This window comes from Ovis canadensis, chromosome X (genome assembly GCF_042477335.2).
Source record: "Ovis canadensis isolate MfBH-ARS-UI-01 breed Bighorn chromosome X, ARS-UI_OviCan_v2, whole genome shotgun sequence".
NCBI classification, from domain to species: Eukaryota; Metazoa; Chordata; class Mammalia; order Artiodactyla; family Bovidae; genus Ovis; species Ovis canadensis.
In genome coordinates this window covers 57,225,170-57,347,065 of record NC_091727.1, presented here as the reverse complement: position 1 = coordinate 57,347,065, position 121,896 = coordinate 57,225,170, and the positions used below count along the sequence as shown (strand labels likewise).

Below are 121,896 nucleotides of genomic sequence, written 5' to 3'. Positions count from 1 at the left end.
GGATCGGACCCCATGCCCATGCAGTGGAAGTGCAATCTTAACCACCATACCACCAGGGAAGTCCTAGATTTCCTTTTGTTCCAGCAGAAAAGGCAAAGTAGGAGACAGGGTGATCCCAATTTAGTCTCCCTCTCTGACACTGTCAGAGAGCCCCTCTGCCTAAGACACATCACATGCCAGGCTAATTCTAACCTCCAGGCCTGACTACTGGCAGGCCTCGCCTAGAGGTTTCTGTATCTTTCTTTTCCACCCATCTGTCCTGCCTCAGTCTGATCTGCCTGACCCCTTGTGGAATCTCTGACTTTCCCCCACCCCTCATCCAAACCCCCACATATCCTCTCTCTCTCTCCACTTCCCTCCATCTGTCTAGTACCCTCCCTCCCCCAGCACCTCCACTTTGTCTCCAGCTTTTTTTGGCTGCTGTCTCTTCCTCCTCCTCCTCCCTCCTTCCCTGACGCTGAATAATCAGGCCTGGCTGTCCTGGTTTCTGGAAATACCCATGTGTGGGCAGTGGCTCAGGCCTGATACAGGGGATGGATAGATGGGAGCCGCTGGGCAGCCCCAGGCCTCCAGTGCAAAGACACCAAAATCCAGGAGTGTGGTCCACGGCTGTCTCTTTCTGAGGAAGGGAGGGAGGGAAGTTTATTGAGCAGTGGGGGAGGGGCAGGACTTCAGAGGGCATGGACACAGGCCATCTCATCTCCTAGGTCCTCCTCATCAAAACGGGACAGGATGGACTCTTCGTCACTATACAGTGAGCTGGTCCCCTGTGCCAGCAGGTCACTGGCAGCACTGTCCATCTCGTCCAGGGTCAGGCGACATGCATCTGCAATCTCCTGCTTGGCCAGGGCCACGAAGCGTGGGTCTCGAGCAAAGAGGCCCAGGCCCTCAGAGATGAGCACCTGGGGGCACAGATGGGATCTGTGTTAACAGTGGGTGCAGCATGGAAACAAGGCAGTATGCACAGAAGGGCTGCTGTGAATTAGTGATGAACCCATGAAGGCACACGGGGATGTCTGTGGGGGACAGTGGGGTACACATCTTGCTGAGCAGAAGTTGCAGAGCAAAGAGAGAGCTACATGCACAACACAGAGACTGGGGACCCCTTTCCCCTCCTTCCCAAGCTCCCACCTCCTCCCCTTCTCTCCCGTCCCTCCTGCCCCCTCCCCTTTTGGACTCACAGCTTCCACCAGGCTGTCAGCACTGCCCCTTTTGCCATGGCTGGGGTCCGAGTGGGTTCCAGGCACATGCAGACAGGTGAAGGTGCGCAGTGGACTGCTGGATTTGCCGAGGTATCCCTCCCCTGCTGCACCCTCCTCCACCAATAGCAGTGGGGCATATAAGAGTCGGCCCCGTTGAGGAGGGGTTGCCCAGGAACCCTGGACCAGAATAAACATCAGGGGCATAGTGATGGGTGGATGGGGTATGAGGATCTAGGAATCACTCCCGTGCCTACCTCTTATCCCAAACCACAACTGAGGTCAAACTTAAAGGGTATAAATCAGACTTGAGTTTATTTAAGAGCACAGAGGCCTGGGTTTGCCACCTACTAGCTATGTGATCTTGGGTAAGCCTCTCTGGGCCTCAGTCTCTTCATCTGTAAACTGAGGCTAATAGTACCCACGTTATAGGCACAGTGAGGACTGTGTGAATTCACATGTGCCCCCTTCTTCAGAAGAACCTAATATGTAGTGTATTTGATAAATTCAGCCTCGGCTGCCCCCACCCCTCCAGACCTCAGCCTCCCTCCCCCACCTCACCTGTGCCCTACTGGGCCCTGAGTTGCGTCCACGATGATAGGTGCCTGGGATGGGTAAATCTTCACAGCTGCCCTGGCGCCGCAGACACTGGATGGTGAAGGATGGCTTCCGACCTGGGGGTGTGGGGGGCACCATGGGCAAAGAGGAATATCAGTGCCTCCCCAGCCCTCTGCCCTGATGGCCCAGGGAGGGGGCCCAGGCCCATGTCCACTCTCACCTGCAGGTGTTGGGGGCAACAGACGGCGGCGTGGTGCTTGGTGACCATCCACATATCTCTGGGGTCTGTGAGATGGCAAAAGGATGGGGCGTGGGGGAGTCCCTGCCTGTTCATCTAGGTAGGAGAGCCTGTTCATGAGGAATGGCTGGGGTGAGCTCAGGCCTGGGCATGTGCAGTGGGTTACCATTCCTCCCACACATGGGCTCATGGGCTCATCCTACATGTCATGGCCAGAGTGCTGGCTCAGGACTTCCTCTTGCTCATCCTGCTTCTCTTGCCCTTTGGTTGCCTTGGTCTGAGAACTTCCTTCTTCTGGAATGGTGAAAATGAGAACCCCAGAGCTCCTCCTGGGGAAAGTGAGGCAAGTTAGGCAGACCAGATCCTCTCAATGTGGTCCTGAGCCCCTGATTCCCTCTCATTCCATGCCCTACCTTCTACAGAAACACTGGACTTTTAATTTTTTCCTAATTGAGAAAATTCACAAAACATAGTTAACATGTCATCATTTTAAGGCAAACACAGGCTTTCTTTAACAGTTGTCTGTCTCATAGGAAGCACCCGAAGTTTCCAAAAAATCAAAGCAGGCTCTCTCTTTGGCCTGTTGAAGAGAGAGCTTCAACACAAGAACTGGGGGTGTGTTGGGGAGGTGGTGAGAGGGAGGCTGTAAAAGCTAGGTGTGACCTCATTTCATCCATCATTCCCATGAGGTAAGTGCTACCATCACTCCTCATTCACAAGTGAGGAAATTGAGGACCAAGAAACTAAGTGACTAGCTCAAGGTCACTTAGCAAATGGCAGAGCCAGGATTTGAACTTAAACCCATTTTGCTCCACATCATGTGTTTTTGTATATTAAACCTCTATTGCCTCTCTCATATGAATCTCTTATTACCCTCTGTTCCCACCAGAGCTCTTGAATCCCCTCCAGTTCTCCCCACATTTCCATTTGAAGGCCCTCTTATATTAACCACCTCTGCGCCCTGAAGTCCCCATATAGTGCCTAGTCCCTGTCTTCCCTCACAAGCCTCCCACAGAGCTTTGGCCATACCTGTGGGCATGGGACCCAGACTGGGGAACATTGGACTGTCTGGAGTTGGGAGCCCCCCCATCGTCATCACTGGGTCCAGGGGAAAGTGAATCTGGAGGTTTGTCTCCAACAGGCAGAGACACAGAAATCACGGAGCTCCGGCGAGATGTGGGCTGGGAGCCCATTAGGGCCTATGGAAATCACAGGATTGAGGATTGCATCCAGGTTATAACCAAGTCACTTGGTCAAATAGTGTGTATCCAGGAACTACCCCGGGGGCTGAAACTGAGTCTTGCCCCTAGCCCAACAGTGGGTGGTAGGTACCAAATAAACGTTTGTCTACTGTAGGGTGTCTTCTCTGGGGGGCTTCCTCCCAGAGGCAGTATGGAAGTCACTCAAAGAGTTGAGGGAGTATTCAGTTCAGTTCAGTTCAGTTCAGTCACTCAGTCGTGTCCGACTCTTTGTGACCCCATGGATTGCAGCACACCAGGCCTCCCTGTCCATCACCAACTCCCAGAGTTTACTCAAACTCATGTCCATTGAGTCGATGATGCAGTTGGCCAAAAAGTTCGTTCAGGTTTTTCCATAACAGGGTACTGAAAAACCCAAACGAACTTTTTGGCCAACCCAATATTTTACGATCAAGAGTGTCTGGGGGAGTGAAAGCTTATTGTCCTTACTGTGTATGTTTCCAGGCCCTCGTGTTCCTCTTCCTCTCCCTCCTGCCCCTCTTCCCCTTCCTCTTCCTCTGTGTCACAAGTGAGGGCCTGCCGCATCTCTGGACCCAAGTCTTGCAGGCTCCTCAGGCCAGCCTGTGGGGGTAGAAAAGTAGGGAAGCAGGCAGCTCAGGGTCTAAACTTCCCTGCCCTTGTGTACGAGTGTGGCGTGGGAAAGGAGCCCCACAGCCACCCCTGACCCTCTATGGGTCCTGGGGCCTCAGTTTCTTCATCTGTGACATGGCTTCCGTGAGATCAAGAAGGCAGTCAGCCTCAGCTACAATGCTTCCACATATCCCCACCCAGCTCGGCCCCTGCTCCCAAGACCTGAAGGGCAGAGGAGGTGCTTGGGGGGGCCTCGGTGCCTAGTAGCCCCTTTTCTTTCCTCCGCCGGAATTTGCGAAAATAGTCCTGGATCAGAAATGTGGCGTAGAATTTGCCCACGGTAACTTCTTCCTCTGGGAGCAAGGGAGAAGAAGCAAGGTCACACAGAAGTCCTCTGCTCTCCCTGCTTCTCCCACCAAGGCTTGGACTCTTCCCCTGCAACCCTCCATCTGTAGCCAGGGATGGTTTGGTGGTAGTGAGCAAATCCTCGACATTCAGAGGCGGGCTTAAGAAATTGGGGTGGAGCCAGCTCACCGTCAGCTGGCGGGATGACCTCATCTAGCAGCTTCTGCTTCATCCGCTTCCAGATCTTTTTGATGACAATCCGCAGCTCCTGATTGGCTTGCTCCAGGTTCCCTGCATCGGGAGAGGATATGGGCATAAGCCAATGGGAAGAACACTTCACAGCTACTCCCTCACTGTTGGAGGGGGCGTCACAAGCTTCTACTGCAGCCACACACTGCTCTGGTTGGACAGGTGGGAAAACAGACTTGGAGAAGACAAACTCACCTATTTTGAGGTTCAGAGCTAGGAGTGGGGCCCATTCTCCAATTAGTTTGCTCCTGGCACCTTCCCCAGGAACCCTCTCCCTCCTGCCCCTCCCCCTCTTCCCCACACACCTTCTGTCTTGATCTTCAGGGATGTCCGGACCAGGGCAAAGAGTGTGGCATTGAATGTCACTGTCCCATCTGAGTTGAGGGGCATGTTCATCGCCACAAGTCTCTGTGCACAGCAGGGATATGGAAGCCACTTTGGGCAAATGCCAGGGATGCAGGCATGTGATGCTCAAGGGCAGAAGCCTTTGAGGATGCCACCAAACACCCCTTCCCCACCCGAGGCAGGGTCCCTGGCCACCCCGGTCATATGGTGGACAGTCCTCTCCGAGGTAGTGGTGGGCAGGTGCACAGACCTTGCAGGCCACTCGGTGCGGGCACAGCTTCCCGAATCCCAGGGGGGGCTGGATGCGTCTCAGCAGGGCAACCACATCCAGGTGCTTGATGCGGCCTCTGGGCAAGGTAGGGGTGGATAGGAGGCACTACTGGGTTGGAGATAACCCCTCTAGTCCTTACTCAAGGTCCTACCAGCTCATCACTCCCTCCCAGCACCAACACCCCATAGCCTGCCAGGGAAGAGTTGGGAGAGGAAGAGGCAGAGGACAGCAGCTGTGGGAACCTTGCAGCATCTACTGCCTGGGTAATGGGAAGCACAGGTGAGTGGTTCTGGGGTTGGAGGACTGTGTGGGGCAGTACACCGTCCTCTGGGATCCCAGGTATGGGGTTAGAGGGCATACTTGGCCCCAGGGTCATATTCAGACCAAATCCTCTTGAATTCATCGAGGTGATGGGGGCCCAGGATGGACCAATCTCTGGTTAGATAATCAAAGTTGTCCATGATCACAGCCACAAAGAGATTTATGATCTGTGGGCCAGTGAGTAGGAGAAGTTAGGTGAAGGGCAGAGCAGGGTATGTGGGTTTGGTGGGAGGCTGAGGTAAGCTTATATGGTCACTGACTCAGGAGTCCTTGGTTTGATCTTGTCAGGCCAGCCCTTTCATCAGCTCTGAAGATCTGGGCTCCCCACCTCATCCCCGGACTTCCTCAGAGCCAGCCCCTGAGACAGTGGTAACAGTGGTGGGGAAATGGTCCTTACCAGGAATGCACAGAGCATGAAGAAGCTGATAAAATAGGCGATGGCAAAATTGCTACCACAGCTAAACTCCTCACCAGGGCCGAAGTCAGACTCAGGGTCACACCGGCTTCCGGGAAGGCTGGCAAGCATTATCTCCTGCCATGCCTCACCAGTAGCACACCTGGGGGGTCACACAGGGATGCCATCTTGGAGGGGAGGCTGTGACATCATGACAAGGGGCTGTAGGGGCCAGAGGGGTGAGGAGATGACCTACTTCTTGCCAGGCGCAACATCCGGTAAAGATAGCATTTCAATATTTTAAAAGCTGGTGTGGCCATGTTGATGACAGTCATGTTTTCATTTTATGGATGCAAGGTCTATGAAAGGTATACATCTTGCAGCCAGAAAAAGGATGGCTGAGGCTAGACTATTCTAAGAGATTCTTTAGAACACAACCAGAAAAGGTCTTCGGGAATATGGAGTCTCACAGCACCAGCATTAGTGTTAGTTGCTCAGTCATGTGTGACTCTTTGCAACCCCATGGACTGTAGCCTGCCAGGCTCCTCTGTCCATGGGATTCTCCAGGTAAGAATACTGGAGCGGGTAGCCATTTCCTTCTGCAGGAGATCTTCCCAACCCAGGGATCGAATCTGGGTCTTCTGCATTGCCAGCAGATTCTTTACCATCTGAGCCACCAAGGACACCCCGTGGAGTCCCATGCTGCCCTGTTATTTCCATAACTCAGGCAGTCTGGGGCCCAGAGAGGCTATGTGGCCACCCCCCAAAAGCATGCTGGAGATCAAAGCAGCAGGGAAGGAGTGTTTGTGTCACCTGAACAAAAGCAGTACAGCCTGTGGAAAGGTCTGGAAGTTGTTGTTTCGGTTGATCTGTGTGCCATCCTGAAGAGCCACCTTGCCGAACATCTGTGAGCACACAAGGGCTGTGTCAGAGGGGTGACTCTGTGCTCTTTACAGGATCGCACCCATTTCACAACACCTAATACCTGAAGGATCCTCACCATGCTGACAAGCAGGCACTGCTGACCCCATTACACAGATGTGTGGACTGACTCAGGGTTATGCGGCTTGTCTGTCTTTATACCCCCACTTTGGGCTCATTCCTGTCTAACCCCTGTCAACAGAAGAGTGCCCGAGGGATGCTCCCAAGTGTTTCCACGTACCTGCATCCCAATGACTGCATAAATGAAGAATATCATTGCGATGAGAAGAGCCACATAGGGTAAGGCCTGGGGGGGAGAGAGGACGATAGGTACTCAGGTCCAGGTAGAGAACTGTAAGCCCCAGAATGCACTGCTCCCTCAAGCCTGGGACATATGAGAGATGTGGTCCATCCCCAAGGTGCCTACAACACAGTATTAAGTAGAATAGAGTAAGGTGTGTGAGGCCAAGACACGTTGGGAATTGGAAGCCCACAGAAGACAAAAAACTGGAAATAGTAAGCTGCTGATGGGTATGACATGCTGGAAGGGGTAGTTCTGGGAATGGTAAAAGGACAAGCTGAGAGGTGTGGGGTAGGGATGAGGAGTGGACAAAGCAGTGGGGGAGTTACCTGAAAAGACTTGATGAATGTCCAGAGTAACGTGCGAATCCCTTCACCCTTACTAAGAAGCTTGACCAATCGCATGACTCGGAAGAGGCGAAAGAAGGTGATCGAAATACGGGAACTGTCCTCAGAGCTCTGGGATTGAGTGTGTGGTGAGTATGCTCAGTTCACATTTGCTTCAGCCACCTCCCAGTCTTGTACTTTGACCTCCCGAAGCCATCAAATCCCTCAGAACCCAGGCCCCAGAGTGGTTAGGGAACATTTCCAAGGACTTTCAGGCAGAAAGAAAAGGATGGTAGGTGAAGAGTAAGGTATAGAGTCCCTGCTGTGAGGTGGGGGTTTACCTCGCCCAGGTGGCCACCATTCTGGATGGAGATATTACCGAAACAGAGGTGATGAGATCACAGGGCCAGTGAACAAGAGGAGAAATGATGGAGCAGATATGAGGGATAGAGGATGGCAGAGTTATTATCCAGGGATGATGAGGAAGGTTATGAAGTGATGGATCAGGATGGTTGAAGGAAAAGTTGGTAATAAGGGTGAAAGGGAAAGGAGAAGGTACAGAAGGTGATGGAGGAGAGATATTGCAGCCAATGGAGGAAATGGTGGAGCCAGTGGTTTCATGGACATGAGAGATCCGATGGAAGATCCAATGGAGAAGCCAGTGATGGAGATATGGACCCAGCAGCATTGTCAACGGAGGACCACACAGTACCCAATGAAGATGATGATGGAGCCAACGGTGCAATCAGTGGTGATGACAGAGCCGTGAAAGACCCAGTGTCAGAGACGATGGTATTGGTGGAGGAAATGGAGCCAATAAAGGAATCAGAAGAGATGATGCAGTCAAAGCAGGAGTTGGTGGAGATGATGGGGCCAACAGAGGGGGATGTAGAGGCAATGAAGAAAATAATGGTAAAAACAAGAGACTTATTTTAGGAACTGCTGGAGACAGGATATAACTTGCAAATAAATGGGAGCGGGGGAGGGCTGGGAGAAGAGGGCTTTGGCTGAACCCAACACAGACTCAGAGAGATAGTGCTAGAGGAAGGAGTTCTGAGTCTCTGGGAGTGAGTAGGATGTGAGTGGGAACCACCTCCCCATGAGAGAAAGCGCTGGGATTGAGGTGAGAGAAGGTTGGTAGGAGTAGAGTGGGTTAGTAGAGAGGCCAGTCCTCACGTTGACTTCAGTGACGGCAATGTCCACTACGCTGCCCACCACAATAAGAGCATCAAATGTGTTCCAGGCATCAGTAAAGTAATGCTGTAGACAAGAGGAAAGCAGTGTCCTGTCTTCTCAGAGCTAGCAAGCTAGGGTATGGGGCTAGTAGTGGTTGGGGACATTGGGGAGGCAGGGCCTGGGTTGGACCATGATAGGGCTGCATCTAGATCCCTCTTCCTCCTTAGTCTCATGACTCATTGGTTGCTGCCCCCTGGTGGTGGTGGTTTAGTTGCTAAGTTGTGTCCAACTCTTGTGACCCCAGGGACTGTAGTCCACCAGGCTCCTCTGTCCATGGGATTTTCCAGGCAAGAATACTGGAGTGGATTGCCATTTCCTTCTCCAGGGGATCTTCCCAACCCAGGAATCAAACCCAGGTCTCCTGCATTGCAGGCAGATTCTTTACCGACTGAGCTATGAGGGAAGTACCCCCTGAGAGGTATGCAATGAGCTCCACCCTAAGGAATGGATTAGGTCTGAGAGGGGGATACCTTGGGTTTGAAGGCAATGATTTTGAGCACCATCTCGACAGTGAAGAGGCCAGTGAAGACCATGTTGAGGATGTCCATGGCATAGTTGAAGGGAGCAGTCTGCTCATAGTGCTGTGGGAGAAAATCAGATGTGGGGATATAGCATGAGGCAGAAAACCCCCATAACAGTCAAATATTTTCTGGCTTGGACTGAGGGGAGTCTGGGGATGTGGAAGCATGATGAGTTGGCCAAAACTCTCACACTGTCCACTTCCCATTATGGATATTGGAAAGCCCAGCTCTTGATTTCTTAGCTTTCCTTGCAGCTAGTTCTGACTAATGAGACTGAAACATAAGCTTGCTGCTGCTTGGACAGCTTCTGTGAAAAATATTTTTGATTTCCAATAAAAGGATCAAAGAAGGAAATGGCAACCCACTCCAGTATTCTTGTCTGGAAAAATCCCATGGACAGAGGAGCCTGGCAGGCTACAGTCCATGGGGTCACAAAGAATTGAACATGACTCAGAGACTAAACAACAAATGAGGAAAGTCCTTTACTGCAACCTTCCTTCCTTTTTCCTGCTTTGAATGTGGTTTTGATGCCTGGAGCTATGGCAGCCATTTTGTGACCATGAAGCAACAATCATGAGAATGAAAACCAATTTGCTAAGAATAGTGGAACAGAAAGAGCCTGGGTCCCTGGTGGGCAATAAGCAAATAGCCTACCTCTGCTCGCTATGTGAGCTAACTCACATTTTATTGATTCCAGGATATACATCTTTTCACATTTTAGAATCTCTGAAATTTGGGTGCATTTCACAGTCAATGGCAACTTATATTTGCCATCTACCATATTTTTTCACATTCTCACATTCCTGAAATTAGGGTGAATAGGTCTGTAATTTGAAAAAACGTAACACATATCTTCAAAGCTTAAGTTTCTCTCAGTTGGGGGTTTTGTTACTTGCAGCCTAAAGCATTTCTGATGGTTCTCAAGGATTTGTGTGGACAGAATAGGGTCAGGTGTCTGGTGGGGGTCAGGGTGGGGAGTTCAGACCTGCATGGCTAGAGCAACTGTGTTGAGCAGGATGAGCAGGAACATGAGATACTCGAAGGCAGCAGAGTTCACAGTGGCCCACACACGATACTGATGTGGGTTCTTGGGGATATAGCGACGGAGTGGTTGGGCCTTGAGGGCGTATTCTACACACTGGCGCTGCATATGGGTGCAAAGCAAGAGTGAGCGGTGGTGTCCCAAGGCAAGGAGTTGGGGAGGGGAGTTGGTGAATCAGGGGTTAGAGGTCACCTGGTTCTTATCCAGCTCACAGTCTTGGTACTCCTGCTCGCCCTGGGCTCGGAAGGTGATGATGACAAAGCCCACAAAGATGTTCATCATGAAGAATGCAATGATGATGATGTAGACAATGAAGAACACTGAGATCTCCACGTGGTAATTGTAGATGGGGCCCTTGTCCTCTGCGTTTGCATCAATGGCCTTGTATAGCAGCCTGGGGAGCCAGTGGGTGCAAGTGGGGGGATATCCCAGACTCCTCCAACCTACCCATAGACAGCTTAGATACCCCAGAATATCCTTCTCAAATATCCACCCCCCCAACCTAATCACCTGAGAGACCTCCATATCAGGTCATCAAAGACTCCCAAAGCCCAGCCCTCCAGAGACCCAGAGATCCCCATCCAACCCTCCAGAAAATTCCCCAATCAGGCTCTCTGAGACCCTCAAATCCCTTAAGTTCCCACAGATGCCCAATTCTCTTCCAGTCATCTTGGGGTCCCTATGTAGCTCCCCAGAACTCCCCCACAAGCCCCCAAAGATCTCTAAGTCCTCTGTCCCATCAGCTTGAATTCCTTGTTCCATCTCCCCCAAACATCTTTGACTAATACCCCTGAAGACTTGTGCAGGTATCTGGAAACCACTGAATCTCCAGCTCCATCTCCTCCAAGACCTCCACCCAGTCCCCCAGACCCCTACCCAGGTACCCTCTAAATCGTTTCCAGTCCTCTCTAGACTTCCACCTAGTGCCTCAGAGATGTCTATTCAATTCCTAGAAGCCCCCTCACCCAGGTCCCCAAAGCACCCTCAACCAACTTCTAGGAGATCCCCACTTAGTCATCTGATACACCCATCAGTCCCCAGAAAACTCTATCCATTCTCCAGAGACCTTCATCACATCTCAAGATACCCTTCCACTCATCCCCAGAATATCCCAAGCCAGTCCACTAGAGACTCTCCCCCAGTCCCCTGCCCATCCCTAGGGCCCTGTCCCTCACGCAGGCCAGCCTTCGAAGGTGGAGACAGTGAACAGGGCCATCATGGCTGAAAGGACATTGTCAAAGTTGAAATCGCTGTTGACCCAGAGCCGCTCCCGGACCAGAGGCCTTGACACATCTCCATCGGGGTAGACCAGGAAGGAGCCCCTGCGGATGTTGCAGACATGCTGGATGGGTGAGGAGGGGTGGGGAGCTATGGGAAGGTGACTGGTGTCTCCAGCATGGAGGCAGCAGGGCATAGTGGTGGGGGTGAATAGCCTGGGTTCAAATCCTGAACTTCCATTTACTGACTGGGTGACCTTGGGCAGTTAGCCTCTCTGTGCTTCAGTTTTCCCCATTTATGAATAAGGATAATGACAGAACATATTTCTTGGCTTGTTACAAGGATTAATTTTGTCAATCAGTGAGAACAGTGTCTGGTGCATTGTTGGGACCATATACGTTAGCTATCATCACTATTATTATCATCATCATTGTCATTCAGGAAAAAGCAATACTGATAATAGCCAACATTTATCAGCACTAAGTATATGCCAGGCTTTGTGCTAGGCTTTACATGTACTACTTTTACACTGTAGTACACGCTCCATGTAGTGACTCATTTACTCTTCACAACCTTGTGAAATCCATACTCTTTTGATCCTCATTTTTCAGTTAAGGAAAATGGGACTCATTGAGGTTAAGAAACATACTCAAGTCTCATGAGATGAATTTGAAGCAGGAATGTCTAATTTCAGATAACTACTACCCTCTACAGGCTTCCCAGGTGCCCTAGTGGTGAAGAATTTGCCTGCAATGCAGGAGACGTAGGAGATGCAGATTTGATCCCTGGATTGGGAAGATCCCCTAAAGTAGGGGGACCCACTCCAGTATTCTTGCCTGGGAAACCCCATGGACAGAGGAGCCTGACAGGCTAGTGTCATGGTGGTGCAAAAGAGTCAGACATGGCTTAGTGGCTAAACATCAACTACCCTCTATAGGAGTCTCAAGGTGGAAGCTGGGGACTTGATGGTGGCGGTGGTGGGTGTTTGGGAATTTCTGGGGGGGTTGGAGTGGAGTGGAGGTAACTGTGGGGAATGTGAAGAGGGGTTTGGGGCAGTTGCTGGGGGTATCTTAAGGATTAGTGAGTTCTGAGAGTCTTTGCAGTTCTTAGAATTCTCAGGGTATATCAGGGCCTTGAGGAATTCTGGGGTCTTGGGGGCCTTTATAAAATCTGGGGGTGGCACTTACCTTGTGGTCCAGTGGTTAAGAATCTGCTTTGCAATGCAGGGGATGTGGATTTGATTTCTGGTTGGGGAACTAAGATCCCACATGCCACAGAGCAACTAAGCCCATGTGCTCTGGAGCCAACGGGCTGTAACTATTGAGCCTACGTGCCATAACAAGAGAGTTCGTGCACTGCAGCTGCAGCAGAAGATCCTGCGTGATGCAACAAAGATCTGTGTGCTGCAACTAGGACCCGACTTAGCCAAATAAATGTGTGTGTGTGTAGTCGCTCAGTCAAGTCCAACTCTTTGTGACCCCATGGACTGTAGCCTGCTAGGCTCCTCTGTCCATGGGATTCTCCAGGCAAGAATACTGGAGTGGGTTGCCATGCCCTCCTCCAGGGGATCTTCCCAACCCAGGAAATGAACCAGCATCTCCTGTGTCTCCTGCATTGGCACGTGGCTTCTTTATCCACTGAGCTATTGGGAAGCCCAGCCAAATAAATATTTTTAAAACTCTAAGGGTCTCTACAGTTCTTTGGAGGAAGGTCTAGGGGTTTCAGAGGCCTGGGTGAGATCCAGGGACCTCTTTGGACTCTGGGAGGGGTCCTGGGCTGCATGGAGGGCAGGATTTGGGCACTCACTTGCATTCTTGGGGTGTGTGTTTGGCCTCATCAGTGCAACTGTAGAATTTCCCCTGCAGGGATGATATTTGTCAAACAGATCCACCCTTCATCCCCCCCTTCCCACCTTGACTCACTTCTGAGCCTTTCCAGTGTTTCCTCTCACCTTGAAGAGCTGCACACCAATGCAGGCGAACATGAACTGCAGGAGCGTGGTCACGATCATGATATTTCCGATGGTCCGGATGGCCACGAACACACATTGCACCACGTGCTGCAGGCACCCACAAATATGGCTCATGGACACCACAGGCCATGACAGCCAGGGGGCACAAACTCTTGGTATGTGTGGAGCTCAGGGACTTGGGTTGAGAACATGCGGTCTTGGGTGAAGGACATGTGGGCACCAACTGGAAATAAGTGTTTGCCAGATGGGTATGAGTCCGCACATCAGAAACTTGGGTCATAGAAATGTGGCCTTTGGTAAGGAATGGACAGTTACTTGTAACTGTGCCCAGTGTTCAGGGCTGGGTGGTTACAACATCAGGTCCAGGCTATGTGGTCCAGGTTGTGGTTGTAGTCGCTAAGTCGTGTCTGGCTCTTGTGACCCCATGGACTGTAGCCTGCCAGGCTCCTCTGTCCATGGGATTCTCCAGACAAGAATACTGGAATGGGTTGCCATTTCCTTCTCCAGGATATCTTCCCCACCCAGGAAATGAACCTGAGTCCCTGAATTGAAGGCAGATTCTTTACCGACTGAACTAAGAGGGTCAGGCATCACTGCAAATGGCCACTCTGACCATGATCTTTGGCCCCAGGGGTGGGGCAGAGTTTGGGTCCCATGAATTTGGGTGGGATGTGGATACCTTGAGTCCTTTGGCCCTGTTGATGGCTCGAAGGGGCCGCAGTACTCGGAGCACACGCAGAATCTTCACCACTGAGATGGCGCTGGAGCTGAGGAGAGGGCAGTCCTCAGACCATGGCCGGGGCCTGGCCTTGGCTCTTGGAGGGATGGAGTGGGCAAGGTGTCACTCACTGGATACCAAAGGAGATGAGGGACACGCTGACCACTAGCAGATCCAGCAGATTGAACCAGCTACGGCAGAAGGAGCCGCGGTGCAGGAAAGCCCCAAACACTGTCATCTTGGGAGTAGGGGGATATAAGGCTAGTTAGACCACAGATCTGGAGATAGGGAGGACAGTTGGGGGTGGAAACAGGAGTGGTGGGCTACAAGGGTGGGTGGGGAGTAGATTGGGGCAACTGGGGGCATGATGGGGGCATATCAACTGTTGTTCAGTTGCTGAGTCATGTTCGCTGACTCTTTGTGACCCCATGAACTTCAGAGGCCCATTCATACCTTTAGTAGAATCTCCACAGTGAAAATGGAGGTGAAGGCATAATCGAAGTACCCCAGAATCTGGGGGATGAGAAAGATGGGGGCAACAAGTCATGGCTGAGGGGGCTCCTAGCTGTGTGTCCCTCTCTGTAGGTTTTGCTGTTTCTCTTCCTTCCTTCCCTCTCTTCCTCACTCTTTTCCTTCCTTCCCTCCCTCTCCTTCCCCTCTCTCATCACCATCAAAGATTTCTCTACAAGGCAAAAACCTTGGCCATCAGAGAGACAAGGCTTCAGATCTAGCCTCCTCACCTTCTACCCAGCTTCATGGGCACCCTTGGTCTGCTCAGCCTCTGAGTACAGCTTCCTCCTCTTCCAAATACTGATCACCTCCCCGGCGCTTCCCCAAGGGTGTTGCACACGTAATAATGGCTAGTACTGCCACACCTACCATTATTTCTCATCTCTCTCTGCCTAACTAGGGGGTCTTGTCCCTGTCTGCACCCTGGCCATAGCTTGTATCCAGTAGGACAGCCCCGGGAGTGTCCCCTTGAGCCCCCAGCCCAAGGCTCACGTGGTTGCGGAAGGAGTGGGCTCGGATGGGATCCTCAGCGGCCAGGGACACGCTGCTGAGGATGATAAACACCAGGATGAGATTGGTGAAGATGTGATGGTGGATGAGGGTGTGGCAGGCCTTCCTCAGCCTGGGGAGTGGAGAAATGGCCGTGGTCAGAACCCAGGACCACAGAAGTGACTGAGGGAGCCCAAGAGAGACAGCCTGGGCCCTGTTGCATCAGGCTGTGCACCCCACCTGAGCCTTGGCTGCTCCCTGGTCCTCCCTCTCTCCCTACCCCAGGCCCTCCTGTTTCCCTCCCCTCCTTTGCCCCCCCACCCCAGCTCCCACCACCTGCACATTCGCAGCACTCACGGGTTGGTTTGGCTGAGGCAGAAGAAAGCGCTGCCCTCAGGGATGGGTACCACCTTCTCCTTGGGTACAACTTCCTGCAGGAGCTCCACATGCCCAGCCCCCCCTTCCTCTTCCTCCTCTTCTTCCTCCTCCTCCTCTTCCTCCATGCCTGGCACCAGAAGAATATCAAAAGAGAGAGAATGAATTGAGAAGATGTATGTAGAGCACCTAGAACAGTGCTTTCCCATGGTAAAATTCTCATCTCCCTGCTAGAATGGCAGCTCCTCAGAGAAGGGATTTCAGCTCGTTTTGTTTACTTCTGTGTCCTCAGCACTTAGAACACAGGATCGAACCCAGGTCTCCCACATTGCAGGCAGATTCTTTATCAGCTGAGCCACAAGGGAAGCCCTGGGACACAGTAGGGGCTCAGTAAATGTGTGCTGAGTGAACATCGCCATCTTCAGGACTGTAGCCCACCAGGCTCTTCTGCCCATGGGATTTCCCAGGCAAGAATACTGGTGCAGGTTGCCATTCCCTTCTTCAGGAGATCTTCTGTACCCAGGGATTGAACCTAGGTCTCCCGCACTGCAGTTAGATTCTCTACCATCAGAACCACTGGGGAAGCCCCTCTTCAGGCATTTACACACTATTTTATAATAAAGGCTCTGAGATGTTCTGCAATAAAGCAAAATATTGGTTTCTCTTCTTGGGCTTCCCTGATGGTTCAGTCAGTAAAGAATCCGTCTGCAATGTGGGAGACCTGGGTTTGATCCCTGGGTTGGGAAGATCCCTTGGAGGAGGGCATGGCAAGTATTCTTGCCTGGAGAATCTTCATGGAAAGAGGAGCTTGGCAGGCTGCAGTTTATGGGGTTGCAAAGAGTTGGACACGACTGAGCGACTAAGTACATCTTTAATCTCAGTGTCTTGAAACTTCCTGGCCACACACCAAGTCCATTTTTTTCAAGACCATCTCAGAGAAGGCTGCTCCCCAGAGAAGAGGGTCTCAGGGGTCACAAGGTCTGCCTGGGTGGTTTCCCCAAGGTCCCACGCCTCTTCCACCTGACCCTGCCCACTTGCCTGCTCCTTCATTTTTTGCAGATTCCTCTTCCTCATTCTCCCCACCAGGCACCTGGGGACAGGAAGATGGGGGTCATCGATGATGGGGGATTCACCAGAGGATGGACACAGGGGAGGCACAGAAGGGATGCAATAAAGAAGGAATGAATAGGCAGAGGGTGGGGGTTGAAGACACGCACACAGACAGATACTGGTGGTAGTGGGAGGTGTAGACAGTGCCCAGGCTTTTAACTCACCAGTGCTCCATTCTCCTGTGGAGTTTCCTCAGTGATCTTCTCCCTGGGCAAAGAAATATGGGGGGTGGGGTGGGCGGTGACTGTTAAAGATTGAAGCACATAGGCAAGGCTGGTGGAGGAGGGGGTCACTGTAGTCAGAACAGACCTTTCTTAGGTCCCATAGAACCTCCCTGCTTCCTTTCTCATCTCCTTGGTCTATTCTCACAGCAGCAGAAGAGATCCTATTAAGTTCTAAGTCTGGGACATTCCTCCTCTGCTCACACCCCTCCCTTGGCTCCTCCCTTACTCAGAGCAAAACCGAAAGTCCTCACCATGGCCCAGGATACCCTTGATCTGGCTTCTCTATTTCCCCCTATTTGAACTCATGCCCTATCACTCTCCTTGTTCATGCCACTCCATGGCATCCATGGTGTCTCCATGGTATTGTTTTTTTTTTTTTTTGCCACTCCCAGCAGCATGTGGCATCTTAGTTCTCTAAGGACTGAACTCGTGCCCCCTGCCCCTCTGTGGTGGAAGCATGGGGTCTAACCCCTGGATCACCAGGGAAACCCTTTCATGGTGTTTTTAAAATGTGCTAAGAATATTATCACCTCAAGACCTCTGCATTTGCTGTCCCCTTGCCTTGAACACTCTTACTCCAGATATTGGCATGGCTCACTCCCCTACTTCTTTCAGGCCTCTGTTCAATAGTCACCTTCCTTGATTACTCTAACCAAAACAGCAAGCATCATATCTCTCTATTCTCTTATTATGCTTTCTTTTCCTTCATTACATATTGTAAACATATATTTAATTAAATTATATTGTTATATATTCATTTGTTTGTGTTTTGCTTGCCTTTCCCAGCTAGAATGTCAGCTCCATGAAAGCAAGAACTCTGTTTACTTTGACCACTGCTGTCTCCTTAGCATATAGAACAGGGCCTGGCAAAAAGTGTGCATGTATGTATTAGTCACTCAGTTGTGTTAGACTCTTTGGGACCCCATAGACTATAGCCTGCCAGGCTCCTCTATCTATGGGATTTCCCCGGGCAAGAATACGGGAGTGGGTATTCCTCCCCATTCCCTTCTCCAGGGGACCTTCCTTACCCAGGGATTGAACCGGGTAACAATGAGTCTCCTGCATTGCAGGAAGATTCTTTACCATCTGAGCCACCAGGGAAGCCCTGAGCCACCAGGTTAAAAGTAGGTGCTCAGTAAATGCATGCCCAATGAATGAGGACTGGCAGGTTGGATCTGCAGATAGAGATTTCCAGGGAGACCAAGGCATCTTTGGTGATATGGGATGTGTGTATGAGGGTCCCAGTCAGGGATTCCAGGGCAAGAGTGTCTTGGAGGCAGAGTCAGACCTCACCTGCCCTTATCTTTGTCAGTGCCTGCGTCTCCACTGGCCAGGTTGTCCACAGCGATGGCAAGAAACACATTCAATAGGATGTCTGGGGTGAGCTCAGGCTAGAGAGGATGGAGAAGCAGACTGCCTACAGAGTGCCCAGGTCCTCATTATCCTCCCCCAACCCTGCCATGACCCAGCCTCCCAAGGCTCTGAGGATACAATTGCCGCAGATGAAGAGGATGATGAAATACACGCACACCAGCATCCCTGGGAAGAAGGGGCCGCCATAGGCCATGATACCATCATACATGACCACATTCCAGTCCTCACCCGTCAGTATCTAGGGGTGGGAAGTCACCATGAAGTCCTTGGGACCCTCTCCCCAACGTTGGGTCCCTCCCCACTTGCCCACCCATCCCATGATCTCCAGGTCCCACCTGAAAGACAGTGAGGAGGGCCTGGGGAAAGGTGTCAAAGGTGCTTCGCTTGGTGTGGGTCTGGTCAAAGTTGAACTTGCCCCCAAACAGCTGCATGCCAAGCAGGGAGAAGATGATGATAAAGAGGAAGAGGAGAAGCAGCAAGGATGCAATGGATTTCATTGAATTGAGCAGAGACGCCACTAAATTGCTCAGAGATGCCCAGTGCCTGCAGCAGAGATGGAGGGGGAAGGGTTGACATGTCCAGTGGTGAGTCAGGAGCCAGGGCAGGGCTTCAGCTTGGGATGTACTGGGGCGGACTGGGTTAAGGTGAACTTTGATGTCAATGTTGGATGTGATTTTGGAGTTAGAGTGAGGTGAGAATAAGAAGGAAGGGGAAGGGGTTTTTTGAGGTTAGGGTGGTGTTAGGGAAGATGAGATTAGTGTGGTGGGTATATGGAAGTTGGTGAAGCTAGAATTGGGTTTCAGGTTGGGCCTGGGACTGGGGTTGGGGTAAGGGATGGTAGCTGGGGATGGGCTTAGGGAATATTTGGAGTTGTAGATGACTGAATTGGGGATAAGGTTGTGGTTGAGGGTTGGGATAGAGGAGCGGATGGATGGGGATGAGATTAGGGCTGGGATTGGGGACGAGTTTGCGGTTGGAGATAGGCTAATGGTTATGAGTTTGGGATGTGGGGGTTGTGGTTAGTGATGGGGATGTATCTGGAAGTTAGAAATGAGGTTGGAGGTGGGGCTAGGCTTGGGCTTGGATATTGGGGCTGTAAATGACCTTGTGGATGATGAGTGGCTGGTGGTTGGAGTTAGAGATAGTGTTATGGTTGGGGGTGAGGGATGGGGTTTGGGTTGGTGATGAGTACAGGGTTGAATTTAGAGATGGGGTTGAGAATCATATTCTAGCTGAAGTTGAGGCTGAGGAAGGGGAGGGAAGTGGAGTAGATACCCTCCCCAACTGACTTTAATCTCTAGGAAGGCAGGAGCTATTGTCTGTTTTGATTCCTGGTGTTTCCCTAGGGCCTGGAAGGACACCTTGTATGCAGTAGGCACTCAATGGATATTTGATAAATGAATGGTGATGCAAATATAGTCATCATTGGAGCTTGGGTGGTGGCTGTTGCAGCTGTGTTTGGGGTCTCAGCCTTCACCCTTTGCCACATACAAACACACCCCCCTCTACCACTCACCCCCCACATACCTGGTGACCTTAAAGATCCTGAGGAGGCGCACACAGCGGAGTACTGAGATACCCAGGGGCTGCATGGCACCCACCTCCACCAGGGTAGTCTCCAGGATGCCCCCACAGACCACGAAGCAGTCAAAGCGGTTGAAGAAGGAGGACACATAGACAGAGGGCCCCAGACCATACAACTTGAGAAGCATCTCCACCGTGAATAGACAGAGCAACACTTTGTTGGCATACTCTGTGGAGAGAGAGGCAGGGGTGAGTGGGCTAGCCAGGTTTTGTGGTGACATGTGGGGAGGTAGGGGCCATGGAGCGATCTGGGGCAGCTGGTATCGGACCAGGCACAAGCTGGTGATGTGGTTAGGATTGAGGATAGGGTAAGTTTGTAGGTCAGGGTGCAATAGGTTTTGAGAGTTTTGGAGCCGGGGCAAAGGCAGAGCTGGGGTGTGGGCCTGGGTTAGCCTCTGTGAATACAGAAAAACTCTGATTCATGGGTAGACTTAGAGCCTAGCGTTTAGCTGGGACTGGGGCCGGTTTGAGGGTTGGGGTTAGAAGTTTGCTCAGTATTCAGGTTGGGGCTGTGATTAAAATGAATAATAGTAAGGGCTATTAATAACACTTATACAGTATTAACTCCATGTGGGTCAGGCAACGTTCTAAGCATTTTTCACTTTAACTCATTTAATCCTCCCCACCATCCCTGGTGGCTCAGATGGTAAAGAATCTGTCTGCAATGCACAAGATGTGGGCTCAGTCCTTGGGCTGGGAAGATGGGGAATGGCTACCCACTCCAGTATTCTTGTCTGGAGAATTCCATGGACAGAGGAGCCTGGCAAGCTACAGTTCATGGGGTCTCAAAGAATCAGACAGAACTGAGCAACTAACACTTTCATTTTTGCTTTTAGCATCCCATGAAGTGGATACTATCACTACCTCCATTTTGTAGATGGGGAAATTGAGGCACAGAGAGTTTAACTTGTCCAGACAGTGGGGTGTTAAGAGCCTGAACTCTAGAGCCAGGCTGCCTGGGTTTGCCACTCAGTAGCTGAGTCCTGGGGTTAGTCATTTAACTCTTCAGGACCTTGGTGCTAGGCCTCTGTGCCTTAGTACTTAATTCAGATAAAGTTGCAGTGAAGAGAAATTGAGTGAGTGCACGTAAACCGCCCAGAACAGAGCCTGACATACACAGCAAGCACTACATAAGTGTAAGCTGCAAGGTAGGACGGGACAGGCTTTCTGCATTTACTTGGGTGGGAGGGCCGTATCTGGGGATCTGGGGCACCCAAGAGATCCTGTATCTGAGCTTCTGGGGGGGAAGGAATTAGGGGCTGGGGAGAAGGCTGGCAGGCTGGGAGGGTGCACCCTGGATCTGGGTGAGCCAGAAGGGCTGCCCATGGTGCTCCGAGGCGATTGTCAGAGTGTTGAGGAAGACAAGCAGCAACACGGCCCAGTAGCAGGCATTGGACTTCACAGCCCTCCGGCAGCGCGCCCGAAGGCCCCGGTTGGCTCGGCGGAGACAGCGGCTGTGGGGACAGGGAACCCACTGACAGAGATCACTTACCTGAACCTGTCCTGGGGGCTCAGGTGGGGGAGCCTGTTGGTCATGGGGGGCTTGGAGGTGGGGTTCACAAAGTCATAGGGTCTGGGAGTCACACAGCTTTCCCAACTCACCAAACGCTGGTTTTCATGATCTTATTTCTGGAAAAGGGGAAGATGGGAGGTGGGCATCATTGGGGGCTGAGGGGCACTCACCAGCAGGGGTTGGAGGTCAGGGCTAGGAAGTTGGAGGCTGAAGTCAGGACTGGGGCCAGGATCTGTTCCGGGTTCTGGGCTGGGTCAGGGGTCAAGGGCTGGGGGCCTCACAGGCAGCGTGTACAGCTGGCTAGAGTGCCCTCTTCCTCTTCCTCGTCTCCTTGGGTCTCTGCCATTGAACCGGTGTCACTGGCTGGGAGGCTGGCTGTGGGCAGGGTGGGAGAAGAAGTCAGCACATGAAGATGCCAGGGTTCTGCTCTTGGCCTTCCCCTCTGCCTACTCATCCCACCCCCTCCTCAACCTGGTTGGATCCTCACCATGGCTGCTGGTGGAGTGGGTGGAGTGACTGAACCAGCGCAGACGTCCTCGTCTCCTATTGGTCAGCTCTGCCAGTTGTGGCCCTGTAAGCACAGGGAGGGCATTTGGGGAACAGGGTCTGGAGTGAGGTTAGGGCTCTGGGGTGAGGGGTGTTATTTGGAGTCTTTGTTCTGGGTAGAGTCTGGGAAGGGTATCTGAGTCTGGGTTCTGTGTCATAGACCATAACCAGAGGCTGGGCCTAGAGTTGCTGAGGGCTGGGGCTAGATCGGAGGGCAGCCCACATCTGAGGGATGCGTGAGGCAGGGAGTGGGCTGGGTTGAGATTGCCTACGGTGGCCGCCCAGGCCCTCTTCAGCCACGGAACCAAAGTTGCCAGCAGCTGAGGGGTCCTCCACGTCCAGCTCCTCCGCCTGTGTGATCCAGTCCAGGTAGCCCCGGAGGTCCTCCTCCAGCTGCTGCTTCTCCCGAAGCTTCTGGAAATCCCCTCGTGCTTTTGCCTTCTCCCTCTCTTTGGAGAACTCCCTGAGGAAGGAGAATAGAGGGCTAGACAGAGGAACCACCCTGGCCCCCCTGCCATCACTATCCCAGCCACACTGACCTCCTTGCTGTTCTTTGAATATGCTAGGAACGTTTTAGCTTTGGAGACTTTGCACTGGTTCTTCCCTTTGCTTGGAACAATCTTTCCTCAGATATTCACATGGCTCAGTATCTTTCCCATCTTTACTCAGATAACACCTTCTCAGGGAGGCCTGTCCCTGCTTGTCCTTGTTTGTAATTACAATATCTCCCCATTCCTTTCTTTCCATAGTACATATTTCATATGAGACAAAACACATATGTGTGTATGTATGTATGTAATATCCAATAAGGCAGAGACTTTTGTCTTTTGTTCCATTCCTAAAAGAGTGTCTCACACACAGTAGATGCTCAGTGTTGACTGAATGAATGAAGGGGTATTTTAGATGGGTTTTGAAGGATGCCTAGAAGTTTGCTAGGAACAAAGAAAAGGGACAGGGGCTGAGGGTGTAAGTGTCTAGGCTCCTCACCCACTCAGGACACCAAGTACAAGGTTGAGGACGAAGAAGGATCCAAAGATGACGAGACTCACGAAATACACCCAGGGCAGCTCATACCCCATGGCATCCTGCATCTAGGGAGGGGGGAGGACATGCATCTCTCAGTGTATGCAGACCCTCCTGCCTGAGCTCAGGGAGGAAAGGCAGGTTCAGCTTCTGCACTGAGTGTCTGTCATTCCATCTCACCCAGTAGAGGACGTCGGTCCAGCCTTCCATGGTGATGCACTGGAAGACTGTCAGCATGGCGAAGAAAAAGTTGTCAAAGTTGGTGATGCCTCCGTTGGGCCCTGCCCAGCGCCCACGGCACTCCGTCTGGTTCAGCGTGCAAGCACGCCCTGATCCTGAGGACGCACAGGGTGACGGGTCCTCCTCCGCCTCTATGTCTGTGGGAACACTGGAGCTCTGGAATCCGAAGTGCACCCAGCCACAGTCATGGGCACCTTAGAAGCCCGCCTACCTGGGAAGTTTGCCTCAGGGTTCTAGATTTTTCTAAATCAGACAACCCTTAGGGCTTTCCTGGTGGCTCAGTGATAAAGAATATGCCTGCCAATGCAGGAGGCCAGGGTTTGATCCCTGGTCCAGAAAGATCCCACATACTTCAGAGCAACTATTGAGCCTGTGCTCTAGAGACTGAGAACCACAACTACTGAGCCCATGAACTACAACTACTGAAGTCCACACTCTAGAGCCTTTGAGCCACAACAAGAGAAGCCCTCACACTACAATAAAGACCCAGTACAGCCATAAATAAATATACGAAATTTAAAAAATAGACAACTCTTAGCCTCTGACTGCTGGGTCAGGACTCTGAGCCGCTGGGAAGCTGTGAAGCCCAACCACAGAGATCTGGGGAGTGGGACTGTAAATTCTGAGGCAGAATCCTGTGAGTAACAGTGAGCCATGAGCCTAGGAGCAGAGTCTTGTGAATTTCAGAGGGTCATTTGAAAGAAGGGTGGGGGCAAGCCTTGGGTTTGGGTCTGGATAAAAAAGGCCTGCCTAGGAGTCTTCACTTCTCTGGTGGCTCAGTGGTAAAGAACACTAATGCAGGAGATGCGGTAAACACCGGTTGGATCCCTGGTTTGGAAGATCCACTGGAGAAGGAAATGGAAACCCACTCCAGTATTCTTGCCTGCGAAATCCCAAGGACAGAGGAGCCTGGTGGGCTACAGTCCGTGGGGTCACAGAAAGGTCTGAGATTAAGGGTAGAGTCTTGAATACATGGGGTGTGCTGTGTGTGTGTGCTAAGTGGCTTCATGGACTATAGCCCGCCAGGCCCCTCTGTCCATGGGGTTCTCCAGGCAAGATTACTGGAGTGCATTGCCATTTCCTCCTCCAGGGGATCTTCCAAACCCAGGGACTGAACCCGTCTCTTATGTGTCCTGCATTAGCAGGTGGGTTCTTTACCACTAGCACCACTAGGAAGCCCGAATATATTGGGGTAGGGCTTGTTGATCTGGTGGCAGAGCCTGAACCGGGGAGCAGAATCTCGTGTATCTGAGTGTGTTTCCTTGAGAACAGGGTGGGGCTTAGGAGCCAATGGAGGGGGCAAGTCCTGTCCCAGGACAGGTGGGCTTGCTGACCAGATCCCAGGAAGTAGCATGTTTTGTGCATGCGTCCGAGGAACAGCTCCAGTCCGATGATGGCGTAAATGATGATGACAAAGAGCACAAGAAGTGCGATATGCAACAGTGGCACCAGAGCCTTCATGATGGAATTGAGCACTATGTGCAGGCCTGTAGGGAGCGAGGGGTGGGCAAAGTAGGGGCGGGGTCAGCTCAGGCCCCCACCCCTCCCACTCCCGTCCATCACCTCCAAGCCTGGGGGATGTGCCACTCACTTGGGACCCCAGACACCAGCCTCAGTGGCCGCAGCACCCGAAATGCCCGCAATGCCTTCACATCGAAGCCCCCTGGCTTCCCTCCCATATGCGGGGTGTCCCCTGGGCGTCCGGGACCCTGCTCCAGCAGCACGCTGAACAGCCTGATGGGGGAGCATGGGAAAAGGAAGTAGGGGGTCAGGCCTTGGGATCCCCCCTTCCCTTCTTTTCCTTCTCCTCTGAGAAGTACAAATCCCTGTAACTGGAAATGCAAATAGGTTTAAATATGTTAATATTCCTGATTCTGGCTGCCAAATGGGGGCAGTCTGAAGCAGTCACTTCCCTGAGCCCCGAATTTAACAGGTCTGTGGTGGGAAGTTGAACTAGGGTGGGGTGTGTCCCCTGCAGATGCGCACCCGACCACGACAATGATGAAGTCGAGCAGGTTCCAGCCGTTGCGGATGTAGGCGCTGGGGTGAAGCACCAGCCCGTAGGCCACGATCTTAAGCACCGTCTCCACAGTGAAAATCACCAAAAATACGTATTCCACCTGCTCCTGGGGGCAGAGCCGGGGGCGAGGCGGGAGATTGGGAAGTTATTTGGGAGTGGGGTTTGTTTGATAGGGGGTAGGGGGAAGCGGGTCTTCCCTGGTGGCTCAGAGGATAAAGAATCCGCCTGCAATGTGGGAGACCTGAGTTCGATCCCTGGGTTGGGAAGAACCCCTGGAGAAGGGAACAGCTACCCACTCCAGTATTCTGGCCTGGAGAATTACATGGACAGAGGAGCCTGGTGGGCTACAGTCCATGGGATTGCAAAGAATCCAACACAACTGAGCAACTTTCACTTCAGGGGGAGGCCAGCAAAGCAGGACAGAGGGTGGGGCTGGGCAGGAGAGGGTCATCTGGGTCAGCAGGGGCGGGGCCTGGCTGGAAGGCTTGAAGTGTGGCTCTACTGGAGCTTTATCTAGCTGGAGGCAGGGAGGGCAAGTCTCACCAGGTTGTGGTTGGCCGTGTTGGAGTCGTCCTCTGGGAAGGGGATGTAGACTCCCAGGGCCACGCAATTGGCAAAGATGGTCAGCAAGATGAGGATGTCGAAGGGCCTCAGGTGGACACAGTTAAGGACCCAGGCAGAGTGGCCTCAGAATATGACATTCCCTTGGGGCCCTCCCCACCTAGTGCTGACTCGACCCTAAGATGACCAACCTTGACATTCCCGGCCCCTGCTCTGACCAAGGCCTTGACTCTGACCCCCCGGGAAACCTTAGCATCCTCAAGTCTGGCTGAGATTTAGTCTTTGACTCTTGACACCACTCCCTCCTCCAGACCTTCACTTTTCTCAGCTCTCCCTTGAATTCAGTCTTAACCCTTGATCCCTGGTGATCTCAGCCCTCTTTCATTCCAGCCCTGGCTTGATCCTTGACTCTTGGTACCCTGATGACCTTCACCCCTGAGCCCTGCCCCTGGCCTTCAAGGATGCTTCCATTCCACAATGCTGATGCAGGACCGCCGCAGGGGGTTTGCCAGGGTGAGGCAGAAGAGTGCCCGGGGTGACCGCTGGGCACTGGCTACTGCCACTGTCTTGTGCTTACTGTGCTGAGTCTTTCGCTTAGGGGTCTCTAGGCCCGATGCCCCGCTGATTTCACCATCTGATGCTGGGGGCCCAGGGCACAGCCCCCATTCGGGCCCAGGGCCTGTCCCATTGGCTGGACTGGGCTCTGGGGTGGTGTCTGTGTGAAGAAACCAAGTCAGGGTGAGGACAAGGTATTGGTTGCTTCCTACCTGATGCTATTCTTCTATCTGAGGGAAGGAGAGAAAAGCATGTAAAATTAGGGGGAGTTGAGGGTATCTGGGAGTTGGTGGTGGACAGGGAGGCCTGGTGTGCTGTGATTCATGGGGTCGCATAGAGTCGGACACGACTGAGCGACTGAACTGAACTGAACTGAACTGAGGGTACCTGAGTTAAGGATTGGGGGATGAGTTGGTATTAGAATTGACTGAGGGTAAAGTGCAAGTTTATAGGTGAGTGAGGGTGAGATTATATTTCTAACTGAAGCAGAGTTTGTGTTAGATTTGCAGGGGGTGGGGAGCTTAAATTTGCATGGGATAGGACTGAGTTTATAGCTGGAAGCAAATTTAGGGTTAAACTTGAGTGGTAGATTTTGGGTTGGGTTTAAATTCAGGTGGGAGTAAAGTGTGCTTGAAATATGATTTAGGGTTAGGCCTAGACAATTGAATGAGTTGGGATTTGAATCAGCATCAAGGTTAGCGTTAAAGTTGAGTTTGAGTTCAGGTGGGATCTGAGTTTCACACTGGGGTTTTCAGCTAAATCCATTCCCAATTCCCACGGCCTTATTTCAGCCTCTAAGGGGCAGTGGGTTGGCCTGGTTAAGATACCATCAGCTTTGGAGGAAAAAAGCTATTTGAATTTAACTCCTGATTCTACCACTTGGTAGCTTCCTGTGGCCTTGAGCAAATTATGTAATCTCTCTGAGCCTCAATTTTCTTATTTGCATAGTGAGATGACAATAAGAGTACCTACAACATAGGGTTGTTGTGAGGATTAAATGAGTTCAGCATTCAGAAGAATGTCTGACACATAGTATTATTCCCATTTTTCAGGTGGAGAAATTGATGCAAAAGGAGAGGTTAAGTTATTTGAAGAAGCGGCTGAATTGGGAGTTAAACCCAGGGAGTCTCTGACTCTAAACCTTCACGACTTATTACCACCATCAAGTATGCATTCTGTCTTTCTCTCTGATCCTTAAAAATGGGTCTGTGCTCTTTCTGGAAAGTCAGAGACCCATTCACCAACAGTGCTGATATCCAGGGGTTGGGGTTGAGTTTAGGTGACTTTAGAGCTCATGGTAAGGTCTGTATCCATGTTGGGATTTGGACTCTAACAGTGGATTGCCCTCTGGTTGGTAAAGTTTGTGTTAGGATTAAGCTTGGGGCTGACATTGGAGTTGAAGTTGGGGTGGGTGCTAGGATAGAGATCAGGGCCAGGTTTGGGGCTGGGTTTCAAATTGGGATCTAAGGCTGTGGGCTGTGTTGGGGCTGTCTGGGATGGGAACAGGGTAATATGATTCCAGTCCCCAAAAGGCTCTCCAGGGGTAGGATCCTGGTGGGTCAGAGGGGCAGAGGATAGAGCAGAGGCCAGGCTTGCTCCAAGGGTCTATAGGGGTGGAAGGTTGCTCTCACCTTTCCCGCCTTCAGATGCCGACATCCTCCTTTCGAGATTGAAGAGCCATCTGCACACAGCCCCCGTCTCTTCCCCCAGCTTTGGAGGGATTAAGGTCACAGGGCGGGGCCATAACAGGGTCGGATGGGAGGGTGAGGACGGGTGAAGATGGGACACTTGTGGGCCAGAGCCTGGCAACAGAAAAGGCACTGATTAAAAATATACACATACATATATGTATATTTATTTTACAAAATATATACCAGCACCAGAGGCAGAAACTAAAATAAGAAAAATGATAATCGTTTTCCAAAAGTATCTGAAATTTGAAGTATGCAGGAATAGACGTAAGATAACATATGTGCAAGATCTCCATGGGAAAAAATTATCAAATATTATCAAATGATTATAAAGGATCTAAATAAAGAGAGAGATTAAATTTACTAATTGAAATAGTCAATAGTATGAAGATGTCAATTCCTCCCAAAGTGATCCAGAGATTTAATGCAGTCCCAAATAAATTTCTAAAGATTTTTCCTTGACATTTGACAAACTAATTCTAAAATGTATGTTGATATACAAAAGACCTAGAAAAGCAAAATCTTTGAAAAATAACAAGATGGAAGGACTTGCCATATTAGATATCAAAACTTGTAATAGAGCTAGAGTAATTTCCCACATGATTTAATGACAAACGTGGCACTACTGATCAGTGAAGACAGGGTGGTCTTTTCAATGACTGGTGGTTATATGAATGTTTACTAGGTAATTATTCTCTGGAGTGTACACATATGTATAACATTGCTGCTGCCAAGTCGCGTAAGTCGTATCCGACTCTGTGCGACCCCATAGACCGCACCCAACAGGCTCCTCCGTCCCTGGGATTCTCCAGGCATTAAAATAAAGCAGTTATTGAATGCATGAATACTAGTGACTGTAGCTTACATGGTGCTTTCTTACTGTATTATGTATCACACACAGTTTAACAGCTGCTTTGCATGAATTAATTCTGCTTTAATCCTAGGAAACAGGTACTATTAATAGTCCCATTTTACAGATGAGGAAACTAAGACAAAGGAAGCTATGTAACCTGCCCACTGTTGCACATTTAGCAGGCTGCGGAACTGAGACTCAAACCTGGTTGCTTTGTGCGAAAGCCCCTGCCTAATTAACTTGTACACTTTTACAATCTAGAAGTTGAATGCCTTAAAAGGAATGGGTCAAGAAGCCTCTCCCTCTCTCGCGTGCTCAGTACAATCCCTTGCGCACTTGGAAGAACGCACTGGGCTGTAGGCAAAACAAAACAAAACGGAACCTACAACTCCCAGAAGTCATTGCGCGCTCAAGCGTGCACGCGCTCATTCACACCAGTACGACAGGCATCCGGCTTGCGTCAAACGCGCTCTCGGGACTACACTTCCCGACTCTCCTCGCGGAGCCCGTGACACTCCTTGGACCGCGAGCGGGGAGCGGGCTTTCCTCAGCTGCGCCTCTCTTCCTCGGACCCGGCCCTGGACCCAACCTCGGACTCCAAAACGGCTCCACCATGGAGGAGGCGGACCGAATCCTCATCCATTCCCTGCGCCAGGCCGGCACGTAAGGACACAGCCCCCGCCTACCTCGGAATGCCCACATCCGGGACTCCAAAACTCCGGATCCAGTCACCCGGGAACCTTAAAACCCCAGACCTTAACATCTAGGGATCCAACCTCCAGGACCCTAAGACCCTCCCTCCTCCATACACACACACACACACACACATACATACATACACATACACATACACACACACACACACACACTCCCAAACCTTTGACCCCTACACTTGGTAAACCCCAAACTCCAGGACCTAGGCACCTCGAGACCTTAAAACCTTGCAATCTCAAGGCCTGGGCTCCTGAAATCTGTGGATCTTAACATCAGTACCCTGGAACCCTGATATCTGGAAATTCTAAAACAGCTGTATCCTGAGAACCAAGGAACTTAAAACCCTGGGGTCCTGGCACTCAGGGACTCCAAAGCCCTCTGGGACTGGATACTTGGGAACCTTCAAACCTCTTTTCCCAACACCTAAGTCTTTTAAAATTCCAGGACTTTAAAATCTGGTGTTCTTAATGCCTGGTGACCCTGACACACTGGGACTCCTGCATTTGAGGGTCCTAAAAACCCAGGATGACAACATGTAGGGAGCTTGACTTCCAGATTGCTTGAGACTAGGTGTTCTTGATATCCAGGGACTCTGACATTTGGAACTCCTGAAAATCCCAGCTTCCTGACGTCGGGTCTCAAAACCCTAGCAGTTCAATATCTAGAAGCCCCTGACATGCAGGGAACATGATATCTGGGGATGCAGAAACCTGGAGACCATTCCATCTCTTAGGCCTTCCCAGACCCCAGGCATTTGGGACTTTTAGGCATAGGGAAATTTGAGATTTTTTGAATTTGGATCTCTTCCATCCACCATTCTACACTGAGGTCTTAGGACCTGAGGACTACCTCCCACTACCACCACCATTTTTAGTTTTACAAATGGAAGTCAGCCAGCAGCACTGAGGACTTTTCTGAACTGTGGTCCATCCTCACCACCCCATCCCAGTATTAGGGCTTCCAGGAGACTGCATGGCTGTGCCTCATCCCTGTTTCCTGACTGCTCCCATCCCCCTCATTGAGCCTGCCCCCTTCTTCTTCAGGGCAGTTCCTCCAGATGTGCAGACCCTGCGAGCCTTCACCACTGAGCTGGTGGTAGAAGCTGTGGTCCGCTGCCTGCGTGTGATCAACCCCGCTGTGGGCTCTGGCCTCAGCCCCCTGCTGCCTCTTGCCATGTCTGCCCGTTTCCGTTTGGCCATGAGCCTGGCTCAGGCCTGCATGGTGAGTGCCTTCCTCCTGATATACACAGCCTCTTCCTTCCTCCTTTACAGTCGCCAGACTCCTTTGAAACTCTTGACTTTCCTCTCTGCTACCTCCCCTTGTGACTTAGTGGTTAAGGCTGCTGGCTCTGTGGTCAAACTGCCTAAGTAATTGAGACCCTGGCTACAGCACTTGATGTGTGTGACCCTAAACCCTGTAGCCCTCAGTTTTCTTCTCTGTGAAATTGGGATGATAAAAGTAGGGTTGTTAGGATCATCAAATGAGTTGATCCAGTTTGCACCTGGGTGACTCCTGGCTTCCATATTTTGAACTTAGCACCAAGTACTTTTCTAAACCCTATAATATCCATTTACCAGTTCTGAAACAGCCCTGTTTGATTAAATGCTCAGGCTGAAATTAACCACCTTTTCTCTGATTGGCCCAGCCTGGATCCCATGGTCATCCCTATAGGGCACTGTAATTAGCTACTCTTTCAGAATCACATGGAGTTGGGGGAGGGAGGGTTATCCAAAGGAAGATATGCTGGTTAATTTAAACAGTGTCTGCACTAAAACTTCTCTCTGCCCTGTTAGCCAGATAGGCTTGATCTGGCTTCTTGCATTCCAACAGCCTGTGGCTATGTAGTGAATGTCAGCATACCCAACATACCCAGTATTTGGTGGTAGAGGGCCAGTAGTGTTAACTACAGTGAAACGTTCCACTTAGCCCCAAGGGACAGGGTGGTCAGGTTTCTTGAATTTGTGCCTTGCTTGTGCAGTTTCTGTCTCTTAGAAATAGGCCTCTACCCAGCCTTCGGCTCTCAGGTTCACCTAGCTCTTAGTTGTTCTTGGGTTCTTCTGTCTGGGGCTTTTGGTGGCCTTCGAGACAAGCAGTCTGTCCTCTGGCCTGGGGCTGTCTTCTTGAGAATGGCACTTTATAAGGGGGAACGTGGGTCCCCTGTTTGTCTAGATGGGGGCACAGTGGGACATGTTGAGGAGGGGCTGGGGCTTAGGCTTCCCCCAGTTTTCTGTTACCCGCTTCTCTCAGTGTTGTTTCCCACTGGATTTGATGGTGATCTACTTTTCTGCACACTACCGTTAGTGTGGGGAAGAGAGAGTGGCTTTTTCAATGATGGAGAAGTTCACATAATTGTCTGGCCCCAAAGTCTTGCTTTGGCTTGAGCAGCTAGAAAGCCTGCCATGTGTCCGACTCTTTGTGACTGACTCTTTGTGACGCCATGGACTGTAGCCCGCCAGGCTCCTCTGTCCATGGGATTTTCTGGGCAAGAATACTGGGGTGGGTTGCCATTTCCTTCTTCAGGGGATGCAAAAGCAAGTAGAGAAAGTTTCTTAACTCAGCTGGGTGCTGCTTCTGTAGCCCACCTTGGCTTAGCACTGCCACCTTCTGGTGTCTGCCTTGTCATGTGCCCTACTGCTGACACCGCTTTCTGCAACTCAGCCACCTCCATATTTTGGTGTCTGTCATTTCACACACCCCACTCCTGGAATGAGTTTCTGTATCAGTCACAACTCTTTGATTGCAGGTGTCGGGAAAAACCCAAAGTAAAGTAGCTTAAAAGACAGTGGTTTTCACACTTTTTGTCTGTGACCCTCTGAAATAAATATGTCCTATATTGTGACCAAATACACATATGTCTGTATAATAATGATGTTATATATAATCGTGATGTTTTCTGAGTGTTGCTCTGTGCTGGCTGTTGTGGCAACTTGGCATTAAGCCATTGAATTCTTGAGACAGCTTTCTGAAGTAGGCACTGTTGGTTTCCTTTTACTCAGGTGAGGATGGTAAAGCTCAGAGAGGTTAAGTGATTTGCCTGTGGTCACAGTTGGTAAGAAGCAAAGCTTAGATTTGAATCCAGAAAGTCTGCTTTCAGAATCCATGCAGCTCCAGACCAGAATCTTGATGGGCCTTTTTACCACTTAAGTGAAAATGAAAGTGTTAGTCACTCAGTCGTGTTTGACCCCATGGGCTATAGGCTGCCAGGCTCCTCTGTCCAGGGGATTCTCCAGGCTGGAGACAACTCACTGGAGTGAGTTGTCATTTCCTCCTCCAGGGGATCCTAATCCAGGGATCAAACCCAGGTCTCCCACATTGCAGGTAGATTATTTACCATCTGAGCCACCAGGAAAGCCTTTTTTTTTTTTTTAACCCCTTAAAGCATCCACATAGAAACAGTACTGTCAGCCCCATTTTACAGCTAGAAACTGAACTGGGTGGTTAAGTAACGAGTTCAAAGCTTTATAGCGAGTCAAGTAGCACAGGCTAGATTTCAGCTGCAACCTTTTTGACTCCAAAGCCCATAGTCTGTTTTAAAACAATTATTTACTGTTTTATGGAGGTCACTTTTTATCAGAGTCCAGTCCAGACACAGAAACCCTAGCAGTAATTTGAATAGGGAAAATTTAATATGAAGAACTGTTGCCTTTTGACACTACCTAGACACGGGTCCATATGGCATTGCTCTGGGTTCCCATCGTAACTTAAAGGGGAACTTTCACAGTGTCCGGAGCCCTTGATACCCTACAGATGAAGGAGGAGGTCCTTGAATTCCTTGCAGCAGGAACCCACTTAGGTGGCACCAACCTTGACTTCCAGATGGAACAGTATATCTACAGAAGGAAAAGTGATGACATCTACATCATAAATCTGAAGAGAACCTAGGAGAAGCTTCTGTTGGCAGCTCATGCCATTGTTGCCATTGAAAACCCAGCTGATGTCAGTGTCACATTCTCCAGGAATACTGGCCAGTGAGCTGGGCTAAAGTTTGCTGCTGCCCCTGGAGCCACTCCTGTTGCTGGCCACTTCACTCCTGGAAACTTTACTAATCAGATCCAGGCAGCCTTCTAGGAGCCAAGACTCCTGGTGGTTACTGATCCCAGTTACTGACCACAAGCCTCTCACAGAAGCCTCTTACGTTAACCTGCCTACTGTTGCTCGATGCAACACAGACTCTTCTCGGCAGGATGTGGACAGTGCTATCCCATGCAGCAACAGGGGAGCTCACTCAGTGGGTCAGATGTGGTGGATGCTCTGTGCCTGTGTGGCACGATCTCACGTGAATACCCATGAGAGGTGTAGCCTGATCTCTACTTCTACAGAAATCTTGAAGAGATTGAAAAGGAAGAGCAGGTGGCAACTGAGAAGCTGTGACCAAGGAGGAATTTCAGGGTGAATGGACCACTCCAGCTGCAGCTCAGCCTGAGGTGGAGGACTGGTCTGAAGGTTCCCATGTGCCTTCTGTGCTTATTCAGCAGCCTGCCACTGGAGACTTGTCTGCAGCTCTCACTGCCCAGCCCGCTGAACAGGGAGGGACAACTACCGAGGGGTCTTAAGGTGTTCTTCTACAAACTCTTAAAATGGAAATTCAGTTGAGAGAAAATAAACAGTTTCTTAAAAAAGAACAAGAATTGTTAACTAGGTGAAAGATGGTTAATTACTGAAAGAGTAAAAGAAATCTCCAAGGTGTGACAGAAGTGACGTGATACCTTGAGAAGTCTCATGTGCACTCCAAACCACTCACCTGGTTACCCTTACCTGGCTGCTGAGAGGGGGATTACTTTGATTAGTTTCTTGTGTATCTTTCCAGTTTTTCAGAAAAAATGAAGATATAAGCAAATATAAATATATATTATTTCCCCCCTTTCTTACATAAAAGAGAACATATACCTAAATTCTTATCCTTTCTCCCCTCTTGCAGCATATGCTGGAAATCATTTCATATCAGACAATAGAGCCCTTCCTCATTTTTTCCTTTTTGCAGTGGCAGAGTAGTTCATTATATGTATGCACTGTAGTTTATTCAACTACTCTCCTATGCTTGAACATTTAGGGAGTTTCCAATATTTTGCAAATAATGCTATAATGAATAATCTTGCACATCTATATTCATCAGTTGTTGGAGGCATATCTTCATGGTAAACTCCTACAGGTAGGATTGCTAGGTGAAAGTAAATGCATGTGTCATTTTGTTAAATTTTGCCAAATCACCTTCATTGGGATTGTTTAATTTCTGTATTCCTGACAGGAGTGTACGAGAGAGTATCTGTTTCCCCACAGCGTCTTGCACTGAGTAAGTGTAGTGTCAGAGTGATGCCTGTTCAATAGGTGAGGAATAGTATCTCCATATAGTTTCCCTGCTAGTTTTGCACTTTGAAAAACTTTTGAATTTAAGGAAAAATGAAAATAGAAACATAACATCTTTCTCCTACTTTCTATACTGTTAACATTTTACTTCATTCTTTTCTATCTGGGTACACACACACACATTTCTTTTCTAAACCATTTGAAAGCAGCAGACATTGTGATACTTCATACCTAAAACTTTCAGTGCACCTCTCCTAAGTATTGATAAAAGGACAATCACCAGTATAACCGTAGTACCATGATCACACCCATGAAATTGAATATTGATAGAATAATAGTATCTAATATTTAGTACATGGTCAGATTTCCTCAGTAGTTACAAAGATATCCTTTACAGCTGGTTTTTTCCAATTACAGAATCCAATCAAGGATCATACATTTTATTTCACCGTTATATCTCTAATCTTCTGTATCCAGCAGCAGTCCTTCTTAGTTTTTCGTTATTTCTTTTTGCGGTGACCCATGTCTTTGAAGCGAGGAGGCTGGTCGTTTGATGGAATGCGCACAATCTGATCTGATTGTTTGTTCATGACGAGATTCAGAACTGGGGCAGTACCTCTGTGCCAGTGATAGTCTCTCTCTACCCAAGTGGAACTACAGGAGAACATAATGTCAGTTTGTCCCAGATCAGTGATACATTGGGGCTCAGTGTGCTTTCAATTCAAGTCTCCCTTGTAAGTGAGGTTGGACATGTTTGCATATGTTTAAGGACCATTTTTCATTCTTTTTCTGGAAATTGTCTATCTGTTCCTATCTTTTGCCTCCTTTGCTGTTGCACTACTGGTCTTTCGGCTTGTGTGGTTTTAGGCACTCTTTATATACTAGGTGGGCTTCCCAAGTGGCACTAGTGGTAAAGAACCTAGCACCAGTGGTAAAGCCAGTGCAGAAGACAAGAGTTGGAGGTTTGATCTCTGGGATGGGAAGATCCCCTGGAGAAAGAAATGGTAACTCACCCAGTATTCTTGCCTGGAGAATCTCATGGACAGAGTAGCCTGGTGGGCTACAGTCCATAGGGTCACAAAGAGTCAGATACGACTGAAGCAACTTAGCATGTATGTTATATACTAGGTAGATTCACTCTTTGCCTTTGATATGTTGATGTATGGGAGAAACCAACATAATACGGTAAAGCAGTTATCCTTCAATTAAACATAAATAAATGTTTTAAAAAAGAATGCAGACAAGAGCCTGGATATGTGGCAGCCAGTTGCAACATCTTAAATTTAAAAAAAAATCAACTCCAAATACTATTTTTCCCATCTTGTTATTATGCTTTTGACTTTGCTCATTATATTTTTTCTTTAAATTTTTTTTGTATATTCAGAAACACTCATCTTCTCTTTTATGGCCTCTGGATTTTGATCATACTTAGCAAGGCCAGAGCTTTAACTTTAAAGTTCTGGAGGCCATGGGGAGCCAAGAGAAAGTTCAGGGGGTGGTGGCTGGTGAGAGCACAGTAGCTTTTGCAGTCTCTGCCCTCGGCTCTCAGGTCAGGACGATCCTGCCTGCCAGACTCACAGGTGTCACCCTTTCCAACCCCCAGGACCTGGGCTACCCCTTGGAGCTTGGCTATCAGAACTTCCTCTACCCCAGTGAGCCTGACCTCCGAGACCTGCTTCTGTTCTTGGCTGAGCGTCTGCCCACTGATGCCTCTGAGGATGCAGACCAGTCTGCTGGTATGGGGTGCCTGGGGTGTGGTAGAAGTGAGGGAGAGAGTGTTGTGGGGCTTGAGAGAAGAGGAAGGGGTGAAAAGTTTGACTGGTGGGGGTGGAGTATGTGTCTTAGGGAGAGCTAAGCGGGAGGACTAGGGTGGGGAGGGGGATACAGGTCAGGGGGAGGGAACTGGGGCTTGGGCTGACCCAGGTGGGGAGTTGGTGCTGGAAGGGTCCTGTGGCCTTACCTCCTGCCTTGCCTGTCCCCACTCTAACCACACTGGCCTCAGTGATGCTCATCAGACACATCAGGCCACTCCAGCCTTAGGGCCTTTGCATCTGCTGGCTTACTGTCCCAGGTAACCTCATGGTTCACTCCCTTACCCCTTGGAGTTTCTTGTTCATGTGTCACCTCAGGGAGGCTTTCCCTGGATTGCCTTGTTCCAAACGATATCTTCCTCTCCCTGGTCCTTAGCCTCCTTTCCTGACAACCACCTGCCAGTTTTCTACATTGTACCTATGACCTCGGTCATGCCTCTATCAGCCTGCTGCCCTGGGAGGGCAGGAGGATATTTATCAGTTTGTTCACTGAGGTAGCCTAAGGGTATAGAATGGGGACTGGTACAGAGTAGGCGCTTAATAAGTGTTCCTTGAATGATTGTGAAAATGATAGCTACATAGATATGTATCTCTGCAAGGGGGTCAGGCTACTCTCCCAGGGTATATGCATTTTTGGAGTTGTGGCATTGTCACCTGATTGACATCCCCTCCTCTCTCCCCTAGGTGAATCTGCTATCCTCCGGGCCATCGGGAGCCGAATCCGGGACCACCTGGCCCTGCCCTGGGTCCCACCCCTCCTTCGCACTCCTAAACTACAGTACCTCCAGGTGGGACCCCTCAACTCATGTTAATATTGCTTGTCACTGCCTTGCCTGCCATGTCCCCAGTTGTTTGCTCAGTTGGCCCCTTCCCTCTGCCCCCTGCAACCGAAACACAATTCACCCTAGAGGCTCTCTGATTCTGCTCTCCCACCAGGGCTCAGCCCACCAGAAGCCTTTCCATGCCAGCAGGCTGGTCATGCCTGAGTTGAGCTCCAGAGGAGGTGAGCAGGAGGCTATGGAGAGGGGCTGAAGGGAGGGGCAGAGGTGGCCTGCCCGTGTGGTGAGGCTGGAGGGCTGGCTGACTCTGTTGCTCCTCTAGAGTCCCGGGAGTTCCAGGCAGGTCCCCTGCTGCCACCAGTTCCCACCCAGGTGCCCCAGCTGGCTGCCAGGGCGGCCTCGCTCCTTGAACACCATGCCATCCAGCTTTGCCAGCACACAGGCCGGGACCGTGCTGGGGACGAGGCCTGGGGCCACCGGACATCCCGCCTCCCCGCCCAGGTACTGCTTGGTGCTTGGCCCCCACTGATGAGACCACTCCTCCCCGCAGCTCCCATTTCATTTCCCTTTAGTCCTCTGCCCCTCTCCTTTCCCCACTTTGTCCCTTTCTTCCATTGTTTCCTCTCTGTGTGCAACTACCTGGTTCCCTGCCTGAAAGAACACTGGAGCCAGAGAGTCAGTCTTCACACAAGTCAGCATGGCCCCTTGGAGCTTCGGTGTCCTGCCCTGAGACATGAGTGGTAATGCTGCTCTCCTCCGAGGGTGATGTTCCACCGAAGGTTGTGCACGGGCAGCCAGAGCCATCAGGATCTCCTCCCTTTCTCCCTGCTTCTGTTACCTCCCTCCTGCCCCCAATTCGCTTCCTCTTTCTCTCTGTCGTCATCACCAGTTACAGCCTCCAGATCTCTGACCATCTCTTCCCACCACTGACTTTCTCGTTCTGTGGTTTTGCTGCCCCCCTCTCTCCCCACCACTGTCTCATTTCTGTACTGTCTCCCCACCTCTGTCTACCTCTATATCTGTCCCCATGTCCCCTCTGTCCACCTCAGTGTCTGTCTCCATCCCCTCCCCACTTTGTCTACCTCTATAACTGTCCCCTTCTGCCTCCCCCACTGCCATTTGTTTTGTCTTTATCTTTTTCTCTCATTTTAAAACTTACAGGCACTTCAAACACAGAACTAGAGAGAGTAGTTTCATGAGCCCTATGGCCCTGTCATCCACCTTCAATTAAAGCATTTTGCAGGACTTCCCTGGCAGCCTAGTGGTTAGGACTCCGTGCTTTCACTGCCAGGCTCGGGTTCAATCCCTGGTCAGGGAATTAAGATCCTGCAAGCTGTGTGGTGCAGCCAAAAAAAGAGAAAAAAATCCAAGCATTTTTCCAATCTTTCCTCATCTCTTCTTTATTTTTTGTGTGTATTATTTTAAAGCAAATCCAAGATATCATGTCATTTAAAAAATTAATTTATTTTAATTGGAGGCTAATTACTTTACAATATTTTAGTGTTTTTTGCCATACATTGACTTGAGTCAGCCACGGGTGTACATGTGTCCCAGCTGGTGCTCTGGGACAACCCAGAGGGATGGGGTGGGGAGGGAGGTGGGAGGGGCGTTCAGGATGGGGGGACATATCATGTCATTTTAACTCTGAATACTTAGGTAGACATCTTGTAATTCAAAAGGGCATTCACTTTTTAAAAATAAATTTTTTAAATTTGTTTATTTTTGGCTATGCTGGGTCTTTGTTGTTGCGTGGGCTTTTCTCTAGTTGTGGCAAGCAAGGGCTACTTATAGTTGTAGTACGAAAGCTTCTAATTGAGGTGCCTTCTCTTATTGCAGAGAATAGGCTCTAGGCATGTGGGCTTCAGCAGTTGTGGCTCACAGGCTCTAGAACACAGGCTTCAGCAGTTGTGGCTCACAGGCTTAGTTGCTCCATAGCACGTGGGATTGTCCCAGATCAGGGACCAAACCTGTGTTTCCTGCATTGGCAGGCGGATTCTTTACCACTGAGCCACCAGAGAAGCCCCAGGACATTCACTTTTTAATGCAACCAGCAGGCCATCTTCACAGTTAAGAAAATGAACAGTGACCTCTTAATACTATCCAACACTGAGTTCATAATCAGATTTCTCCAGTTGTCTCAAAACTGCCTCTGTTCTCATATCTCTGCTCCACTCTGCCTCCGCCCCCTTCTTTTCCCAGCTCATCTGACTCAGTCTCCACTCTGTCCCCACATGTCCTTTCAGTGTTGGTCTCTAATTTGGGGGCTGCAGGCTTCTCTCCCTTCCCATAGCCTCCTCCAGCGTGGAGAGCTGAGTGGGTGGAGAGAAATGGGGCTGTCCTCAGGGAGCTCCCAGGCTGGTGGGCCCAGACAGTGGGGCCGGGTCCTCTTGTTGGAGAGGCTGGAGGGTGGGTGCGACTTGGGGGTGGCCCTTTGTCAGGCAGCTCCCTGGTGGAGGCATGGCCTCGGGTACCCAGCAGACCTCCACCCCCTTCCACTGTTTCCAGGAGGACACACGGGCTCAGCGGCAGCGGCTACAGAAGCACCTGGCTGAGCATCTGCGCCAGACCTGGGGCCGGCCAGGGCCCCCCCAACAAGCCCGAGACCTGGGAGAACTGCTGCAGGCCTGGGGTGCTGGGACCAGGCCTGGTGCTCCCAAAGGCTCCCGCTTCACACATTCCAAGAAGTTTACCTTCCATCTGGTAGGTGGGGCTAGGGCATGCTGATGGCACCAGGGTTGCTGTAGGTATACACACCACACTCTCTCCACACAAGAGGCCCCTGTTCCCACCAGACCTGCCTGCTCCCCACTGGGGTGGGTACCCAGAGGAGTCCCTGGCTTCTTGGGAACTTCTGTGGAGAAAGGGTCCAGGGGTGGGAGCTGTGTAAATGTGTAGGACTGCTCTTTGTGTAAAGCTCAGCTTTCTCTGGAGAGTTTATTCTGGACATCTCTTCTTGGATGGTCACCCGGAGGGGCCCACACCCCTCTCATGGGCAGGTGGGCAGGAGCTGTGTCAGGGTCAGGGAGATTTTTTATAAGCAAACACTCCAGTCTAGGGTCACAGAGAGTGCCTTGATCCTCACACGTATTCCGACAGCCATCAGTGCACTGTACATGAGTACTGCTGGGAGGGCACCAACAGGAGGTTGAGGTTGGCTGTAAGGGACCGGGCCTTCCCACAGCCAAGATGCTCCTTCCTCCCTCCCCAGGAGCCTGAGGCCCAGGCAGCCCAGGTGTCAGATGTGCCGGCCACCTCCCAGCGGCCTGAACAGGTGAGCAGAGCAATGGTGGGTGGGGCGGCATCCTGGGCCCTTGGCTGTCTACTAGGCCTGACACCCCCACCCCGCCTGGCCTGTGTCTACCAGGACACATGGGCAGCCCAGGAGCAGGAGCTGGAGTCTCTTCGGGAGCAGCTGGAGGGGGTGAACCACAACATTGAAGAGGTTGAAGCTAACATGAAGACGCTGGGAATCAACCTTGTACAGGTGAGGGTGGGGGAGGGGCTGCCCACTGAGGTCGGGCCTAGGGGGCTTAGAGGGACTTGTGGGGGCTGAGGGTACTCTGTAGAGGTCTGCAGATGTCAGAAAGGTTCATGGAAGCCATTGGGGACCTGTGGGACTCTTGAGGGTTCAGGAGAATCGGGGGGAGTGGGAGCGGGGTGCGGAACCTGTAGGGGTTAGAGGTGCCTTGCTGTCTGTGAGAGTCGGGAGGGGTGTGACTGTCCATGGGCACTGGAGGGGCCTGTGGGCCTCCTCGGGGCTTCCAGGGGAGTCAATGTTGAGGTCAAGGAGTCAGAGGGGTCTTCTGTGGGTGCCTGTCTCTGCTTGTATGTCTCTGTTGCTATTGGGAGGGGTCTGAGGGGCCTATAGGGGCATGCTAAGTCACTTCAGTTGTATCTGAATCTTCGTAACCCCATGGACCATAGCTCCTCTGTCCATGGGATTTTCCAGGCAGGAATACTGGAGTGGGTTGCCATGCCCTCCTCCAGAGGATCTTCCTGACCGAGGGATCGAACCCCCATCTCTTGCATCTCCTGCATTAGCAGGCGGGTTCTTTACCACAAGCGCCACCTGGGAAGCCATAAGGGTTAGAGGGATGTATTATCATCTGTGGGGGTTGGGCCAGGGCTTTCTAGGCCCACTCCTGGGCTCCCCCACTGACTGGGAGTAAGGGTTTCTGGGGTGCCAGGTGGAGACCGAGTGTCGGCAGAGTGAGCTCAGCATCGTGGAGCGTGAGCAAGCCCTGCGTCTGAAGAGCCAGGCGGTGGAGCTGCTGCCCGATGGGGCTGCCAACCTCGCCAAGCTGCAGGTGGGGCTGGTGCTGAGGCTGGGCTGGGAGGGTTGGAGTTGAGCGGGCCCAGCCTGTGTTATCTGCAGCCCCCCTCCCACCATCACCCTCTAGCTTGTGGTAGAGAGCAGTGCCCAGCGGGTCATCCACTTGGCGGGTCAGTGGGAGAAGCACCGGGTCCCGCTCCTCGCTGAATACCGCCACCTCCGAAAGCTCCAGGACTGCAGAGAGGTAGGTGGTGGGGTCCCAGACCACGGGTGGGGCAGGTTCAGTCCCTCCCTAGGGGGCTAGTCCTGTGCTCTGCCTCACTACCCTCTCTCTGTGGGACCCTGGCAGCTGGAATCTTCTCGACGGCTGGCAGAGATCCAGGAGCTGCACCAGAGTGTTCGGGCAGCTGCCGAAGAAGCCCGCCGGAAGGAGGAGGTCTACAAGCAGCTGGTAAGACCTGTGGAGCTTCCCTGATGGCTCAGACAGTAAAGAATCCACCCGCCAATGCAGGAGACATGGGTTTGATCCCTGATCTGGGAAGATTCCCTGGAGGAGGAAATGGCAACCCACTCCAGTATTCTTGCCTGGAGACTCCCCATGGACAGAGAGCCTGGCGGGTTACAGTCCATGGGGTCGCAGAGTCAGACATGACTGAAGCAACTGACCAACCAACAACCAAAGACCTGTGTGGGGGCCTTGGGTGGCTCGGAGTGGGGGAGGTGTGGGTCCAAGAGGAGCACCCGCTGTCTCTGTGTAGGTGTCAGAGCTTGAGACCCTGCCCAAAGATGTGTCCCGGTTGGCCTATACCCAGCGCATCCTGGAGATTGTGGGCAACATCCGGAAGCAGAAGGAAGAGATCACTAAGGTACACCACTGTGGCTGTGGAAGGTGGGTCACGCAGGCAGACATGCCCAAGGGCAGGATGTGTGTTGAGGGTGACACAGGGACCTCACACCCTATGGAAGGCAGAGCTATCTGGCCATACTTGGCACAGCACAGCCCCACATAGTCCATTCCAGCCACCCCTGAGCCTGTCTAGATGTGACAGCATGAATATGGCCTCAGCTGGCTGGCTGCCTGTCCCAGACATGGGCTCACGGGTACCCTGGTCTCTGCCAGATCTTGTCTGACACAAAGGAGCTTCAGAAGGAAATCAACTCTCTGTCTGGGAAGCTGGACCGGACATTTGCAGTGACTGATGAACTTGTGTTCAAGGTTTGGGGCAGGCTGGGCTGGGTGCAGGGGTGGGGTGGGTGGGCTTGGGCCAGGTGTGAGTCTCGTAGTTACACTGACGTTTGCGCCTGGCTTTGCCCCATGGAAGGTGAAGTCAGAGGAGTGGGAAGGGGTGGCCTTGTGGGGAGAAGGTGGGGGTGGGGTGGGAGCGGGGCAGGAACAGCCCACTGACACCTTCAAGATCTCCTGTTTCATCAGGATGCCAAAAAGGACGATGCTGTTCGGAAGGCCTACAAGTATCTAGCTGCCTTGCACGAGGTGAGGGGAAAAGTGTGTCTGGGGGCTGGCTGGGGAGGAGACAAATTTGGGTATAAGCCTTCCACTCCTGCTATCCCCAGAACTGCAGCCAGCTTATCCAGACCATCGAGGACACAGGCACGATCATGCGGGAGGTTCGAGACCTGGAGGAGCAGGTAAGGCCAGGGGATGGGAGGGCTCAGCAAGGCAGGCCAGGGGACAGAGAGGCTGTGGGACCAGACCTAGCCAATGGCTTGGGTCTTAGCCCTGCCTGTTAGTAACTGGTTGTGTGACCTGGAACCACCCAGTGGCCTGCTCTGACCCCCACCTTCCGTCCTGAGGGTCCTCATACCTGCCTCCAGGGCCATCGGCAGAGGCTTCAGCTTAAGTATGGGCTGGGTGATCCTGCCACACAGCCAAGGATGCTTCAGGTGGATGGGTGACATCTGCTAAGGCCCAGTGGTGGAACAGAGTAGGCTGTTATTGGGGCAGGGGGTGGGAGGAGCACAGTGGGGCCCTGAGTGGCTGCAGTGGGGTGTTGGCGGCAAGCAGGAACTGGGAAGGGGGCCCTGCGTGCTGAAGGGCTGCGGTTCACATTGCCTTAGATTGAGACGGAGATGGGCAAGAAGACCCTCAGCAACTTGGACAAGATCCGCGAGGACTACCGAGCCCTTCGCCAGGAGAACGCTGGGCTCCTGGGCCGGGTCCGCGAGGCCTGAGCAGCCCCACCAGAGGTCTGCCCCCGGCCTCAGGCAGGGATATGGAGTGCTGGTGGCACTGGCCCTCGCTATGCCCTCTGATTACCATCCAGTTCCTCCTGCTGCAGCCTTGGCCCCAGACCCTCGCCCACCTCACCCCGACCCTTATCTGGGGCAATCATCCAGAGTGTGGGAGCTTGGCTTCAGTTTATTGTGGAGGGCATGGGGCGGGGGTTGGGGTCTTGGATCTCAAATAAATGAGGGGCTCTGTCTGCAGTCAAAGCTGAGGCATGGAACAGGGTGCAGGGCTCAGGGTGGGGGAGGGGTGGGTGGCAGGTGAGACACTGGATACATTTGGTGAGTTGGTGTATGTAGCCCTGGGCATCTGCCTGGGACTCCGGAGGCCCCTCAGGGTGCTGTGTGGGTGTGCATGTGCACATGAGATGTGCTGGTGAGTTCAGAGTCTGTGTGACCAAGCATGTTTGTCGGGAGCCATGCGTTACCGTGTGTGACCTGCGTGCATGCGTCTGGGTGGCTTTCTGGAGCCTGACTTCCTGAAGGTCCTGAGGCTGCTTCTGTGCTGTTGTCAGGGCCTGCCTCATGTGACACTGCACCTGTGGGCCTGGAAGCCAGCTGTGGGTATGTGCTTTGGGGGACGTGGGTTGACTGTGTGTGGGTGTGACTGTGTGACTGCAAACTTGAGGTGGTGTGAGTGTACTGAGGCAGGCTCTTCATGTTTTGGGGGTTTGTATCGAGTCCAGGGGACAGGATTGTGACTCTTATGTGTCCTTTTCCAGTTCCAAGGTCAACTGTGAGTGACTGAGGCAGGCTGTGTGTGTGACTGGTTGTGAAGTCTCCGTTTGGCTGAGGAGCCCGTCACAGGGGGCTGGGGAGTGGGTGCAGGGCTGGGCCTGGGGTCCCTCTGAGCATCCTTGGTGCAGAGCATGTGATCCAAGAGGGTGGTCAGCTGGGGAGTGGGGTCCCTGACTGGCAGGACAGTGCACACCTTACTTCTTGGTCCCTGTGGGCATGTCCAGGGCTGGTCACCCCTGCCCCCAGCCACTTCGATCCCCTCCCCTGTCCTCCTTTCTCTTCTTGGCTCTGAGATCAGGGGCCAGGTGTGGGGTTGGAACACCTGCTGGGCCTCTGGCTCCTCTTCTTGCGGAACTCAAACTCATCCACGGTCCACACAGCCCCCTTCTCGCTCTCCACGCGTACAAAGCACTTGTGCAGGCTCAGGTTGTGGCGGATGGCATTCTGTGCAAGGAGGACCAGCCAGCCAGCCGGGCCAGGGCCAGGGGCGTGGGGGGATCAGGCAGTCATGCACTGATGCCAGCAGTGCCCACCCCAAACTGACCTCCTGCCCTTTTACAGCACGCCTCCAAGCCCCCTCCCAGGCCCACCTGTGGCGGCATTTGAGGCCCTCCCAGCCACTGCCCCATCCAGAGGAACTCACCTTCCAGGTGGCCGGGTGGTTTCTGAAGAAGGCAAACATGCGTGTAAACCAGTGGTAGATCTCGTTGAGTGTCCGCTGCTTCTCAGGAGCCTCCAGGATGGCCTGGAGATTAGGGGGTGTGTGGGTGAGGGGAGCTGCTGCCCTAAATGCAGCCTGACAGGGGCACTGGCCCACCTTGGGCTGGCCTCTGACCTGAGTGGAATTGTGGGGACAGGGGAAGGGAGGGAGATGGTGAGGGGAGACGGGTCAGAGACAGGGTTAGAAGTGGGGTGGGGGTGGGGCTGGGATGGGGTTAGGTGAAGGATCAGGGCTGGGGTTGGAGTGGCGTCAGGTTCAGGGTCAGGGCTGCAGTGAATTTAAATTTCTGGGGTGGAGTTGCCTGGTGGAGCTCGTGGGATGGGGGTGGGATGAGATTTCAGGGTTTAGGAAGTTTAAGGGCCAGGGGTGGGGTACAGGTAGGGGTTTGGAAGGAGTAAAGGGCCCGGCAGAGTTAGAGGTCAGAGAAGTGACTGGTTAAGGGTCAGGCTGGGGATGAGCTGGGGTGAGTCAAGGTGAGGGGTGGGATGACGTGTAGCATTAGGTCAGGAGGCAGAGATGGGCCTCGTTATTTTGTGTGTCTGGACTGTAGTTAGGTCTTGACTGTGTGTGGTCATTTAGGGATGGGATTGGGTGTGGAGTGAGGCTGAGGGTCTGGGAATTTGATCCGCTTGGATTTAGGAATGGAATTGCATCAGGGGTCGGTGATCATGGCTGCAGTGAGCCTCCGGGTTTGGATGGGGTGAGGCAGGTGAACGAGTGGCGTTGTGTAGGGTTAGGTGTGGGCCTGGGATGAAGGTCCAGGTGGGATCTGGTGAAGCCTTGGGGAAGGCATTAGGGAGATTAAGATGAAGGGGTTGGGATGGGGTGAGGTGAAGGGTCAGGTATTACAAGGAAGGGGTTAGGGATGGGGTCTAGCGGGGGGATGTCTTGACAGACTGGGGTACGTCAGGGCTGAGGAAGGAGTTAGGGTGAACCTGAGGTGGGCATAGGAGAAGGGGCAGAGATCAGATTAGTTTGGGGGCCCAGGAGGCAGTTAGGCATAGGGTTGAGGTGGTCGTTAGGAAAGGAGTGGATTTAAGGCCGGCTCTTGGCTTGCCATGGCTTGGATAGCAGTTGAGGTGTGGGTTTGGGGTGTAGATGGGGGATCACATCTAAGGCATGGGTTTATTCACACAGGAGCCCCCCTGGGGGTGTTCGGTGAGGGGAAGGTCCTCCACCCCAGCCCTCTCTTCCTTCTCCTCTGCCTGGCACCCCGCTTACCCAGCGGATGAGGGTGGCATAGGTGAAAGGGGGCCGCATGTTGTGGAACTTGAAGTAGTCCATGTTGTGGAAGAACTCTGTCAAGAGGTGGGGAGGGATCAGATGCCATCTGGGAACTCCTCACTCCCTCTCCCACCCTCTGCTCTCCACCAGCTGTGGAGTCTGCATGCCTGAAATCCCACCGTGTACACCGCTTTCCAGGATCACAACCACTGTTGGCTAAGCACTCTACGTAAATGATACCATTTCCTCTTTACACTGCTCCTACCACTATAGGGCTTATTCTTCCCAAGGTTTAAAAGTAGTAACTTCCACACCAAAGGGATGTAACTGGTTAAGTGGCGGGGCCAGGAGGGCACTCAAAGGTCCTGATCCCTGTTAAACCCATAGCCCAGACCTTGTGGATGGCAGGGCAAGGTGAGCTCTGCAAGTCACCCTGCTTTTTCTTGGCGGTGGGGAGACAGAGTCCCTGGGAATTACTAAGCTAGCTCTCTCCCTCCTGATGACCAAATGCAGTGAGAAGCTGAAGCTCAGAGTGAGTGAGTCCCAACCTCCAGGGAAGACAGGGCTAGACATCTGAGACCACAATGGGGGCTTAGAGGCCATGGAATTCCAGAAAGGAAGCTTTTGCAAGCAGTTTCCATTTCCTAAAGGCTGGGTGGCAGTGGTAGGGAAGAGTGGTCCCCTACCTTGTACCAGTTAGGGAGATGAGGGGTCGGGGGCACAGTGTAGGACACGCACCACCCTTACCTGGGAATGTGCTGTTTCCATGGCTGCCCCAGAGGTGCCTCCGCACAGCAAACAGGCCATCGGGGGCCTCCTGGGGTCCTGGCCAGGCCGGGACGGTGGTGCCTGGGGTGCCAGTGGCTACGATACAGCAGGAACCCTTGTCAGATGATGCCTGGGGGAAGAGGGAGGGGCTGGTGACCCAGAGGCTTAAACTTTCCACTTTAGTTTTAAATAAGTGTTTTTATTAACAAAAGCAAGAGTGTCCTCAATTCCACTCTGATGTAGAATCCGACGAAGCAGCACAAACCATATTTATTAGAGTGGAGGTGGACAAATGGGTGTAGAGCACCAGTGATGGGGCCACAAGCTAGGGTTGAATTGGGCTCTTCTGCCACCCAACTGGGACCTTGGGGAAGTCACCCAAGCCTCCCTGGCCTCAGTTTTCCTCATCTGTGAAGTGGGGATGATAGCAATACCTAACCTCACACAGGCATCATGAGGAATTAAATAAGGTAACATCACCAAAGTGCTCAGAAACAATGCCTAACACCGAGGGCTGGCTTCTGTATGATCGCTGCAGGTGCCCAGGGCCTGGCACTTTGTTTAATGTTCTGCAATCATTATTTTGAAATCCGAGCCCTGCGATTTCATTTTGCACCAGGCCCTGTGAGTTATATAGGTGGTTCTGCCAGCAGCACATGGTCTGTGTTCAGTGTTGGGTGATTTGCTGTTGCTTTGCTAACTCAAGATCATGATGTCTAGGGATCTTAAGATCAGAGAATTTGTAAGCAGAAAGCAACAGATTCCCAGGTCTGGGTATGTTTGGAGCTGAGGACAGGGGCCCAGAGATCCCAGGACCTGGGTGCAAGGATAGGTCCCCTGCCCCCTGCAGGAGCCTCTCCCACTGCCCAGCCGTCCATGCCACCTGTGGGTCTGGGGTGGCTCACCGCAGATGGAGCCTTGGTTTGGGCCATCTTCCCAGCCAGATGGGCCTGCATAGCACCCAGCTTCTCCTTCTCCAGCACCAGCTGTGAGGACAGGCACAGAGTGAGGCCTCGACCCGCTCTTTCTCCTCCACTTCTTTGCCCGGGCTGTGGTCTTCCCTGGGAGTGCCCTGCCCCCTTCCTTCAGGCCAGGCCCCTTCCTGGGTGAGCTTGGCTCCTGACATGGGGTGGACTGACCATTTACCACGCCCCCACATCACCTGTTGCTCCAGAGATTGCACCACCTCCCTCTGGAGCAGACACTGCGCCCTGCCCTTCTCATCCAGGAGATGGTCTGCCTGGCAGTGCCTGGGTAGGGGGAAGAGTCCACGCGGGTGACCATGGTGGGCCCAGCCTTCTGGCTCAACATTCTGAGGGGAAAGGGCTCAGACTCTGGGAGGAAGGTCTCTTCAGAGTCTCAGCCTCCCTCCCCTCTGTTGACCTCAGTCTCCCTGTCATTCCTTCAACGCATGCCACTTGGCATCTATGGCCAGGGTGCCGGAGATGACGATGGATGGGGAGTGAGCTGAGAGCGGGCCAGGTAAGTGAGAGTGGGAAAGGCATTCCAGATGGAGAGGACAGCCTGTGCAAAGGCCTGGTCATGAAGACAGGATGCACTGAGTTGCCACTGATAGTTGGGTATGGTTGGAGAAGGGGGTGGGTGTGAGACAAACAGAATGTGTATGTGTGTGTGATGGGGCTGAGAGGAGGCAGCAACAGCCACTGTGAGGATCTGGGACTTCGGGGATCAATAAAATCAGGCTGGTGTGTTGGCATGACAGGGTAGCAGGGCAAAGCAGTTAGGAGTGTGGATTCTGGAGCCTGGCTATTGCTCAGAAGCTGGGTGATCTTGATCAAGACACTTAACATCGCTGGCCTCAATTTCTTTGTCTGTAAAATGGAGGCAATCATAGCACACACGTCTATTGTGATGCCCCATTATACAGATGAGGAAATAGGCTCAGAGAAACTAAGTAATTTGCCCAAGATCAGAGCCCGTGAGTGATGGAGTCAGGCTGTGAACCCACAGTCTCAGCTTTTGCCTCTTTTATCTTACTCCCTATCAGGATAAGGCCTGAGCTGAAACCAGCACCCCCAGACCTTCTCCCACAAACTGCCCCCTACCCCTGGACCAGAATGGGCCTAGTGGGCCTGGCTCACTCACTTGAGGAAGTCTTCTGGCTCCTTGAAGACCTTCTCACATCCGGGCCACTTGCAGACACCATTTGCCAGCAGTGAGTAGGAGCCCTGGGGCACAGTCAAAAGGGTGCTGGGGGGACAAAGAGTGTCAGGGGTGGGGGTGGCAGGGCAGGGAGCCTTCCCAGCCCTGCACACTGACCTGTCTTTCCTAGGCATGCCAGGGCTTGGGAAGGTGCAGAGCAGTGCTGGCTCCCTGGACACCCACTCCAGGCTGGCCACGTTGATTCCTGCAGGGGGGACAGGGCACCTCTGGGTGCCAGGCTCTGAAGCTTGGCCCTGACCGGGCCTCTCGTTTTGAGCTTCCGACCCCCTCTGAGTTTAGCAGGCCCAGACTCCCGGGGGCTCTGTGGTCCCTAACCTCCAAAGCTTCTGTAGAGCAGCTCAAAGACTGTGCTGACATTTCGACTAACTTTGCAAAAGATCTGTGGTTCTGGGATTTTGACATTCTGCGTCTTTAAGATTCTGACATTTTTGAGAGGTTGGAGTTTCCAAGATGATAAGACCTGACCCCTCTGGCCCCCCGAGGGCCGTGATTCAGCAGCCCACACTGCTTTAGTTCAAGGATTGGGGGCTCTGGGGTTCTGTGGAGCTGCGGGGTACAGTGTTACCAGGTGGCAGGCCGGGCCGGGCCTTGAGAGAGAAGAGCCCTGTAGCAGCAGTGGGTGGCGGGAGGCTGATCATAGCTGGGCTGTCCAGTGGGCGCACCTGCAGCACAGGGGTCCGGGCATGGGCATCCACCGTTGAGAGCTGGGGGCACATGAGGGCTGTGGTTCAGCCTGGTCCCCTCCCCAGTTCTCTCGCCTGCTCCACCCTCCCTACCCGTGCTGAGCTGGTACCTGGTGCACGAAGTGTGGCCTGTCCTGGAGGAGCGCCTGCAAATGGGGCGAGGGACCCAGCCGAGCTCCAGAGGGTGCCACCATGACAAGGGGTACTGTGGGCATCTGGGGGAAGGCAGGTGGGTGACATGCTATCCTTATGCTCGTTCTACACGTCTAATCCCTATACTCCTCACTGCAACCCTGCCTACTAGGTACTGTGACCATCCCCATTTTACATATGTGGAAACTGAAGCTCAGGGAGATTGGGTGACTATTTCAAGGTCAAGCCAGCTAGTAAGTTTCGGAGCTGGCTTCCATCCTGTCACCTTACCTCCGTGGGCCCCCAGCCCTTTGTTACATGGGGGTGGAGACACACACAGCTATGCCTGTGGGATGATGATGGGGTCTCCTCTCCTGAGATATGGGTTGGGAGGTCGGCGAGAGCCTCGAATCTCTGAGACCTGCTATGTGGGGACTTTCTTGGCCCTGTGACATCTGCATAAGTCACAGACTTGCCTGGGACCCAGAAAACCACTTCCTGTGCCCCGGCTGGGCCCCCCCTCCCAGTGCCACAGTAAAGGTCGGCACCTGTAGGCCCAGGTGCCCCACCCTGCCTGCCCTATCCTGGACCCTAGGTCTTACCTGCAGCTGTGATGGTGGCATGGGGTTCAAGGAGGAAGAGGAGGTGTGGGCCCCGCTTCGGAGATCCCGGCCTTGGAAAATTGTCCCCGGGCTCTTGGTGCCCAGCTGGTCTGAGGCCTTGGGTGCAGCCCTCCAGCTGGGCGAGGCTCCTGGGGATGGGCTGAGTACCAAGGAAGGGGCCAAGGGCTTGGCTGGCCTGGGGTTGGGCATTGGGTCCTTGTTCAAGGGCAGGCTGCAGGGACACAAGAAGAAGGAAGTTACATGTGTGCTGGGCTGTGCGTGTACGAAATACTTAACTGTTTGAACCATGCGGACACCCCCTCTGGTCAGAGCAGGCATTGGCCAGGGACTGTCCCAAAGGGACCCCAGCTCTGGTCACATGTGTGTGCATGTGCACGCACATACTTGGTGTCAGGGACACAGCTGTGCCTACTGTGTCTCCAAGCACACCCCCCATGCAGACATACATAGACCGAGTACACAGCTTGCCCGCACACACTGGCACAACCTTGCTGGGGATTTCAGGCTGGTTTTGGGAGCTTCAGTCAGGGTAGATATCAGCACTTGAGTAGTGGACTTCAAGCCTCTGCCCTCCTGTCCTCCCAGAACTGGGTACAAGCCACACAACCTTTGCTGACCCTGCTAGGACTGGGTTCTGATTTTCTCCTGGGAGCATTGTTACCCCAGTGACTTGGGCATATTTGGGAGTAAGAGGGGGGCATGGACTCAAAAAATCCCTCTGGCTGCTGTAAGAGGGGGATGCTCCAGGGAGGTGAGGGCAGAAGTAGGGGGAATAGTGAGGAGGCTACTACAATAGTCCAGGGCAAGCAATAGTCCAGACCAGGCTGATGGCAGTGGAGATGGTGAGAAGTGGGTGGATTCTAGTTATGTTTTGAAGGTGGAGTCAGGAGAACTGGATGGCAGCTTGGATGTGGGAAGTGAGAGAGGGCGGGTCATGGTGACTTATGGGTGTTAGCTGGGCAGCTGGAAGGACAGAGCTGACATGACCTGAGATGGGAGAGACATAGGGGAGCAGGGTTGGGGGGTCATGATCCAGGCGTGGAGGGACATGGAAAGTCTGGCATTAGATGTGCAAGTGGCAAGGCTGGGTAGGAGCTGAGTGAAGTCTGGAGCTTAGGCGGGCATCTCTAAGATCATCTCCACACTCCCACCCTGCACAGAGCTGGCAGAGCAGGTACCAGAGAGGAGGAAATACAGATTCTCTTGAGCCAGGGCTGGTATAAGCTCCTTGACTTGGCTCCCACCAGAGTTTACCCCAATCTCTGCTTTGCAGGCCTGCCTCCCAGCCATTGCTCATGCTATTCGACCTACCCAGAATGCTTGCTCCTCTTCCTGTATGCAAGCCCTGTCCAGAAAGTCCTCCTAAATGGCTCCAGAACCTTACACTCTTCGCTAGGCAGGGCTTTGGTTTCTCAGATTCATGTAATCCCAGTCTGAGAGGAAGCCAGAACTGGAAGGGACTGCCAAGTCCAACTTCCATGCTGTGAAAGTGGCTAACCAGGTACAGTGTCCCACAGCCCCATGGTGACTTGAGAACTCTACTTTCTCCAGAAAGTGTGTGCGTGTGTGTGTGTGTTCATGTCCCAATCTCACCCCACAGCACTGGGATGGGCACAGAGCTGCTGAGAGCAGACCTGAGGAGTAGAAGGGAGGGTTCTGAGGGGGCAGTAACCCCTTTTTTCCTTTGCTGTCAGCTCAAAGTGGGTGTCAGAGCTATGGTGCTGAAGGAAGTAGGGGTAAGAATCCAGGTATTTAAACCCCTAGTCTTTCAGGGGCTTGGACATTACTGCCTGAGAATTAAGAGCCTGGGTCTATGGAGGCTCAGAACAAGGGCCAGAGAGTGTTGAAGACCCTGAAGACGTGAGTGAATGAATGAGTGGATGAAGGCAGGCAGAGATCACGGTGAGGCTTGAACAAGCCAAGGGACATCAGGCTGCCAGCAAACCATCCAAAGCTATGAAAGATGCATGAACAGATTCTCATACCCCTACGAGGAACCACCCCTGCTAACACCTTGATCTTGGACTTCGGCCTTCAGAACTGTGCGACAAACCATTTCTATTGTTGTAAGCCACCTAGTTTGTAGTACTTTGTCACAGAAGACCTGAGCAAACCAGTACCGATTTTGGTGGATGCATGAATGTTTCCCAGCACTCTGGCCTACTCCACAAGGCTAGCTTGTGGTCGGTTCTCCAGTCGCCTGGACCCTTGTCCACAGCATGTAAGAAACCACTTCCCCAGGTATATCTGGAACCACCTGAGTCAGGGCAGCATAGATACATTCTCAGAAAGGGGCCGTGGATATGGTCTGTCTGGTGGTGGGGTACCTGGAGGGCCAGACTGGGCAGCCGGCTTCCTGCACTGTCTGTTGGGGCGTCCCTTTCTGACTATTTCTCAGAAGCCACATGGAGGATGTTTCTGGGACACAGATTATATTTTCGTATCGGGGTCTGCATCTGAGCCCTGCTGTCACGGCCCCCGACTTCCCCAGATATTTCTGCCATTGACGTCATGGCGGCCGGATGCACTGGGCTTCATCAGTACCAAGGAGGAAAAGAAGGGGGCAGGTACCCCACCCCACGGGTTTCATTCCGAGAATTGGCCATCCCGTCCTGCAGCTGGTTTGGCCCAGGTGTGGTGATGTGGGTGCTGGCGGATGTGGTAAGTGACATCCATCTGGCCACCATGACGAACCCTGGGCCCTGTAGACCTGGCCCTTCTTGGGCCATGGAGAGGCCCAAGGTTTGACGCTTGGGGAGTGCCATGCAGACCCCACAGAGACTGGGGCCCTCGGAGTCTTCAAATGGTGCTATGCGAGAACCTTAGAATCATAGAACGTTATTTCTTAGATTCAAAGGATCCCAGAATCTCAAACCCACAGACTCTGTGGAGTCCATGGGCTCAACTTCTCAGTATGTGAAGGCCAACGTCCCTGGTGCCCAAATTCACTGGAACTTCCTGAAGTTCACAGTGCCTCCTGCCTACCAGGCCTGGAATTGCAGCAAGCCTCCCCTCGGCCTCCCTCCTAAGTTCTGGGAAAGCAGGAAAGTCAGAATCATCCTCTCTGCTTCCCCCAGCCTGGAACCAGGCTCTGACACTAACCAGCTGTAACTGTCTTCAGGCTCATATGTAAATTGAAACAGTAATAGTACCCATCTTCCAAATTTAATGCCTGCTAAATGCTTAATGAAATGTCAGTGATCAGTAGATGGACCCGTGAAGGGTCTGTCTTCTGGTCCATTCTGGGACAAAGCTCCCAGACTCACAGCCACTCTGCCAGAGATGGGGGAGGGAAGAAAGGGGACGTTGAGGCCAGCACACCTTTGGCTAGGACCTCATGGGAGCAGGAAAGGCCCTGGTTTTTGCCAGTAGAGAGTGCACCATCAGGCTCTCTGGAGGGGCTCCGGGATAGAGTCCCAGGGACCAATGCCAACTCTGGGGACATGGCTGAGCCCTGTCCACAGCCAGACTCACAAACAGACCAACTTATGTCCCTCTAGTATCACCACCCTCTGGCCATGAGGCTTCCTGACTCATGGGGCCCTGGGACCCCACCCAGCCTAGCTCTTGTGAGGCTGGCCCCACACTGTGACCCTAAGGGTCCAACTCGTGAGAGGGCTGAAGGGGGAACGGCAGCAGATGGGAGGCAGCCCAGGGTCCCCCTGTGCCTGTGATGGGTGCCGAGGAGTAGTCTGAGGCCTACAGTTGGGGAGAGAGACAGAGCCAGGGCCCCTCTAAGAGTCTCGGAATCTGAGCTCGGGTCTCAACTCTGCCACTATGTCTCTGTGAGGGCTTCATGGAGTCGTCCTGCCCATGTCCTGGCCTCAACCTGACCCCTCTGTATGCTGCGAAGGGGAGGGGTGTGGAGTGGATGAGGGCCAGTGGCCTTGTGCTCTGTGTCTGGGTGAGCGGCTAGGTGTCTGCAGGCCTTTGATTTGATAACTGCCCTTCTATCCAGGGGAATGGCTGGAGACAGGGATAGAGAGAGACAAAGAGAGACCCAGAGGACAAGAGCTACAGAGAGAGATGGGAGAGACATGGGGAGGGACAGAGAGACACTCGGAGAGAGAAACAAAGAGAATGAGAAAGATAATGAGAAAGGAGAGACAGTGAGGACTAAGGAACCCACAGGAGCAGAACGTCAAAGACAGAGAACAAGAGAGACAGAAACAACACAGAGATGGGGAGAGACAAAGAGACAGATAAGAGAGACAGAGAGAGAGGGAGACGGAGAGAGACAGAGAAAGAGATGCTCCAAGTGAGAACAGTTGTTGGTCTCTGGCTGGAGGAACTGATCCTTTGTTATTCCACAATAACAGAGGAATAACAAAGGGCAAGGTGCCAGGGCTTTCAGTGGGTGCTACATTGTAGCAAAGAGCAACAATCACAAAATGCTGTGGCCCTGGCACCAGAAGAGACACTGAGGAACAGAACAGAAGGGGAAAAGCTCAAATACAGACCAACATCTACAGGGAATGGAGTTGTGATGAATGTGGCATGTGGCATTTCAAATCAGGAGACATTTGAAAGAGACTGTTTAACAAATGTTTCTGGGATAATTAAGGGGACAATAAAGTTAATGACTGACCAGTCCATTTTCCCACCAACCCCTCCCTGCCCAGTGTGAAATGTCACCCTCATCATCTACCCTAAAATAAATTCCAGATTCATTAAAGGGATAAATAATAATATCTTATATTGATCTTGGGTTTATTGTATGCCAGGCCCTATGCTAAGCATTTAAGAAGGATGAGAGATTTAATCCTTGCAACCACCCTTTGAGGTTCGTACCATCACAGTACCAATGAGGAAATGAAGGTATAGAGAAGTTAGATGCCTGGCTAAAAATCACACAGATTGCTTGGGCTGAGGTTGGGTTTGTCCCAGACAGTTTGGCTCCAATACCCACACTCTTAACCTCTAAAGTAAATGGAAAAAATGAAGCCATAAAAGAGAATAGAAGCCAACACAGGTGAACATTTATCTCATTTTCAAGTGGGAAAGGACTTTCTAAGCATAAAACCAGAGACAGTAACCACAGAAGAAAAGACTAACCTCGTTGACAATATAAAAACATCATAAGCATCATAAAACAGCAGAAATAGAAAAACAACTTCAGCATATGATTGAGAGAGAATATTTGCTGTATATGTATGGCTGAGGAAAGGTTAATATTCTTTCATATAAAGAGCTGTGATACATCAATAAATTAAAATAATGAACACCCTATTAGGACTAAGGACATGACCAGACAACTGGGGGGGGAGAGAAGCACGAATGGTCAACAAACACTATATCAAAAGGTGCAAATTTCAACAACATGGTAATATTTTTATTACCTGTTATGTTGAGAAAGGACTAAAAAATGATAATACCCACCCATGGTTAGCTAAAGTAGAGGGAACATAAAACAGGATAACCATTTGGGAGAACAATGTGTAGAAAGGGTCAGAAACCTTAAAAATGCACAAACCCTTTGCCCTAGCCACTCGACTTGTAGGAATCTGAGGGATTAATCAGGGATGCTTATGGGAAAAAACTAGAAACAACCCGAATGTCCAAAAATCAGCACTTGGTCAAATCAGCTGTGGTTCACACCAATGTGAGGATAGTCTGGACAGTTATAAAAGATCGTTTTATGTTGAAACATTTTTTCAGTGACCTAAAAAAATGCTCCTATTAATTGAATAAAGCAGAAACAAAATCAACAGGTAGCCAGATAGCATGATTCTAATTTGGTTAAAAAAAAATACTAACAGTTAACACTCAGTGGGCACTTGCTAAGCCTGCAGAGACAAAATCACACTGACCCTGAATGATCTACTCTGTTACTGGACATGGATCCTGGCCACACACACACACACACCAGGTCCTAAGGGTATGACCCCGCAGCTAAACCATGGTTGACAATGGTGTGAAGTGCCCCCCAGGAGGCTTTCATCATGCGGTGCAAGCACAAGTTCATGTTAAAGGCTCAGCCCAACCCAACTCCTCTTTTGATCAGGGCAAACAGAATCGAAGCTCATTCTTGTAAAATGTAAATGTCCTTCTCAACATTACTTAACACACTTATTAACCGCCAACTGTACAAGGTTACGTGCTAGACGTTGGGGTGTGGGGAGGCAGGCAGGGAGAAGGCAAGACAAGTGAATAGGAAAGGTGGTGGGAGAGATGAAGGAAAGGAGGCAGACGGAGTGTGGTCAAGATGGAGGAGACAGCAACAGGGGAGATGGTCAGAGCCAGAGCGAGACAGAGGGATGGAGATTGTGCATTCCAGAGAAAGAGAAAAAGAGTAGGGCAGAGAAACATAAAAAGAACGAGACAGAGAGGGATGGGAGGTATCAAGAGAGAAGAGCTGAAGAGATGCCACAGACGTAGTTAAAATTTCCAGTTTTACCCGGATAAAATTTCAAGTTGTTCAAAGCTCTGCAATTCATAAAGATTGGCAGTTGATATATTTAAAATATCTTACCCATCCACACATTGATCCATTTATTTATCTTTGCCTCTGCCTCAGCACTGATTAAGTGCTTGATCGATCAGTCTTCTGGCGTTTGTTATTACTATTATTACTGTAAATAATACCTTACCTGACCAGGACCACAGGAGCTGTGTGCGTCTTGACAGTCCCCAAGGGCCCCTGATCCCCTCAATGCCTACCTCACTGTCGTCTCTTCCGTTGTACCCACATCTGGTGGGGGAGAGTGGGGACACTCACCTTGGTGAACTGGACTGACAGAAAAGGATCAGCTTGGCTTGTGGGAAACTGTCACATATCAAAAACAACTTTGCTTTTATACCGAGAAGAAAAACCACGGTGTGGAAGCCACAGACCTCTCTCTTCTAATAATCCAATTTTTTTTGATGAGTGTGTACGCTGATAATCACGGGGTGGGGGGGGTTCTCATAGTTTTTTTCTTCTCTCTCTCTCTCTCACTCGCTTGCTGTTTCTTCTCTTCTTGATTATGAGACTTAAACGGAAATTTTGAAATTTTGGGTTTTTTCTTTGCCCTTTACGAGTCATCTGAAAATATGATTTCTTCCCCTCACTACAGAGGTGAGAGGTATCAATGAGATAACAAGGCTCATGAGAAACCACAGTTTTTAAAACAATTGTGTAGAGTTAGAAAAAAAAGGGAAAAGAACTCAAATAAATCACAGGGGCTTCTAAGGCACATAGAGATGCCACTCCGTGAGTGAAGGCATATGTGAGGGTCTCCGAGGAAAGGGAGAGACGAACTACAGACTATGTGTGGATAGTAAATGCCAGGGAAAGAAATGAAATAGGGTTGCATTTCCAGAGGCCTTGCTCTCAGGCCTGTTTACCCTTAAGTGGAACTGACATGGTCATCATGCTTTTACTGCCCAAGGATGAGGAGATCTGGACATACTTGCAACTCATCTTCTCACCGAGGGTGAGGGTCATAGAAGTTAATTCACCGAGAAAAAATGCAGGGAGTCCCTCCCTACCCCCTCACAAGTCACAGAATCCAAGAGTCTGGGAATCACTCCCAGAATCTACTGAACATCACTGAATGAGGAAAGGGAGAAAAGTCTTGCCTCATTATATCTCAGGGCCTGAGAACTCTGACCCAGAGGCTACCCTACCAGGAAGGTCCCAACCAGGCCCCAGTATTAATATATCCATCCTCACAAAGCCTGGAGAGGCCCATTGGGACACCAAACTTCTCATGGTCAGGTACATCATGTTCTGATGCTTCTGAGGCCCTCAGCTTTTGTAATTTTCTACTCTGACAAATCCCGGTTTCTAAGGATTTAGAATTCCAAATATCCACCATCATCCCCATAGCTGACAGTTCTCTCAGATTTTCCATGTGCTAGGCACAGCACTGAACACTTCTCACAACTGATCATGTTCAATCCTCACCACAGCCCTTGGAGATCCATCTGTCATCACTGCTGTTACACATATCTGGAAAACAGACATGAGGTAGTCCAGCAATGTGACTGGGATGACAGAGCTGGTGAATAGGGGCCCTGTGTCCCATTGGTGGTGGAGTTTGAAACCCCCATGTTTCCTTGAGCACAATGGTCTCACATGTTAAATTCTAGGCTGCAATGACAGGGAGGTTCTGAGATTTGGAGATTCTTCGGTGGGCTTGAAGGTTTCAGGTTGTCCAAGACTTGGTGGCTGCATTTCCTCACCTCAGTGAGCATTCCCTCCAATCAATGGTCAACAGGCGTGAGCAGCCTCCCAGGGGCTTCTCCAGATAAGCCATGGCTGAGACTCTGCCCTTGGCACTCCAGTGCCCTGCAGAGCCTAGGGTTCTGCCATCCAACGTCTACTCCAACCCATCTGCAAGACCGGCTTCAGGCCTGGGGAAAAGAAATTGGGAAGAGCTTATTCACATGGTATAAGCCTCCTGTCTAAGACCCACCCCTTTACTTCTTTTTCTCCCCATCACCTCCCAAGTTTTCAAAAGAAGGAGAGCATCTTTCCTCCACTCAGACTTACCTTTCTGGAAAAGCGCAGAGGGGCCTGGTGGCCTGGCTTTGTAAGACAAGAAAAAAAAAAAAAAGTGAATAGAGAAAAAAAGACCTAAAAAAAAAACCCCAGCCAACAACAACAATAAAGAAAAAAAAAAAAAACACCAACTCTCCCTACCATTAGTTCAAAACAATTTCACTGGTTGAGGTGTTTGAGGTGGTAGGATATGTCTGAGACCCAAAGATGGCCCATGTGTGCTGAGCAGCCAGGGGAGGCACCAAGTGGGGTAAGGTCTCAGGCTGGAGGCCTTCAGGGATCCTGCATACAGCAGGAGCTTAAAAAATGTGGCATGTGGTTAAGAGCAAGTGATGGGGTGAGGAACGTGCTTGTCAGGAAGGAGTCTGACTTTACGGATGTCCCCTTGCTCCTTGTGGACTTGGGTGGTCTGAACTATATAACTATAAACCAGGTCAGTTCTAGAAGCTGAGGCCCCATTCCCTGCCCCAGTACCTTTGCCTCCCTCCTGAGAGAGGGGGCTCTTTCTTCCCTTTCAGAGTCCAAGGCGTGGGTTGTATCCTCCCCACAGGGCCCCTACCCATCCTCTTACTCTGTGAGAGGAACACCAGAAAAGGAGGGAGAAGGCTGAGTGAGGGGTGATGCTGCTGCTGTTGGGGGCCAGGACTCGTGCACAGCGAGGACCAAGGAGTCAAGTGGGCAGAGGCTGGGGTCACCGCCTCTCTACACTGGACTACATCCTCTTGCAGAGGAGGCTTCGGTGGGAGAGGGGACAGGATTAAATAGAGAGGTTGGTGAAAGTCTGCAGAGAAGTGGGCCTTTGACAAAGATTTGAAGGAGGTGAGGCGGGGAGTCATGTGGATGATATCTGAGCAATTCCAGAGGAAATAGCCAGTGCTAAGATCCTGATGTGGGAATATGCCTGATCTGCTCAAAATATACCAAGGAGGTCCGTGTGGTTAGAGTGGTGCAAGTGAGAGAAACAGGGGTAGGAGGTGAGGTAAAAGAGGGCTCTGGGGGGAGGGGCACTGAACCATACAGGACCTTATAGCCCATGGTAAGGACTTTGGCTTTTACTGAATGAGCAGAAGGCCATGGGAGGGTTGTGAGCAGGGGAGAGATGTGAACTGTCATAGGATTTAAGAGGATCCCTTTGATTGCTGAATGCAGAATGGACTGTAGGAGTGAGGGTGGAAGCAGAGGCATCAGTGAGAGGAAGGCTACTGTAACCCATGTGACTGGTGATGGTGCTGGCAGTGGAGGGAGTGGGAGAGGCGTATTTGGGAAATATAGCAGATGGAGAGCTGACAGGATTTGTTGAAGGATGGCAGTCTTAGACCAGACCAGGACACAGACGAAGTTGTTCCTGGACTACTTAACATCTTGAAATTTTAGGTGAGAAAAAAAAAAAAAAAGTTCTATCTTGTTTAAGCCCGTATTATTTTGTGTGGGTTTCCCTGTTATTTGCAACTAAACATATTAGTTCCTGGCCCACGACCCTATCCTGGACACAGACCTGAGGAGGGGAGCCCGCCGGGAGAACTGCCTTTCTCCTAGGGATGTTGTGAGTCAGAACCTTCCATACAGTGGATGTTCAGAAAAATCCTCCCAGGATGGAGGGAGAATGTATGAATGGTCATGTTCAATGGACATAAGCTACAATTCTGTTCCCACAGGAGGCAGGGTTTCAAAATAAGAGTGGAAGGGGAGTGAGAGGAGTTCATTAGATGACAAGAAGGAGCGTTACTCTTGAAGGGAACAGGAGTAGAGACCCGAGACAGAAAGAAGGGAGGTGAGGCCACTGTGGGGTGTGGAGTCAGGCAAGAAAGACTGGGCTCTGATTTGTGATTACATTAGTCAATATCTGCCAACATGCCCAACCAACTCCTGAATGCACACAGTCATCAGTGTTTCTGAGCTGGAGTTAGAAAAAGCTAATCTTCACCACAAAGCTCTGACTTTCATTTGGCCATTCACTCAAGAATGATGCCAAGTCTGGAGAATACTGAAGATGATAATCAGGGGCATTCTTGGCTAGTGAGTGGTACCGCTCAAGGCTCGGAGCTGAGTCGGGCAGGCCAGTAACTGCGACAGGAGAGGTCCGTTTTGCCTTCTTAGGTTTCACACGAGGATGCAATCTAGGTCTTCAGGGGCTCTGGGCATTCACACTCCTGGGGTAACGGAGTCACAGAGGATTAAGGAGAACGTAAATTCATCCGTCAGAGGTGTACTCTTCCTAAAGGCTGCCTACATTCTACAGATCAGTGGCAGGCGGCCTACGCACTGTCCTCTTCTCTGGCCTCCTTATTGGCTGTTCATCTTCTTCACAACACCTAAAACATCCCAGTTGGTTCTGCTCTTTGCAGTCCCGCCTCCGGGTCCTTCTACACTTCCTGGCTTCGGCACTGGTTCATCCAGTTCTAGCACTGCCCTTTGCGCTCTCAACTGCTTTCACTCTGGCTCCCCCATTGGCTACCCGGCAGCTCTTCCTTGCTACTTCCGCCCACCCCATTGGCTCTTCCTCTCCCCTCCCCGCTGAAGCTGCTGACACCACTTCCTGTTCATCTTTTTTAGCCTCCTTATTGGTTACGTCTGCCCTGGCACCGCCCCTTAAAGGCATAGTGCACACTTACAAGACTCTCCATTGGCTCACTGACGCTATTAGCGTCATCCTTCCTTACATCACGGGCGCGCGGCTCCCCATTGGCTCCTTGCTGTCTCTCTTCCGTCCCACTACCTACGCAACCTACGGATCTCCTACTTTTCTGGCCTTTCTGTTCGCTCCCTGCTGCTCCCATCTTCTGTAGCCATTCCATTTTCCCCGCCACCCCTGCTCACACTTCCCCATTAGCTATCCTACTTCTGCTCTCTTCATCCCGGGACCGCACCCCCGACGCATCCAGGCCTCTCTATTGATTCCTCGATCATCCCGCCTCCTACACCGCCCACTCTCGGGCATCCCCATTGGTTGTGTGCTTCCCCTGCACGCGCTTCATCGCCTACGTCACGCATGCGCGGATCCCCATTGGTTCTCTGCTATACCTGTCTTCATCTCACCGCCTACGTCCCCCGTGAGTCGTAACCCGCCCCCGCGCTGGCCTTCCCATTGGCTGCCCGCCGCTTCAGGCCCTGCCCCCGCCGGTCCCGCCGCCGGTGCCGTCGGTGCCGCCGCCGCCGCCAATATGGCGCGCACGGCCCCTGTGGAGCCCCCGCTGCGGCATCCCGCGCCCCCCTCGCTGGCCTCGGGCGAGCCCCGCACCTCAGTAGAGGCAGCGGTGGCCCCGCGGAGGGTGCTGTTCGCCGACGAGGCCCTGGGGCTGCCGCTGGCGCAGCTGCGCCGCTACCGGCCGTGGGGCGGGCCCGGGGCGGGCAAGATGGCGGCGGCGGCCGGGCAAGATGGTGACGGCGGCGGGGCTGAGGACGACGATGGCGAGGATGGGGATGAAGGGGAGGAGGAAGAGGAGGCTTGCCCCGAGCCCTCGCCGTTGTGCCCCGTTCCCGCTGGCGGGGGGTTTTACCTGGTGCCCACATTTTCGCTGCCGCCCGCGCCGGGCCGTCTGGAGCGCTTGGGGCGCGTCATGGTGGAGCTGGAGGCGCTGCTGCCGCCTCCCGGAGCGGTCCCCGGGGGTGCCGGGGTGTGGGTGCCTGGGGGGCGCCCGCCAGTGCTGCGAGGGTTGGTCCGCGTGCTGAACCGCTCTTTCGAGAAGGTGGTGCACGTGCGGGCCTCACACGACGGCTGGGCTTCCTTCTGCGACCACCCAGCACGCTACGTCCCGCGCAGCCCGCCGGGGGCAGGAGTGGGAGGACCAGGAGCAGGAGATCCCATCTTGGATCTGGGCCTTGGCCTGGGCCCTGGCCAGGTGTCCGCCTCCTCGCCCGACGACGGTGGCCGCACCGACCGCTTTGCCTTCCAGCTGCCCTTTGCTGAGGGCGCGGGCGATGGGGCGCGCCTGGACTTCGTGGTGCGCTATGAGACCCCCGAGGGCACTTTCTGGGCCAACAACCACGGCCGCAACTACACAGTTCTGCTCCGGATTGCACCCGCTCCCATACCCACTGATGCTGAAGGGCTGCTCCAGCAGCAGCAGCTGGAGCCACAGCCCGAGTGCCAGGGCCCGGTGGAGGCTGAGGCCAGGCAGCTGAAGAGCTGCATGAAGCCGATGAGGCGCAGGTAATGTCTGCCAGCGCCACCTCCGCCAACGCAGGGCTGTGTTTAGGATGGAGGACAAGCATTCCAACAACCCTCAGGCCTGCTGTCCAGAACAGGGAGGAGGGCACGTTCAGTTAGTCAAAGAGTAATGGAGACCAAACATGTGCTAGGCTGTTTTAATTACTGGGGTTTCATTGATTTATTGAGGTCCACTGTAAAGCCCTGAACAAGACAGACATCTTCCCTGCCCTCAAGGTTCATACAAGCTTTTATAAGCGTGGTTTGAAAAAACCCACAGGTATATAAGATACTTAGGATAAGATTAACTGCTGAGAGAAAAGTAAAATAGAGTAAGGGGATAGTTTGGGAGGGAATAGCTGCTTTAGGCAGGATGTTTGGGGAGGGCCTTTGAGGGAGTGAATCCTGGATGCTGATAAAGAGTTATGTACAGATATGGGGAGTTGTAGAAAAGGGAACAGGGAGGACTTTCTGAGGAGGTGCTGTTTAAACTGGGCCCTAAATGATAAAGAAGAATAGCTATGCACATATGGGAGCAAGGGTGTTCTAGGGAGCGAGAACAGCAAGTGCAAAGGTCCTGAGGTGGGAATGAATCTGGTGTGAATGAAGAATAATGTGCTGGAGTGAAGAGAACTGCAGTGATATGGTAGTGTGGACCAAGGGCATTGCCAGTGGGAGGCGGGGAATCTGATCCCCATTTGATGGAGCAGGAGGCCAGGGTTACAGAGAGATTAACTGGTTGAGGAAGTGAGGGCGCCTGGCTTTTCCAGTTCAGCCATGTCTGATCTTGAAGCCTGTGTGCTCTTTCCTGCTTTGCTCTAATATAGTCTGATATCTTCTGTGGAGTTGGGCTGAGCCCCTGCTTTCACAGGCAAGCAGTGCCTCTGGCAGAGGCAGAACCAGATGGGCCTGGACTGGAAGCTCTTGATCTTTGTTTTTGCTGTACCACCTATGACGGACCATTCAGGTCCTGGGAGAATGAACCCGTTAATCCCAGAAGGTCTTGATATAAGATTCTCCTATCAAGTCACGAGTTCTTCAAGAGTAGCAGCTAGGCCTGATTTTGAGGGGAACCACCTAAGTCTAACCTGGGATAAGTAGATTCTTTGTGCACTTGAGGGAAATGCATACATTTCCCCGCTCTTTGGAGAACTGGAAATTGGAATGGGAAAATGCTTTTTGGATCTTGTATATGCTTAATCAGAAGCCTCTGGCTGCAGCAAGATGTGATTCTGGCAAAGTCTTAGGCTGTGAGTGGTTCAAAAGGTCTAGCTTGGGTCTGGTGTGCAGATGTGCCTGGGTAAGTGAGCAAGCAGACAAGTACCCACTTACCAACCAGTGAGCCCCACAGTAACCTGAACAGGGCAGGCAGCAGGGATGTCCTTGCAGTGGTGAGTGGATTCTGACATGAGTGCCTGAGTTCAAATCCTGGTCCTGTCTATTAGCCTCATGACCTTGGGCAACTCATCTCACTGCACTGTGCCTCAGTACTCTCATCTGTAAAACATAATTATTGCACCTGTTTCACAGGAGACAAGAGCATTTGGAACTGAGCCTGGCTTTTAGTGGGACCATATAGATGTCAATACTAATACTTAGGGAATCACAGATGGTTTCTTGGATTCTGTTCCCCATCTCCTCTCTGCCCGTCATCAGCTGTGTAGCCTTGCGTCAGTTTCTTCATCTGTGAGCCTCAGTTTTCCCATCTGCTAAAGGGATTTGACAGTCACTTTGGTGCTTGGATTGGATGCAGCAAGCATGGGCAAGGTAACTGAAGCATAGTGGCAGCTTCGAAAGATTGACAGTGGCCAGCATTTACTGATCTCTGTGAGGGCTTCGAGTTTGTTCTCTTTTGAGTCCTGCTGTGCATGCTGTATGCTGTAGACGCTATGATAATGGCCATTTAATAGAGAGGAAAACTGAGGTAGCTCAGAGAAGTGAGCCAACTTATTCAAGTATACTCAGCTAGTGAGTGACAGGACCAGGGAAGAGAGGTAGGGACTTTTTAAAAAACTACTGTTCCTCTTGAAGGCCTGATAGGATTCAGGGCAAATTCTACGTTTTACTCCTGGTGTTTCTATGTTTCCAGCATGTCTTGCTTTCCTTTTATCTTTTTTTTTTCTTTATTGATCTTAAGTGTAAAGCTCAGTAGATTTTTACATATGTACGCCTTTGTGAAACCATCACCTAGATCAAGATAATTGAGTTGTTCCAGTGCCCCAGAATCACCCTCATTTCTGTCAGTTTTCCCAAGTCGTCATCCCAGGCAGCTGTTGTGGGAGCTCTGTCTAAGACGCGACAGTTTGGGTAGCAGAGTTTGGTCATTTTAGAGTGTGAAAGGAAGGGAACAGAGAAATCAAAAGCTTGCAGGGCCAAGGTGGGTGGAGAGGGTGTTTTTCTTTTAAAATACATGGGTGGTTTTAAGGAGAAATTGAAGCGGCCCGTTCAGACAATTGTTTTGGTATCTGGCCCCAGGTCTGTGGTTCCTAACATGACTTGTGATATTATTTTAAGTGGGCAGATGGCTTTTGATAGCTTCTTTATCTTGATCTCAGCTCTTGCAAAAGGGAGGTTGGTGCTCACTGCAAGATCAGCGATGATCAGTGATAAGATTTTCTTTGTAGGTCGGTGGCTTTCTTGGCGAGTACATTTCAACTTATTATTGTTTTAAAAGCTGGGTGCTGCCGGTGACATGGAGCGCTGTTGAAGAACAGCCACTCCCTGCGACCCAGCCCTCTTAGGAGATGGTAGAGGATCTTAGGGGCTAGCCTTCTGCGGGAGCCCTGTCATAGAAGGCTCCCCATTCAGAAAGTGTTGGCTGCAGGCCTGTTGTGCACCAGCACAGCCACATCGTGTTGGGACATGGGAGAAGTCTGCGCTAGCCCTTAGGATACAGCTCAGAAACTGAAATGGCTGCATTCCTCAGGTTGCTGGACTAAGCTTTTGATAACCCTCAGGCTTAGAGATGACCCATCAACAAGCATTTATTGAAGGCCTGCCGTGTGCTGGGCACAGTGCTAGGTTCAAATAGGGCAAAAACTGCACACTGGTGCTAAGTTGTCAAAGGGTTGATGGTGGAACTGGGTGGGAGGGGCAGGGATGGAGGGCTTGTTGAACAAGACCTGGCAGAGACCCTGCGGAGTATTTGTGTGCACAATCTTATCTAACCCTTTCAATGTTCTTTATGAGAAAGACTGTTTTGATCCTTCTTTTCTGGATGAGCGAACTGAGGCTCCCAGAGTCCAGAATCCCAGGGCCGGTGTGGGGAGGAGAGTCTTCCAGGTCTGCCTCGGCTTACACCCTTGGGAATTGTCCTATTCCTCTTAAAAATAAAGACCAGGAAGGCCTCAGCATGTCCTTTGAGCACCTCCTGCCTTCTCCCCCAGTCTGGCCTCCAGGTCTACTTGTGTCACCTCACGCCATCCTTTGCCTTCTGAGCTTCTGTCACTGGGGTCTTTCCAAGGTGCTTTGCCCTCCCCTGCCTCAGAGCCTTTGTCCCTGCTGTTTCCCTCACCAAGAATGTTGGTCCTGTGCCCCTTGTAGCTCCTCATTTTGATCCTTCAGTTCCCCTCCTGGAAGCCTGTCTGTCCCAATGACCTCAGGCCCAGGTCTTTTTATAGCACTGATCAGCCAAGCAGGCAAGCCCTGATAGAGACTGTCATATAGCAGAGCAGATGAGCATTTCCACAGATCCAGGATCACTTTCCACCCTGCCTGGCAGTCCTACTTTATTCTGAGCCACTCTTGTCTTGTCCCTAAAGTGACTCTTTTGAATGTTCTTTACCTTCAGACTTCCTGCTTCAAAAAAACAAGTAAAAACCGTAAGAATGGAACTCCCTACGACTTGTAGCCCCCAAGCTTGCAAACTGATTTCCCGCCATTGTGTTTCCTCCCTTAGGCCAGTCCCCTACTTACACTCTGGGTTCCATTTTTCTGCACCTTGCTCCAGAACCTGACATAATCAGTTACACTCTCTCTTCTGGCAGCTTTTCACTGCCCTCCTTGGCTGAGCCTCTCTATTGGCTTTTATATATGCCAGCGTCTCTCCTGTCTTAACAATATGTCATTTGACCTCACCTCTGTCCATGCTGCTCCTGGCTAGCACCCAATCACTCTTCTCCCCTTCACTGTTGACCCCTCTCTGAAGAGGTACCTACACCTCTCCACTCACTTCTGCCTCTGCATCTACCAGATTCCATAGGGGTATTTTTGTTTTCCTGAAGTGGTTGAGCACTCCTATTTAAAATACTTTCTTTCCTTGCCTTGGGACCACCCTCTGCTGCATTTCCTCTGAACTCTCTGGCCCTTCTCTTTCTCTCTGCTTTTTTCTTCAGCCTCATATGTTTTAACTCAGTACCTCTACTTGGCTGATGTCCCAAAGATGCCTCAAATCCTCCTCATTCAAGATTGACTCCATCACCTCTTCCATAGAGTCCTGAGCAGCCCCTTACTCCCCAACCCTTCCATTGCTCATTTTTCTTCTAAGCATCCTAAGCCCTCTCTGACCCTGTAGTCTGGGCCAAGGCCCCTTGTTCTAGGGCATTCTTTCCTTTTCTGAAGGCCCTGGCCTCAGTTTGTAGTGAGACGTTCATTAGGGGATTATTGGATGACCCTTTCTGCCCTGCTAGACTGTAAGCTCCGTGAGGGGTAGGGACATGGTCTGCTTTTGTTCACCACTGTATTCCCACAGGGCCTGTCACGGTGCCTGGCACTTAACAGGTGCTCAATAAATGTTTGTTGAAAGAATGAGTGTGAGTATCTTTTTTTTGTTATCTTCCTGCACACTGAATTGTAAGCCTCCTAGTTGGATTTGCTCACCATTTTGTCTCCAGGGTCTGTCCCTGGGCTGATGCACAGTAAGGCCTCCATGATTTTTAGGTGTATCTGTAGGCGAATGAATGGGGACCTGACTTGCTATCCGAGTTAGCAGTTGGGACATCAGAACAATCAAAGTTGAAACAGGACAGGCCAGGGGTCATCTTAGTTGTCTGGAGAGTGAGGATTTTAGTGGGAAAGTGATCCTGTTTTATTCCATGGAAAACTAGTAGGGCATCATGGTTGAGAATGTGGGCCTGAGGCCACATTTTATGAAAATGGTACAGCCGGGATCTGAGCTGGGAGCTCTTGCTCTGGCACCCCAGTTCTCAACTGCTGTGCCAGGCTGGGTGATGGGTCTTACCAGCTGGGCAAGTTTTCCTTCCTCTTCAGAGCCTCAGTTTCTTTCAGTGGGAATTTGGAGGGGAGTCACTGTGACTCAGTGACTTCACTTTCACTTTTCACTTTCATGCATTGGAGAAGAAAATGGCAACCCACTCCAGTGTTCTTGCCTGGAGAATGCCAGGGATGGCGGAGCCTGGTTGGCTGCCGTTTATGGGGTCGCACAGAGTTGGACATGACTGAAGCGACTTAGCAGCAGCAGCAACTGTTGGTTAAGCACTTTAAAGGCAATTTCCAAATATTTCCTCAATCTGCCAAACAGCTCTCTGACGTAGGTATTACTATTACACCCTCTTCACAATGAGGAAACTGAGGCACAGAGAGGTTAAGTAACTTGCTCTAGGTCACACAGCTGGTAGGTGGCAGAGCTGGGGTTATTCAAAACTACATGTCATGACCCTTTATTGAGATGTGAGATCAGTTTACTCGACTCCAACAAACATTAAAAAGCAGCATAGAAAATAATGAGTGCATCACAACATGTAGTAAAGGTAAGTGTTCAAAGAACAACTGGTTTTCAGATATATGTCTATATATTTACACATGTATGAGCGTGTGCTGGGTTATGATGTAAAATGTATCTGTTACTGTGGGTCACTGTGAAGTGAATAGAGGCATTGCTTTAACAGAAACTCTTAGCACAATAAACTGCTCGGCTTCCTCCCTCCACCCTACTGGGTTGTCTGTAAGTTCCAGAACTGACACACACAGCTGGGGAAAGCAAAGCAGTGCCCCACATAACTTGGCTTTCACAGCCTCCTTCAAACCCCATTCTTTTCAGAAAGCATATGGCTCAGGGAAACTGGGATTCCAAGTATCTTGCGCAAGTTTGCAAAGCCACCTGTCCCCTTGGAGAGTCAGCATTATCTTTGGGCTGACTGCATGGGAACTGGGGTCTGCTGAGTTTCCCTTTGGGTTTCAGTGCATGACCCACTTTGGGCTGGCCAGGTTCTTTGAAAACACGAGTGTTGGGGGTGCTCTCAGAGGACTTGGGTGGTGGCGGCAGTGATGTGACATCCCTAAAAGTCTGCTTTGCTCTTCTCCACGGGGGTTGTCAGCCATCACTTGCTCACTCACTGTGTGATGATGCACTTTTTTGTTCTGTCTTGGCTGGCCCAGGCTGGGGGCCCCAGCAGCTCTTTCAGAAACCCCACCCCCAGTCTCAGCTGCCATCAGGTCAGAGGCCACTGAGTCTCCTGATGGCAGGAAGACTTCTCAGGCCCACAAGACAGGCGTGCAGGCCTGACATGGCCCCTTCTAGGCCACACTGTCTTGACTAGCTGTCAGGAGAGCACCCAGAAGATGCATGCCCAAGATGCCCCCTGATCTGTGTGCTCCAGCTTGTGACTGCTCATAACCCTTAAGGTGATACCATGTGGCATGTGTGGGGTTGGTGCCAAAAGGGCAGGTTTCCTTCTCAAAAATTAGCAAGCACACTGCAGGTACAGTTTTGTTCTTAATCTCCCTCCCCAGTTTTCTAAGAACCCCTCTTCTCTGTTACCGATTAGTGAGTCAGTATACATTTGTACTCCCATTTCTTTTACTATCCTCCTTTTGATTAAAATCCTACCTGCCTCCAAATATTTACTGTGAATGACAGTTCAAGGATAGTTAGTGGGTTTTTTTTTTGTTGTTGTTTTTTTGTTTTTGAGGCCCAAAGTTTCAAACTGTCTTCAAAATGGAACCCTCTTTGGATGTTACCAGAGTGGTGTGTAGTTAGTGTGTATAGACAGTTCCTTGAGCCTCAGTTTCTGCATTTGTGAACAGTTTCTGCAAAAGGAAGGGTATTGCTTTGAAGGATAGATATGAAGGTTTTCAGATGACTTAGGTGTATCAGTGAAAAGGGTCCACGGTGGAGGAGGAGAACGATAGATGTTTGTGCCTCCTGCTTTCATTTCTCTGACGTCGGAGGAAGGGAGAGTGACCTGTGTACTTCTGCTGGCTTCGTGGATCTTGGGATTGGCTGAATTGCTTGACCCAGTTTTTGGATGTTCCGCCTCTTCTCACCCTCTCCGGCTGTGGAAGAGATGTTCTAGGGGCAGAAGGATTGTTATGTCTTTGTTTTTCTTCTCTCTCTTCCTTCAAATGGACCATGGAGTTCTTTCCCTGCTGGTTGCTGCATCCTGAGTTTCCCCTCTTATCTCTCATATACACCCAGGGCTCTGGAGTGGCTTGTAGAAGTCTGATGTGTACATGCACTGGGCCAGATGGCAGGGGAAGGCTAGCTTAGTCCTGCCCTGGAAGGAGAGTTGCCTCTCTGTTTGTTTGTGGGTCTTCTTAAGGATGCTTGAGAAAACCCTAGGAAGATGACATTTTCTTTAATGAAGGACTACATTAGCCAAAGAAGTCAGCAGGAATTGTGTTGGGCCACAATCCAAAGACCTGGATTTTCAGCCTACTCAGGGGACTGGTGCAGGACCAAGCCAGTTTGCTCCAAATCTCCCTTTCTCATCCATGAAGTGCAGGAGATGATGGCTGAGCTCCTAAAGTCACCCACTCCATGCCCTGTAGTCTCTGATTCTGGGAGAGGTGAGCCCCAGTCTGTGGAGAAGGACAGATGGTCCTTTCTGGATCTTCCAGACTCTAGATCCATATGCATTGTTCAAGCTTCCTCCCCAAGGGTGCTAATAAAACGCAGTTCTTTCAGCCATTTCTGTGTCTGGTGGTCTGCTAGCCACATGTCCCACACAGGCAGGGAAACTGGGAATGACAGTGTGGGCAAAAGGCAGATTGAAAGCAAAGCTTGAATGAAGATGGAGGGAGGGATCTTGTCCATTATTGCTGCTTCCTATCTACTCTGGAAAGGATTGGAGATGGGGCTATGGTAAGATCCCAGCCTCCCTCATCAGTTTGTTGGTTGAGAGCACAGACTTAGGAGCTGAAAGGCCTACATTTCTATCTTTACTGCATGACTGAGCTGTTTACTTGGGTTCTGTTTCATCATCTGTAAGATAAGGATAATACTGTCTACTTCAAAGGAATAAAAGTATCTCATAGGGTTCTCATGAGAATTAAGTGAATACATGTGAAGCTATGTGAAGCTATGCTACGAAGTACCATAGTAAGTACTATATTCAGGTCAGCTAGTGATAATTCTGTTTCTGTAGGTAATTGTGAAGATAATTGATTATATGTTTTCAAAAAAGTTGCAACCACTTCCGGAAGTACCAATATCATACTGTTACTTCTTAGAAAGAGAAAAGCTCTGAGCTATTGCCTCAGCTCTTCTCAGATCTCCACATGATTTTAGTTAATGGGTCCCTCATTGGAAACAGCTGATACTCATGAGAACAATGATTTCCGCATGATCCTCATGCCCTCACCTGTGGTAGGGACTGGGTGAAATACGCTTGGTTTCTGCTACTCAGACCTTGGGGTCAGACTTGCCTGGCAAAGGAGGAAAAGACCAACAAATATCTCTTCAGCCGCTGCTCTGTGCCAGGCCCTGGTGTCTGGCTTGAAGTCCTCATTTCCTACGACTGCCCTGTGCTTGGTGTACGCATCCTGGCTCCTCTGTGCTCCTTTTTAAGATGAGGAGGGTGAGGTTCAGGAAGGTTAAGTATCCTGCCAGGCTGATACAGCAATGGGTGGAGGGTTGGCGGAGGGACCTAGGCCCCTGTGACCTCAAATAACTGCCTTTTTTTCTGACCTTCCCGTTTTCCATTTGCTTCTTTCCTTCCTGTTGCTGTTTCCTGTGTCCCACAGTCCTCACTTACCATTTCTTGGAAAAGATGGTTTCCTCCACAGCCAGAAATATACCCTAGAAAAATAATCCAAAATGTTCATTAAGCTATGTCCAGTGATGTCTGCTGAAGTCTGCTTTGCCAGAGCAAGATGAAAGAAATAACCTAGCTGCCCAGTAGGAAGGGAATGGCTATGTACGTTAAGGTCAGCCCATGTGATAGGAGCAGTAAGCAGCCATTTCAGATGGTTACAAAAGTATATAATTCTGCTTCTTACTGTTAAATGGACAAAACCAGCTGCAAAATTATGCCTGTAGAATCTAAATGATTCGTAGAATGTGTGGAATGAAATTTTCCAGAACAGTAATGGTGGTTGCCTCTGGCTGATGCATGACTTTTCTCCTGCTTCTTTACACGTTCCTGTATTTCGTCAGTTTTCTACAGTGAGTGTGTAGACTTTATGACCAGAGGATAGAGAGAGGCAGCAGAAGAGAAACTGCAGCTATCAGGTGAGGGTGGGCCAGCAGAGAGGCTCAGAAAGTGCCGGTAGGTGGCAGAACTGGCCTTTCAGGGCATCAGATCCATGCATTCTCTCCTCCGCCCCACAGGCCTAACGAAGAGCTGAAGATGAAGAGTGCGGACGATAATACCCCTGCTGTGGGTAAGCAATTGGCAGGCTGTGGGAGTTTTAGCTTATATTTACCATTTCTATCTTCCTCTTCTTTCTCCATAAATTAAGAGGCACCCTCTGCCTTAGATTGTCACAGAAAGCTTCAGAGGCAAATCTGACTACTGGCTAGAAGCATATATTTTCTTAATCAAACCAGGCCAGTTCATATACTTGCCTGGCCCCAACACTGTCCTCCTCTTTCCAGCAGAGCGTCCTGATGTCCAGGAGACAGTGGGTCCCTTGGTGGCCCCTACACCTCTCCGTCCGTGGCCCCAGATGACACTTCAGGTAAGCAGACCTGGAAGCCTCTGGATGAGTGGCCCGATGAGAGGCTGGGTGGTGGGGACTGACTTGCTCTGGGTCAACCCTCGGTAGAAGTTTGTTGCTGTTTAGTCGCTAAGTTGTGTCCGACTCTTTTGTGACCTCATGGACTGCAGCACACCGGGCTTCCCTGTCCTTCGCTATCTCTTGGAGTTTGCTCAAACTCATGTCCACTGAGTCGAGGGAGACCCCAAGTCAGAACTTGGTGGCAGAAGGGTAGAATGCAGTTATTTGCTTGGGCTTATAGAAATGTCATTTGTTTAGCAAATATTTATTGAGTGCTTGCTCTGTGCCAAGCACTGTTATGGACACTGGTAACATAGTAATGACCAAAAATACTGTCTTCATGGGGTTTACTTACATTTTAGTGGAGTGAGACATAATAAAACAAAGCAGTAGTTAAAATATATGGTATTTTACCAATTAAAAAACAAATTTTAAAAATATGGTATTTTAGATGATAGTGCTAAGGGAAGGAAATAAAGAGATAAGGAGAGAGTATGTGGATGTGTGTGTGGGAGGGGGGTTTAGAGGAGGGGAGATGTTTGCAACTTCAGACTGGGTGGCCAGGGAAGGCCTTAGCGGTCAGTGAGATTTGAGTGAAGAGCTGAAGAAAGTGAAATAGTGAGGCATGTGGATAACTAAGGGAAGAACATCCCAGGCTAGTGCAAAGTCCCCCACCGGGGCTGTGGCTAATATGTGTGAGGAGCAGCGAGGAGGTCAGTGCAGAGGGGCAGAGTGAGTGCAGGGGAGCGGCAGGAGGGAGGTGGGAGAGGTTGGGGAGGACAGATTGTGTGGGACCTCATGGGCTGTGGAGAGGACTCTGGCTTTTACTCTATATGTCAGGGGAACAGAGTAGGGCTGTGATCTGACAGGGTTTAGCAGGTTCCCTCTGGCTGCTTTGAGGAAAATAGACCGTGGGGTTGAGGGCAGAAGCTGGGGGACCCTTAGGAAGAGGAGGTTACTGCAGTGGTCCAGGTGAATGATGCTGGTGCTGGCAGGGAGAGAGAGAGATTCTAGAGATGTAAGTGTGTGTGTGTGTTAACTTTTTATTGCAAAGATTTTCAAACATATCAAAGTAAAGAAACCAGGAATTCCCTGGCAGTCCAGTGGTTAAGATTCCATGCTTCCACTGCACAGGGTATGGGTTTGATCCCTGGTCAGGGAAATTAAGATTCTGCATGCCATAGGAGCAACCAAAATAATAATAATAATGATAATAATAATAATAATAATGAAACTAGTATAAGGAACCCACATATACTTATCACCCAGCTTCAACAAATTTTAGCACATCCATTCCTACTTTTTCTATACTCCACCCACCCCTTCTTCTCGCCTTCCCTATGAAATTATTTTTGAGATTTAGACATTATGTCATCCACGAATACTTCAGTTTATATTTCAGAAAATTAAGCACTCACAAAAAAAAACCCACAATGCATCATTCCCCTCAGAAGATTAATGGTAATTCCTTAGTATTACCAAATATTTTGTCAGTGTTCAAATTTCCTTATATTGTACGTGTTTTAGGGTCCAAACAAGGTCAACACATTGCATTTGGTTGATGAGTCTTTTTAGAATTTTAAATCTATTTTACAATTTGTTTGTTGATGAAGACTTGTTTGTCCTATAGAGTTTCCCACAGACTGGATTTGGCTGATTGCATCCACGTGGAAACACATTTCTACTTAATTTTTATTAATTTATTCTATTTTATTTGATCTAATATTAGATTTAATTAATTTATTAAACTTAATTTTTATTAAATAAATTTATTAAATCTGTTATTAAAGTAATTTTAATAGAATCAATCCTGTTTACTTCTATTTCCATTTTATTTATTAGCTGTAATTCTTCTCTAAAGAAAAGCTTTCTCATATCAACTATTTGGCTACCTTGAGCATATATACACTGAGGATATATATAGTTTGTATAGAAAAAGCTGGATAAATATTTAAAATTTCCCCTTTCATTTACCAGTTTTCAGAAGAAATGAACACCAAAGGTGACCAATTATTAACTCATGAATTTTAAACATATTTGATGAGTTTCAACCATTGCACCTATTTATTTTGATAATAAATTTAACTACTTAAGTTGAACTGTCTCTGGCCAGTGGGAGTTTATTTTCATTGGCTCCAGACTTGTTTTGACACATCCCCAACATTCTTTGAGCACTTTCTCACATTCTGGTATGTCAATATGTCACAACCTCATCTTGTACTTTTCCTGCCCCAGACTTGAAAAACAGTCATTTATTTCAGGATCCCTGATTCCTTTTAGTGGAGAATGGTATTTAGAAACCAAGATCTGGGAGCTAGGAATGCTTGTTGCTACTAGACTGGTCATTGTTCCTAGGCCTTGTCAAAAGACAGTGCTAGGAAATACAATGTTTTTAAAGAGAAAATAACATGAATTCATATGGATGTCCTGGATATGTTTTGGAGGTCAACCAATAGTTTTTACTGATAGTTGTTCACCAGGTATTGGTGCCTACTGAATTCCTCAGCTTTATGATCTGCAGGAAGTCCTCTTTTATCCATCTATTTTAATATAGGCATGGTCTTTGGAGTTAAGGAAATTATAGTTCTTTAAAGAGATTTCATCTGGAAACACTTGTGGGGCTTGATGCAGGCTGTCACCAGTTCTTACTGTCTCTGCTTTTTTCCCTGCCTCTTCCCTTCTCTTTCTCTCCCCTCCCACCTCCTCCCCACATGGTTTCCAGGTTTCTGAAGTTACAGTGACTGGCAGACCCCCAGAAGAAGGTGATGTCACCAGAAGCAGCCCGCCTGTGACTTTCACAGAGGTTCCCCAGGCACCGGCCATCAGGATTCCCCTCTCTTCTTCTCTCTGTGGCCTGGGTCGCTCTCCCCGGGACCAGGCCTCGGGGCCTGATGCAAGTGAGGGGGCAGCTGGGCCTCTCCTGGAACCAAGCCAGCGACAGATGGAGGCCACGTGGGAAGTATCCAGCGAGAATGGAAGGGGCCGAAAGGAGCCCATAGTGGGAGCTATCATGGACAAGCCTCCTGGGGGGCTGGAGGTCGTGAGTGGGTTGGAGGAGCTGCTTGGAGAGGACACCATCGACCAGGAGCTGGAGCAGCTCTACCTGTCCCACCTGAGCCGCCTGCGGGCTGCCGTGGCTGCTGGTGGGGCAGGAGGTGGTGGGGAGGGTTCCATAGATGGAGGGGTGTCCCCCAGCCATCCCCTGGGCATACTCACAGACCGCGACCTGATCTTGAAATGGCCTGGCCCTGAGCGGGCCCTGAACAGTGCCCTGGCTGAGGAGATCACGCTGCACTATGCCCGGCTGGGGCGCGGTGTGGAGCTCATCAAGGACACCGAGGACCCTGATGAGGAGGGGGAGGGGGAAGAGGGGCTCTCCATCATACCCTCCAGCCCAGAAGGGGACACCCCTAAGGAATCACCTCCAGAAATCCTCTCGGGGGCCCCTTCTGTGGTAGCCACTATGGGAGATGTGTGGCTCCCATGGGCAGAGGGTTCTGGATGTAACAGCCCTGTGGCTCTGGGTATAGAGGGTCAGTTCAGTGAGGCTCCAGAGAAGGGGACGAGCAAGGACTCTGACTCTTTGCATGTGAGTAGGATGATATCTGGGGTGACTGGGTCCTCAGGGGCCACAGAAGCCCAGATGGAGTTTACCACTGAGTTGGCAGACAGGTTGATTTCTATATCTGGCCAGGAGCCAACCACTCTGGTCTCGCAGGGGCAAGATCTCTCCCTCCTTGGTCCCTTAGGGACTGAAGTCTGTCCATCCAGCCTGGCCAGGCCCCATGTAAGCCCCCAGGATGAAGGGGGTTCAGGCCCAAGCCTTGAGCCCCCAAAGAGGTCTTCTACCCTAGCAGACCCTGCAGAGAGCGTGTGTGTATTGCCTCCTCAGCTCTGGGGACCCCTGACCCAGACTCTGGGGGTCCTAGCTGTGCTGGTGGCGGTCCCTGTGGCTCTGAACAATGGTATGTCCCTCCTGGTGCTTGCACTGTGCCTCTGTCTGGTCTGGTTCTTGTAGGAGCTGCTTGTGAGATGAGCAATAACAGGTTTCCCCTCTCTGGGGAGGGGCAGCCCCTGCATCACCCGCCCCCCTCCCCAGAGGGTTCAGATGGGATGTGTGGTCTGTTCAGTGAACAGTCCTTTGCTTCTGAGAATGCTCGACTGGAGAGAGGCCTCTCTGTCCCTCAGCTCTCCAGTGAGCATGGGGTTCCCTGTGGCAATACCAGTGGAGAGAAGTGGCATGGGGGGATGGTGTAAGAACTTGCAGAATGGAATTGGGCATGTCCTCCCCTCCCACCCCACCCTCAAGCCTGTATTTATTTTTGTATAATTCTCTGGTTGAGGGAGAGTGGTCATGAGCTGGTCTTGGGGCACAATTACCCAGAGATGTATTTATTAACAGCCAACCTGTGCAACCTGCTGGAGCTTTATTTTTAATTTAATTTATATAGAGTACCTATTATTATATGCCACAATAGAACTCTATGAGAAACAATGTGTCTTGTGCAGTGTTTTCCTCTTTGGGCCTAAATGTGCAGGGTGGCCACATTCTGTGGAAGGACCACGGTGGAGAGTGGGTGGAGGTGGATGGGTGGGGTGGGATGTGGTCATACCTGCTGCTGCTGCTTCAGTATGTCCTTGAGGATCTTTGTCATCTCACCTGTGGTACTAATATGTAGTCTGGTGGTCTTGCGGGAGTGGGGGCGGATCCTTTGGTCTTTTCCACCTTCTGCGAGAGGTGGAGGAAGAATGGTGGCCACATGAGTGTTTAATGTCACACATATGACTCTATGACATGTGGCCAGCTGTGGATGAGGGGAAATCGGTTGTGAATCAGCCACAAGGTTTTGAGGTTAGTGAAAAACAAAGACAGCCTTTGACACACAGGGAGAGCCCTCTGCCCTCAAGATTGGGATGACCTCAGAAAGGACAGAGGACTTAATGTGTCATAGTTGAGTTGCTGTCTAAGACATTGCATTCTAACTCAAAACTGGAAACCCAGAACCTTTGAAAGAAAAGATAGATGTATATACTGCATGCAAATGAAAAACTATATAGCAAAATAAAACACCATATATTTATTTACTTGCCTTCACAGCAAAACTTTGTCATCTTTCTTCAGTCCTTCTCCTCCAGGGCTCCAATGCTTTTCTGAAACAGCCCCAGTTGGATTTTTTGCCTAGCCACTTCAGCAAAAGTGCTGAAGACACTGACGATACTCACATTATGCTATTGACAGTCATCTCAGACCCAATCTTACTTGATTGATTGGCAGTATTTGACACAGTGGACCATCAACTCAACCTTGAAATCCTTTCTTCACTTGGTTTCCAGGATACCACACTCTTGTAAGTTTTCCTCTTTCCCCACTGGCCACTCTTCTAGAACAGTACCTGGCACATAGTAAGTGTTCAATAAATACCTTTTGAGAGAAATAAGTGAACAAACAAATGTGTGTGGGGAAATACAGAGACGTGACTAGAGAACTTAGCTGATGATTCAGTGTTTACAGCTCATTTCAGCTCCACAAGTGTTGATGTGTGCTCTGCTCTAGGGCATAGAGGAATGGGCCCATGGTCTACTGGGGGAGACAGACAAAGAGGGGGTTAGTACCAAAGTGTGGTTAGAGCATTAGCAGCAATGGATCCAGTGAGCTGTGGGGCCCTAGGACAGATGCTCAGTCCAGTGTGGGGACTCTGAAAGCCTTCTTGGAGGATGTGGTGCCTGAGCTGCATTTTGAAAAACAAGAAATGGGAAGTCCCTGCCGGTTCAGTGGTTTGGTGCTTTCACTGCCACAGCCCGGGTTCCATCCCTGGTCAGGGAACTAAGATCCCGTAAGCCACTTGGCACACACACAAAAAAACAAAACTAACAACAACCCTCCTTCTCCCCTACAAACCAAGAAGGAATCCACCAGGTGATGAAGGGAAGAGTGTCGTCCCGTCAGAGGGAATAGCATTGCTGAGGTCTAGAAGTAGAAAACAGCTTGTTGTTGTTCAGTTGGTACGTTGTGTCCGACTCTTTGTGACCCCATGGACAGCAGCACACCAGGATTACCTGTCCCTCACCATCTCTCGGAGTTTACCCAAGTTTCTCTGCCAAGAAAACAGCTGTGTGTGCTAAGTCACTTCAGTCATGGCTGACTCTTTGTGACCCCATTGACTGTAGCCTGCCAGGCTCCTCTGTCTATGAGATTTTCCAGGCAAGAAAACTGCAGTGGGTTGCCATTTCCTTCACCAGGGGATCTTCCCGACCCAGGGATCAAACCTGTGTCTCTTATGCTGGCAGGAGGATTCTTTCAACACACCCATATTTCACCTTTTAATGAGGATACTCTGACTTTGTTAAGTATCAAAGTTTAGATGTGTGCCCTTGGCCTTCCACTGATGTGATAATTTGCTCAGTGTCTGAAAAAGAAACTTTATGCCAATTGGGTTGAAAAATTAGGTAAAATGGACAAATCACTTGCAAACATATAACTTGCCAACACTGTCTCAGATGGCTTCAGTGGTGAAATGCTCTGAGGAATAATAATAATGTATAATAATTATAATAATTCCAATTTTATAAAAGCAATTCTAGATTGTAGAAAAAGAGGGAGCATTTCTAATTCACTTTATGGGACTTATATAACCTTGATACTAAAATCTTCTGAGTGAAAGAAATATTAATGAGATATTAATTAGAAAATAGATGTGGGACTTCCCTGGTGGTTCAGTGGCTAAGACTCTGCACTCCCAATGCAGGGCCCCAGTAACTGGATCCCACATGCCGCAACTAAGACCTGAAGCAGACAAATAAATAAATATTAAAAAAGAAAGTAGATGTAAATGTTTTAAACTAAATGAAAACTTCCTGTCTTTGTTCAGGCTACTATAACAAAATAGTGTAGACTAGGTGGCTAATAGACAAAAACATTTATATCTCACAGTTATGGAGGCTGGGAAATCCAAGATCAAGGTGCTGGCAGGTTTGATGTCTGGTGAGGGCCAACTTCCTGGTTCATGGGCGGCTCTCTTCTTGCTGTGTCCCCACACAGTGATGGGATAAGGATACTCTCTGGGGTCTTTTATTAAAGTACTAATCCCATTCATCACGGGCTTTCCTGGAGGATCAGCTGGTAAAGAATCCGCCTGCAATGTGAAACACCTGGATTCGATCCCTAGGTTGGGAAGATCCCCTGGAGAAGGGAACAGCTACCCACTCCAGTATTCTGGCCTGGAGAATTCCATGGACTGTTATAGTCCATGGGGTCTCAAAGAGTCAGACACGACTGAGCGACTTTCATTCTCTCTTTTTCAATCCCATTCAGCAGGGCTCCACTCTCATGACCTAGTCACCTTCCAAAGACAAGACCTCCTAATACCCTCGCATTGAGGATTAGGTTTCAACTTCTGAATTTTGAGGGGACACAAACACAGTCTATAGTTATACTGAGCGACTAACACACACACACAGGATGCCTGCTATCACCATTTCTGCTCAGCATCATACTGGAGGGCCTAGCAAGCACAATAAGGCAAGGAAAAGAAGTACAGAATTGCCATTATTTGTAGATGATGTGTGCGTGCATGCACAGTTGCTTCAGTCGTGTCCAACTCTGAGACCCCATGGACTCTAGCCCACTAGGCTCCTCAGTCCATGGGATTCCCCAGGCAAGGATACTGGAGTGGGTTGTCATGCCCTCCTCCAGGGGATCTTCTTGATCCAGGGGTGGAACCTGGGTCTTCTGCATTATAGGTGGATTCTTTATCACTGAGCCACCAGGGAAGCCCCATTTGTAGATGATACCACTGTATATTTAGAAAATTCAAAATAGTCCATGGATAAATTATAAGAATTATTAAGAGTTTAAGATTTCTGGGACTTTCTCAGTGGTCCAGTGGTTAAGACTCTGTGCTTCCACTGCAGGGGCCACGGATTTGATCCCTGGTGGGGGAACTAAGATCCAGCATGCTGTATAGTGAGGCCAAAAAAAAAAAGAATTTTAAGATTTCTGATACAAAATCCATATTTAAAAATCTGCTTTTATATGCTAACAAAGAAAATTTTAATAAAGATACCATTTATGAACTTCTTAGGAATTAAAAGAATCCAACATTCTTGGAAAAAAATATAAAAATTTATAGAAAGAAATTTTAAAATACTAAATAGATATACGTATTTATCGAATGGAAGACTCAGTGTCATAAAGCTCTCAGTTCCCTCTAAACTGTTTTATAGGTTCAATACAAATAAAGTCATGATTTCAATAGATTTGTGTCTGTGTATCATAACAAGATAATTCTTAAACTTATGTGGAAGTTCCAACAAGCCAGGGCACCTATACTTATTCTAAGGTATAGCAGTTAAGATGGTGTGGTACTGCTTTAAGGGTAGACAAATAGACCAATGACAGACAGTAGTCTCAGAAACAGACCCACTTGTGTGTTGACAGGCTATATGTGGCCAAGTCCTGTGGGATCAGACTTCCAACATGGTTAGATTTCTAATAGATGGAACAATCTGTTTTCCATATTGAAAAAAATGAAATCGGATCCCTACCTCACAACACAAATAAAAATAATGCTAGATGGATTGAAGACCTAAATGTGAAAGACAAAAGAGCTTGAAGACTTTAATATAGTATAGAGGTTTTTCTTAAGACAGAAAAAACACTAACCATAAATGACAACTATAAAACATTCAATTACATTAAGACTGCCTACTAATCAAAACTACCGTAAAGAGAATGAAAACCACAAATTGGGAGAAGATAACTGAAACACATTTAACTGATGAAAGACTCAAATGTAGAATACATTAAAAACTACAAGTAGAAAAACCAAAAGTGCCATGAAGTGTGTAAATAGTTTATTTGTAGAATGGAATATTGTGCAATGAGAATGAAAGATCTATGAATACATGGAACAGCCTGGATGAACTGCACAGATATGCTGTTGAGCAAAAGAAGTCACACATAAATGCTTACACACTGTATGACCCACTTACACAAAATTCGAAAACAGGTAAAGCGAATCCATTACTACTGGTAAAATTATAAAGAGAATCAAGGGAATAATAATCAAGTCATAGTAGTGTTTACTTCTGGAGGAGGGAAGAATATGATTGGGAAGGGATCCAGGGGACTTCTGGAATGTGGATAATGGTCTACTGCTTGATCTGGGTGGTTGTTCATGGATATGAAATTCATTAATATTCACTAAGATGTACATTTCTCAAGTAAAAAAAACACCAAAGAAACAACTAAAAATGCAGTGAGAAGTAGGAGTAATATGACTCTCTGGGACTCCTCCACACAGGCTCTGAGCCACCCCAATTTCCTTGTCTAGACCACAAAGTGTAGACTACTTCCGTCAGAACCTCCTCTGGAATCAGAGTCCTCTGACCTTCAGTCCTGGAAGTTACTGACGTTCCCTCAGCCCTGTCTGTGGAAGTCATATTTGCGGGAATTGTTTATTCTTTATCTCCTGACACCAGTGGTGATGTGGGGATACCTCTCTGAGGGGATGGATCAGTTCAGTTCACTTCATTCGCCCAGTTGTGTCCTACTCTTTGCGACCCCAAGGATTGCAGCACACCGGGTTTCCCCGTACTTCACCATCTCCTGGAGTTTGCTCAAACTCATGTCCATGGAGTTGGTGATGCCATCCAACCATCTCACCATCTGTCATCTCCTTCTCCTCCTGCCCTCAATCTTTCCCAGAATCAGGGTCTTTTTCAATGAGTTAGTTCTTCGCATCAGGTGGCCAAAGTATTGGAGCTTCAGCTTCAGCATCAGTCCTTCCAATGAATACTCAGGACTGATTTCCTTTAGGACTGACAGGTTTGAGGGGATGGATAGGATCTGCTAATTTTGTCCTCAGACTCTGGAATCCATCTTCCCTTGGACCTCATTCACTTTCATAATAATTGAGGAAATGTGGTTTTAGAGTCTGGTAAATCTGCTATAAAGGCCAGAACCTCAAGTCCTGGTTGTGTGACCTCGGGCAAATCATCTGTCCTCTCCTGGCCTTGTTTCTCATTCATAAAAGGGGGTTAGTGCCCACTGGGCTTTGGAGAAAACATGTGTAATGGCCTTATTTATGACCACATGTTTTTTTCCATAGCACCATACAGCTTGTGGGATCTTAGTTCCCCAATAAGGGATTGAACCTGGGCCCTTGACAGTGAAAGCACCAAGTCCTAACCACTGGACCTTCAGGGAATTTCCCATGACCACATTTGATTAATCTAGTAATCCAGGCAGTGGAGTAGGGTGAGCAAGAGGTGGGCCTCTGGAATGACACAGTCCAGGACTAAATTTCCACAATGTCACATGATGGGCAAGTTACACAATCTCTCTGTGCCTCCCTTTGCTCCTCTGTCATCAGGAGTGATAACTTTCCCTCCTCACAGGGTTGTGGTGAAGGTTAAATGAGATAACACATTCACCTGGGGCAGTGTTTGGCCTGAGCAAGTAAACATCAGTCGTTATCAGCCCCTTCTAGATCTCACAATCACTGGCTCATGACACTTTGTGTCTACCCTCAAGTATGTGTATTATTATAGTTGTGGATAATGGGCAGGGTGGGGGCCTCCTTTGTATCCCAGGCCCCTTCGCTGTCTGCCTCCTTGAGAAGCACTGGGTCCCAATATACCCTCCTCAGGGTACCTGCACCCTCCTGTCTCCCCCTGTCTCAGAGACTGATGGAAGGGACAGAGCCACCATCTCATCCGAGGGCCAGGGGCCACAGGACTGGACATTTCTGATAGAGTGGGGGCCTGAGAAGGAGGAAGGAAGGGAGTGGAGAGGATATGTGTTTCCCCATCTAGTGGTTTCCTATTAGTAAATTTACAACAAACTCAGTGGCTTAAAACAACGCAAATGTATTATCTTTCAGTTCTGGAGGTCAGAAGCCTCACAAGGTGTCCTCAGGGCTGCATTCCTTCTGGGCCTTCTGGGGGCTCTCGGGGAGAAACCATTCCCCTGCCTTTTCAAACTTCTAGAGGTGGCCTGCAGTCCTTGGCCCCTTTCTTCCATCTTCAAAGCCAGCAATAACCAGTTGAGTCTTTCTCACATCAAATCACTCTCTTTCTTGCCTTCTTCTTTCACTTATAAGGACCCTCATGATTACACTGGGCTCACCCAGATAATCCAGGATGATCTCCCCATCTCAAAATACTTAAATTTAATCACATCCACAAAGTCTCTGTTGCCATGTAAGGTGACATATTCCAGGTCCTGTGGTTTGGGACATGGACATCTTTTGAGGGGGCATTATTCTGCCTTATCAAATACCCCCTCCTTCACCATACTTCTCTGGTGACCGCCAGTGTCCCCACACTGGAGCCACAGAGGTGGACCAATGGGGTTTACCACTGAAGGAGACAAGATGCCCACCCCATGGGGGAGAAGAGCATGTCAACAATTATTTAAGACTGAGTGATTCTTGTAATAATAAAAATAACAATACCATCACCATTACTCTCACAGTTACTCTGTACCAGACGTTAGTGGATCACATTACATGAATCATGCTTTTCTCACACCAACTGCATGATGTAAACTCAACTTTTATCACCACTATACAGATGGGCAAACTGAGGCTCTGAGTGCCTTCCATGTTCTCATCAGCCCTGAGTACAGTTCTTTGCCTTCCTGATCTCCCTCTTTCTCCTCATTACTAGGCTCGGTATCTTGATCTCACAGTGGCCTCTCTCTCTGTCCTGAGCTCTCAGCCCTCAGCCTGGCTGTTACTGGACCACCTCCTATAACCTCCCCACTTCCCATTCTGGATGTCTGTGATGCAGGGTGAGTCCAGGTCCAAACCCAAGGATGCTGCTAAGTTAAATCAGCCTTTTGTTTTCATTCATGGAAGCCTGCCTAAAGCCTTGGCCCCACACGAGGTCTTGGCATCACCAGGCACAGCTCAGCCACCAACTGTCCACGTTACAGCGATACCTGCCTTTGCCAGCAGGGGCGTCTCATCTCCAAGACTGGGAAAGTATCTGAGAACACAGAGGAGGGACAGAGGCAGAAACATTCACACCTGAGAAGGTCACAGGCCTCTGGGTGTGTGAGCCCCAGGCCTGGGTGTCCCTTGGAGCCTCCTTCTCTGTGAGTGGACAGCTGGGGGCAGCCTAAAGTCAGCTCTGCCTCTTGCTACTGGGGGACCCTGGAAGACTCTGGTCTAAGGTCAGGGTCTGTTGCAGATAGCCATTCCAATTTGGAGGGGGCAGCATGGATTTGATTCCCTGTCAAGTAACTAGATCTCACGTGCTGCAATGAAGATAGGAAATCAAGCATGCTGCAACTTAGATCTGGCACAGCCAAATAAATAAATACAAAAAAAATTAAAAATGAAAAAAATAATACAGTAAAATTGACCTTGGGAGTTCTGTGAGTTTTAACATGTGTGGATTCATGTAAGTACCACCACATTCAGGATACATGACTGTCCTATCACCCTAAAGAACTTCCTTGTGCTGTCCCTTTATAGCCACACCTTCACACACAAATATGACTAACTGATATTTTACAAAGCTGTGTCTATAACCCTTTGCCAATACTACACTGTCTTGATTATTGTAACTTTATAGTAATTCTTAAAAGCCATGTTGGGGCTTCCCAAGTGACACTATGGTAAAGAATCTGCCTGCCAATCCGGGAGACAGTAAAAGACATGGGCTTGATCCCCGGGTTGGGAAGATCCCCCGAAGGAGAGCGTGGCAATCCACTCCAGTATTCTTGCCTGGGAAATCCCACGGATTGAGGAGCCTGGCGGGCTACAGTCCATAGGGTCCCATAGAGTTGGACACAACTGAAGCAACTTTGCCCGAAAAACCATATTAGTCCTCCAATTTTGTTCCTCCTTTTCAAAATTATTTTGACAGTTGTAGTTCTTTGTTTTTTCACATATATTTTATTCTCTCTCTTTTTTTTTAATTAAAAAAAGTTTTTTGGCCATGCCACACAGCTTATGCAATCTTAGTTCCCCAAACAGGGATTGAACCCCAGGCCCTTGGCAGTGAAAGCAGAGAGTCCTAACCACTGGAAAGCCAGGGAACGTCCTCCACATACATTTTAGAACCAATTATTCTGTATTAAAAAAATTCCTGCTGAGATTTTGAATGGAATTGCATTAAATCTAAAGATCAATTCAGGGAAAATTGACATCCTAACTACATCGAATCTGTCAGTCCATAAACACTACATTCGTTTGCTTAGGCCTTCTATTTCTTTCATCAGCTTCTTGTAGTTTTCAACATCCACAGATCCTGTACATGTTCTGTTAGATTTTTCAAGGAGCTGTTGTAAGAGTATTGTGTGTGTCTGTTTAAATTTTGGTTTTGTGTCTTGATAGTATATAGAAATAAGCTTAGTTTTTGTGTGTTGAACACTATTTTCTCACCCCCATTCTGCCATTGAACCCATGCACTGAGATTTTTATTTGGCTATCATATTCTTCACTTCTAAAATTTCCATTTATTTCTTGAACTATTCTCTCTCTGTGCCAAGATTTCTTCTTTCTCCATTTGTTTCAAAAATGTTCATGATTAATCTGTTGAAGCATTAAAAAAATAGGTGCCCCTGGTGGACCAGTGGTTCATAAACCAATTTTCAAAGCAGCAGAGGCAGGTTTGGATCCTGGTCCAGGAACTAAGATCCCACATGCCTCAGGGCCAACTAAGCCCACACACCACAACTAGAGAAAGCCTGTGTGCCACAACCAAGACCCAGCACAGCCAAAGCACAAAAAGAAACTTTAAAGATGATATCAGGGTTTCCCTGGTGGCTTAGTGGTAAAGAATCCGACTGCCAAGGCAGGGGACACAGGTTTGATCCCTGGTTCAGGAAGATCCCACATGCCAAGGGACAACTAAGCCTGTGTCCAAAACTACTGAGTCAGTGCTCTAGGGCCAGTGAGCTGTGACTACTGAGCAGGCGCCTAGAGCCGGTGCTCCACAAGAGAAACCACTTCAGTGAGAAACCTGTGCACCACAACTAGAGAGTAGCCCCCGATCTCTGCAACTAGAGAACGCCCATGAGCAGCAATAAAGACCCAGCACAGCCATAAATAAATACATGTTTAAAATAAGACAATGTCAGATAATACTTGGCATCTTAGTCTTTTCTACATTGGTGTCAGTTGATTGTCTTTCCCATGTAAGTTCAGACTTTCCTGGTTTCTCACATTTTGAGCAATTTTTTTTTCCACTTTAAAAATTTAATACAATTTTAGAAGTTACTTTCCATTTACAGTTATTATAGAATATTGGTTATATTCCCTCTGTTGTATAATACATTAAGCCTATCTTGCACCCTATAGTGTGTACTTTCAATGCTTCTACCCCTATATTGCCCCTCCCCCCACTGGTATGCAGTAGTTTGTTCTCTATGTGAGTCTGCTTTTTTGTTTTATTCACTAGTTTGTTGTATTTTTTAGATTCTACATCTAAGTGATATCATACAATATTTGTCTTTCTCTGACATTTCACTTAGCATAATGCCCTCCAAATCCCTCCAGGTTGCTTCACTCTTTTTTATGGTTGAGTATTATTCCCTTGTATGTATCTATCACGCATCTTTATCCATTCATCTCTTCGGGTACACTTTGGCTGTTTCCAATATCTTCACAACTATACATAATGCTGCTATGAACATTGGGGCACATGCATCTTTCCCAATTAGTGTTTTTGTTTCTTTTGGATATATATACCCAGGAGTAGGATTGCTGGGTCACATGGTAGTTCTATTTTTATTTTCTTGAGTATTTCTGATCAATTTTGAATCATACGTTGGACATTTTGAATATTAGGTTCTGAGGCTTGTGCTTAGCCATGTCTGATTCTTTGCAATCCCATGGACTGTAGCTTGCCTGGCTCCTCTGTCTATGGGGATTCTCCAGACAAGAACACCGGAGTGGGTTGCCATGCCCTCCTCCAGGAAATCTTCCCAACCCCAGAGATTGAACCCAGGTTTCCTGCATTGCAGGTGGATTCTTCACTGTCTGAGCCACCAGGGAAGCCCAAGAATACTAGAGTGGGTAGCCTAACCCTTCTCCAGGGAATCTTCCTGACCCAGGAATACAGCCGGGGTCTCCTGCACTGCAGGTGGATTCTTTGCCAGCTGAGCTACCAGGGAATGTGTAAATTCTATGCAGTATATTGTACTTTGGTTTTAGCAGGCATTATATCTCACTTCGCAGGCAGCCACCACAGCCTTCGTCCTAGTGGCAGGGCTGGGATAATGGAAAACAGTACACCAGAGTGGAAAGGGACAGTAGAGAGTAGGGCGAGTCTTGGAGGTGTTACTTGAGGCACCTGTGCCCTGGAAGAACTGGAGCTGCTGACAGAGCACAGATATGGAAGTCATCCGTGGTTGCAGGGGGGTGGTAATCGGTTGGGGGAGTTGGGCGAGGAAACTAGCCCACGTGGCGCACGAGAGACATACTGCGCATGCCCAGGGTTGCGCGCTTTCCCGTTGGCCCTTGTGGTGCAGCGTGTGCAAGGTGGTCTGGGTGCTGAGCTCTGCAGATCGCATCTTAGCGTTTGCTTGTTTCTGTTTGGCTGAGAGTAACAAGGTAGGTCCACGGATGTTTCCTGTCTGGAGTTTAAGTGTGCATGTGTGTCAGGGTGAGCCAGTGGGCTTTGGGCGGGTCAGGCGGTGCCATCTTTAACTTTTGAAGAGGAAGGCCCTCGAGGTCAGCCGCCATAGCTCTTGTTCTGGTGGCGGGAGAGTTAGGGCAGTAGGCGGCGGAGGTCAGGGAGTCAGATGAAGGTGGAGTGAGTCTTGGGGTGCTATTGGAGGTATCTGGGTCCTGGTGGCCTTAGAACTGACGACAGAGCACAGAAATGGGAGTTACCCATTGAGGGAAGGGGGCGGGGGGAGAGTCATCCATGAGGAGAAGGGGGAGGGGCGGGGAAACCAGCCCACGCAACGCATGAGAGACATACTGCGCATGCCCAGGGTTGCGCACTTTCCCGTTGGCCCTTGCGGTGCAGCGTGTGTAACGTGGTTTCGGTGCCGAGCTGTGCAGATCGCATCTTAGCTTTTGCTTCTTTCTATTTGGCTAAGACTAACCAGGTAGGTCCACCGATATTTCCTGTCTGGAGTTTAAGTGTGCATGTGTGTCAGGGTGAGCCAGTGGGCTTTGGGCGGGTCAGGCGGTGCCATCTTTAACTTTTGAAGAGGAAGGCCCTCGAGGTCAGCCGCCATAGCTCTTGTTCTGGTGGCGGGAGAGTTAGGGCAGTGGGCGGCGGAGGTCAGGGAGTCAGATGAAGGTGGGGTGAGTCTTGTTGTGCTATTGGAAGTATCGGTCCTGGAGGCCCTAGAACTGACGACAGAGCACAGAAACGGGAGTTACCCATTGAGGGGAGGGGGCGGGGGGAGAGTCATCCATGCGGAGAGGGGGGAGGGGCGGAGAAACCGGCCCACGTGGCACGCGAGAGACATAGTGCGCATGCCCAGGGTTGCGTGCCTTCCCGCCGGGCCGTTGGCACGCAGCGTGTGTAACGTGCTCTGGGTGCTGAGCTGTTCGGGTTGCGTCTTAACGTCTGGGTTCTTACTACCTGGCTGAGATTCACCAGGTAGGGCCACAGATCTTCCTTGCCTGGAGTTTAAGTGTGCGTGCGTGTGAGGGTGAGCCAGCGGGTTTCTGGCGAGTCGGGCAGTGCGGTCTTTAGCCCCTGAGGGGAAAGGTCCTCGAGTTGTCTTTCTCCTCACAGGTGTCGCGGTCGCCATAGCTCTTGTCCTGGTGGTGGAGAGGGAGGGTGGTGGGCGGACGAGGTCAGGGAGTCAGATGAAGGCGGGGCGAGTCATGGGTACGTTATTTGCTGTGTCTGGGTTTTGGAGGTTCTGGAACTGACCACAGCACAGAATCCTGAGGCGGTTGCGGGCCTCGGGACCTGGGGGCGGGGCAGGAGGTAACGGAAAGGTCTAGAAACTGACCACTGTGGGGATTGTGACTGCATTGCGAGATTTGTAATGCCTCGAAAAGGGTGCGAAGGAAGGCGAGTGTCTCGTAGAATCTTCATTTCCATAGCTCGACTCTGCCATTTTAGTGCAAAAATAGCTATAGACAAAATGTAAACGAGTGAGTGTGGTTTTGTTTTCCAATAAAATTTTATGGTGGGGGAGGGAGGAGAAAGGGCTGGGCAAATGAGAGCGTGACACTCTTATCAATAGTCACTCAAGTTTTAAATTTCCAGCAGTGTTTCACTAAATGTCGCCATGATGGTGAATCAAGTTGTGAAATCAAAACTCATCAGAAATGTATTCTTGGTAATTACCTGATCGTTCCGTGGTTAGGACTCCATGCTTTACTGTGGTGGGCCTGGGTTCAAACCGTGGTCTGGGAACTAAGATCCCAAAAGCCACGTGGTGTGATTAAAAAAAAGTATATGTGTGTGTGTGTGTGTATATATATATATACACACATATATATATATGTGTATATATATATATATGTTCTTTTACTGTGTGTTTTAAGATGATTTTTCTGTCTGCTTAGCCATAACATAAACAGTTGCTTTTGCAAGTTGCCAGATTTGCTGTAACTGGAAAGCGCACACATAATTAAATTACCTTCAGAGTTATTTTGAAAATATTTTCAATTTTACAAAAACAGTATACATCATGATTTGGCCAGGGAAGTGTTCAAATATAATTTTTCTCTTAAGTGCATTTTCCAAATGACAATATTCTGTTTTCAGTGGAAAATATGAGTCGGAGAATAAAGTCAACGTACAGGCCTAAAGGAAGAGGTTTTGGTCGTGCATATCCCCAGGCAGTTGTAAGTGTGGCTTTAAGTATTTTAACATTTGATGTTTGTTTTTTATTATTAGACATTAATTGCTGTAAGTATTGTTGAACAATATAATGACAACGGTATTCCATGTAATAAGGAACATTGATCCAGGAGGATTACATTTTGATGTTGCCTGGATGTATGCTGTTATGTTCCTGGGGAATGTGACTGATGACGTTCTTCTCAAGCTTATTAACAACAAAACTGCACACATCCATCCCAATGTTGATTTAAATAGCTTCTGAAGTCTGTGGGTAATGGTTCTTAGAATAGCCTCACTGTGGGAAGAGTAAGTTTATTAAGAGTAAGTGTGAGTAGTATTGGAAAAATGTCTTTAGATTTATTTATGATCAAATATATGTTTGTATTTTGTATATTTATATTGTTGACATGTATTAGTAACACAGCTTTTCATTTGTGCCACACACATCTGTAGATCGAGGTTGAGGAGCCTGAAGAGGGGCCATCAATTGAAAGAAAGAACGTTACACCTGGTCAAGAGAAAAAGGATGAAGGAGCATCTGCATTTCCAGGTGAAGGGAAAGGGAAGAGGAATGCCTCTGTGTGTGTGTGTGTACACGCATGCATGCACGCACTTTTATGCCTCTTGTATTATCATATACTAGTAGTGGAAAGAAAGCAGTAGAAAGGGATCTCAAACATGGCCTGAAAATTGGCTGGAAAAGTGAAGAGTGTATAGTTCGCAGCTTAGTAATCCCTCACTATAATCAATTTCCTCCATTTTATAAATGAGAAAATTGAGGCTCAAGGATTGTGTTTGTCAAAGAGCATTTGACTATTGAATACAAAATCTGTATTTCACTCCAAAGTTTGAGTCTCGTTATCGTGAATGTGGCTGTAAAAAAGGTGAATGATTTTGCTTAAAACTCAAATGTCTGTACTGTAATGTTTCTCAGTATTGGCCCAGTTCAATGTAATAAGACAGAGACTCGACAAATTAGTCATGAATGATGGCCATTGTTTATGTAATTGATAGTTTTACATGAAAGTTTGATAAAAGCTGAATAGTTCAGGGTACTGGCATACTGGTTTAGTATGATTTTTTAAAAATAGTTTTGGTTTTGTTCTGTCTTCATTGCAGCACGTGGGCGCTCTCTTGTTTCAGTGAGCAGGGGCTGCTCTTTGTTGCAGTGTGCAGGCTTCTCATTGTGGTGGCTTTTATTTGTGGAGGACAGGCTCTAGCCCCACGGGCTTCAGTAGTTGTGGCACACAGGCTTAGTAATTGTGATTCATGGGCCCTAGAGGGCACAGGCTTCAATAGTTGTAGTATGTGTGCTCAGTAGTTGTGGTATACAGATTCAGTAATTGTGCCTCAAGGGGGCTTAGTAGTTGTGGCACATGGATTTAGCTGCTGCGCAGCATGTGGAATCGTCCCAGACCAGGGATTGAACCCATATCCTATGCAAGGCAGGTGAATTCCTTTCTACTGTGCCACCAGGAAAGTCCTCAGAAGGAGGACTGTTAATCTTAACATAAAGACAAATTATTTCTCCTGCATATATACAGTATTTTGAAGCAAAGCATTTACATAACTCAGGCCACTATTAAAAGTTTTTAGAATTTGATGGGCAACTATGCCCATTCATTTCCTTCTATCATACTTCCTTTATTCTCACTGTATATTTGACTGTTATTCATAATTTCACTGTTACTTTTGGTACCAAAAATGGGATTCATTTATGGAGAGTTACATACTGGACCTTTGGACTTAAATATTATTTATTTTAATGAAGTAAGTTTCTGGTTACCACAATAGAGGGTGGGCATCACAACTGTAAGATTTGTTATAGACCCACAAATCCACTCAGATAACCCTTCAGAAAATTACATTTTAATTGTAATTGAAATCCTATGTGTGGTGTAGACTTCAGGCTTTGTAGATAGCTGAGGCTCACTGTTTTTAGTACACTACAGCAAAATACAGAAATAATTATTCTTAGACTGACATTTAAAATGTTTCAAAATACAGGAAAACAAGTATGTAAAGTCTATTCCTAGTTTCTGTTCATGATGCATTACTGAACTATACACTTAAAAAATGGTTAAGGTGGTAATTTTGTTGTTGTTGTTGTCTAAAAAAATTTTTTTTGAGCATGCCACATGACTTAGTGGGATCTTAATTCCCTGACCATAGATTGAACCTGGGCACTTGTCAATGAAAGTGCAGAGTCCTAACCACTGGACCTCCAGGGAATTTCCTGTTAATATGTTTTTAAACCACAATTAAACATAATTCTTGTCTTCCTGAAGTACAATGTAGATGTCATATCTTCTCTTTAATTTTTACTTTATATTTCTAAAACATAAAATTTACGTAGAATTTGCAAGCCTAGAAAAATTAACTGATACTTTTCATCTAGATTTACCAATTGTTAATAGTTTTTACCACATTGGTTTCATATCCTCTTCCCTTCCCCTGTATATATGTACACATACACATATACACACTTACTGATGTGTTGGCTCTTTTTAATACTGAGTCATTTAGATAAAGGTTCACATATTATGACCTTTTACTGTAAGTACAGTGATGTATATATAGCCCAAGAACAAAGAAAAAGTCATTCTTTGGCTGATTACTGTATGGTTATCAAAATCAAGAAATTAATGAGAATATGCAATCATTAAATGCACAGTGTATATTCAAGTGTCTCCAGTTGTCCTGCTAATTCCCTTTATAGAATTTGTTTTGATCCAAAGTCCAGTCCAGGATCATATAATGTATTTTAGTTGTCATGTCTATTTAATCATCTTTAATCTGGAATAGTTCTTTTGGTTTTCTGTCATTCATAACACTACATTTTTGAAGAGGAACGTAACAGTTTGCAGAATGTTGATCAATTTGAGGTATTTTCTAAAGACTTCTTCCCCCAACTCAATATTTATTGTTACCTGCTCATGCCATGTATGAGAGCTCACAGTCTAGTCAGAGAGATCCAACAGGTCATTGGTAAGTACAGTCACAATTACAGTATGCATAAGTACAAAAGGAGTACCTAATTTGTTTGAGGGCAGTCTTGCAAAAGGAAGAGGGGTAATAAAACCCTGTTTTCCTGGTGTTTGGTAACAGACTCCTGAAATAATGCTCTTGTGATTCTCATGCATCACATTTATTACTGCAGTAGCAGTAGCCTAAGGCTTTTATTTCATAACCCTGAAGGAATGCATATTACCATTCCCTTATTCATATCTCATGTTTTATTTCTTTAATTGATAAACTATTTATTTGCAAGGGCCTTCCCTGGAAGCTGCTCAACAGGAACTGGCTGAGCCAAAGACTGGTCCTGAGCATGGAGATGGTCCTGAGCATGGAGATGATCCTGAGCATGGAGATGGTCCTGAGCATGGAGATGGTCCTGATATTGAGGGGAAGGGACTGCCAAATCCAGAGCCCATGAAAATGCTGGAAGCAGGTATGTTATCTTATTAAGCATGTGAATTACAGAGTGTTTGTTTTCTACAATATTATATTTTTAATAATATAGGGATAACACTGTTGTTTTAATAACAGTTCACATAAATATAGATGATTTGAAATGTAGTTAAGAGCTTAAATGCCTGACTTATGGAACATCAGATATAGAAACAAATTGGGTCAAAGCCATAGTGAATTATAAAATAAAAGCATTTTCTTTTAAGTATAAGCCTTTCAACTAACAGTTAATAATTTTCAGATATTTTTATAGAGCTCTGCATTTAACAAATATGTAATGCATTTGTAACACACATCAATTTGTATGAAATATACTGAAGTCCTGAAGTAGGTTCTAGTACCAACTCTTAACGTAATTTGTGTGACTCTTGGGCAAACCCCTTAACTTCTAAACTCATCTTTGCTCTTCTGAAAATAGTGACTTCAAATCAGATATTGAAAAATTATTTTTAGTTCTTATTTTTGCTTATTCTGGTTCTGTTGCATATAATACAAAGATAAGCTGGTTTATGAGATTTTTTATTATAAATCATCAAATCCTGACCTGAGTCAAATTACATTTGAAGTTTCATCACTACTAAGAAAATGAACAAAAACACTTTGCTTGATGTTTGTTTTTCTGTTCAAGTTCTGATGCCTCTCAGATTCTGTTGAATTCTGAATTCTCTGGCTCTTAATGACAATTGCATTTTATTTTTTTCCAGTTCTATTTATGTATAATTGACAAAATTATAAACAGTTGCATTTTAAATCCTTTCTTGAAGGAAGCCTCAAATAACTAAATAATAAAATATCAAGAGATAGTCTAGTTTTCTAATCTTTGTGGCTGATCAAGTAGAGAGAATGCATGTAGTCAGGGATGCTCAAGGTTAGTGTTAGTAACATAACTGAGTATGCTGTCTCCACTATCAGTCTTACTAAGCTATTGTTCCTAATAAAATGTGGACACTGATATAATCATCTCTAACCATGTCAAATGTGGCATGAAAATTTTGTGCCTTGAGGCATCAAACTGGTAAGATTGAATTTCAAAGATCATAACTGAAGTGAAGCACTTGTTGTTTAGGGAAGAAGTTACCCTGCAGTCCTGGTCCATTTTACATTACAAGACATTTTGCATTACAAGACAGTTTTCAGACTACTTTCAGGAACCTGTTGAACATGGCTAAGATGTACTCATAGGAAGATCATAGCCTTAAATACATATGCTATTAAAAAAAGAAAAGGTAATAAACTACATGAACATTCAATATAAAAAAAATAATAAAAGGTAATAAAATAAACCTAAGGGGAAAGGAAGGGGATTCTTAAGACAGGTATGAATCATTAGGAGAAGGAAAAGTAATAAAACCAATAAATCGAGATTGCTCTTTAAAAAAATATTTGTGAATAGAAGACCCACTAATTTAAATGAAAATACAAAATGCCAAGTGTCCATAATAAGGATTATGAAAAAGACAAATATTGACTATATTATCTATCTATCTGGATATTTGGCTTTCCAGGTTTTTTCCTCCTTCTAGACTGAGAAATGGTACTGTTTTCCTTCACAATGTGATGTTACCTTTGATGGTAATGGCTTAAAACTAGCGTAACCACATAATTTATTATGCAAACTGGAATGCTTTTAAGTGTGTATAAAGAGTCACTACTCATAGTTACAGCAGGAGTATGGATGCAAACAGGGACAAATGGTTAACCTACTACTAGGTAAGGGCTAAACTGGCTCATAGAGAGTTTTGTACTTTTCTACATTATAGCCAAAACAAACGCAGTACCAACCTTTCTGTTTTTCATTTAAGCAATTCTAAGTGTGTCATTATTGTTTTAGATACCCTATATTAAGAATATTTTTTCAAGTCAAAACATTTAAATGAACTTTTAAAAAGTTCCTTTTGTTTCTTGGGTTTTTTTGTTGTTTGGTTGGATTTTTACTAAAAATATAAAAAATTGTACTTTCTACTTAAAACTACTTCTGAATAGAAGCATTGGGTTTAATCACTTCTGAACTTGAATAGTCTCTTTGTTTCTCTGTACTGCCAGAAAGAGTGATGTGTTTAGCAAATGCTCTTAATGTGCCTGAAAGTCTACCTTCAAAGTCTCTACAGAGGTTTACCTGTAGATAAGCCAAGGGTTGGTCATCCTTAGGGTTCTGGTTTTAGTCCATTTTATAAAACTAAAACTGTAGTGTCCTCTGTATCCCTTTAGTGTCATCTCAATAAAGTTCTAACTAATAATCCCAAATGTTTGTTAACTTACAGGTGAAGGGCAACCACAGATTTGAATGAAGACAAACTGTAACCATGCAGGCTGTTCTTGTGTTGGAAACGTGGCTGTTAAAACTCTCTCAATATTGCATCTGAAACGACTATAACATTGACAAAGTTTGAAACAAAAAATTCAATAAAGCCTTGCAGTTTTGTCCAAAGAAGTCTTATACATCTTTTGTTAAATTTATTTCTAGGTATTTGATGCTACTGAAAATTACCCCTTTTTGGGAAATTTTGTATTTTGTTTGATCTGGTATATAGAGACATAATTTTTATGTGTCATTTTTTTCTACCCAGCAACCTTGCTGAATATGCTTATTAAGTTCGAAAGTTTACCTTTAGGTCATTTTCAATTTTCAACATACATAATCATATCATCTTTGAATAATAATAATTTTGTTCCTGTCATTTTAAGCATTATAGCTTTTATTTCCATTCCTCATGGCATTAGGTAGACTCACCTAGTAAAATGATGTTGTATAGAACTGGTGATAGTGTACATCCTTGTTTTATCTCTGATGAGAAATGGAAAATTTTCAGTATTTCCCCATGATGTATAACTGCTTTTTTTTGGGTAGATACTTTATCATTATCATTCTATTTTATAATTATTTTGCTTAGAGTAGTCATCTTGATTATATGTTGAATTTCATCAAACACATAAAGTGCATCTATTGAGATGATCACTTTCCTCTATTAATATAATAGGTTGAATTACATTGATAGGTTTCTATGTTTAAGCCAATTTTATATTCCTAAGATAAACCAATTTTGTCATGAGTAATCTATGTCCTAATAATTTGTTTAGGATTATGTGTGTCCTCATGAGTGACCTAGCATATGCTTTTATTTCATGTATTCTTTTTCTTAGACTTTGATATCAAAGTTACGCTAGCTTCATACAATGAGTTGGGATGTAAAACCTCAAAATTCTCTAGAGCTGCAAGACTGAGTAACCCATCCCTTCAAATTTTGTGAGGTGCCCATCTTCCCTGCCAAATACCTTGAATGATGTTGCTCTGAAAACTACCTGCTCCTGTTTCTATGCTGATATCAATCTTCAGTACACAGAAAATTAAAAGTCACTGTTCTTGATTTTGATTTGTGCTGTCTGGTCACAAATGGCTGACCAACCCTGGAAGGTGAAAGTTGGCTCAGTCATGCCCGACTCTAATGCGACCCCATGGACTATACAGTCCATGGAATTCTCCAGGTCAGAATACTGGAGTGGGTAGTGATTTCTTTCTCCAAGAGATCTTCCCAACCCAGGGATTGATCCCAGGTCTCCTGAACTGCGAGCAGATTCTTTACCAGCTGAGCCACCAGGGAAGCCCAAGAAAACTAGAGTGGGTAGCCTATCCCTTCTGTAGTGGATCTTTCCAACCCAGGAATTGATCCAGGGTTTCCTACATTCCAGGTGGATTCTTTACCAGCTGAGCTGCCCTGAAGCTAGAAACGATTATGACCACAGCTTCATTTATTGAGTTCTTTTTATTTAGCGATAATAGGAATTACTATAAAAACTCACATTTACAGAGTGTGTATGTGTGCTAAGTTCTCTGCATGTATGACCTCAGCCTCACAAAGAGTTTGTTTTCACAAAACTTGAGTTATCTTGACTGCAGTAACAGGCAGATTTGGAGGTTCAAGTTTGAAGTTCGAAACCCTTGCTCTTTTCTCAGAGAAGCTCTGGAAGTGTTGAGTACAGAACTGATGGTGTCAGGTATAATTTGATGTGAGTGAGTGAGTGAAGTCGCTCAGTCATGTCCGACTCTGCGACCCCGTGGACTGCGATGGGCTCCATCCATCGGATTCTCCAGGCAAGAGTACTGGAGTGGGTTGCCATTTCCTTCTCCAGGGGATCTTCCCGACCTGGGGATCAAACTTGGGTCTCCCGCATTGCAGGCAGACGCTTCACCATCTGAGCTACTTCAGTTATAATCTGATGTTTTTTATAAAATTTAAAAATTATATAAAATTGTTAAAAGGCTTTGTTCTCTTGAAGGATTTCCCAATAAGTGGAGCACAGACTACCTATTACAGATGAAATGTTGACCCAGATGGTGTTCTAGATGAAATCATCGATATAAAAACAAACCTTTAAAAATAATATGCTTATCTTACAGTGCTACATAAAATAGAACAGTAAACCTCTTGGGGACAATTTATGGGGAGACAGAAAAAACATGCTACAAGCCTCCTGGCAAAATGCCATAGCATCTCCTGTAAACGTGTGTACTCTTCAGAGTTATTCAGAGGTAGGGTGGGAGCAGCCACGAGTCTGCAAAATTCTCTATTGCCTTAACAGTCACAGATCTCACTCAGAAACCCCCAACTATATACAAGAAGAGCAGGTTACATCTCCAAGCTTCCATTTGTATTTTCACACCCCCAGAAACAGTTCTGAAAAAGACACTACTGCTTTTTTTAAAAGATTCTGCTTAAGGAGAATCCACCCTGCTTAAGGAGTGATAAATGTAATTATTTCTCCCTCTTAATACAGAGTTAAAGATACTTCCTGACCCCAAAAGACTGAAAATCTATGGTTTAAATAAAAAGACTAAATGTAGGGTATCCAAGTTTGCTGCACAATGTGACAAGTCCCCAGGCTGTACAGTTGGATGAAAGGATTAGAACATAGGGGGGAGAGGGAAAGGGAGCAGGGCATCTCACTGAGGCCAAATGACTTGGGTCCTACCTACTCTGTCTCCTTATAGGCTGTGACATGAACTAGCCATTGGTTTTGACCCTGGCTCTGACATGCACTGTGTGATGGTAGGAAAGGTATTTATATCTTTGGGTCTCTCCATTTCTAAAATAGGAATTAAAATATTGACACTAAATGATTGCTATGGTGAAATAAGTGAGGATGGATACATATGGTGTTTGCCATAGGGGATATGACACTGATGGGGCAGACAGACACAGGAGTAGTTGAAGTGCAAAGGAGGAACACAGGGGAAGGACCTAGAAAAAAAGTGATGAGTAAGGTGGCCACGAAGCAAGAGGAAAACAAGGAGAGAAGACTCATAAGGGTGAAAGAGGTCAACTGGGCTTCTCACATCTCAAGTATGGGTTCACGTACTTGATTCTGTTGATACAAGGCTGAGTGACATCTATGCCTTACATTTAGAACTAAAATAACCAAGGACTTTCCTGGTGGTCCAGTGACTTAAGACACTGCAGTCTCAGTGCAGGGGGCCTGCACTCCCAATGCAGGGGGCCTGCACTCCCAATGCAGGGTTCAATCCCTGGTCAGGGAACTAGATCCCACATGCTGGAGTTTTCATGCCACAACTAAGACCTGGCAGAGCCAAATTAATAACAAGATTGGCAGTGTTGTGTTTATCCAAGAAGTGTTCATTGAGAGCCTAGTCTGTTCCTCGGCCTCTTTTTATATAGAAAGACTAGTGAATTAGCTGACGCAGTGCCTAACTTAGGCTGATCTGAGAAAGTAGCAGTGACAAAGATTCGTTATAAATAGAAAAGTGGGCAATACACAGGTACTACATACTTCTGTCAAAAGTGTGGGGTAAAGAGCACAAGTTCCCTGTGCAAGACCACTCTCAGGCTTGATGATCTGATGAAGGACACACAGGACTCAGAAGCTGTTATACACATGGTTTGGTTTATTACAGTGAAAGGATACAGATCAGAATCAGCAAAGGGAAAAGGTGTATGGGATTTAATCCAGGAGAAACCAGGTGCGAGATTCCCGGGGGTCCCTTCCTAGAGGAGTTGCATGGGGACATATTCCTAATATATTCTCCCAGCAATGATGTGGGACAATACATGTGAAGTTTTGCCAATCAGGGCGCTCTCTGAGCCTTGGTGCCCATGTTTTTTTCTTGGGAGTCAGTCACATAGGAACACAAGAGTTTATGTGGCTGATCTTGGGCTACTCAGACCATATTTCCCCAGAGCAAAACCAGACATTTACCATAAATCACATTGTTAGGATAAACTTATTTGATCCTGCTGGTAGAGCATGGGCTGAGGTCTTAAACACACAAAAAGTCTTATCAGGCAAAATATTTCAGGGGCTCAGAAGTTATCTCTTAGGAGCCATCCATGTGCCAATCCCAGAGGCAGGCTTTCCTTTGGTATGTGTAGGAATTGAGCAACCCAGGCCTGCTGAGGTCACCTTTTCCCCCACACCCCCCTTTAAAAGAACAGAAATTTACAGAGATATTTCCTACAATATCTTGGATATAATATGTTATTTCCAGTAACCAAATGCTGGTTTAATAATAGTGTAGGGAGGGAAAATATCTTTTTTCTCTACCCTTAAAAATTCTTGGCTGGGGCTGCTGTAACAAAAGATAACAAGAGAAAAACATATTAATTCATTTAATAAGTTTTACAAGGTCTCAAGTGGATAAACCTGAGCGTTTTATGCTAGATTTGATGAAGAATCCTGGGAAAATGTGATAAGATAAAAAAGAATGTGAGCCGAGTGTAATAAACTAGGGGAAACATCAAGGCCTGTCTGTTCAGATTCTTGTCAGTGTCTCTGTGTCTTTGGAGATAAGGATGCTCCTTTCCTCTGGGTAGAGGGAGGGCACCTCTCACATGACAGTTTATGACCTGTTTCAGAGAAAGTTCAGAAAATCCTGCCTGTACCTGCTGTTTCTTAAATTCCTTCCACTTGAAATATTCAATATGCCAAGATGCCATATTTTGGGGTAGTGTGTCCTGAACCCCATCATCCAATATACTTGATTGGGTATCTAGTGTCGTCATCACTCAGACAAAAACCCATACAACAAACAAAACCAACCAACCAAACCAAACCAAACCCAAAGCCAAAAACAATCTTGTTTGAGCACCTGCTGGGAATCAAGCTCCTTGCTTTAGGTGAAGCAGGTTCTGGGGACATAGGAATGATTGATTAATGCAGGATATAAGTTTTAAAAGAGTTCAGAGTTAAAGTTAATGAGTAGAGAACCATCCAGAAGACTGTGATAGAACAAGTATGGTGAGAGCCAGGGCAGGGGAGAGCCAGGGAAGGCTCAGAATACAGAGGAGAGCTCTGTAGCCCAGGTGGTCAGGTACTGTTTGCTTTAGGTACTGTTTGACTGTAAGTACATTTCCATCTCTCTGTTACTATCCCTCTTTCATTAAAAAAATCTCACTGTTATATTATCCTCATTTTATAGGTCAAATAAATGACGATAAGAGAAATATCTTATTCAGAGTCAAATCACTAGTCCCAGTGCAGCTAGTTTTGAACCCAGGACTCTTAGAACCCCTGTATACTTCTCATTGTGTGTGTGCTCAGTCGTGTCTGACTCTTTGCAACCCCATGGATTGTAGCGCACCAGGCTCTTGTGTCCATGGGATTTTCCAAGCAAGATTACTGGATTGGGTTGCATTTCTTCCTCCAGGGAATCTTTCCAACCCAGAGATCAAACCTGCATTGCCAGGTGGATTCTTTATCACTGAGCCACCGTGGAAGCCCGTGTACTTCTCATTATAGCCATCTGTTTGTTTTAAATATTGTCTTCAGTCTTAATTTGCACTCATCATACATGTTTCTTTTTTCTGCTTATGCCGTAAACTCTTTCTCTTTAATTCATCTGGAGTTTATTTATTAATTACAGCTTTAGTGCCAAACTGCTGAAATATTTTTCAAAGTGGCTATACAATTTTGCATTCTCATCAGTAATAATATATGAGGGTTGCTTCATATCCTCATTAATTCTTGGGATGGTCAGTCTTTTTTATTTTAGCCATTCTAAAAGGGGTGGGGCTTCCTTGGTGCCTCAGTGGTAAAGAATCCACTTGCCAAGTAGGAGACACAGATTAGATCCCTGGGTCAGGAAGATCCCCTGGAGGAGGAAATGACAACCCACTTCAGTATTCTTGCCTGAGAAATCCCATGGACAGAAGATGGGCTACAGTCCATGGGGTCACAAAAGAGTCTATACAACTTAGTGACTAAACAACAACAAAAGTAGGGTTAGAGCGGCATCTCCTTGGGGTTTGAATTCGCATTTTAGTATGTTGCACCTATTTTCGTGTGCTAATTTTTCATCCATATGTATTCTTTTATTTTTGGCTGCACTGGGTCTCTGTTTGTTTCTGCATGTGGGATTTCTCTACTTGTGGTGCACAGGCTTCAGTAGTTGTGGTGCATGGGCTAAGCTGTCCCACACCATGTGGAATCTTTCCAGACCAGGGATCAAACCCATGTCCCCTGCATTGGCAGGCAGACAGATTCTTAATCACTGGACTACCAGGGAAGTCTGTCCTTACGTATTCTTGTTTGTTCACGTTTCTTGTACATATTTTATTGGGTTGTCCTCTTTTTCTTAAGGATTTACTATTTATTTTTACTTAGTATTTTGAAATTTTAAGTAACATCTCTTTGTCTAAGTCTTTATTCATTTGTGTTAGATACACATGGCCTTCATTTCTAAGGAGCATTCTTGCATTATTTCTTTGAGAATTTCCTCTGCCTTTTCCTCTGTTTTCGGTATCTGAAAAGTTTTAAAAATCTAGTTCTAGATTACCTTTACTAAGATTTAAAAATTGTTTCACTCCTTTTATCTGTTTATTCAACTTTCTGGAAGATTTGCTCAACTTGTTTTTTCAAGTCTTCCATTACATGTTTTATATTAGCTACCTGATTTCCAAGAGATCTTTTTGAAGTCTGTTTTTTCACTTCAATAAAAAATTTAAACATACAAAGAGCAAAAAGAAAAATCTACTTTTTGGAAATCCCTTGGAAGTCCACTAGTTAGGATTCTGAGATACCACTGCAGGGGGCATGGGTTCAGTCCCTGGTTGGGGAACTAAGATTCTACAAGCCTTGAGGTGTGGCTAAAAATAAAAATAAAAAAATAATAAAAAGATCTATTTCTCTACTTTTTCTTAATGAATGGATGCTTAAAATATAAACATATACCTAATCCAATTAAGATCTCTTTGTTGAGTTCTGATACCAATATTACCGTAAATTCCTACAAAATCTTGAAAATTTATTTTTTCCCTCCCCAGTGGAAGAGTTTACAGAGCACTGGAGTTGTGTGTTGCCCATAGATTTACAAACCCTGGCATTCTCTAGCCTTGACAACCTTTTGTAAAGGACAAAAGATGGCCCATGGGAGCAGAAGTTCTTAAGCTGTATCAACTTTGGAGTATTTTCAATGAGCCAAAAGCCAGGGAAAACTGGCTGATGCTTGCTGTTCCCCCCAAGTCACCCAATAACTGTCTGATTCAGAAATATAGGTGAAGAGGCACTCAAAGGACAGAAGATGCAGGGTATGAGGGGATGTAGGGAGGTTTTATTTTTATGGAAGAAGATAAATCCTTGACATCTGGTCTGTTTTGACTCAAGTCTACCCATTAAAAGTGTTTGGAAATCTCTTTTTATTGCTCTGGCTTTGGATCACAGACATTTGTCAGGAGCTGTGTATCTGGGTCAGAAGCCTTGCTGAAGACTGGTGTCAACCCCCCTCAGCCAGGGCACCTTGGAGAAGAGATACTTATCTAGGTCCCGGGTAAGGCTTAGAGTTGCACAGACTTGTCTATGTCACAGGAACAAAGGCTTTTAGGATGACCGGAAATCACCGGTTATGTCTGCTGGGCATCGTGAGGCTGAGGATCAGGGGATGAATTCCCCTTAAGAGGCATCAGCCCCTCCAGAATGCTCAGTTCAGGTCAGTCAGGGTCATGGGCACCTGGAATTCCAATAGCTGCAGGACAAGCATTTGTAGCAGTTGTGGATAAGCAGCTTCCCCCTCCTGCACGCAACATTCTGCTTTGGGGTCCTGGTAACAACCATTGCTTCATTTAAACAATTATTTATTTTAAAACTGCATTTAAAGATACAGTAACACAAATTTTGCCCTTTAGACCACTTTTAAGTGTACAGTTCTGTGGCATTAAGTACATTTACATTACTGTGAACAATCACTCTCATCCCTCTCCAGAAGTCTTCATTTCGCAAAACTGAAACCCTGTACCCATTACACATGAACTTCCCATTTCCCCCTCTGTCTCTTTTTCACTCCTGATATTGGTAATTTGTCTTCTCTTTGATTTTTGTTTGTGTTTTAGGTCAGTCTGGCTAGAATTCTATCAATTTCATTGATCTTTCCAAGGAACCAGTTTTTTAACGATTATTTATTTATGTATTTATGGCTGTGCTGGGTCTTCATTGCTGTGCACAGATCTCTAGCTGTGGTGAGCAAGGTCTACTCCTCATTGCAGTGTCAAGGCTTCTCATTGCGGTGGCTTTTCTTATGGAGCACGGGCTCTAGGGTGCATGGGTTCAGGAGTTACAGCACAAGGGCTCACGGTAGTTGTGGCTCATGGGCTTAGTTGCTTGTGGAATCTTCCCAGACCAGGGATTGAAGACTATGTTTCCCTGGCATTGGCAGGCAGTTTTTTTCTTTCTTTTTTTTTTTTTTTTGAATCTCTGATTCACAGGTCTAGGATGGGAAGAGGCCAGAAATCTGCATTTCTTTTATTTATTTATTTTTTGGATGTGCTGGGTCTTCGTTGCTTTGGGAGGGCTCTCTCTAGTTGTGGCCATCAGGGCTGCTCTTCGTGGCAGTGCGCCGTCTGGTTGCGGTGGCTTCTCATTGCAGAGCACAGGCTCTGGGTGCGTGGGCTTTAGTAGCTGCAGCCTGTGGGCTTGATAGTTGTGGGGCGAGGGCTCAGGCGAGGGCTTAGTAGTTGTGGTGCATGGGCTTAGTTGCTCCTCAGCTTGTGGAATTTTGGACCAGGGATGGAACCCGTGTCTCCTTCATTGGTGGGTAGATTCCTATCCACTGTGCCACCAGGGAAGTTCCTCATTGATTTTTTTCCCTCTTATTATTCTGTTTTCTTGATTCATTTTCTGTATTATTGCCTTACATCAGCTTGGCTTAAGTTTGCCTATTTCTAATTTCATGAGGTGGAAGCTTAGATCATTGATGGGAGGCTTTAATGAGGTTCACGACATGCTACTTCCAAATATGGCATCTTGCCATATTGAATACTTTAAGCTGAAGGACTTTGAGAAAACAGCAGAAGTATGGAAATAACCCTGACCTCCCCACTGCCCTTCTTCCCTGAAACAGATCATATACCCTCATATAAGAAGTTCCTTCCCTATACCCACAAGAAGGGAGCATCTGAACAAACAGGTCTTGCTAACTTTCCCCAGTTTACTACACTTATCACATGCTCTCTGATCCTATCATATTTCTGTCTTCGCTTCATCAGACCTAGAATAAAACTACTCAGGTCTGTTTCCTCAGGTCTTCATTTCCTTATGAAGGCTCCCATGTCAAGTAAAATTCATATTAAATAAATTTGCATACTTTTCTCCAGTGAATGTCTTTGTCATTTTAATTTTCAGACCCAGCCAGGGGAGTCTGAAAAGGGTTAGGGGAAGGTCAGAGTTACTTCCTTACTTCTGTTTTCTCAAAGTCCTTCAGCTTAAAGTATTCAAAATCCAAGGTGCCGTATTTGGAAGTAGCATGTCTGGAACCTCATCAAAGCCTCCCATCAATGATCTAATCTTCCCCCTAAGAGGGTCAAGAGAAACTTTTTCCTCTCCTATAACTGTCTTTTCTAACATAAGCATTTAATGTCATAATTTTTCCTCTAAGCATTGCTTTAGGTGCATACCACAAATTCTATTATGTTGTGTTTTCATTGTCATTTAATTAAAAATATTTTCTAATTTGCTTTGAGGTACCCATGGATTATTTATATGTCTTTAATTTTCAAACCTTTGGAAATTTACCAGATATTTTTGTCATTGATTTCTAGTTTAGCTTCCCTGGTGGCTCAGACGGTAAGGCATCTGCCTGCAACGCGGGAGACCCAGGTTCGATTCCTGGGTCGGGAAGATCCCCTGGAGAAGGAAATGGCAATCCACTCCAGCACTCTTGCCTGGAAAATCCCATGAACAGAGGAGCCTGATAGGCTAGAGTCCATGAGGTCGCAAAGAGTCAGACACGACTGAGTGACTTCACTTTCACAGCCAGAGAACATACTGTGCATTGTTTCAGTTCTTTTAAATTTGTTAAGATTTTGTTATGACTCAGCATTTGGTCATACGGACATTGATTTTCCTGCCTCCTTCTTTCATTTATAGGGATCTGTGTGATTACGTAGGGGCCACCCAGATAATCCAGGATAATCTTCCCCAGTTTAAGATTCTTAACTTAATCACACCTGCCAAATCCCTTTTGTCATGTAAGGTGACACATTCATAGGTTCTGGGAATTAGAATGTAGACATCTTTGCGGGGGGCCATTATTCTGTGTATCACACCCTCCTTTCCCATCCCCAAGCCCTTGTGGTGACTGTCACTGTCTCCAGATGGGTCCATAGAGGTAGAGAGATGGGGCTTACCTCTGAGAGTAGCCAGGTCCCCATCCCACAAAGGAGAAAAATACAGCAACAGTAGATGACCCTAGGAATAATAATCGTGACAATGTTGATCTTAAGAGTCATTGTTTGCACTGGGCTTGCCATGTGCCAGTGCTTTCCATGAATAATATCTGCCACTGTCTCCATTTTACAAGTGAGAGTCTGAGGCCCAGCAAAGTTCTATGATCTGCCCAGTGTCATGCAGACAGGAATAGTGGAGGAGCCAGGGTTAGAACACCAGCTTTCTCCACAGCCTGTGCCCTTAGCCACTGCCTCAAGTTATGACTATGACCACCAGAGGTCAGGGGAGGCCTCCTTAGAATGGATCGTTAATGGACCTAGAATTTTAGGATGAATTTTAGGGTTTGCTAGTGGCCAGATCAGGGCTTCCCAGGTAGCACTAGTGGTAAAGAACCCACCTGCCAATGCAGGAGACTAAGAGATGTGGGTTCAGTCTCTAGGTCCGGAAGACCCTCTAGAGGAGGGCATGACAACCCATTCCAGTATTCTTGCTTGGAGAATTCCTTGGACAAAGAAGCCTGGCAGGCTACAGTCCATGAGGGTGCAAAAGAGTCGGCTGCGACTGAAGCGACTTAGCATGCCTGCAGGCAGTGGCTAAATCACTACCTTTTATGAATCTACAGAGAAGCTATTTGGTTCCACCTTTCTCTGTGTCTCTGACTGTCTGATTCTCTATGTCTCTGTCTCTTACACATGCACACAGAGAGCATGGTATGCTATACTTGTGGCTTAATCTACAGAATTATGCGGTTATGTATCTATAAAACTCAGGGGATGATGATCCTCAGCACACATGGGGCATGCCTTGCACAAAGCTCTGCAGCCCCATCCCCCATTAAAATGGCTTCGTTGTTGAGAATGAGGGGGAGGCAGCCAGGGAGAATGACCGTCTCCTGTGGGCATCTGGAGGGAGGTCGGTACAGGGGTCTAGACCAGGACTTAAGGACACCTCAACACATCTGTTCCCAAACCTCCCTTTGCCTGCCACCAGGCCTCCCCTCCCACCCAGGGGCCTCTTTAGCCCCTCCCACAGCCCTTCTCCCAGGCCTCAATTACACTCTCAGCCCATTTTTGGCCTCTCACCCAGCACCCGTGCTGCCTCAGAGGATCCCCTCAGGACCCTGCCTACTCCCTACATTCTGCAGGCCACCTCTCTCCTGCCCACACACAGGGGTCTGTCATAAAGTCCTGGTGAGGGCTGAACTGAAAATCTCTCCAGGATCCAGAGAAAACCCAGACCCAGACCAGGCATTCAAGGCACTTCCCTCAGGGCTGAGGGGAAAGGGAGGGGGTCTCTGAGAGGAGCTGGGCTCAGTGTCCCGCGGGAGGTGGAATGACACAGGGTAGGGCTGGGTCTATGAGGACAGGGAACAGCCCTGGGAGGACCCGGGGCAGTGCGAATGTGAGGATGGCCCCAACTGCTGTCCTCATGGGCTTTGGCACCTGTCCAGGCTCTGTTCCACTGGAGCTGGACAACGGAGTCTGTTAAGTGCCTTCTCTGGGCCTGAATATCTTCACTGACAGGCGAGACAGGGTTTTCTTTAAGGGTCCTAGTGAGGATGAAGTGAGGTGGCACTTAACAGATTCTTGGGATCAGCCATAAAAAAGAATGAGATTTTGCCATTTGCAACAACATGGATGACCTTGGAGTGCATTATGCTAAGTGAAATAAGTCAGACAGAGAAAGGCAAAGACTGAATAATCTCATTTATAAATAGGTGGAGTCTAAAAAAACAAATTAATAGAAACAGACACAGATTGGTGGTTGTCAGAGGTAAGGGTGAGGGTAGAGTGGGCGGGGTGGGGGCTGGGGAATGGTTGAGTCAGAAGGTACAAACTACCAGTTATAAGATAAATAAACCCTGGGGATCCAGTGTACAGCATGGTGACTATCTATAGCTAACAATACTGTACTGTGTATTTGAAAGTCACTAAGAGAATAGATCTTAAAAGTTATGATCACAAGAAAACAAATTGTAACTATGTGAAGTGATAGATGTTAACTAAACTGATTGTGGTGATCATATATGCACATATCAAATCATTATGTTGCACACCTGAAACTTATACAATGGAATATAACAATTATATCTCACTAAAGTTGGGAAAAAGAAGTGCTTAGAACACTACAAATCAGACAGATCAATGATTACTGAAAACAAAATTATTATTTAAATTTAAAATTTAAAGTTTCGGAATGTTTTTTAACCATAGCTCATTAAATCTCAGATGCTATAGACAGTGTGTCACATCATTATTTTAAATAACCAGTATTCTTGCCTGGAGAATTCCATGGATAGAGGAATCTGGTGGACTTCCATGGGGTTGCAAAGAGTCGGACACGACTGAGCAACCAACACAGACTAACACACGAGAAAGAAAGTGTGTGGTGAATTAAACTGTGCCCCACAGCCTTCTCATCTCAGTGACTGTAAGATTCATTCTTGATTTCTGATATGTTGAAATATTTTTAAAAAGGCATTTAGAATGATAAGATATGGTGTTTTTCGTTGTTTATTTTTACAGTTACCTTCTGTGGTAATACATTGCTTCTCATTTTGTGTAGTGATATAGCCTTTTCCATTTCATTTAAAACAAAAAATGATTCAATATTACAGAAAATTTGAGACAACTGTACTAGTCAGAATGGGCTCATGGCCCTTCGGCCACTCCCAGCTGCCCAGAAGGATCTTCCTGGGGTGAGATGCACAGAAGCTCACTCCCCTAGATGCCCACACTGAGGGCACTCCGGCTGCCTGCTCCAGGATGGAAGGGGGAGGGGTTAATCCATTAAGTCAGCATCTGCTGAGGGATGCCCACACAATGTCAAGTACATCCTGGCTGCTGGGAAGCCGGCAGCCCCACAGGCATCATGCAAACCCTCAGGAGTCACATAGTCTGGTGAAGGAGGCTCACACGTGCTCTCTCTCTCTCTTTCTCACACACACAAGCACAAAAAGAAAATGATAAGGCACTGTGGTGTGTGGTTACAAGAATGGAACTCTAGATCCAGCGGCCTTGGTGCAAATTCTGGCTCCTTGATTTCCCAGCTGTGTGACCTCTGGCAGGTTTCTAAACCTGTTTCCCAGGTGCTTCATTTGTAAAAAAGGGGAAAACAAAACTTCCGACCTCATTAGGTTGTTGGGAGAAGTATTATGTGAGTTAATATTTCAGAAGAATTTCAAAGACTTTCTGGTATACAGTAACTATTTCCTAAGTGCTTGCTAATGAAACCCTTTTAAAACATTGAATTAGAAGTGCAGCCCATGGAAGTTCAAGAAGGGACACAGGGGAAGAAGGCATAAAGGTCTTCTCACATGTAAAGTGGAGGTGATAACAGCACTATTCTCCCAAGTTTATTGTGCCTATTTTGTTACATCTTTCTTAAAGTGTTCATGTCCCTTTAAGAAAGCCCTAGCCTTAGTCCTAGGGCTAAGTCTCCATTCCTTAGCCGGATGGACCACACTCCTGTTACAGTGGCTCCAAGATTTCCGGGTGGCTCCCAAAGGTCCCTTCCCGAAGCAACATGGAACCCCCTTTCCCTGCAATGCAAGGGCTCAATTGGGTGTTAGGGCCTTATTCTGGGCCCTGTTGAAGGTCACTCCAGGGGCCTGACTACCCAGAGACAGTTAGGATCTGGGGATTCCTGTCCTTCCATTGTCAGTCTGGACAAGCTTCTTGCTTCATCCAAGTCCTAAAGATTACTGGCAGCCCACTGCATTTGTGAAGAAACGAATGACATTCAGAATGGCTCACCCCCAGGCTCCTAAGCCAGCCCTCCCCAAGCCCCGCTTCTGAGAAAGCCCTGTGGTGAACAAAGCCTGGTCCCTGTTCCTCCTCCAGCGATCAGGCACACTAGCCTCATGGGGTCAGACACTTTTCTCTGCAACACACGTATTCCACTTGCTGTTCTTTGTTAACTGCGTGTTCTGGAGAAGGCACTACCCCTTGTTCCTGTAGGCACACACAGGTCCCACTCATTTTGTATCATACCCAGCAGGTGCTGTGTGGTATAACATGAACCCCAGTCATTAATTTTACTCTGTAAGCTATTGGCTATAAATGGTTATTTAGGGTCTACCCCACCCTCTCCCTTAGTTCCCTTTATCAGCCTTGTGCACACAGCTATGTGCACATGTGTGTGTTTCTTCAGCAGTCTTAGAAGTGAACTACTTAGTCAAAGGGGTCAGTCAGTCAACAACCTGAGTGCCTACTTTGTGCCAGATAGTGCTCAAGGTGTTGGGGAGGCTCGAGGAACTAGAAAGCCACATGCTCTTACTTTCGTGGAGTTGACATTACAGTGGAGGATATTTCCAGTTTTTATTTTAAAATAGATGCTGCCACACTGCTATCCAAATTACTGACATCCTCAGCCTGCTTCCAGGGCAGCAGCTTTAAGGAGGATGGGTGTACTCCTTCGCCTTCGCTTTCTGCAAGGCCTTTAGGGTCAGGGCCTGGGACGGTCCATTTGGGGACATGGGTTAGAGACAGGGATGGAAGGGTCCAGGGAGTGGGTGGAAGGAGGCTAAGGAAGGAACAGTTCCCAGGGCATCTGTGTGGAAACCTCCTTCATCACACCACTAGAGGGCGTACGGGACGCAGGGATGAGAAGTTGGTAAGAGAACAGTACCCTCAGGTAAGTTAAAGGGAAAGTCGCTCAGTCGTGTCCGACTCTAGACAGTCCATGGAATTCTCCAGGCCAGTACCAGAATAGTGAAATGGGTAGCCTTTCCCTTCTCCAGAGGATCATTCTCAACCTAAGGATCGAACCGGGGTCTCCTACATTGCAGGCAGATTCTTTACCAACTGAGCTATGAGGGAAGCGAGCCTCAGGTGAGGCATTTGCCTGCTAATGCAGGAGACACAAGAGATGCGGGTTCCATCCCAGAGTTAGGAAGATTCCCTGGAGGAGGAAATGACAACCCACTCCAGTATTCTTGCCTGGGAAATTCCATGGGCAGAGGAGCCTGGCGGGCTGCAGTACATGGGATCGCAATGAGTCAGACAAGACTGAGCACACACGCACGCACTCAGGTTATACCACTGCGTGAGGCACAGACGGAATAGTCAGTTCTGAGAGGTACCACTGGGTAGGTGGCATCTATTTTGGAACAAACCACTGCGAAGGACACTAAGGGCCGCTACCACCCCCAGGTAGGGGGTTTCCACAGAAGCTCCAGATGGAGGCAGGAATGTACCTTGACCGTCCGCACACCATACCCATCTTCCCTATTCCTATCCGAGTCCCTGGCAGACACCCTCTATTGGACCGAGACTTTCACATTGCCGAGGCTTCCCTCGCAGCTTCTCGGTCTCTGCCCTTCAAGTGTTTTGAATCAGTGGTTTGAACATGATGGAGAGAGATTGGATCTACGGAGAGGCATTTGAAAAGACCCTGATGCTGGGAAAAATTGAAGGCGGGAGGAGAAGGGGACGACAGAGGATGAGATGGTTGGATAGCATCACCGACTCAATGGACATGAGTTTTAGTAAACTCCAGGAGTTGGTGATGGACAGGGAGGCCTGGCGTGCTGCAGTTCACCGGGGCGCAAGAGTCGGACACGACTGAGCGATTGAACTGAACTGAGGGGTGGGGGGCGGGGCGGGTTTCAAAGCTCTTTTTGGGATCTGATTGGTCAATGCGGGTTTTTACCAATCCGGAGCTTTTTCTGAGCGCATAGGGCCCCTGCCCCGCGGCGAGCGCCAAACTCCAATTGGTTGCTGATTTGGCGCAGGCGCAGTGGTTGCTTGGGCAGAGTTCTGGGCTGTGGAGGCTGGGCTTTCCGGATAGCGGGCGCGTTCAAATCTTGTCTGCTTGCCAGTGTCTTCACTTGTCAAAGGTGGTGAAGCTTCTCCTGTAGCACAATTTAAAACTGTATCTTTGAGTGCAGGGTGATGGGGGTTGACCTCGAGTGAACAACTGCAGTCTCTTATTCCCCATTTGCCCCTAAGCCAGTCACAAGTACAGCGGGCACCTTTATTTTACCTCCTCGCACTCGTCATTCATTCTCTCCATTGCTAAAATTGCATCGTCGGATTTGAGATTTAGGGAAATTTCACAAAATCCTGCCCTGGTGGAAGGCCCATGAGCCCAGGACCACAGAGCAGGGCTGCTTAGAGAACCCACTTTCCAGCAGTTGGTGCTTTGGCAGTGAAATGTTTTCCCATGTGGGTTTTGTTTTTGCTGTTAATTCCAGAAATACGGTAAGCCTCGAACCAGGTTTATCTTGAAACCGTACTGCAATTTAATTTTAAAACACAACAGAAATCTTTATCTAAAGGCAACAACACACATTTGTGTTTGCTATATTTGTATATTTGGAAATATATGTGTTGCATATATTTCCAAGATTTTCTCTTCTGATGCATATTAAAGTGGGGAAAGCTACATAGTCAAAAAGTAGACCTGTGATAGTATGGGAGGAAAAACGAGCTCTAAAAATGAATACAAGCATACAGAAATGAACCTCACTCTTAAAAAAAAAAACTTAGCTATTTTTTTAACTCTTATTTTGTATTGGGACTTCCAAGGTGGCTCATTGGTAAAGTATCTGCCTGCCAAGCAGGAGATGCGGGGTTGATCCCTAGTTTGAAAAGATACCCTGGAGAACGAAATGGCACCCACTTCAGTATTCTTGCCTGGGAAATCCCATGAATGGGGGAGTGTGATGGGTTACAGTCCCTGGGCTTACAAAGAGTCAGACGACTTAGCAACTAAACCACCACCACCATTGAATATAGTTCCCTGGGCTATACAGTGGGACCTTGTTGTTGATTCATTTTATATATAATAGCTTACACCTAACTCCAATCTCACTCCATTCTTCCCCCAACCCCCTCTGTCTTGGCAACCACAAGTATGTTCTCTGTGTTTGTGAGTCTGTTTCTGTTTTGTAGATTGGTTCATTAGTGTCATATTTTAAAAAGATTTTATATATAAGTGATATCATATGGTATTTGTCTTTCTCTTTCTGACTGACTTCTAGTTGCATCCATGTTATTGCAAATGGCATTATTTTGTTGGTTTTTATGGCTGAGTAGTATTTCACTGTATATACATACCACATCTTCTTTATCCATTCTTCTGTTAATGGACATTTAGGTTGTTTCCATATCTTGGCTATTGTGAATTGTGCTGCTGTGAACATAGGGGTCTATGTATTTTTTTGAAGTATAGTTTGCTCCAGATATATGCCCAAGAGTGGGATTAATGGATCATGTGGTAGTTCTATTTTTAGTTTGTTGAGGAGCCTCCATACTGTTTTCCATAGTGGCTGCACCAATTTACACTCCCACCAACACTGTAGGAGGATAAATGAACTTCACACTTGATCTGATTGATAACCCATAGAGAAAAGTAGTCTTCCAGATAACTCTCAATGACTGTGTCAGTAGGGCTCTAGTATTCAATTCAATACCATCTTCAGTATTCAGTTGATTGTCTTTTCAGTCTTTGTCAAGATTTCTGAATGATTTCTATTTGTTTTAATCAGAATGGTGTCATTTGTCTGAAGCCAATTTCTCCAAGACAAAGGCAGACTGGATAAACAGCCTGTTTAAAAAATATTCATTTATTTATCAGTTATGTTGGGTCTTTGTTTCTGAGCGTGGGCTTTCTCTAGTTGCAGTGAGCAGGGGCTCCTCTTTGTTGTGATGCGTGGTCTTCTCATTGCAGTGGTTTCTCTCTTGTTTTGGAGCACAGGGCTTCAGTAGTTGTGGTGCGTGGGCTTAGTTGCTGCACGGCATGGGGATCTTCCTGGACCAGGGATTGAACCTATGTCCTGCACATTGGCAGGCAGATTGTTAACCACTAGACCACTAGGGAAGTCCCAACAGCCTGTTTAAATCAGTTACTTGTCTGGAATTGCCTCGGAATACAAGATTCAGACTGGGTAAGCAGGTGACTTGAGTAGTCTCACTTTCCTCCTTGATCCCTTCACCATTTCTCCAGCCCCTGGAGTATCCCAGGTCACTCTAGCTGCCAAGGGCCATAACCCAGAGTGGTGCTTATTATTAACTCTTTCTTAGAATCCCACTTTGATCTTTCTCTGTCTTTCTATGTCAAAGCAGCTGCTGAGAAGCCACAATTGGTGGTTGCCTCTACTTATGACAGTCTGCATTACTGGGCCCAATATGGCTTTAAAATCCCTGCATTATACTCCTCTTCTGGAGAAAGCAAGGGGGGGGGGCACTGTTTACATTGCTATTAGTACCTATTAGTAGTCTGGTTGATCCAGATTAATGACTTTTTACTTTGCACTTGTATATGGGGGTGTTGTTTAGTCACTTAGTCGTGTCTGACTCTTTGTGACCCCAAGGACTGTAGCATGCCAGGCCTCCCTGTCCTTCACCATCTCCCAGAGCTTACTCAAGCTCATGTCCAAGACTCGGTGATGCCATCCAACCATCTTGTCCTCTATCGTCCCCTTCTCCTCCTGCCTTCAATCTTTCCCAGCATCACGGTCTTTTCCAATGAGTCAGTTCTTCGCATCAGGTGGCCAAAGTGACTGGAGTTTCAGCTTCAGCATCAGTCCTTCCAATGAATATTCAGGGCTGATTTCCTTTAGAATCAAATGGTTTGATCTCTGTGCTGTCCAAGGGCTCTCAAGAGTCTTCTCCAACACAGTTTGAAGGCATCAATTCCTCAGCGCTCAGCTTTCTTTATGGTCCAACTCTCACATCCATACATGACTACTGGAAAAACCATAGCTTTGACTAGATGGACCTTTGCAGGCAAAGTAATGTCTTTGCTTTTTAATATGCTATCTCTAGGTTTGTCATAGTTTTTCTTCCAAGGAACAAGCTTCTTTTAATTTCATGGCTGCAGTCACCATCTACAGTGATTTTGGAGTCCCCCAAAATAAAGTCTGTCACTGTTTCTATTGTTTCCCATCTATTTGCCATGACATGACAGGACCAGATGCCATGATCCTAGGTTTTTTTTTTTTTTTAATTTATTTTTTTATTTTTTAAATTTTAAAATCTTTAATTCTTACATGCGCTCCCAAACATGAACCCCCCTCCCACCTCCCTCCCCATAACATCTCTCTGGGTCATCCCCATGCACCAGCCCCAAGCATGCTGTATCCTGCGTCAGACATAGACTGGCGATTCAATTCTTACATGATAGTATACATGTTAGAATGCCATTCTCCCAAATCATCCCACCCTCTCCCTCTCCCTCTGAGTCCAAAAGTCTGTTATACACATCTGTGTCTTTTTTCCTGTCTTGCATACAGGGTCGACATTGCCATCTTCCTAAATTCCATATATATGTGTTAGTATACTGTATTGGTGTTTTTCTTTCTGGCTTACTTCACTCTGTATAATCGGCTCCAGTTTCATCCATCTCATCAGAACTGATTCAAATGAATTCTTTTTAACGGCTGAGTAATACTCCATTGTGTATATGTACCACAGCTTTCTTATCCATTCATCTGCTGATGGACATCTAGGTTGTTTCCATGTCCTGGCTATTATAAACAGTGCTGCGATGAACATTGGGGTACATGTGTCTCTTTCCATTCTGGTTTCCTTGGTGTGTATGCCCAGCAGTGGGATTGCTGGGTCATAAGGTAGTTCTATTTGCAATTTTTTAAGGAATCTCCACACTGTTCTCCATACTGGCTGTACTAGTTTGCATTCCCACCAACAGTGTAGGAGGGTTCCCTTTTCTCCACACCCTCTCCAGCATTTATTGCTTGCAGATTTTTGGATCGCAGCCATTCTGACTGGTGTGAAGTGGTACCTCATTGTGGTTTTGATTTGCATTTCTCTAATAATGAGTGATGTTGAGCATCTTTTCATGTGTTTGTTAGCCATTTGTATGTCTTCTTTGGAGAAATGTCTATTTAGTTCTTTGGCCCATTTTTTGATTGGGTCGTTTATTTTTCTGGAATTGAGCTGCATAAGTTGCTTGTGTATTTTTGAGATTAGTTGTTTGTCAGTTGCTTCATTTGCTATTATTTTCTCCCATTCAGAAGGCTGTCTTTTCACCTTGCTTATATTTCCCTTTGTTGTGCAGAAGCTTTTAATTTTAATTAGATCCCATTTGTTTATTTTTGCTTTTATTTCCAGAATTCTGGGAGGTGGATCTTAGAGGATCCTGCTGTGATTTATGTCTGAGAGTGTTTTGCCTATGTTCTCCTCTAGGAGTTTTATAGTTTCTGATCTTACATTTAGATCTTTAATCCATTTTGAGTTTATTTTTGTGTGCGGTGTTAGAAAGTGATCTAGTTTCATTCTTTTACAAGTGGTTGACCAGTTTTCCCAGCACCACTTGTTAAAGAGATTGTCTTTACTCCATTGTATATTCTTGCCTCCTTTGTCAAAGATAAGGTGTCCATATGTGTGTGGATTTATCTCTGGGCTTTCTATTTTGTTCCATTGATCTATATGTCTGTCTTTGTGCCAGTACCATACTGTCTTGATGACTGTGGCTTTGTAGTAGAGCCCGAAGTCAGGCAGGTTGATTCCTCCAGTTCCATTCTTCTTTCTCAAGATTGCTTTGGCTATTCGAGGTTTTTTGTATTTCCATACAAATCTTGAAATTATTTGTTCTAGTTCTGTGAAGATCCTAGGTTTTTGAATGTAGAGTTTTAAGCCAGCTTTTTGGCTCTCCTCTTTCACCTTCATCAAGAAGCTCTTTAGTTCCTTTTAGCTTTCTTCCATTAGGGTGGTGTCATCTGCATATCTGAGGTTATTGATATTTCTCCCAGCAATCTTGACTCCAGCTTGTGCTTTCCTGCCTGGCATTTCACATGATGTTCTCTGCATATAAGTTAAATAAGCAGGGTGACAATACACAGCCTCGATGCACTCCTTTCCCAATTTGGAACCAGTCTGTTGTTCCATGTCCCGTTCTAACTGTTGCTTCTTGACCTGCATACAGATTTCTCAGGAGGCAGGTAAAGTGGTCTGATATTCCCATCTCTTTAAGAATTTTCCACAGTTTGTTGTGATCTACATAGTCAAAGGCTTTAGTGTAATCAATGAAGCAGATTATTTTTTTTCTGGAATTCTCTTGCTTTTTGTATGATCCAGCAGATCTTGACAATTTGATCTCTGATTCTTCTGCCTTTTCTAAATCCACTTTGAACATCTGGAAGTTCTTGGTTCACGTACTGTTGAAGCCTGGCTTGGAGAATTTTGAGCATTACTTTGCTAGCATGTGAAATGAGTGCAATTGTGTGGTAGTTTGAACATTCTTTGCCATTGCCTTTCTTTGGGATTGGAATGAAAACTGACCTTTTCCCGTCCTGTGGCCACTGCTGAGTTTTCCAAATTTGTTGGCATATTGAGTGCAGCACTTTCACAGGATCATCTTTTAGGATTTGAAACAGCTCAGCTGAAATTCCATCACCCCCACTAGCTTTGTTCATAGTGATACTTCCTAAGGCCCACTTGACTTCATACTCTAGGATGTTTAGCTCTAGGTGAGTGATCACACCATCGTGGTTATCTGGGTCATTAAGATCTTTTTTTGTATAGTTCTTCTGTGTATTCTTGCCACCTCTTCTTAATATCTTCTGCTATTGTTAGGTCCATACCATTTCTGTCCTTTATTGAGCCCATCTGTGCATGAAATGTTCCCTTGGTATCTCTAATTTTCTTGCTAGTCTTTCCCATTCTATTGTTTTCCTCTATTTCTTTGCATTGTTCACTTAGAAAGACTTTCTGATCTCTCCTTGCTATTCTCTGAAACTCTGCATTCAGATGGATATATCTTTTCTTCTCTCCTTTGCCTTTCACTTTCCCACAGAGATGATGAAGTCATCATCACAGTAGGCAGAAGTGGGCAGAAGAGTTTGATGAAGGACAAGTTCCTGGAGGTTTGCTTGGAACCCAGGTCACAGTGAGCGCTCAGGGGAGAATGAGGGGTGCAGAGGGTTCTCAAAGAGAAAAGTGAAGACCGCGAAGGAATATAACATGTTTTACAATGTTTTACAATGTTACAAGAAGTGTTCCTTTCCCTTTCCTGTTTTAAAAAAATTTATCTTAATTAATTAATTAATTTGTCTGTGCTGGGTCTTAGTTGTGGCATGCATACACTTAATTACAGCATGTGGTATCTAGCTCCCTGACCAGGGATTGAACCCAGGTTCCCAGCCACTGGGCCACCAGGGAAGTCCTTCCCTTTATTTTCTTTAGTGTAGCTCCCTCTCTACACCAGTCTCCATGGGTTCCCAAGGAGAGGAACCCAGAAAATGAGTTTTGCTTGAGATGATATTAAAAACATTAATTGACCTCACACAGCTCTTAATAAAGAACTACTTCTTTGCTCCATCCAGGAGTTTGCACTTGTAACACTCCTATCAGTTTAGTTCAGTTCAGTTCAGTTGCTCAGTCGTGTCTGACTCTTTGTGACCCCATGAATTGCAGCACGCCAGGCCTCCCTGTCCATCACCATCTCCCAGAGTTCACTCAGACTCACGTCCATCATGTCAGTGATGCCATCCAGCCATATCATCCTCGGTCGTCCCCTTCTCCTCCTGCCCTCAATCCCTCCCAGCATCAGAGTCTTTTCCAATGAGTCAACTCTTCGCATGAGGTGGCCAAAGTACTGGAGCTTCAGCTTTAGCATCATTCCTTCCAAAGAAATCCCAGGGCTGATCTCCTTCAGAATGGACTGGTTGGATCTCCTTGCAGTCCAAGGGACTCCCAAGAATCTTCTCCAACAGCACAGTATACTGCCTGTGAAATCTCTGTTAAAGTACAATTTTCAAAAACTTACAAACATGACTCTGGTACAAATATAGAATGAACACAGATGTCACATGTTGTATTCTCCCCAGACAGTTGGGAGCAAGACATTTATTAAGGACCAACACCTGTAAAAGAGAGATAGAAGTGGAAAAGGGCAGAGGGAGAAGTAGAAACATGACTGAGAGCCTGACAAAGCCTTGGCCAGCCAATCTGGGAGGGAACCCTAGAGTAAGCATCTTTATCTATTTGGGCTGCTACAACAAATTACCATAGGCCAGGGGGCTTCAGCAATGATGTTTGTATCTCACAGTTCTGGAGGCTTAAAGTCTAAGATCAGGGTGCCAGAATGATCAGGTTCTCGTGAAAACCCTCCTCTGGGTCACATGATGCTGACTTCTCATTGTATCCTTACCTGGAAGAAAAAGAACCAATAGGTATCTGGTCTCTTTTACAAAAGCACTAATTCCACTTGAGGGTTCCACCTTCATGACTATTTACCTCCCCTAGGCTCACTTCCAAGTACTATCACATTGGGATGTTTCAATACATGAATTTGTGTGTGGCGGGCAGGCGGGGGAGGGGAGGGGACACAAACATTCAATCCATTGCAGTAAGCATTGCTCATCAGAGTGTCCTGTGGTGGGCAGAGCTGGCCGGGCCTTTACCCCTCCTGCCTCCCTCTGACACTGCTTGTGCACAGTCCTGGGAGGGCTGTACCCCAGGTGGTTTTCTGAAGCTTGAAGGAGCTGGAGGCAGGCCTGGGAGGCTCATGCTTTTGTCTGCACAGACCACCCCTTGTGTCACATGGCTCTACTTCTGCACATATGATCAGGTGCCACTCCTCCAAAGTTCTGGTGGACCTATGTTCCTGAGGGGTAACTTAGAAGAAGGAGATTAGTGGGATGAACTAGAACCCCTGCAACTGCAACTGGTCTTGGACAGCTACACTGGGGACTGTTGGACATACGGTCTGAGTTGACATTGATATCTGGAAACTTCGTGTCATCATGGCCTCACTGTCAGAGTGGGGCTGTATAGGACCAGGTAATAAACAGAGTTCTGACCCAAGTCCAGTGAGACTTTGTCTAGTTGACAGTGGGGACACTGAGTCCATGGTCCCAACCTGTGGTCATTTTGCCAGACTTTGAATGTATAATTGAGACTGACATAGGCAGTTGGTGCAACTCCTATATTGGTCCCTTGGCCTGTAGGGTAAGAGCTGTGATAGTGTGGAAGGCTAACTGGAAACCTGTTAGCCTGTACCACAAACTGGCTGGTTTAAATAATAGGAATTTATCAGCTCACAGTTCTGAAAGCCAGAATTCCAAAATTAAGGTGTTGGCAGGGTAGGTTCCTTCTAAGGTTGTGAGAGAGAATCTATTTGTGCCTCTTCCTAGCTTCTGGTGGTTTGCTGGCAATCTTTGGTGCCCTTTGGCTTCTGCAGCATCATCCTAATCTCTGCTTTTATCTTTACATCTCATTTTCCCTTTGTGTGTGTATCTCCAAATTTTCCCTTGCATAAGGGCACCGATTATATTATATTAGGGGCCCATCTTGCTCCAGTATGACATCATCTTACCCAATTACATCTGCAACAACCCTATTTCTAGATAAGGTCACATTCTGAGGTACTGAGGGTTAGGACTTCAACATATGAACTTTAAGCGGACTTAGGTCAACTCATAACACTTCCCTTCACTAATCAAAGATACTAAATCTGAAGAAATATTGCATCCTGGGGGTATAGCTGAGATTAGTGCCACCTCTAAGCATCTAGAGGATGTAGAAATGGTGATCCTCATTGTCAGTCAGTTCAGTCACTCAGTTGTGTCCGACTCTTTGCAACCCTATGGACTGCAGCACACCAGGCTTCCCTGTCCC

General features: G+C 48.0%; 4 protein-coding genes and 1 pseudogene across 21 annotated transcripts; 3 read left to right on the top strand and 2 right to left on the bottom strand.

Moving 5' to 3' along the window:
• Positions 1-597: 597 nt before the first annotated feature.
• Positions 598-27,784, bottom strand: CACNA1F (calcium voltage-gated channel subunit alpha1 F). Of its 2 annotated transcripts, none has more exons than XM_070289594.1 (48): positions 27,760-27,784; positions 26,039-26,288; positions 25,556-25,661; positions 24,979-25,118; positions 24,584-24,726; positions 24,327-24,479; positions 22,933-23,129; positions 22,717-22,820; positions 22,002-22,192; positions 21,671-21,754; positions 21,465-21,558; positions 21,273-21,299; positions 20,964-21,124; positions 19,614-19,839; positions 18,422-18,629; positions 18,204-18,324; positions 18,006-18,087; positions 16,653-16,695; positions 16,417-16,468; positions 15,361-15,508; positions 15,007-15,136; positions 14,458-14,517; positions 14,136-14,242; positions 13,966-14,053; positions 13,266-13,373; positions 13,121-13,173; positions 11,272-11,418; positions 10,289-10,490; positions 10,040-10,198; positions 9,004-9,114; positions 8,474-8,557; positions 7,639-7,659; positions 7,301-7,429; positions 6,912-6,977; positions 6,563-6,654; positions 5,753-5,912; positions 5,395-5,522; positions 5,014-5,110; positions 4,724-4,826; positions 4,359-4,460; positions 4,047-4,177; positions 3,684-3,815; positions 3,025-3,194; positions 2,217-2,324; positions 1,978-2,105; positions 1,761-1,873; positions 1,182-1,379; positions 598-902 (listed from the first exon to the last, which is right to left on the bottom strand). In XM_070289594.1, the coding sequence occupies exons 1-48, from the start codon at positions 27,782-27,784 to the stop codon at positions 672-674; spliced, it is 5,913 nt and encodes a 1,970-aa protein (XP_070145695.1). In that variant the 3' UTR covers positions 598-671. The 2 variants fall into 2 exon arrangements, with proteins under 2 accessions (XP_070145695.1, XP_070145696.1); XM_070289595.1 differs by having other exon boundaries at positions 22,035-22,192.
• A 1,313-nt stretch (positions 27,785-29,097) lies between these two features.
• CCDC22 (coiled-coil domain containing 22) lies at positions 29,098-44,004 on the top strand. The gene is made up of 17 exons (XM_070290015.1): positions 29,098-29,335; positions 30,430-30,607; positions 36,294-36,426; positions 37,186-37,289; positions 37,438-37,504; positions 37,603-37,781; positions 39,786-39,980; positions 40,489-40,551; positions 40,645-40,764; positions 41,468-41,587; positions 41,681-41,797; positions 41,903-42,004; positions 42,312-42,419; positions 42,674-42,769; positions 42,986-43,045; positions 43,126-43,200; positions 43,630-44,004. Exons 1-17 carry the CDS (start codon positions 29,286-29,288, stop codon positions 43,741-43,743), a joined length of 1,881 nt encoding a protein of 626 aa, XP_070146116.1. The 5' UTR covers positions 29,098-29,285; the 3' UTR covers positions 43,744-44,004.
• LOC138930084 (small ribosomal subunit protein uS2 pseudogene) lies at positions 31,513-34,014 on the top strand (annotated as a pseudogene).
• FOXP3 (forkhead box P3) lies at positions 43,913-63,212 on the bottom strand. 16 transcript variants are annotated; one of them, XM_070290016.1, is made up of 15 exons: positions 62,853-63,212; positions 61,383-61,505; positions 59,347-59,382; positions 59,037-59,207; positions 50,850-51,081; positions 50,226-50,330; positions 49,998-50,136; positions 49,529-49,616; positions 49,355-49,459; positions 48,411-48,498; positions 48,154-48,234; positions 47,228-47,378; positions 46,478-46,554; positions 45,179-45,280; positions 43,913-44,979 (listed from the first exon to the last, which is right to left on the bottom strand). In XM_070290016.1, the coding sequence occupies exons 4-15, from the start codon at positions 59,108-59,110 to the stop codon at positions 44,830-44,832; spliced, it is 1,392 nt and encodes a 463-aa protein (XP_070146117.1). In that variant the 5' UTR covers positions 59,111-59,207; positions 59,347-59,382; positions 61,383-61,505; positions 62,853-63,212; the 3' UTR covers positions 43,913-44,829. The 16 variants fall into 16 exon arrangements, with proteins under 16 accessions (XP_070146117.1, XP_070146121.1, XP_070146122.1 ...); XM_070290020.1 differs by having other exon boundaries at positions 61,280-61,505; positions 62,853-63,192; XM_070290021.1 differs by having other exon boundaries at positions 59,347-59,378; positions 62,853-63,170.
• On the top strand, positions 62,155-77,894 carry PPP1R3F (protein phosphatase 1 regulatory subunit 3F). 2 transcript variants are annotated; one of them, XM_070290014.1, is made up of 4 exons: positions 62,155-63,505; positions 73,011-73,063; positions 73,278-73,360; positions 76,122-77,894. In XM_070290014.1, the coding sequence occupies exons 1-4, from the start codon at positions 62,517-62,519 to the stop codon at positions 77,415-77,417; spliced, it is 2,421 nt and encodes an 806-aa protein (XP_070146115.1). In that variant the 5' UTR covers positions 62,155-62,516; the 3' UTR covers positions 77,418-77,894. The 2 variants fall into 2 exon arrangements, with proteins under 2 accessions (XP_070146115.1, XP_070146114.1); XM_070290013.1 differs by having other exon boundaries at positions 62,338-63,505; positions 73,281-73,360.
• Positions 77,895-121,896: the final 44,002 nt, after the last annotated feature.

What these genes read in the sequence shown, in the direction of transcription:
- CACNA1F (XM_070289594.1), bottom strand. Translation starts at nt 27,784, where the DNA reads ATGTCGGCATCTGAAGGCGGGAAAG. An exon ending in GCCAGCTGTACACGCTGCCT is followed by an intron (nt 21,300 to 21,464) that starts GTGAGGCCCCCA and finishes CCCCTTTTCCAG; the next exon opens with AAATAAGATCATGAAAACCA. An exon ending in CTGGCTCACCCAGATCCAGG is followed by an intron (nt 19,840 to 20,963) that starts GTGCACCCTCCC and finishes CTCTCTCCACAG; the next exon opens with AGTATGCCAACAAAGTGTTG.
- CCDC22 (XM_070290015.1), top strand. Translation starts at nt 29,286, where the DNA reads ATGGAGGAGGCGGACCGAATCCTCATCCATTCCCTGCGCCAGGCCGGC. An exon ending in TCCCTGCGCCAGGCCGGCAC is followed by an intron (nt 29,336 to 30,429) that starts GTAAGGACACAG and finishes CTTCTTCTTCAG; the next exon opens with GGCAGTTCCTCCAGATGTGC. An exon ending in AGGAGGTCTACAAGCAGCTG is followed by an intron (nt 42,005 to 42,311) that starts GTAAGACCTGTG and finishes GTCTCTGTGTAG; the next exon opens with GTGTCAGAGCTTGAGACCCT.
- FOXP3 (XM_070290016.1), bottom strand. Translation starts at nt 59,110, where the DNA reads ATGGCTTATCTGGAGAAGCCCCTGGGAGGCTGCTCACGCCTGTTGACC. An exon ending in GGCCACACTTCGTGCACCAG is followed by an intron (nt 50,137 to 50,225) that starts GTACCAGCTCAG and finishes ATGTGCCCCCAG; the next exon opens with CTCTCAACGGTGGATGCCCA. An exon ending in TGGAAACAGCACATTCCCAG is followed by an intron (nt 46,555 to 47,227) that starts GTAAGGGTGGTG and finishes ACCTCTTGACAG; the next exon opens with AGTTCTTCCACAACATGGAC.
- PPP1R3F (XM_070290014.1), top strand. Translation starts at nt 62,517, where the DNA reads ATGGCGCGCACGGCCCCTGTGGAGCCCCCGCTGCGGCATCCCGCGCCC. An exon ending in ATGAAGCCGATGAGGCGCAG is followed by an intron (nt 63,506 to 73,010) that starts GTAATGTCTGCC and finishes TCCGCCCCACAG; the next exon opens with GCCTAACGAAGAGCTGAAGA. An exon ending in GGCCCCAGATGACACTTCAG is followed by an intron (nt 73,361 to 76,121) that starts GTAAGCAGACCT and finishes CATGGTTTCCAG; the next exon opens with GTTTCTGAAGTTACAGTGAC.